Raw genomic sequence first — 144,179 nt, 5'->3', positions numbered from 1 at the left:
GTATATTTTGCCAAAGTATCGTTTACAGGATATATTTTGTGAAGGATCTTGAAATGAACTTCTTTTCTTTTATTTTATTTGAGATGCAGTGCTTGTGAGGTATACCAGACATCTTTCCAGTCTATTGACTCAATAACAGAAGCACAGTCAAATTTACCTCTAGGAACATTATATATATTTTGCTGTAGAATTTGTTGAATATGCTTATTATTACATTTTTTGTTAAAAATACTAATTCCATTTAATGACAAATCAGGTTCTTTGGTGTTACTCTTACTATAAGCTAAATGGCATTTATAAGTTGAATTAAACCAGAAGGAATGCTTTTAGGACAGCATTGTGTTCTTTAAACGCTCAGGGGACATTATGAGCTCACATACATTGCTCATAAGTCAAAAAGTTACCAGATATATCAAAAATGGAGAAAATCCCAATTATATCCTTGTCAAACCATGAAGATAGAAAAATAGATTTTTTCCTAATCATTATATCAGAGTTATTCCATAAGAATGTTTTCTGAGGTGAAGAATTGTGGGAATAACACAGTTTCCAAGAGAGGAGGACCTGCTGATGAGATGTGGACCGTGCAGCTGGTCACCTAAGCACTTACATTTTAATATAAAAGGAAGGCCACCAATTTAAAAAAAAATATGATTTGGAATAAAAAACCATATAGAATTGGGACTTATTAAACATTTTTTAATCCAATTTATTTTAAATGTATTCATTATGTCACCAAAGTCTAACACTTCAAGCCCACCTTCTCTCCGACTATTCACCAGGACTGTTTTTATGAGTTTATGAGGTTTATGTTTCCATATGAAGTCTAGAAACATGTTATTAATTCCTTTAGCGGTAGAGTCGTGAACGAATAAAGAAAGAGAAGGATACACAAAGCGAGATAATCCTTCTGCTTTGGACTAAAGAACCCTGCCATGAAGAGAAAGATCTCTTTGGAGCCAAAGATTAAACATACTTTGGGTTTTTTTCAACCTACCAGAAAAATTAAGTTGTTGTCTCGCTGCTAAATGTTTTGTTAAGTAAATACCCAGATACTTTACAGTCTCTTTGACTAGGATAGCATTAATTGAAGAATCGTCATGTTCATGGAGATCATTATCTCACACTTGGACATATTCAGTCTCGGTCCAGAAGCACCTGAAAACTGCTCAAGTACATGTAAAGCCTTAGATAGCTGACTCTTATCTCTCAAAAAAGAGCAGTATCGTCGGCCAACTGGGAGATTTTCATTTCTCTATCAAAGATAGATATACCTTCCAAGCTTTTTTCCAAAATGATTCTTAAAGATAACAATTCCGTGACTAAAATAAATAAGAAGGGCGAGATAGGACAACCCTGTCTAACACCACGGTTAATGATAAATCTTTTAGAAGTGTAGAAGCTAATTAGGACAGAGCTGTTAATATCTCTATAAAACATTTCAATAACATTAACACAAAAATCACCAAAACCAAATAGCTTGAGAGTCTGCAAAGGAAATTCGTTTTCAAGGGTGTCAAAGCCTTGTAAAGGTCCAGGAAAAGAATCATAGCTTTAGAATGAACAGAATCTGCATAATCTAAAGATCTCAAACAAGTCTTATATTGTGACTGATGCGCCTACCTTTTACTAAACCTGACTGTGTGTCAGCAACCAACAGTTTGATCTTCAGTCTATTAGCAAATATTAAGGATACAATTTTGTAATCAACAGTTAGGAGAGTAATAGGACGCCAATTATCAATTAAAAGAGTGTCTTTATCTGGTTTGGGAATAAGGCAGATAATACCTTGTTTCATTGATGTTGTCATGTCTTTCAGATCAATACATTCATTATACATATAAAGTAATGGGTCGTTTTTACATTAATATCTTCATGTATGTGAGATTCCGGATCTCCGGCGCATGCGCAGTCACAGCGGAGCATCATCTTATGGCGTGAGCGGAGGAGGAGCAGCCCGCGCATGCGCACCGCGGCAGGACTGATTCTGCTCCTCCATGACATCCAGCGGGACTGAGCGACAAATACATGATCCGCTTAATCCCGCAGCCCTGCTCGAGCTCCGGTACCGCTAGATAATAACGCGCTCGAGGCAGTGACGGTAACTGATCGGTGTTCGTCGAGGATGAGGCTGATCGAGACGCGTGCGGATGGAGAGGAGAAGCGCGAGCTGCCGCCTCCGTTCAGAAACCCGTTCGCGCACGAGCTGAGGTTCACGGCGGCGCAGAAGCTGCAGGTAGGTGTTTTCTGGAGCAGTGCTGTCCTCTCTGGCCTGCTGCTGCTGCTCTGGAAGCAGAGTTTCCTTCCTGTGCTACATGTTGCGCTCGGGATAAAGAGCCAATCAGGATCGAGGATCCGCCGTGACGAGCCTCACAGGCCTTTGTCTGAACCAGCAGCTTTCAAACATGGGCCACATCCATCTATCCGTCTATCTATCTGTCTATGTATCTATGCATATATATCCAGTGTGTTGTGTTTGTCTGGTGGAGCAGTGGATGTGTGGAAGGCTGGTTTTAGCTGTTCTCTGATCAGATTTTCTGGGTGAAGATAAGCACATGTGTTCACGGAGGCCTCTAGAAATAAACTTCTAGTTAGTTTTCTAAGCAAAGTCTGAAACCACTACTTCAAATACTCCTGTGGTGTTGTTTTTCTAATGTAATGGCATTCATATTCAGCAGAACGATCTGAGGAAGCTGAATGTGGGATGTTTCAGTATCTGGTGAGTCTCTCAGCAGCATGAGCTACATCTCCTGCAGGATCTGAGATGATCCAGTCTTCAGCTTCAATGGAAGAACTAAATCTGTTCTGTTAATAATGCAGAGAAGACTTCTTCAAATGCCATGTTTTCAGTGTTTTTAGCTGTAGTGATGCTCACGGTAGCCATTACTAAAGAGAAAGCCAGTTACTGCATAAGCGTCTCATGGTAATGTGAGTTCAGCCAGCACATGTAAAGGTGTGTGACCGCTTGCCATGAACTGAATCGACCTCTCCAGGACCTTTAGCATCACTATGTTGAAGGCTTTGCTCCTGAAATCCTTTAAGTCTTCAGCTCTAATTAACAGACCGATCGTGAAGCCTCATTGAAGTGTGTTGCTGTGAATGATCGTTCTTCAGTGTGATGGACTGGCTGGCAGCTGCATGTCAGTAAGTTTTAACACTAGATGTTTTAATGTGACGGTGATGTGGCAGGATCTCTGTTATTCTCGTCTAGCACAGGCTCCTGGCTTTATTCTGCTCGTACACGGAGCAGTCCACTTCCACTGGAATACACTTGCCATGTCTGGTTTCTTGCTCTCTTCCCCAAGGGCTGCTATAAAACTGCACTGGGTGTTGTGATTGGATTGTTATATGCGGTCCCATCGTTTCTCGAAGGCTGTTTGCATGAACGTCTTTGGGAGCCATTAGTAGCACAAACACAGCATCTTTGTCTAATGTTGTGCTTTCGTTCTGCTTACTCCGCTTTCTGGAGTGTTTGCATTAGATTATTATGTGAATGTAAATCGGCTCCTTGAGGAATCATTATGATATAATATTTAACTTGTTTACAAATGGCATAAGTGCATTAGATATTTACTGCAGAAGCAAATGCGTTGTGTGTCCTGGTGTTTATGACATCTGTCATGAGTGCTGATTTAAAGCCAGCGCATGCATTAGCAGTGTTCTCCTGAGAGGTTCAGTCATCTGCTGCTGTCTTGTGTTAAAGGGCCAGTTCATCCAAAACTAAACAGTCAAACTCCAAAATATATAAACGCTACCATAAAGTAGTTACAGGATAGCTTTGTGTGAGTAAAATGTAACTTATTTACAGACAATCATGAGTCGGTGGTAAAAGTGTCCAAGATGAAGAACATCTTTCCAAAATACCATTTAAAACACATTCTTTAAAAATGTACTTGTCATGTTGGCTTCATATTCAAAATGAATCAGGGCTCTAGACACATTTGAGAGTTCTGCAGATCTGGTAGCGCTGGGGCTGTTTATTAAAAATATAGATCATTTAATCTAATTATTGTTTTGCATTAATATGTACAGTTAGTAACAATGTTGCGTGTTTATTTCTTATTTCATGTGTGAACACATTTGACAGTAAAGCACTAAGCTTGAGTTGGGAAGCATACAAAACGTACTTTTAACAACAGTAACGTGCAAAATCTAATTCTTATATAGAAACGTTATATATTCCACTCTTATTAAATGTACCATTATTCTTCTATAGTATTATATGGAACTCACCAACTTCAGTGATTATGTGATTTAGGCGCAAATTGAAGAAAAGTTTGTTTTTCAAGGCACTTTGTGACTTCTCTTACTTCATACATATAAAAGTGGACAATCAGATTTTTTGATTTGATACTTTATAATAGTGATTTTCATCATTTCAAAATACTAAGTAAAATGTAGAAATGAATGACTAATAAGCCAATAAGTGCTCCTCTGCTGCCATCTACAAGTTATAATGGTGATTTTATGTATTTTTTTTATTTTATATGAGCATTTGTTTTCCACAAAACTATATTTTGGTCATCCCATTAAAAATATCTTTCAAATTGGATCATTTTATATTTAGCGTTAATACTTCTGGTTTTCTGACGTACGTCAGCAATGTTTATAACAGAGATTTCTGTGCAGAATTTGAATGATTCTCAGTAGATCAACTTTATTTATTATGAAAGTAAAGAGACGTGACATACGGCCAAGTATGGTGACCCATACTCTGAATTCATGCTCTGCATTTAACCCATCCAACGTGCACACACAGCAGTGAACACACACACACACACACACACCGTGAACACACACTCCCCCCACCTACAATCCCTCCTGGCACGAGACTCAAACTGGCAACCTTTGGATTACGAGTCCGACTCTACATTAGGCCACAACTTCCCCCGAAGAATTGTGCGGCGAGTTTAAACACTTCTCACTGGATCTCGCAGCGCTGTGCTGTAACCGTGTCGCAAAATCATTTTTGGCTCCTGAATAAAGCTGTACTGAGCTCAGACAAGTTTGTTTGCGTTGCGGTTTGAGCTGCACAGCATGGACCGGGTTTGTTTCGTTTGCCGTTTTGATGGCTCTTAAATGCAACAGAAGTGGCAGCACTTATGAGTTAAACAATGTGGTGTTCACGCCAGTACGACCGCTCACAAAATTTAGTCTGGAGCCCTGCCCATGTCTCCTGTTGATATAAGAAGCAAAACGATCAGTCTGTGCAAGAAACTGTACATTATTTACAGCATTATTACTGTAATCCAGAGCCACAGGCAAACGGTCCAATGTCCAGTTCATGAACGAATCACTCTTTTGAACTAGGGCTGTGCGATTAATCGAAATCGAATCGCAATCACGATCTGAGACGTTGTGATTTGCTAATCACAAAGCCTGTGATGTGGACGCTATATTACTCTACGTTCCAGAGCACATGCACGACTGCCAGCCTTGAGTGACGGTCTTATTAACCAATAGAGTGAGCGCACCTCTGTTCTCCTCGATCAGCACTGCTCTAGACCACTGCGTAAACACCCACCATTTAAAATACAAAATACAGTTCTTTATTTATAAAAAATAAACACATCTTTCCTGTGAAATTCAGTAATTGTGTAAAAGTAGTAATACCATTATAATCTTCCCTGCAAAACGAACAAAACCAGTAGACCCCCTCCCCTCCCAAAACACAACAGAAACTGTAATGGATTTAAGGGTTATGATGGGCATTGTAATGTAAACTATAATGGTGTCTGCTGGTATTTGATGCATTCTATTGGTGGGATGTAATCTAGCAGATGGCAACCAATAGAACAACAGTATTTCTGTGATGTTTTCTATTGTTTTTTTGTTTTTTTTCAGCAGGGTAACGATACTCATACTGTCCTGCACATTATTGACAATATTGAGCTGAAGCTTGACTTTGCAAATTTAAAATCGTAAAGTTATAATGGTGAAGCGTCTGAAACGGTTTGCAGCTCGCGGCTGGCAGTCACTCAGACTCGAAATGAACCGACTGCTTATGACGTCTCTCATTTGTAACTTTGTAAAATGAATTTGCTGAAGGAATAAATGTAAGTCAGTCTTACTGCTTTAGAATGGCTTGAGTAAATGATGGCAGATTTCCTTTAACAGTGCACTTTCTTCACGCTCACACAACACAGGTTTAGGCTGTGCTTTCCACAAGTAATCATTCAACAAAGCATTCTCCGCTCATACGTTGTTCTCAATACTGATGTACAGTAATATCATCAACCAGTGTGGGTTGCTCTGGATAGAGCTGGCTGGACTCTTGCACGTCGCATGGGTTTGAGTCTGGCGGTTGTGTTTTGCAGCTGTTTGAAAATGAAGCTTTTGTCACGTAGTTCCTCGCTGTTTCCTGTGCTTTGTGGCTGTATTCTAATAGTGATTTTTATTTTTATTACATGCCTAACGCTCAGTCCTTCAGTCAGTGAGATGATTCAGATTTTTCTTGTCGACAGGCTGTTTGTTTTGCCTGTTGATTTTCATTAACTTGGACATTTCTAGATGCGTCTCTTAAATGCAGCAGCTCAGACTGAAACTCTTCATGTTTTCTGCTTGTGAACCGAAGCTGAGGTCACTGAGGCTCCAGATGAACTCCAGACCGGCTCTGCTTCTGGCCGTCCCGTCGGTTTCCAGCAGATCACTTTCCCCTCTTCAACACAGGATTGAGCAGTGAATGGAAACGCTCAGTAATCGGAAACTGTGAGATCTCCTTGATCCAAAGGACAGGAAGACTGCAGCTCAGAATAACCAGGACACTTCAATCTACTTTGCATGTCTTGAAGTTTTTACAAGGATCAGGCATTTCTTCAAATGTGTGGAATAGGTTTGAGACCTGCTGGGTCTTGTGCTGAAACTCTGATAATAGAAGTCAGTTCCCAAGAGAAAAGCTGTTTACCTTGTTTGAGAAGTGCTTTGTTCATTGAGCACATTACTTCCTATCTGGAGGCTTTCACACGGTCTCTGACTCGTGTGTTTGGATGATCTGAAGGCTGTTTTCTGAATCTGGGTGGCGCCTGTCGTGTACCTCTCAGGAAATGATAAAAACCCTTTACATATGGTCAGACGCTTGCATGTGTCATTATTAATGTTTTACTGAAATCAAGTTTGATCAAATTCGGATGGAGTTATGAGGGTCAGTGGATGTCAGTGAAATGTGTTTTGTCCATCATTAGCACAGCTGTATCTGAGGAAGTGCATTGCGATATGTTTTCATTAGCATGCAGCTCAGAGTTTGTGGCTATGTGAGCGTTCAGTTTTTCCTGTTGTCAAATACATTTGGCCAAAATATGATGTTATAATAGATGAAGTGCTGTTTAAGACAGTATTGGCTATGACTGGATGGCAAATAAGGCATTGTTCTCTGCTCCTCAAATACATGAAACACTAGTCTTCATAGAGAGAGTAAACAAAACGCTGGACTTGCTCAAAGAACCAGTTCTTTATTTACCCTTTACTTCTCCAAACTGTGCAGTTCTTCATTCTGGGTGGAGCTGTGAGCTTTTGCTGACGCTGGAGTCACAAGCTCTTTTTAATAGTTTTCATTGGTTAAGTATTTGTAAAACCCACAGACTGGGGTGAAACAATCAGACGACGCTATCGACCGTTGACCATAACAAACAAAGTCACAATATGGAGGAGATACAAGGTTTGTCTCTGACAATGCCTGATTATTACTTGTATAATTAATAGGGATGTCCCGAGCTGATAGGGCCCTATGAAATCAGCTTTATTCTTTTCCCCCAAATTCCGATTTTTATTTTTTTCTCTGGACTCCTTATAAATGGATAAATTAAATTGTATTAATAATTTAATAAGCTTTCTTTAATAAGAAAGCATGTCTAATTAAAATAATGAAACTTGACTTTAATTAGACACAATACAGTTTCACATCAATTTGTTAGAGGTTAAAAGTAACCATTATTACATGTTAAGGGCCCTCTGAATTATTTGTTTTGTTACCAAATTATGTTTTAGCATGTCTAATATTTTGAATGCATAAAAACAACTTAATTTATTCAGATTCATTCTTGAATTCATTCTGGTTCATTCATGTAATGAAGTTATAAAACATGAATTTCATTTCTTTTAATTATAAAAAAAAAAAAAAAAAAAGTCCCTCAAAGGAGATTTACTGTTAAAATTAAAACATGGAAATGTTGTGTGATTTATTCCTTTAAAAATAAAGTTGTTATAATTTTAGTAGTAATATGTACGTTCTACTGAACAATAGTTATATATTTCTGGCACAATGTCTTCAACTGAACTTTTATTTTGACGGGTTGCTTTGAATAGCTTTAGTTTCGTATCATAAACACACAGAAATGTAGTTTTACTCAATTGGAACAGTCACATGCTCATAAAGTGACTGTCAGACCAGTTTTGGAGATGTTGTTCATGTATTTCAGTGCTCCTTTAGTGAGACGGCAGATATCACGGTGACGGTCACACGCTTCAGTATGTGTGTAGTAAACCAAACCGCACGTCTGCGCCATTAACACATACACATGCTCAACATGAATGATTCATATTTAAATAGTCTTTTTGTGGCGTAATATTTACAGATATTAATATCCATTTTGCTGCCGTACCATGAGTGCAGCAGGCGCAGTGATATTACGCAGCGCCTGAAAGTAGTCCCCAGCTAGGTAACTAGTTATGATATATCTGGGGACTACTTTCAGGCGCTGCGTAATATCACTGCGCCTGCTGCACTCATGGTACGGCAGCAAAGTTCCTGGATTATTACGTCGGAAAATGTAGTTCCTAGCTATTTCGGCCTAGAAAATCACAACTTTTCATTTTCCGTCGGTCTTAGTGCACGATGTAACTACAGAAGAGTCCAGCTTTAAATAGAAAAATTATCCAAACTCTTTGGTCATTTTTGAGCGAGAAAAAAAAAAAAAGTGAAGTGTTTCTTTAAGGGTTCCGTAGTGTACTTAATTTCCTTTCCGAACATGGAATTGGGATGTGGCAGATTTCTGAAGAGGGGATGGGGGGGGGGAAATCACGATGCCGGCTCAACATCATGATGTCTGTCAGCCATCGCCAATGGCATCATCTATCAGCCCAACACTAATACACGTTATCTGCAAAACGCTGTATACCTTTACATTTAGTCATTTATCCAAAGCAACTTACAACTGAGGACAATAGAAGCAATAAAAACCAACAAAAGAGCAACATCATGCGAGTGCTGTGATGAGTCTTGGTCTGTGAAAGTGATTTTGTGTGTCTTTGGGATGAACAATAATGCGTCGTTCACTTGCAGAACACAAGCTTCTAGAAGCACAAGTCTGAAGAACTGAGGTTAGGTAAAGGGGTCAGAGCCAGAGGGGGTTCTGTAGGCAAACATCAATGCCTTGAGATGGATGAACAGAGGCGTGACGTGCGTTCTTTTCAGCTCGTTAAAAATGTATCTTAGCATTTTGGATTAATTGTAGAGGTTTGATTGAATTTGCTTGAAGACCTGCCAAGAGATTGATTTGAATAACTTTAATATACTTGAATTGTGCATCAAACACACGATCAGATCAGAACTAGGTATCATCAGATGCTCAATATTCGATGACTCTGATTGGATCGGGGCACAAAACATGGATCAGGACATTCCTGATAATTAAAAATGTAGTTAGTGAATTAAATGCAGTTGACAGGAGTGACAGTAATTATGGCCTCGTAACCACTGTTTCACAGCTGCTGGAGTGTAACCCTGTGGAGAACAGGCTGTCTGAGAAAAGCAGGATCTGCCAGCTCTGATATCAGGGATCACATCTGTGATTGTTTCCTAACTGCTCCGTCTCACACACTCTTATTGATTATTGAATTACTTTGGGGCCCATAACTGACCAGAACAGCTCCTGTTTCACGGTAAATGAATTCCTCCGTCTCGATGTGGATAAACCTGAACTGACCGGAGGTGTAACTATGGTCTGCAGTTCCACTGGACTCTCTTTCAGCAGGAGAAAGGCGTTTATCTGGCGGAGGCTGAAGTGATGCCATCAGTTTCTGTGAGGTTATGGAAGACTTAAACAGAAGCATCCTCGGTCTCCACCTGTCAGAATAGGTTTGATGTTGATGCAGAGCGTGCTTTTGAACGTCTGTGATTATGATGACCGGGTGACGGGTGAATGATTTGCTGATTTAGGGACCTGCTCAACCACACCAGAACAGAAGCGCAGTCAGTATGACCTTGAAATGCGCTGTGTTTTAAGACCTTTTGTTGCCAAGTTTAAGATGTACAAAACATTCATCTTGGAAACGGATGCTCGGCAGAAGGACTCTCCTGTCAATGTTTCTCCATCTGTTTTCTATACAGAAACTAATTGGAAAATACAACCTAGTCTCATGGCATTTTCGTACCTGGGTGCACTTTTTAGCGAGACACGAAATACGTACCAATAACTACGTGTTACTGCAGTCTCAGTTTCCTAAAGAAACAAACACTACAGGCAGTGAAACTCCAACACCTTTTACTACTTTTCACACAAATTTACAGAGTTTTGATTTAATAAAGTGTATTTCACATCATGTCACTACTTCAACAAATACGTTTTTATGTCAGTTTTGCATTTGTTAACACTATCAGGTAGGTTTAGGGTTGGGTTTAGTGTAGGGCATATTTACAACACAGTAGAGCATTCACTTTTAGGGACAGACCCTGCATATTTCAATTCTGAACCGCCGCAGTACGGACCGGTAGCAACATAATAGAAAGTGCCAGGGTTCACGTATTTAACCTTTTGTGTGTTAAACACAATCTACTAAATATAGACAACGTCATTTTAATGAAAAATATATAAACTAGGTTAGTGGATAATTTAGCAGCAAAAGTTAATCTAGAAAAATCACGAATGCACAATTTTATAAAATATAAACATTTAGTGAAATAACATCATTTAGTGGGGAACAATTAAAAGTGGATAAGTGTAGGACTAAATCTGGTAAAATATTACACATTACTCTTTGTATTGTTGTAAAATACATTAATGAAAACAAGTAAATGTATTTATATATAAATGATCAAATTAAAAGACATTTAATGAAGGCATACGTAGACAGGAGACCGGACAGAACAAGAAACGCTATTAATAATCCTTAATTGAGCAAAAGTATTATGATGCCAAAAGGTCCAATACAGAGCGGCACAAAGCGAGAAGAGTTTACGACTTAAATATTCATCTGTACCTCACAGTAAACTATGGAACGGCTTCAGATCACTTGGACTTTGCCTTCATGGTGCTTTGTAATGTTTTTGTGCTTTTGTTAACAATAACACACAATATTGGATTTGGATCTCGTCTGACCGATACCTGATCCTGCAGAAAATGCCAGTATCTGAGCCGATACCGATACTATCGGATCAGCGCATCCCTAATCCAGACCTGTATGACTTCCTTCTTTGGGACACAAGTTGTCAAAAAAAATAAAAATAGTCTGCCATATGCATAAATGTGAGTGGACCTGATCAGGGAAATACTAAAGTCTCACTGGAAAACTGCTCCCCAAACTCACATTTCAATACCATATATTTCAAATAAGCAATACAATCTGGCATGGGCTGTCCCATAAATGTTTCTTAAGGCATTAACATGCTTAAAGTGAAATAATAGGACGAACTGGTGTGACGTCATTCCCAACAAAATCATATGAAGATAATTTTTTTTTCCTGAATATTGTTTTTCTTTTTCATTTCAATTTTTTCTAGACTCTTGTTTTAATGACTAAATTAAATTATTAATCAAAAAGCATGTCAAACATAGGGCCGTAAAATCAGGCCAAAATGAAGTAAATTTCTGGATTTTAAACGGCTTGCCATAACAAACTTTACAGAAAAGTTCACTCCGGCTGGTGAAACACCTTCAAACCCCCATTGGTCCATGGTGATGATGTAATAGGAAGGTGTGGCTCTATGACTCCGCCTCTTTGGCATGGAATCTTCTGCTCTTCATTTTATTTGGTCTGTTGCGGTCAGACACATACAATTGTGAACACACCATAGAGCTGCTTTACTGTAGAAACTGAAGCTGTATCTTTAAGTAACACTGACGTGGCAGCACTGCTTTTACCCCTAAGCGAAGAATGAACATTTGCAATCACATTGTTCCAAACAAAAGGAGATTTCGTTCCATTCCAGATTATTGAGCATCTTAAGTTCCAATGTTGCATGTATAGAGAAGTGATATTGAGTCGTATTGCAATGTTGCATGTATGAGCGGTGCTGTTCCCTTCATGGAGGACTGTTGCTCTACGGAGTCGATCTGAGTGAATGGCATCATGAAGGAGCTGACGGCTGGTCAGCAGCTTGGTCTCAGTGATATTTCCAGCGTGAAGCTGGTGGAATCAGCAGATCGCTGTATTTTTAGCGAGCTCGCCTCAGCTAGCTGATATGGGATTTGGCAGCCTGTTGGATCAACTCAATTAAAGCGGCTCAGTGGAAAGCATGAAGGCATCCTGAACGTCCTCCAGCGCTGTTAATTGGTCACTTTGAAAGCTATTAATGTGCAAATGCAGTCGAGTGCTGATAAGAGCAAGGCAAATATTGACTGCTGATATCCCGTATCGCCGCTGCGCTGATAAGAGCCGCTTGTGTTTGATCATCAGGGTTCAGGGCCCCATGAAGCTTGTGTTTGTTTGTGTTGTAATGTGTCCCGTGTCACACCTCATCCTCGAGGATCTTGAGGCGTCTCAATCTCTCTGTGTTGTGGCATCTAACCTGCTTCCAGACAGCCTGGATTAGACCAACAGCCAGGCCGCTTCGACACGTAATGATTCAGTCTGAAAACTGCCTTGTCAATAAGTGACTTTTGCAAATCTGTTGATTCAGGGTTAATCTAGTGTATATATTATCTTTTAACATTTGAAAGTCATAAAATGCAAACAGAAATAATTTAAGAACATTGACATTTAATCCAATTATTTTATTCAAATAACAAATTAAATCAGCATTAAATGACTGACTGACAGATGAAGCTGTCATACAACAAACTTGTATGATTTTCTTCATACAAAATCCCAAGAACATTTAATAGATGGACATTTAATAAATGACTAAATATTTTGGGAGCAACATTTTGGTGACATTCTTATGCATTGTTTGTTATTTTTTGATCAGCTGAGTTACATTATTTGTTTGGATATGCATGATTTCAACATTTATTATTTGAAAAAGTAATTAAAAGCAGTCACCATGTTCTTGAACATTTAATAAATTATTAAATATTCTTGGGAGCAACAGGGTTTTTTGGGGGTGCTTTATGCATGATTTGAATTTCTTGGATATGCATGTTTTGTTTAACATTTGCAGAAATCATCTAAAGTGTCTTTTAAGAGCTCACATCACGTATTCTTAATTAATTTAACAGCTTTGTGTGTGTGTGTGTGTGTGTGTGTTCTCTCTGCAGATCGGTTTGATGACGGTGACGCTCTTCCCCATCCGGCTCTTCATAGCGGCGTTCATGATGCTGCTGGCCTGGCCGTTTGCCTTCATCGCTTCGGTGGGCCGCTCCGAGACGACGGTGGAGCCGCAGTGCTTATGGAGAAAGTAAAGAGCTGCTCTGTTTCATTTCAGCTGAGAATAACAGCCATTATTACTTGTTCAGATTCACAATGCTTCTTTGCATATTTCCGTCACTCCTCTTGCTGTAGTGTTTCTAGTTTGTCTGTGCTGAGATGAATTTGACTTCAGATCCTCTATTTGGTAAATCAGGAAGTTGCTTAGTGAGCTGAAGTGTGCAGAGCAGCGCAATCACAGCCAAACAGCTTCTGTTTCTGTCACACAGTGCAAACTGAAGAAGAGCGCTTCAAATGAGTCCCGCTTGAAACACCATCAGTGGAAGTGACGTGTGGCCAAGTATGGTGACCCATACTCAGAATTCGTGCTCTGCATTTAACCCATCCAACGTGCACACACACAGCAGTGAACACACACACACACACACACACAGCAGTGAACACACACACACAGCAGTGAACACACACACACAGCAGTGAACACACACACACAGCAGTGAACACACACACACAGCAGTGAACACACACACACAGCAGTGAACACACACACACAGCAGTGAACACACACACACAGCAGTGAACACACACACATACACACACAGCAGTGAACACACACACACAGCAGTGAACACACACACACAGCAGTGAACACACACACACACACAGCAGTGAACACACACACACACACAGCAGTGAACACACACACAGCAGTGAACACACACACACACACACATCAGTGAACACACACACACACACATCAGTGAACACACACACACACATCAGTGAACACACACACACACACATCAGTGAACACACACACAGCAGTGAACACACACACACACACACAGCAGTGAACACACACACACACACACAGCAGTGAACACACACACACACACACAGCAGTGTAATGTGTAAACACAATGTTCTCGCATCAGTGTTTTAACACATCTAAGTGACACAGCTCTGATTAAATATTAGTGTGGGGTCAGTGAGTCTCCAAAGCTGCATTTATTTGATCAAAAATACAGTAAAAATAATACAAATTTGAAATATTATTGCTGTTTAAACTAGCTGTTTTCTATATGAATATGTGTTAAACTGTAATTTATTTCTGTGATCTGCAGCTGTATTTTCAGCATCATTACTCCAGTCTTCAGTGTCACATGATCTTCAGAAATCATGCTGTTTTGCTGATTTGCTGCTAGTGTTGGGAATCTAAAATCAATTCCAATTCCAGAATCAGATACTTGTTGTAAAATTAAAATTTCGATTCTTCCTATCGATTCCTATTTTTTTTCCGTCTGCGAGGACCTGATCTGGCGATCCTTGCTCACTAATCGAAGCGCTCCAAAGTTTGGCTACACTTGCGATTAGAAGCCAAATAGCTGTGATAAGCTAAATATGTTGCAAGAGAGGTGTTACCACCAACATGACAGAGCACTTTAATTTAACAGATCGTTAAACATCACGACTCAAACACCAACGTGAACAACACAATCATTATTTATGATTAACATGCGTTCAAATAATCATAGAAGTGCATAGAAGTGATATAAACTCTGTACAGTAGCGATCAAAATAAGAGTAAATCTCCTTTTGAAAGTATTTGAGTTCAAATAAAGATTCATCATCACATTGTTACGCCAGCAGGAGACGAAAAGGGGCTGTTAGTGTATTTGTCTAATTATTCAAGAGAATGATTCATCCAGTAATTAAAGAAGTACATCTTGAGTGACCCACAAACAGCTCTTAATCGAGTCCAGTTTTATGTAGCCTGCTGATTTTTGTTCATGGTATTCAGCTGCAACTTAATGTTTTGTAAAAAGAGACAGAATAAGGTTTGTCGTGATGTTTTTTTAATGCAGGTGTGCAGTGCAATGTAAAGTCTGCTGTCCATTTAAACTTAGCCATGTTGACTGATCTGGGCCACGTTTCCCAAAAGCACCGTAAGCCTAAGAACATCGTAGACCCATTGCCACCGATGGAGCTAGGATCAATTTAGGCTTACGGTGCTTTTGGGAAACGCAGCCCTGATCAGTCAAAGCACATTCAGATGTTGTCAGGGATGTGTGTGTGTGTGAGAGAGAGGGAGAATCGCATCTTGTGTGCAAACACACATGAGCTTCATCACTGTGTCTGTCACACAGCTCTGTTCCCCTCTCGGGCTTGAACTGATGGTAAAACTAAGGACATTATTTACTGTCTTTCTTTACTATAATTTTGAAAGCTGAAGCTGGCCATTATGGAAAGGGCCGTTACATTTCTGACTCGTGCTTGTGGTGTTCGGCCAATCACAATGCACTGGGCCAGTTAGCCAATCAGAGCAGACTGCACTTGTTGGAAGGAGGGACTTTGTAGAAAAGTCTTTAGAAAAGCATCATATGATCCCTTTAACAATACAGTTTGTGTCAAAGCAGCTTTATAGTATTACATGGGGAAAATAGTGCGCTGCAGAAAAAAATGCTTTTCTTATATTTTTTGTCTTGTTTCCAGCCAAAATATATATAAAAAACGATTTTCTAGACAAGTAAACGATATTGTCTTGTTTTCAGGACAAAAAAAGTCAAAATTAAGTGAATTTTTGCTTGTTTTTTCTGAAAACAAGACTATTTTTTACTTGTCTAGAAAATCCTTCTTAATATAAGACTTTTTAGATATTTTGGCTGGAAACAAGACACAAAATATAAGAAAAGCATTGTTTGCCGTGCGTTTAATAATGTAAAAGGACAATAGTAAACACAAAATCACTGAAATCATTCTAGGATGAATTCTTTCCAGACAGAGCTGTTCAGGTGTTCTGGTGAAGAGCTGTGTTGTGCGGCTGATTGATGTGTTCAGACCGCTGATCTGTGTGCTGTCTTCTGTAGGCTGGTGGACGTGGTGCTCAGGACCATCATGCGGGTCATGTGGTTTGCTGGCGGTTTCCATTGGATCAGCATTAAGGGCAGACAGGCTCTGCCCACCGAAGCGCCCATCCTCACCCTCGGCCCGCACTCGTCCTACTTCGACGCCATTCCTGTCACCATGACCATGGCTTCGATTGTGATGAAAGCGGAGAGCAAAGACATCCCGGTGTGGGGCAGTAAGTCTTCTGCTCTCTTCTGCTGCTTCTTAACAGCTGATGTTCTCATTCATTCCTCCTTCTTTTGCCAATGTTGCTGAACTTCTATGAACTAAATTAAATCATCATTTGTTGTGAGCATGCTTTGTGTTTAAAGCAGCTTTTGTCCTCTGAGTTTCTCAGGAGCTTTGCAGGAGGTTTCTTGAAGCGTCTTGGAGACTCAGTTCTTCTGGATTTAGTCTCAGTTTGTTCTGTTTCTTCATATCATTCCAGACAGACTGATGATGATCAGATCACATCTCAAATCTCACTGGATTATTACAATTAATGGTTAAACGAATGTTTGGAAATGTAAACTGATATTTCCTACTGACACACTCCAGCAGAAGATAGAAATAACTGACTTCAAACCATCTGTTTAGCTTCTGAAGATACTACTGCTCTAATCATTTTGGCCACCGCTGTATATGTGCACTTTTCACCAGTTTCCACAAGTAGAAAAAATAACATTTTTGACATAAAACTTGTTTTAGGTCTAAACTTTAGACCTGTAGTGTATAAAATGGTTACACTTTATTTTGATAGTCCACTTTAGACATTCTACTAACTATAAGTAACCTTGCAATCAATAGATTTGATTGATTGTGTCAGAATGCAGCGTAATGACAGATACACTGGTGTCTTTCTCTCTTCAAGTGCATCCAGTTACTTTCAGGAAGACAGTACTAGCTTTGTTAGTTTTGCTCAAACAGCTGTTCTGAGTACAGTTTTAGGTTTTATTAGTCTGATTGACAAGCAGAAGCTGCTCACATGACAGCGTTCACATGAACTCCAGTCATTTAGATGAAAAATGCCACAAACCATCAAGTTTAGCAAGGTTAGTCCCATTCAACCGTGCCTCAGACCTGTGCTTCATGATGCAGCGTTGAGACGGAGCGTGCACGGTTTGCAGATCACGGCTGAGTGCTGGTTTTGTGGCGATTAGATGAAGCTGGTTAGTGCTAATTTTGGTGTGGGTGCTAAGTCCCTGATCAGCCGGCCGCTCTGAGCCTCTAATCCCCAGATAGTGCAGATCTCCATCATCTCTCGCAGTCATCTCAGTCCTCCACACTCCTCCAGAGCTGAGACTGATGTCAGTCTGAGGACAGGTTTCAGCCGCTGTAGGGACGTGAAAGAGGTAGATCTCAACAAAACCCACAGCTAATCATAGTCAACAGAGAGAAAAGCAAACAAAAGCTTACTTTAATAGAGCAAATCAGGCCATATTTACACTACAGAGCAGTGAGACCGAAGCTGTGTTTATCAGATCAAAAATACTGTAAAACAGTTAAATATTGTTACATTTTAAATCAGCTGTTTTCTCTGTGAATATGTGTTAAACTGTAATATATTTCTGTGATCTGCAGCTGTATTTTCAGCATCATTACTCCAGTCTTCAGTGTCACATGATCTTCAGAAATCATAATAATATACTGATTTACTGCTCAACAAACATTTCTGATTATTATCAATGTTGAAAACAGTTGTGCCGCACAATATTTTTGAGGAAACTGTGATTAATTTTATTTTTCACGATTCACAAAAGAACAGCTTTTATTTGAAATATAAATATTTTTTAACATTTTAAATGTCTTTACTGTCACTTGATCAATTGACTGTAAAGCATGTGTAATTCCACACAGCTCCTCAAATTATTAGAAGCTTGATGTGAAGAAAAAAATATTAGTCTTATTACATTACTTGGAGAATTCAATTGTCTTTGTGACACATGAAGTTGATCTTAACACCTCTAAAAATATTCTTCATGCAAAATAATGCTAGTTTTCTGTGCGATTCACCCTATAATGGGAAACTCTTCTCTCTGCTCAAGCGTGACAGGTTTGAGAGATTCGCTCAATATCTTTGTGTCACTCTGTCCTCTATGTGTCATCGAGTCCTGCAATCAGGCGGAGAGTAAAAATAGCTCCTCACCTTTAGAAAACCTTTGTGCACCGCTGCAGCAGGACAGACGAGGTCCTACCTCTGAAACGTGTCTCTGTCTCTCAGCTCTCATCAAATACATCCGGCCCGTGTTCGTGTCGCGGTCGGATCAGGACTCCAGGCGGAAGACGGTGGAGGAGATCAAGAGAAGAGCTCATTCAGGAGGAGAGTGGCCACAGGTACCATTACAGCTCACAGAGACTGTGTACTATCATTTAAAGATGTTTTTACATAGATGTGCTCACTTCACACTTTAACATTATTAATAATATCTGAACCGTAACTTAAGTTCATTTTCATATTGTCAGCCATCATTTGAAATGTTGGTCTTTGCAAACTGATTTGTTGTTTGATCAAATGGTGAATTATTAGAGAGATAAAAACTTTAAAAACTCCACAAAACATCCCAGATTTCATCAGATTCAGTAATAATACTTACTGATGCTTGTGCTGTTGATTTGCCTCTAAAATGATGTCACTTCTTGCAGAATAATGGAACATTAAGGAAGTGACTTTTGTTACATAAACAGGATGGAAAGTGATATTGAAGACACAGAGGGGAAAAATAAATAAAAATAGGTCATCAATTAAAACGCACTTCCCAAGAAAAATTTACGTTTGGAACATTTTGATTAAATAAATAATATTAGTAATATAATGTTAGTGTCTCATTGTAACATGAACATCCAGTCAAATCAGAGCAGTGAAATAATTTCAGATTCACTCCATGTTCAACTTTACTGATGCGTTGATGATTTGCAGGTGTAAACATTGTAGGGTTAATGTTTTGGTCATGTTCACAAATCTGTCTAAATCTGTGTTAGTGAGCACTTCTCCTTTGCCGAGATAATCCATCCACCTCACAGGTGTGGCATATCAAGATGCTGATTAGACAGCATGAATATTGCACAGGTGTGCCTTAGGCTGGCCACAATAAAAGGCCGCTCTAAAATGTGCAGTTTTACTGTATTGGGGGGTCCGAAAACCAATCAGTATCTGGTGTGACCACCATTTTCCTCACGCAGTGCTTCACATAGAGTTAATCAGGTTGCCCACTCCTCTTCAATGGCTGTGTGAAGTTGCTGGATATTGGCAGGAACTGGAACACGCTGTCGTATATGCCGATCTAGAGCATCTCAAACATGCTCAATGGGTGACATGTCTGGTGAGTATGCTGGCCATGCAAGAACAATGGGCCTCAGGATATAGTCACGGTATCTCTGTGCATTCAAAATGCCATCAATAAAATGCATCTGTATTCGTTGTCCATAACATACGCCTGCCCATACCATAACCCCACCGCCACCATGGGCCACTCGATCCACAACGTTGATATCATCAAACCGCTCACCCACACAACGCCATACACGCTGTCTGCCATCTGCCCTGTACAGTGAAAACCGGGATTCATCCGTGAAGAGAACACCTCTCCAAAGTGCCAGACACCATCGAATGTGAGTATTTGCCCACTCAAGTCGGTTACGATGACGAACTGCAGTCAGGTCGAGACCCCGATGAGGATGACGAGCGTGCAGATGAGCTTCCCTGAGACGGTTTCTGACAGTTTGTGCAGAAATTCTTTGGTTATGCAAACCGATTGTTGCAGCAGCTGTCCGGGTGGCTGGTCACAGACGATCTTGGAGGTGAAGATGCTGGATGTGGAGGTCCTGGGCTGGTGTGGTTACACGTGGTCCGCGGTTATGAGGCCCGTTGGATGTACTGCCAAATTCTCTGAAATGTCTTTGCAGACGGCTTATGGTAGATAAATAAACATTTAATTCATGGGCAACAGCTCTGGAGGACATTCCTGCAGTCAGCATGCCAATTGCATGCTCCCTCAAAACTTGCGGCATCTGTGGCATTGTGCTGTGTGATAAAACTGCACATTTTAGAGTGGCCTTTTATTGTGGCCAGCCTAAGGCACACCTGTGCAATAATCATGCTGTCTAATCAGCATCTTGATATGCCACACCTGTGAGGTGGATAGATTATCTCGGCAAAGGAGAAGTGCTCACTAACACAGATTTAGACAGATTTGTGAACAATATTTGAGAGAAATAGGCCTTTTGTGTACATAGAAAAAGTCTTAGATCTTTCCTGAGCTCAGCTGGGGGAAAAATGGGGGAAAAAACAAAAGTGTTGCATTTATAATTTTATTCAGTGTATATATACACACAGACACACACACACGCACATATATATATATATATATATATATATATATATATATATATATAAAACATACATATGCAATACTTATGGAGGGCACTGTATGTATAAGTACAAAATTGCTCTGTTGGCTGTGGAGTCGAGACATTTGCAAATATGTTTAAAAGATGAATATGAGACAAAACTACAGAATGTCACATTTTATTACTAGCTGTTTCAACACATACATGTTTTACCAAATAAAAAGAACAGCACTTTTAGAGTTCATCCCACTCATTGATGAGAGTATAAGTATTGGGACAGTTGAACATAAGGCAGATATAAAAGATTAAAAGCTATTATTTAGTTGCAGATCCCTTGCACACAATCACAGCAGTGAGTCTGTGACCCATAGACATCACCAGACTCTTGCTCTCATCCTTTGAAATACTTTTCCCAGCCTTTAATGCAGCCAATCCCAATTGTTGCTTGTTTTGGGGAGTTTCTGCCTTTACTCTCCTCTCCAGCTGCTGAAATTCATGTTCAATCAGATTTAAATCTGGAGATTGACTTGGGCAATCTAAGGCTTTCCATTTCTTTGCTCTTATAAATTCCTTGACTGAACTGGCAGGGTGTTTTGGGTCATTGTCCTGATGCAATATGAAGCACTTCCCAATGAATCTGGTGGCATTTTCTTGAATATTGGTAGGCAAGAGGGTTTTGTACCCTTCCAAATTCATTCTGCTACTGTCATCAAACATTAAGTCATCAGTAAAGTTGAGAGGGCCTGTTCCAGAGACAGCCATGCATGCCCATGCCATGACACCACCTCCACCATGCTTTACAGATGAGGCTGTATGCTTGGGATCATTGCAGTTCCCTTGTTTTCTCCACATTAGTGCTTTCCCATCACTTAGATAAAGGTTCATCTTTGTCTCATCGGTCCATAAACACAGTTCGAAAACTCTTCTGGCTCACCTTTGTGCTTTTTTTGCAAACTCTACTCTTGTCTTTCTATGTTTGGTGCTGGTCAGAGGTTTGCATCTTGCTGTGTAGCATCTGTAATTCTGTGTCAAAGTCTCCTGAGGACAGTAGATTGTCAGAGCATCACCCCAGCTTTCTGGAAGTTGTTGCTGATTTTACAGACACGTCTTTTAGGGTTCATTTTCACAGCTTTTATGATTTGTCTGTCATCAACTACTGTTGTTTTCTCAGCCGATCAGGTCGTTGTTGGTTGCTGGTGTCGCTGGTGGTTTCCAAACTCTTGATTTCTCCATGCCCTTTGTTTTTGCTAGAGCTCTAATTGACTTCCTCTTTTCTTTTAGCATCCAAATTGCTTGCTTTTCTCTCAAAGTCAGCTCTCGTCTTCATCCTGGTTTGTGTGTGTCATCATCGAATGCAAGATTCAGAATACAGAAGTAATGGATATAACTGATACGACACATTCCCTGCTTTTAATATCTGAAGAATTAATGCAACAGGACACAGCTGATCACTTAGAAAGACCTGTGAGGCAACTGCTCCAATACTTCTGCTCTCATCAGATAGAGGGATGAACTCTAAAAGTGCTGAACTTCTTACAACATCTATGTGTTGAATCACCCAATAATAAAATGTGACATTCTGTAGTCTGTAAAATGTGGACTCTGTCAGTTTGTAGTTCTCTCTAAATCAGTTCCTCATATGTGAGGCGTTACAGTGAGTCATGTGTCATCATGCCACTGCGGTTTATTTCCAGATTGGACTGTCTGGTGGTTTGGTGAATTGATTCATGATTGTGAACTGATCAGAAACTCTGTGTTTTCCAGATAATGATCTTTCCAGAAGGGACGTGCACGAATAGAACCTGCCTGATCACGTTCAAACCAGGTGTGTGTGTGTGTGTGTGTGTGAGCTAGTTTTGGGCGATATGCTCAAATATAATATTGTCCTATCTTCAGCCTGTGAGACCCCTGATACACAATATTATCGTGATTAGTTTAATTATTTACTTACTTGGTTTCATTGCCAGAAAGTGAACCAACACCAGTGTAAGGCTAAAACAAGCCTAATGTTTTAAATATGATTTTTGATGGATAATAATGATGATAATAATAATAGTCTTGCTTTCGTCAAAGGCATCAGCAACATGATACTATCATCTGTCAGCACAGCCAGTGTGTAAGAGTGTGAGTTTGTGTGTGTGTGTGTGTGTGTGTGTGTGCTCTTGCTGCCTAATGGGCAACCCTATATTTCAGAAGCAGCTGACAGCCGTTCATCCTAATGTGTTGATGTTTGTGTGTGTGATTCAGGAGCATTCATTCCTGCGGTTCCTGTTCAGCCTGTCGTGATCCGCTACCCAAACAAACTGGTGAGACATCTGATTTTACACAGTATTACACACCAAACTGAAAGATTGTTCTTGATCTAATAAAATCAGATTGGGCTTATGAACCTTGCAGGACAAAGTAATGTATGTTTCTTTAAAAGGATGTGCACATCCATAACTAATGATCTTCAAGTAATAATTAGTCGAGTAATGAAAGCTGTACTGATGTTCAGTAGACTGATATCTGACTGTGTTGTGTTTGATGCTGTGGAGCGTGCTGTCAGCAGGTGTGTTGTTCTGAGCTGTGTTTGTGTGCTGAATGCTGATGGATTGATGATGTGCTTCTCGTTACAGGACACTATCACATGGACGTGGCAGGGGCCCGGAGCGTAAGTGCCTAATTTCTCCACAGCTTTTCATAGCTGTAGTGCTAGATGGACATAAGGAGTGCAGGTGGAGCTTCACTGCCAAAGCAGAATATATTAAAGGAAGGAACCTTCATTTGGAAAACAGCACACGTCAGTGTAACTCTGCTCTTTTGCAGGTTTAAGATCCTGTGGTTGACTCTGTGTCAGCTTCACAATGAGTTCGAGATCGAGGTGAGTCTCTCTTCTCTGACATGTTTTGTGTTGTCATCTGAACCGTAGAAGATCTTCTGAAGAGCGTATGAGAGAGTGTCTGTGCAGAGCTCGTCTGTGAGGTGTTTGCAGTGGCTTTTAGCTAGAGTTGGGTATCGTTTGAATTTTATCAATTTCCCAGTTTGGATTCCAATGTGGTTAAAAAAAATGAAGTCAAACATTTGGATCTCAAACATGTTTATTCTGTCTCTTTTTGCTAAACATTTAGTTACTGCTGAATACCATGAACAAAAATCAGCCAGCTACATAAAAACTGGACTCGATTAAGAGCTATTTGTGTGCAAAATAGAGCTGCACAAGTCTGGATTTTGGAGGTTGTAGTTCTCTCACAATTTGGAAGAAAAAAAATCTTAGACAACTAAACAAAATCTCATGGAATATTAATAGAATGATTCAATGACCCACTCGTGGTTTACTTGTTTCATTACTGGATGAATCAGTGTTTTTGAATGAATCTCTTGAATGAACGATTCATAGACAAATACATTTTTAACAGCCCCTTTTTTCCACCTAAAAGTAAAAGATGCACACACAGGAATTGATAGGTAGAGTTGAAATTTAAATTTTACAACAAGTATCCGATTCCTGACCTTCAGTATCTGATTCTGGAATTGATTTTTGATTCCCAACACTATTTTTAGCACGTAACTATGGACAGAGACCTATGATTTCTGAATCAGAATTCAGGCATGAAAATGGAGTGTACTGTGTAAAGTGAAGTGTCACAGAATTTGCCTAATTTTAGATGAATGATTCAAAGGTCAGGCGGTGATCTGGATGAATGTGTGTGAATATTAAAGCACCGCTGTGTGAACGTGGAGCTGTGTTTGCTCTACTACACACACTGAAACATGACGCTTGTCTGCGTCTCACTATATTAACACATGACCTTCATCTGAGAGTCACTTCAGCAGCATTTCAGCATGTACTTTGAGAAAAACTATCAGCAGATACACACAGAAACTCAACGATCTGCACTAAAACACGCCGAAATAAAAGATCAGACAGAAACGCCAGAAATATATTGCTATTGCACATTAGAATGTACGTCTCAGTGTAATAATTAACAATAATAATAATGTTGTATTTTAAGGAATATCACAATATTCTGGCATGTTTCAATTTTAACAGTAAAGCTCTGTTGAGCAGCACTTTGTTTGTCAAAACACATAAGGGATCGTTAAATTTGAATTTGATTACATTTTAAGAAATTCATGAAATAGTTTATGCCTTCATTTTGTTCAGTAGTTTTTTTTTTTTATAACTAATCTATTTTTATTACTTGGTAAGTCCAGGAAATTTCAGATACAAAACACTGAATTTCAGAAAAAAAAAAACATTTCATAGGGCCCTATTATTTCAAATATAGAGAAAGTTTTATCAAATCAATTGATTAGACTTGCTTTTTAATGATTATGATTTAATTAAAATGATTATAATTATTAAAACATAATTTTTGTTGTTGTTGAGGAAGGAAGGGTTATTTAGGTGTCATGGTCTGTCAGCTCTCCTCAAGACACATGAGGTCGTTCACACAAGCTGAAGTTTATCAGGGTTAGTAATGTGAACAGAGCTCTAACTCTACACATGAGCAGAATATTAGTGATGCTCGACCTGGCAGAAGAACACAGGTTTTGATTAGATTGCTGATATTAGTGTGTCTGTGTCTGTGTTCTGGAGTGATTCCTGCAGATTCTCCAGACTCGTTCTTGTCATTAGAAGTCATGAAGCGGTGGTGGTAAAGTGGGACGAGGTGCTGCATGTCAATAGCATTGATTTGACCTGCTTTAGCGTGAGCTGCAGTCCAGCATGGACAGACTTTGCTGAATGCTGTGGTTTGTGTGGCTGCACATCACTTGAGCTGATTCACACCGACGAGTCTTCAATGTGCTTTTCTCTTTCTCAGTATCTGCCCATTTACTCGCCCTCAGAGGAGGAGAAGAAGAACCCAGCGCTCTTCGCTCACAACGTGCGCCGCTTGATGGCAAAGTAAGATCTCGGCGCTACTCATGGCCTCAATCTCTAACTGTATTTACAAAAAAATATGTACATAACTTTGTAAAGATGTTTAAATATTTGTGTTTGATTACCTGTTGTTGCCTGTTTAATTACTGTCCGTATCAGGGGTGTTTCCTCCGAGGAGGCAAGGGAGGCGGTGTCTCCTCAAAAAAACTGGTTGAGAAAATATATTACAAAAATAAAACAACACAAATATGACTAAATATTTATGTATAAAAGTCACTTGTTTTTATAAAGTAACACTCTCCAACAGCGACACCTGCAGCTAAAGTTACTGCTGAGGCTTGCCTCCCTTCAGTCCATTGACTTACAACAGAGACCCCTAGCGTGCCGTGGGTTTACTGGGGGGTCATTGAGAATCAATGGGTAAAATTCACACGAGAGGAGGCAATGCCTCCATCGCACTATAATTGGATGCGATTGGTTCGTGCGATTAAATCCCGCCTCTTGTTTTTGTGCGAGCTCTCAGCTTAATGAACTTGAAGATAATGATGGCATTATTGACTAATTATAAAGTAAGTAAACAACTCACCCTCTTAAATATCACTGCTTTGTCAGGTCAAAATAAAACTTGAAATGGCCAGAAAACATGATGACTGTCAGTTTTTAGTGAGCATTCAGCTTGATGAAATGAAATATGTATCTTTGTGCCTTTATGACGATGACCCAGAAATAAGTTGACTATTAAAAAGAACAGCTGAACATCAGTTCACAAATAAACCAGTGTTTATACACTAAGTGCCAATATCCCGCCTTGTTAGCATATCACTAAGAAAATATAGCTATTTTCACTTGGCATCTAACTAAGATTAATAAATGCTGTAGAAGTTTTGTTCATTCTTAGTCAAGTCTGCTTTATTGTCAATTCTTCCACATGTACAGCACACACATACAGAGAACTGAAAGTGTGTTACTCTCAGACGTAGTTCACGTCAAATACAGTAGTTTAATAATATTAACTAATGAAATCTCATTGTAAAGTGCTTTAAAAATATTGTTTAAATTATTACTGCCTTTTAGTTATTATTTTGGAATAAATGTAAAAATGCATAAAAACACTATGTAATGTATAATTAGTATTTAAAATATAAAATAAAAATAACGTTAATCAAATACAAAATAGAATTATATTTGTTTTCTCTTTTTGATGTAATGTTTATCTAACCAAGAAAATGTGACTTTTAATGTGAATTTTACACACACACACATTATATATATATAATATACAGACAGGGAAGGGGCCATTCTAATCTCTAAAGGCAGTGTATTCCAAAGTCATGGCCCTGTCACCGCAAACACACGCTCCCCTCTACGCTTAAATCTTACGTGTGGAACTACCAACAAAGCCTGGTCGCAAGATCTTCGGCTTCTAGATGGAGTGTATAAATGAAGGAGTTCAGAGAGGTAGACAGGAGCTAGGCTATGTAAAGATTTATACACAAAGAGTATAATTTTGAAGTGTATTCTCTGATGAACCGGCAGCCAGTGAAGAGATCTGAGAACAGGAGTGATGTGTTCATGTTTGCGTCGCTTCAGAAGAAGTCTGGCCGCAGCGTTTTGGACTAGCTGAAGATGTGCAATTTGCGATTTAGATATTCCGCAATATAAAGAATTGCAGTAATCTAGCCGAGATGTGACAAACAGCCATTTCTAGAGTTTTTGGAGTGAGAAAGTCTCTGATTTTAGACAGTAGACGAAGTTGATCGAAACTAGAACTGATAACGGAAGAGATATGTTTATCGAATTTGAAATGCTGGTCGACAAGAACACCTAGGTTATGCACCTGTGGTGATCTAAAAACAGATAAACAGTCCAAATCAGGGCTTATATACTGAGAACTCTCATTAGAACCAAAAACAATTCCTTCATTTAGGAAGAGGAAATTTTGGGCGAGCCATTATTTAACCTCCTCTAAACGTTGCAGAAGAGAGGTAATCACTGCGGAATTGTCGCTTTTGATTGGTAGATAGATTTGAGTATCGTCTGCGTAGAAATGAAATGACATACCATGTTTACGTAGAATAGAGCCCAGAGGTAGCATGTAGAGAGAAAATAGAGAAGGAGATAAGAGAGAACCTTGCAGAAGGCCACAGGATAGAGGTGCAGGGGAAGAGGAAACTTTCTGTCCGACAGGTATGCCTGAAACCAGTTTAGAACCCACCCAGGACTCTAGTCTGGATAATAGTGTGAGTGGTCTACGGTATCAAAAGCAGCTGATAAATCTAAAGGAATGAGACCCACAGAGTCTCCAGAGTCAGTGGTGATATAAATATCGGTTAGCACTCTCAACAGGGCAGACTCAGTGCTGTGGACAGACTTAAAACCAGATTGAAAAATCTCATAAATACAATTACTTGTCAGAAAATATTGAAGTTGATCCAGCACAATTTTCTCCCAAACCTTAGAAATGAAGGGTAAAACAGTTTAAAATGTATCCTCCGCGGTTGCCTCGCTTGCTCCTTCGCTTTCTCCGCGTGATGTTGAAGGGACATCGGCGGATGCAATCCGGGATGACCGTTCGGAACGACTCGTGTGTTTTCAAAGAGGCAGTCCGCATCCAGAGAGTAAGAGTTCGTGAAAGTGTCCACAACAGAGTTGTGAATATCCAAGAGTGTTTGACGTTCGTAATTAGGAGCATGCAGCAGTTCAGGGACAGAACAAACAACCAAACAATTACACACGACAGCAACATACGGCACGCCGAGCACACAGGCGCCATCTGAAATAAAGGAATGGAGTGGATCAGAGAGGCAAAACTACTGACCTGTTCATTACTTTAAGTGCAGGTCAGTTTCATCTGTAAATAGGCTGTAGTTTTGTGTTTGTTTACTTAGTTAAGAGTTAAACAGCTAGCAACTCTTAGCAGTAGCAGCCAGATGATGAATAATGGCCTACTGTAAACTAAACAGAATTACTATCATCACTCAAAATACTGCGTGATAAAGGACATCGTTGTAATCAACTAAAGTTACAGTAGTAATTTAGCAGACAACTGTTATAAAACATCATTATATAATACGTTTAGAGGGAGCTCGGCCAGATAACACAACCCTTACAAAAATTCAAACCAAAAACCATGGTTACTAGTTAAACCATGGTAACCACAAATTAACCATGGTTTTACTACACTAACTATAGTCTAACCATGAAATGTGTTGTGATATACTTTTATATTGCAACCATTTCACATTCAATCTTACATATACAACATAAAGACAGTATATTTGTAATATTTATTTAATGGCATCTTTTTTATGATTGAAGGCCAGCATCACTGATATCAATACTACTGATGTCTCTATAAAATAGTTTTTTCCCCTGAATATTTAACCCTTGACTGTACTGTAGCCATTATACAGTCACTGCTTTACAGTATAATTTAGAGCTATCACTTTTAACATTTATTAGACTTAACTTCTAATTTAAGTGAACTTAAAACAATCACATGAACCCATTATAATAAATTACATATTTACCTGTGCCCTTCAGCAGAAATATACAGAAAATTAATACTTACCAAACACTAAATTCTAAATTAAATATAGGTGAACCCCTTAAAGCTATAAAAGTTATTGATTTCCTCTTTTTTTTGTTCTTGGATTAATAGACATCACAGCAGCTGATTATTATCTTTTGGCCTGCTATTGCTTTAAAAGACACACACTCACCCTCAAGGCACCCTAGATGTATATGACTTTCTTCTTTCAGACGAATCCAATCGGAGTTATATTAAAATGGTCCTGGCTCTTCTAAGCTCTATCATTGCAGTCAGTGGGTGTTTCTGTTCAACAGTCCAAAACACGTCAAATAGTAAAAATTAAGAAAAAAACATGCTTCACACGGCTCCGGGGGTGAATTAAGGCCTCCTGTTGGGAATCCATGCGTTTTTGTAAGAAAAATATCCATATTTCAAATGTAATAATCAAATCTCTCTCACTTCATCTAACTGTCATAAACAGAAGCCCTTCCGGCAGATGATATAGGAGGTCGGCGTTGCGTGATTAGTGACAAACGTGGAGAGAGAACAAAACAAATCACCGGTCACAAATTAAAAGTTCAGAGGATTTTGATATAAGGTATATACTGGGTGAAATGCACAGACTCTCAGTGGTTACTGAACACAATCTAAAATGGGTACAGACTGCAATTGTCAGAAAACCTCTGGGGTTCTCAGGAATAAGATAAGATTCCTGAGAAACATTTTGAGGGAAGGGATAAATTCTCTCCTCCTCAAAGAAGCAATTAAGAAGGTGCCAGCATAAGAATCGAACAAGGGATTCTTCAGCCAGTGCTTTCTGATCCCAAAGAAAGGTCTATTCTGGACCTCGAAGAGACCTCAAATACCTGAGGAAATACGAATTCAGAATGCTGAGACACAAGCCCCTGCTCCATTCTATACAAGAAGGTGCTTGGTTCACCTCAATAGATCTGAAACTTCCATATCCAGATCCATCCCCAGCACAGACAATTACTAAGGTTTGCAGCGTTCAGCATTCGGCCTGTCTCTAGCACCCCACATTTCACAACGCCTCTGAGGCAGCAGGGCATAAGGATATTAACGTATCTCGATGACTGGTTCATTTTTACCAGATCAAAGGAGATAGCAGAGCTGCATACAAGGGCATTGTTAATGCATTTCAATGCTCTGGGGTTTGCAGTAAACCAGAAAAGAGCTCATTAAAGGGGTCATCTGATGCAAAATTCACTTTACATGTTGTTTTGAACATAAATGTGTGTTGGAAGTGTGTGTACACATCCATACTATAATGACAGAAATCCACCCAGTGTTTTTTTTTTTTTTTTTTTTTATCCCTATTTTAAAATAACCTTTCTCAAATCAGGCTGTTCTGAGATTCCAGTCAGAATGACGTAGTTCTGCACAGACCGCTCCCACGAGAGTTGATTGACCTGCCCTGAGCGAGCTGAGAGCTGTCCGCCATTGTGTCGACTCAGTGAAGCAATTGAGGTGTTTAGTTGTTGGATGTAATAATGAACATAGCGGTCGTCATTTGCTCCTGACATCTGAGCCACTGAAGACGCAGAGGATTAATATTACTTTCATTTTTGAAAGGAATGCACGGATCCCCAATGTGCCTAAATGTGTTTATGTTCGCGCAAATCATCCGTGATCCAGCTTTATCTACAGAAGGAGGGTTTTTTATGAATCTTTGCAAATCACCTTTCCTAATATGTGCTAGTTAGCAAGTTTCGCAGCTGAAGTTTACAGTACTGCTCGTCACCCCACGGATGAGAGGGGCGGGGTCAGCAGAGCTCATTAGCATTTAAAGCAGCATGGACTAGAACAGCGTGCTGAAAACAGAGCTGATTTTGACAGGATAAAATGGGTGTTTTTTTACACTACCATTAAGAAATTTTAACAAAAGTATGTTATAGGCTTTTCATTAAGACCCTAAAGAATCAAATCAACTTGTGGAAAATGGGCATCCGATGACCCCTTTATCTCCAACACAATCAGTGACATTACTGGGTTTAAACCTAAATTCAGTGTCTTACCGGGCAACCCTGCCTGAACAGAGGGGAGAGAGTTTAGGGAACAGTGTGAATCAGCTTCATCTGGGGAAAACCGTCTCTTTTCGGCTGTGTCTGGAGTTGCTGGGCCTCATGGCTTCAGTCATAGCAGTAGTGTCTTTGGGGAACACTTCCTCCCGCAGATAAAAGAATGACATGTGTTAGTCAGATCAGACAGCAAAGAGAGTGTTGTTATGCAGCAAGAAACACTTGCTGTCCCTCAGAGCGACACATGTTCCAGGCCGAATCAATATTGGGGCAGATAAGATGTTGACCGGTTTAATGTCAGTGTCATTATTCTATCGTTATTTTCATAACTTATGAAATAAAAAGTCTCTCACCTCAGAAAAATAGAACGTTTGGTTATAGTTATAGCCTTGGTTCTCTGAGGGAGATGCGCGAGACGTCTCAGCAGAGGGCCTGTTATTCTTACGCTCAGAAGAGCTATAAAGTATGCCATTCTGGGCCAGCGCTGCAGTTCATACAGGAAGGGGCGGGGCTTCCCGAGAGCGTGGGTCTGAAGGGCTTGATTGTATAGGGCTTCATGGATGACCACACAGGAGACGTTTCCCATAGTCTCACTCATCTCCCTCAGAGAACCAAGGCTATAATCATAACCACATTGTTTCTGCTGTAAGTTAGGACACTGATGAATGCGCATGTCTGATTGTCATGTGTTGTGTCTGAAGGGCGCTGCAGGTCCCCGTCACAGACTACTCGTTTGAAGACTGCCAGCTGGCCATGGCGGAGGGTCAGATCCGGCTGCCCGTCGACACGTGTCTGCTGGAGTTCGCTAAACTTGTGCGCAGTCTGGGGTGAGTCTCGTTATCATTACAGATGCTGATGAGGAGACTCAGCCTGCAGACACTTAACATGCACAAGATGACACTATGAAACACTACTTTTGTTTCCCAAAATCCTTATTTTTCAGTTAAAATTTTTCTATTGGAATTTTTATTTTTTTTATTTTTTTCAATTTAATGTATTTTTCCATTGAAAAAAAATAATTTCCATTTGAATTCCTTTTTTTTTTTTTTTTTTTTTTCAGTTTAGTTATAAAAAAACCCCCAAAAAATGTATGATTAGAATTTGAAATATTAAAAACGTACAATTTAGCATCAATTTATTAAAGGAAAATAAAAATGGCATTTTTAGAGCACTACAAAATCAGTTCTATTTTGTTTTTATGAATTAGTTTATTTTTTTAATTACTATTTATTTAAAAAAAAATTGTTACCATTTCTTTGGATTCCAATGATTTTACATTTTAGGTCAAATTTTAGTAATTAAAAAGCATGCGTAATTAATTGAAATGCTAACCCCCCCCCCCCCCCCCCCCCCCCCCCCAAATTTGGTTTATTTGTTACATTGTTTAATCCTTTTAATTGTTCTTGATTTTGCTGCAATGGTTTAATATTTTAGTAATCAGAAATGATGTGTAGTCACTTGCATTAATACAACTTTAATAATTTATTCAAAATATTTTACAGTAGGGTGAGATGGAATGTTTATTTTGATTTGTTTGTTTTTTTTCCAGAAATTCCATTGTCTGTTTTAATTTTTCCGGTTTTATGATTTAATGCAAATTTATTATCAAAAAGAGTGAGAGTTAAATGAAGGCATTAACACTTTAATATTTTAAAATGTAATAAAATAAACTTTCACAGGTTTACTGTTAAAATCAAAACATGAAAGAAAAATCACAATATTTCTTAGTTTTAATAAGTTGATTTTTTTATGACTGATAAGTACATTCTTCTGCTTGATCCTGACAGACACTAGTGCATCTCATGATCTGATTGAGTGTGCAGCCCTGCTTTTGATGCATTCGTAGAACATTTGCATGACATTCTGGCTTATACAGTAGATTGCATGTTCTGACTGGCTTGTGTGATTTCTGCATGGCTGCACTGATGTGAGTGAATGCGTGCTGATGCTGGATGAGGTTTGTACTGAATTGCTGGTGTTGAATCTCAGGCTGAAGCGTGTGAGCTCAGAGAAGCTCCTGCAGGATTATGGGAAGCGAGCTTGTAAACTGCAGGGTCAGAGACTGAGTCTGGAGGATTTCGCCCAGTTCCTCGAGCTGCCCGTGTCAGACGAGCTCAGACACATGTTTGCTCTCTTTGACGAGGTAAATTAACATCCATCCACACAGGTTCTGAGCAGATAAGCTGCTGTTTGTGCCCAATGCCATGAGATATTTCCGTCTCGTCTCTCTCTGAGCAGAATGAAGACCACTCGATGGACGTCCGGGAGTTTGTGATCGCCTTCTCTGTGGTGTGTCGGCCTGCAAAAACACTGGACACCATCAGGCTGGCCTTCCAGGTCAGATGAGTAGATTTTTCCAGGTTTTCTGGAGTGATTGAATGTGATGGTGCTCAGCTGTGAGAGTCTGCTGGTTTCTGTGATGTCTCCAGATGTTTGAGGCAGAGGAGGACGGTGCGATCATCGAGAGAGAGCTGATGTGCATCTTGAGGACGGCGCTGGGCGTCGGAGAGCTCAAAGTCAGCCGTCTGTTCAGAGCCATTGATGAAGAGGACTCGGGCAAAATCACCTTCGGTAAGAGATATGTGTTCATACTCACAGCTGACCTGCTGTCTTTGTTCTTCTCCTGGATTTCTTGAGAATGAGTCATTGTTTCTGTTTCAGCTGACGTGGCCTTGGATTGTGTAGATGATAAAACGTTCATATTTAACACAATGACCTAGGGCTGCACAATTAATTGAAACACAACTGACATGACTATATGGCTTAGTGTGATTATATGAATTAGATAAATACATGCACTGAATGTTTCAGAGTGAAGGGGTCCTTTACATATGTGAGTAACACAGGATTCAGTGTTCTTAGTGAGACGCTTTAACATACTCAGGAAACTATTGTGCCAACCATCTTATCATCAACAGAAAAGAAGCTTTAAGGGCTCCCTGCAGTTTAAACGTTTGATGGTTTATTGTTTGGAAATGAGGAAACTAAGATTAATGTTAGGTGAATATTAGCCATAAATGTTAGGATTGCAATTTTACAGTAATAATGTAATATAAAATTATTATTATGTAACTTTTCCTCAATACCCTGTTTGTGTTTTACAGTGGAATATTGCAATAGTAATATTTTGTATGTTTATTTAATCTTTTTATATTAATATAATTTTATTGTAATGTTTCATGTTTCTTATATATATATATATTCGTATTATTATTTTATGGCAATTTTGAGATATAATCACTTCAGCCAAAATTGTGCAACCCTACAAACAAGCACAGCAATCTGGATTTTTTTTCAATTGCATTTTAAAATTGCAATCATAAATTTGATAGGAAATTTTTTTTTTTTTTGAGTTCATGAGGATTTCATGCATCATTCTGCTATTATTTGATGGAAAATGCAAGCATATGTGAACATGCAGCCTCTTGTGTCTTTGACATAGTTCCCACCAGAGGTGTAAAGAGTACCGGAAAACCATACTTGAGTAAAACTACAGATACCTTACAGTGAAAATTACTCCACTACAAGTTACAAGTATCCAATTCCAAAACAACTTGAGTAAGAGTCTGAGTATCTGATTTTCACAGTACTTAAGTATTTTACTTGTATAAGCTCAAACATGCACTAGTGAATATATATATATATATATATAGATACAAACTGACTCCAAACACCACGGGCACAGAGAACGTAACACACACAAGAAAGAGCTTATTTGTGAGGAGAGCAATCATGTTTATTTTCTAAAACAAATATGAAACTGAACACCTTAATATTGCAATAAATATATATATTTTTTAAAAAGTCAGTCTTTTTGCACTGGATGTGCTGTTTCAGCCTCATTGGCAGCTGCAGTCATGTCCTTCTATATGAAACACCAGTGATTCTCAACTACTTGCTGAGGAGCTGGCATTCATGTAAAGTAGCCGTGTTGACAAGTTTGGGTGAGTAAAGGCAAAACACACAAGATCTAGTGCTATCAGTGCTCTGCAGCAGGCAGTATCACATCTTTTGTAGCAGAAACTGCTGCAGAAAAGCTAGGTGCCATGCAAAATGTAATGTGTAACTGCAACACTCATTATAAATGTAGTGGAGTAAAGAGTACAGATACTCACTCAAAGATGTAGTGAAGTAGAGAGTAAAAATTGTAGTTGTACTGGGTATCAAAGACATTAGCAGAGTATCCCAAAATATACTCGAGTTACTCCAGTACTTTCCACCTCTGGCTCCCACAAGTCGCTCTGATTCATGTGTGAGTTATTTAGCCGCTGTCTGTCAGATGTTGTTGTCCTGCTCTGACTCTTGTTCCTCTGCCGTCTCCCGCTGGCAGAGAGCTTTAGGGAGTTTGCTGATCAGCATCCAGACTTCGCCGAGCAGTACCTCTACTCAGACAACGCAGGCTTCCGCAGCAGCTCCCCGTCCCACGCCGCCAACGGCTTCTGCGCCGACTTCAGCCCCAGAGAGCAGAAGAAGCTGGACTGAGCACCGCTGCAATGTTTACTTCCTGCTGTCCGTGACATTTGATTGGTTCCTTTACGCTTGCTGGTTTTCTCTTCCCCTCAGCATCACTATTTCAAAAGCAGATTGAAGGGAATTTGTGTTTTGTTTTTGTTTTTTGGTCAGAGAAATACTTGAAAGCCAAGCACTTATTTAATTTCTCATTGGGGGATTTATTTGTGTGACTGATGCTGACCAACTGCATGTTTTTTGTAATACGGGATGAAAAGTTCCATCGGTAATGGATGCTAGCGGTTTCTTGCGCTCTCATTCAGTCACTCGTCTTTTGTTCTCTGTCTATCATGACTGTAGATGCCTTTATGAATTCATAAGTGAGTATTTGCATGGGCTCGATGCTTGATAACAGTATACCTCAGTATCTGATCTGATCGTTGAGCACCAGTGACCGATATCTGAACTCTGTCTCCTCCTGCTGGACGGACGTGAGCATCAGGTTTGAGGTGCAACATACGACTGGATTGAGTGCTGCTCTGAATCAGAATGAGCCAGTTTTATTATATTCTATCTCCTGATTTCTTAATATTTCGTCCCTTCGCTCAGGGGAAAGCGGCTAATGGTGTTTGTTTTGGGAGTGTGTGTGCTGGATTTCTTTTCTCATCCTTTTGTACAGTCAGTTACACATTTATCAATTTTGGATGTCCAATAATCATTTCATGATCACATGGCAATCAGCTGGGGTTTTTTGTTGTTGGTTTTTTTTTGGGGGGGGGTACTGCTTTAAGGAACTGAAATGAACTTAAATCTTGCATTTAATATGGACCAAATACAGAATAATGACACTGGTGTAGTTAGAGAGTTAGGAATCTGATCAATGTTATTCATTAGATATAGTCAATAATGGAGCGTTTACTTTTTGATAAGCATATTCCTGTATTTTTCTATTTTTCACGCACAGATGCAAGTGAAAAATTGACTCCAATAATCCGGCTAATACTTGTGGCTTATTCTGATATTATAGTAAATTTTGATCTGTATTTTACGTCAAGTAAAGTCTTCCTTTCTTCACCTGAGCTTCGGTTTCTTCACACAGACAGTCAGAGTCTGACTGATGTCACACCTGTGATTGGGCTGTTTTGGGGCTGTTTTGGGGTAAATGGACGATTTGTTTTCATGCATTCTGCTTTAACACACACCTGAGTGAATAAACTGCCTGATGTGATTGAAAACATTTATTGAATCACTTTTTTATTTTTATTTTTTTCATTTGAAGCACACAATGAGGCCGAAGTTAAGCGATATGCAGTTATTTTCTTAAAGTTTGGTCTTAAATTTGATTTTACCACAAAGATTTCAAAAGTTGTCAGGGTTTATTTTGCTAAAAGATACTATTATTATTCATACATTTTGTAAGATTATTTTATGGTAGATGAGCTAATGTGAAGATGCAGGTTTGATCAGTTTAATGCGCTTCTGCGGAGATGTTGGGTTCCCTCTTGACCTTTCTAGTGAAATCTGTCAGACCCTTGAAAGGACTTCACTGTCAGTTCTCAGTTCAACTCACATGTTTGGCAAAGCAATATTGTATTGATGTCACCACCTTTTTAAAAGTGATTTCTGATATGTATTTTGAATATTCCGAGTGCTGGGCATTGTGTGAATTTTGATATACATAAAAGAATTTCCTCTCACTGCCATGACAGATTTGTGATCTAAAGTGTTATTTTCAGATTGATCTGGTTTAGTATGATTAGCTTCTGTCTTTCTACACATCTGTGATGTTGTCCTCGCTGATGGCGCTATGTATGTAATTATTATGGTTACAATTTTCTTTTTCTTTTTTTCAAAACGATACAGATTTCACAAAGATTATTGTTGGCCTAGAATTTCAATGTAATTTTAATGAGGAAAAGAGAATGTATTGACAATCCATTACAATCAGCAGTCAGAAGCGCATCACGTTTCAGTGGCGATAGTGTCAAACAGGAAGTGGTGAGCGGTGGATCTGGAGCCTGATGTACAGAGTCTCTGTGCTCATGACGGCTCCGGTCTCCAGCTCATCTCAGTCCATGCTTTTTCTAAATTTGATGCGTATTTACTCGTGCTGGCACTTTAGATTTTGAAGCTTTCTTTTCATGAATCCTCTGACAAATGTGATGGTATTCTGGTGTTCATGTGATCGTTTACTATGTTACAGTGACCGGTTTCTGTGTTACAGTTAACTGTTACGGTTACAGTGATCAGTTTCTGTTTTACAGTAATCGGTTACTATTTTCATGTTACAGTGATCAGTTACTGTTACAGTGATTGTAACAATGTTACATGTTACAGTGACCGGTTTCTGTGTTCCAGTGATCCGTTTCTGTTTTACTGTAATTGGTTACTGTTTACATGTTACAGTGATCAGTTACTGTTACAGTGACCGGTTTCTGTGTTACAGTGATCAGTTACTATGTCACAGTGATTGGTTACTATGTTACAGTGATCCGTTTCTGTTTTACAGTAATTGGTTACTATTTTCATGTTACAGTGATCAGTTACTGTTACAGTGATTGTAACTGTTACGTGTTACAGTGACTGGTTTCTGTGTTACAGTGATCAGTTTCTGTTTTACAGTAATCGGTTACTGTTTTCATGTAACAGTGATCAGTTACCGTGTTACAGTGATTGTAACTGTTACGTGTTACAGTGACTGGTTTCTGTGTTACAGTGATCAGTTTCTGTTTTACAGTAATCGGTTACTGTTTTCATGTAACAGTGATCAGTTACCGTGTTACAGTGATTGTAACTGTTACATGTTACAGTGACTGGTTTCTGTGTTACAGTGATCAGTTTCTGTTTTACAGTAATCGGTTACTGTTTTCATGTAACAGTGATCAGTTACCGTGTTACAGTGATTGTAACTGTTACGTGTTACAGTGACTGGTTTCTGTGTTACAGTGATCAGTTTCTGTTTTACAGTAATCGGTTACTGTTTTCATGTAACAGTGATCAGTTACCGTGTTACAGTGATTGTAACTGTTACATGTTACAGTGACTGGTTTCTGTGTTACAGTGATCAGTTTCTGTTTTACAGTAATCGGTTACTGTTTTCATGTAACAGTGATCAGTTACCGTGTTACAGTGATTGTAACTGTTACGTGTTACAGTGACTGGTTTCTGTGTTACAGTGGCTTTGTTTTGATATGTACTCATTCAGATGATACTGTATTGTGCAGAAAGGGATGTGGGTTTGCTCTGGATCTGATGGGGTTGCAGTTCTTGGACATTAAACTAATTCATTCTTATCTGATGGGAATCATTGTCTTTGTGATGTAAAGTGAATCTCATGAAACCTGTCAAGAACATGTTTGTCTTTACCCTAAAACTAACTTTTTTGGGGGGGTATTTTATTATTGTAACACAAACATTCACCCCAAATTCATATTATCATAATGAAGTAAAGTGTTATTTCTGTGAAGACAATAAAAAGTAATGCTATTTTCAATTAAACAATAATTTTATTGGTGTTTTAAATGAGACTATTAGTATCTCAAAGTATCTCAATTGTTTACTTTGCTTCATTTCATTCGGAATATTATTGAACAAAATCATATGTAATAATCAGAAATGTGTGATCTGAGCAAACCTTAGTCTCCTTTCTCACAATCAGAAGCGGTGATTTAAGATGGAAAGAGTTTTGTTTTTCATTGTTTTCATCAGTTTTGTGATCTAATGATCGTGTAACTTGATTTTTTTCAGCATAGTTTATTTAAAATACCTCACAGAAGACCTGCTCTGCTCTGTATCTGTAAATGTTTCTTTCTTTATTTCTCTGGTGTCTGTGACGCATGTCTAACTCTGAGCTGAAGAAGAAAGGCTGAACTCCTCCAGGTCATGTGTCTTTCTGATGGCTCTTCTGACACTCGTCCGGCTGAAGTAGATCTTAGCTCAGTTTTCTATTTTGCCCTGACTTTTATTTTGTAATGTATCAAAAAAGTCATTTTTACAAGATTCCTGGGCTTGTCTGTTTTGACTGCAATGAAATGACTTCTCATTCTGGCTCTTCAATAAAAAGGGACACTTGACTCTCTGTCTCTGCTTGTTTTCTGTCGTCCTCTAGAGGAGCGGATGGGCTTTTTCTCTGAAACACCAGCCCTGCTGAGATCACATGAGCTTCAGCTTCAGATCGTCATCATATAAAAACTATAATGATAAAAGTTCAAGTAGTGTTTCTTAACTATCATATTGTCTTTTCAGGGTTTCTGCAGATCATAAAAAGTCTTAATTTGCCCTTCCGCAAATTAAGTCTTAAAAAGGTCTTGAAGTCTTAAATTTACCCTCATAAAACCAGAAGAAACCCTGCTTTTACCCAGATTTTAACCTCCTTTATACGTATAGTCAAACTCAAATTTATTCAGACCCCTTCAACATTTCTCACATCATAACATTTCTCACATCATCAGTTTATTCGCTATAGTTTAGACAATGGTAATAAAATATGTCAAGAACTCTGTGTCAGAACAAATTCATCTTGATAATGTCAGATAACTTTGAGGTTTTATGTAATAAATTTGGTTGAATAGCTGTCAGCTGTTACATTTAAGTCCACAATTAGATAATACTAATACCAGTTTAGCTCAACCAATCACCAAGCAATGCTTCATTTTGTTCAGTCTGTGGTGGAAAAAGGTCGCGTTAGCAATTAAAGAAAAAAACACACAGGGTTAGTTCACCCAAAAAATTATAATTCTGTCATTAATGACTCACCCTCACGTCGTTCCAAACCCGTCAGACCTCCGTTCATCTTCAGAACACAAATGAAGATGTTTTTGGTGCATTCTGAGAGCTGGAAGGACCCTTGGTGTCTGGAGGGTCAGAGAGAGATCCATAGATCGATGAAACGGGTGAGAGTCAGTGTTCAATGTTCAGGTATGGTTATTTCAAGAAAAAGCATTCTGGTCTATTTGTCTCGTGTTCTGTGAGAGTTCATCTCTGTGTTTTTCTGAATATATTTGCCCACACTGTTTGGAGCTGTATAACGGTGTGTTGGGATCGGGGCCACCCCAAGCATGGGGCCCTGCTTGCAATGTATTCATTGTCAAATTCCAAATTAGTTTCATTTTAATTCTTAAAAATGAAATAAAATAATAGTTTAAGCTATCAGGCCCTGTTACAATGTGCCAGATGTTATGATATGCCCCATCTATGGGGAATGTTGTCACATTTCACTTCCATTATTCTGGGGTAAATAAAGAAAATTAAAAAAAAGTATGCACTGTAATTATGAAACAAAACAACACACATTTGTACTAGACGTGTGAAATTAATGTGGAAAAATATGAAACTGAGAAAGTTAAAAAAGTATAGCTGGATGTCATGATTCTTTAATGGACTGATGTGATTGAATCGGTCATGGATCAGCGTCTCCTGAAGCTCATCACTGTGTTTTTCCTGCTTCTCTCATAAATGCATGAGTGGATCTGATGAATAGTGAAAGATCACTGATTGACAACAGCGTTTCTCCCACAGCGTCCTTGTTCTCACAGAAGTGTCTTCATCAAATGAACTGCTCTTTTAATTGGCTCCAGTCAGGTGTGCAGTGGAGAGCGGCTCTATGGAGGATTGTTTAAAAGCAGTGAGTCTTACCATGACAGTGGCTCTGAGGAATCTCTCATCGTCTGAGAGAGAGAGAGAGAGATGTCTGGACCATGACCGCTCTGTCATTCATATACATTCACTGCTTTCTTCTGCCATTGTCAACTTTTTTTTTCTTTGCATGACTGTTTTTCTTCATCATTGAGACCCGAGCAGCAAGAGATCTCGGTTTGGCATTAAATGTGAAATCTGCAGATCCCCATCAAACCTTCAATCAGTTTGATCATGTTAGCAGGTGGTGTGTGCTGAAAACGAATCTCTGAAAGGTGTTGATTATTGAATTAGCCCTGTCAGCCACTAATGATAATAATATTTGTTCAAAGGCCATGCTGGGATATGAATTAACACTCCTATGCCATTTGATAAACACCACATTATTTTCCTGGTATCACGCTGTTTTGTAAAGGTACTGAAGAGTGCTATTTTAGTATTATTTATACTGTATACTTTATAGATTTTTTAAATTAATTTTAAGTTAACTTATTTTTTTATCAGTTTTTACTTTCATTTTTAGTAATTTTGTTATAAAATGTTGTTGTTTTTATTTTATTATTATTATTATTAAATCTTTCTTGTTAATGAAAATGTTTTAATAGTTTTAGTAACACCAATAACCCTGCTACTTAAAAAATACAGTATATTGAGGAGACCAGGGCTAGTTATCATTAATTTTACGATGTTTTGAACAGATATAACCCTTAAAGTATTAAATACAAAAAGAGCTGTTTAATATTTCAACTACACAAAAAACGTTTGTTCAATTAAAAAAATAAAAAACTGTAGCATGTTTTCACGATGAGCTTTTCAGCTAAATATAATATATCAAACAATTATGATGCTCATCAAACAACAATAACTATAAAATATACTGTAAAAAAATAAACCTTTTAGTAAAACATTTTTTCCAACATGCCACTGAAGAAAAATCCTCTCATCTTGAGAACACGGTTCAGTCTTTCAGTTCCCATCCAGCCTGGTTTAGCATGCTGCTTCACGGTTCTTGTGAAATTACCACATAATTATGGGGGTAAAATTGTAGCATAATTGCAAAGAAATAGATTATGATCCACAAATAAATGTAAATAGATTAACTAAAAAAATAAACATATTGACAAATAAATAAAATGAGATCCACAAATTAATCTTAGAGTTTCACAAACAACAATTAAATTCACAAAAAAAAAACATAAAATGGCATTTTCAAATAAAAAACATATTCACAAATATGTTCTTATGTCACAAACACAATTGTGCCTGGGATTCATTTGTGAATTGCGTCCTGTGTATTTGTAGAGCACTGCGTGCATTTGTGGATTTATTTTTAAACATTTAGTGTCAAGACGGTGACAATCCACAAATGCGTGGACTGCACCCACCATCTACTCAAGCCAATCAGATAACAGCATCACTTCGCTGACCAATCATAGCACGAGGCTGGATCTGGGCCAAAACTATGATGCTGTCTGGGATGCGTGTGTTCTTTTTTTAAATGTGGTGCAGGTGTGTTGAATATAAGTGCATATAAATGTAAGACGAGATTTATTGGTTAAAACACTTGATCACACAAACAATAATTAATATAAATCAGACTTACTTGTTTTGATTGTAAAAGTTACTTAACGGCATCCAAAGTAAATGCACGGCTTTTATCGTCCACTCACAAATCCCCAGTACACACTGCAATGAAGCTGAGGCTGCTACCCAGATGGTCATTTGGGTCCATATTATATGTGTTATTATGCTCTATATTTGTCACCACGATTGTGCTTTAAAAGGCCATGTTTCATGCCATGTCTACTCTGTTCGCTGTAACAGCTGCAACTGGACGGACGCATCAAAGCAAAGTTTGTCCTTCATCGTGTCGCGCCTCGTCCAGTGTGGACAGTATCGCTGATTATAAAGATTTATATTTACCTTGGATGCATCGCGGGGGTATTACTGATGATTCTCAGGATCAATGATCATAAATTGTATATAATCCTAAATGTATCCTCATTCACTGATCCTGATGGAAATAGAAAGAAGCCTTGCACTCCAAAAATCTTTTGGAGACAGGATTTTTTAACCACACAAACAACACTTCAGCTCAATTTGAACTAAGTGTCCATAGAATGAAGTTCCTTACAGGGGTGCAAAATGAATCTGCTCCTGCCCTGATTGTAAAGGGAAACGTGATTGGTTAAAGTGAGAGCGTGCGATGATTGGTCAGCGAAGTGAGGCTGTTATCTGATTGGCTTGAGAACACGGTGGGTGTAGTCCACGCATTTGTGGATTGTCAGCCTCTTGACGCTAGAAATGTTTCAAAATTCACAAATGCACAGCGAGCGATCCACAAATGCATACAGCGATCTGATTTAATTCATGTTTTTGAAACTCTAAGATTTATTTGTGGATATTCTATTTATTTGTCAATATGTTTTATTTTTGTCAATGTCTTTACATTTATTTGTGGACCATAATCTATTTATTTAGGATTATGCAACAATTCTACCCCCATACATAATCAATGTTGACCATATGATGCTGTCAGTTTTCCTAAATTTTGTCAATTAATAATGTCAAGTCAAGTCACTATTATTTGTATAGCGCTTTTAACAATGCAACTTGGGTCAAAGCAGCTTTACATCAGCTTTAAAGCCAGGTGGCTTTATATCAGCTTTACAGTATTTAGATGGGGAAATAGTGTGTTGAAATAATGTCTTTCTCCTCTTGTCAGACAAAATAGTTGTTTAAATCTAGGCTAAAGCAGAGTCAGATTGTGTAAAGGACTCATCTGGTTCCTGTGGTCTTGTCCCAATGGCCGTCTAGGAGACAGGGTCTTCACTGGGGATCAGTCTCTGGGGCTCATCTAGTTGTTCTGGTCTACGCTGACGTTCAGGGCTGTAGAGGTCATCTCTAGGTGTTGATCCACCATCTGATCTGGATACGGACTGGATCTGGGGGGCTACGGTGACCTCGGAATAATTAAGAAACAGACTAATATTAGCGTAGATGCCATTCTTCTAACAATGTAACAAGTACATCAGGTGTTTTGGGAAGTGTTCCCGGTTCCGGTTGACCTAATTAATGCAGCCTAACAATCCTTTAACGGATCTGAATTATAGAAATGTGATAGTGTGTTATGTGTAAGTCAGGTTAAAGAGATGGGTCTTTAATCTAGATTTAAACTGACAGAGTGTGTCTGCTTCCCGAACAGTGTTAGGTAGATTGTTCCAGAGTTTGGGCGCTAAATAGGAAAACGATCTCCCGCCTGCAGCTGATTTTGATATTCTAGGTATTATCAAATGGACGGAGTTTTGAGATCGCAGCAGACGTGAAGGACTATAATGTGATAAGAGCTCGCTCAAATACTGAGGTGCCAAACCATTCAGGGCTTTATAGGTAATTAGCAAGATCTTAAAATGTATACAATGTTTAATTGGGAGCCAGTGCAGTTTTGACAGAACCGGGCTAATATGGTCATACTTCCTGGTTCTAGTAAGAACTCTAGCTGCTGCATTTTGAACCAGCTGGAGTTTGTTTATTAAACGTGCAGAGCAACCACCCAATAAAGCATTACAATAATCTAACCTTGAGGTCATGAACGCATGAATTAGTATTTCTGCATTTGACATTGAGAGCATAGGTCGTAATTTAGATATATTTTTAAGATGGAAAAATGCAGTTTCACAAATGCTAGAAACATGTTTTTCAAAGTAAAGGTTGCTATCAAAAAGTACGCCTAGGTTCCTAACCATCAAGTATTAGTTAGTGATTTAGGTTATTACATGCAAAAGTTTTTGGTCCAATAATTAACACCTCTGTTTTTTTCAGAATTTAGCAGTAAGAAATTGCTAGTCATCCAGTTATATGATCCAGTTTTTGATATTACTTGCCATAGAAGAGCCCTGGCAGCAGAAAGATGTTCCTCTTCTGCACTTCTCCCCTGCAGCCATCCAACAATCACAAAAAGCAATTTCCTAGAGCAAATTTCCTAGGAGCAAATTTCAGCTGCGTGATTGCAAATGTCGCGCCATGAGTGTGGCTCGTTCAGGGTACCCCTGCATGCTTCAGATGGGCACAGTGAATGTGTTGCCCACACTGAGGCTGTGCTTGCTGAGACAGACTGCTCTCACTGCGAAAGCATGTGTCTCGCACTGCTTTGCTCTTGGATCCTCCCCTCCCAGGAGCCTCGGAGGAAGAAACAGCGGAGTCACAGAGCTGAGTTGTCAGGCTTGAGTGAACTTACGCCGGCACAGGTCCCACATGCTTCACTCTCCCCACAAGACTATGATTTACCGGTGCACTTCTCACGTGAGGATCAGTGCCCCTCATCTGCAGTGAGCAGTTTGGTCTCCTTTGGTGGATCTAAGGTGGAAGCTGATGCTGATGACTCCATGTCACTGACAGCTTCAGATGCAGAGGATTGGATGTTGGATGTGCTCTAGATAGGATCCCGGCACCCTTCCTCCTAAAGAGTCAACACGGGTCGGCGTGGAAAGCGAACTGATTTGCATCATCACCAGGGCTGTAGAGGAACTCGGCTTAGAACGGTCGGCTCCAGAAGAGTCTGCCTGCCGCCGCCTATACGAATGGCACCTGTCAGGACATCATAAGTGAATCTCCCACCAAAGACGTCACAGTTCTTCCTGGAAGTTCAAGCACAGAGCGCTTCACTGCAGCAAAGAAATCATTGCAGGCCATGCGCCACTTCCTGCCTAAGCCTTTAAGTGAAGTTCTGTTCATGCTGTGCCTGTCCTTCCCACTTAGCATGTGCCCGAGCAAATTACTGCTGTGATAGCAGACCCGCCTACTCAAAAGAGCACTACTCCTCTTCACAACAGCCCAAATGTCAGTTCTCTACCCCCGTACAGTGAACTGACACTCAAAAAGTTCAGACCCCTTGCGCCCGGCTCCAGGTTTAGGAAGCCATCCCCAGCGTGTCGACCTTGGTTCTGCAGACTATAGAATGAGGTTACTTGCTCCTATTTGCTCGCAGACCCCCTCGTTTCAGAGGTATTATTTAAACTTCGGTTCAGAACAACAATGAACATGTTCTCTGGTCCGAAGTGCAAAGTCTGCTTGCAAAAGGCACTGTGAAAACATTTCCATCAGCGAACAGCGAGTCAGGCTTTTGCAGCTGTTACTTCCTAGTCCCCAAGAAAGATGGTGGGCTGAGGCCTATCAATGACCTCAGATACCTGAACCGTGTCCTAATGCAATCCCATTCATAATATTAATAATGAAGCAGATCCTCACACAAATATGCCCCAAGCACTTTTTTTTATTGGTGGATATGAAAGATGCTTACTTTCACATCCAAGGGGTAAACTCAGTCCTGGAGGGCCGGTGTCCCTGCAGAGTTTAGCTCCAACCCTGATAAAACTCCCCTGCCTGTAGCCATCTAGTAATCCTGAAGATACTGATTAGTGTGTTTAGGTGTGGTTGATCAGGGTTAGAGCTAAACTCTGCAGGGACACCGGCCCTCCAGGACTGAGTTTGCCAATGCCTGAAATAGCCCCTCATCACAGACCGTTCTAGAGATTTGCGTTTGAGGGGGTGGCTTATCAATATACAGTCTTGCCTTTCAGACTGTCTCTGGCTCCATTCACTTTTACAAAGTGCGTGGCTGTGGCTCTTTCCCCTCTGAGACAGATTGGAATCCACATTATGAATGACCTTGACAATTGGCTTGTGTAAACCAGATCGGATTAGGAAATTCCTGCTCACAGATCACTGCTGCTCAGTCACCTAGTGTGCCTTAGGCTCGAAATTAATTTAGGCAAGTGCATTCTGTCTCCCAGCCAGGATGAGACAGTTATCAGTTCAGCCAAGATGCAGACCTGGCTCATGATGGGATGCTTACTAACAATTCAGAGGCTAGCAGCATTGTTCACATTGGGGGCTTCTCATCCCCTCAAAGTTTTCCAGAGGATGCTCAGCCTTATGTCGGCTGCCTCCTCTGTGATTCCTCTGGGTCTGCTTCACATGCGGCCCCTCCAATTCTGGCTCAATCCCCATGTACCATCCTGCACTTGGTGCCTGGGATTCCTTCACTTCAAGGTGACCCACCGCTGCATCAGAGCTGTAGCTCCTTGGAAGGCCCCTTGCCTGTCTACGGGAGGGCAGAGGTGGGCCTCTTTGCCTAAGAAGACAACTTTCACTGCCCAACTTATTTCTCAAAAGTGCGAGATGCTGTGGCCCACTATTTGTCAAGTGCTTGTCTACATGCCTTCCCTCCGATTGCGCTGCTCCCTCAGATCTCCTCTTCCAAGCAAGAGGCATGATTTGGCAGCCCCAGCCCGAGCTGTGGAGCCTTCATGTTTGGTCCCTCAATGGGAGTCTTGACAGCTCCCCATGAGGGTAACTAACACCATTTTGGAGGCTAGAGCCCTGTCTACGAGACACCTCTATGCCCTTACGTGGTCTGTGTTTTCTGACTGGTGTGCAGTCCAAAATGAGGACCCGTTCTCATGTGATGTGTCATCCATTCTAACCTTTTGGCGAGAGCTGCTGGATAAGGGGCACAGCTCTTCCATGCTCAAAGTATATATGGCTGCTATTGCAGCGAATCACACTCTTGTGGCTAGCTGGCCAGTCAGTCTGCAATAATGACCTTGTTGTTAAGTTAACGAGGGGAGCTCAGAGATTGAATCTGCCTCATCCTCATACTGTGCCGACCCGGGACTTATCCACAGTCCTCAGGGCCCTTCGAGGTCCTCCCTTTGAGCCGCTCCAGTCGGTCGAGTTATAGCCTCTGTCGCTTAAGACCGCCCTCTTATTGGCTTTAGCATTAGTCAAGCGAGTGGGCAATCTGCAACCACTTTCACTCAGCGCGTCTTGCCTTGAGTGGGCTTAATGACTGTAAAGTTGTCCTCAAACCAAGACACAGCTATATGCCCAAGGTGACCACAGATTATCACCCTTCTAGCTCTTCCTAACTCAGAGGACAAGAAGGGTCCTACTGCACACTGCCTGGTTAGGGCTCTTAAAGTTGACATAGAGTGCCCTAGCCACTTTAGGCAATCAGAGCAGCACTCCAGAGGAGTCCCGATCAGAGATATCTGTTTGGCAGCCGGCTGGTCTTTACTGTCTACCTTCCCTACGTTTTATAACTGGGATTTCCTTGGCCTTCAGGCATGGATCTTGTCTATCTGATCACCCTGATCCCCTATATGATTGGAAAAGGTCTTTGTTATGTAGACCCTGGGAGTTCTGGGGCTGGGCTTGCAGAGTGCATTTTTTTCTTTTGTTCATTACTTATTTATTGCACAGCGCTTTTGGACTCATTCCCCGTAAGCGTGTTTACTCAAAGTGAGAGACCATTTTCAAAAGGGAACTCTCCAGTTACTAATGTAACCTCGGTTACCTGAGATAACAGGAACAAGTGTTGCGCAAGTGTTGAAATTGCATTCAGTGCTGACTTTTATATAAGCATTTAGCTCCACCTGTTTTGGCAGGCTGAAATGCCATATGTTTTTGCAGCTACACAAATGTGAGAAAATAAGGCTTCAGCATTCAGAGTTACAGGAGTTTCCCCATAAACGTGTTTATGCAATGCTCATTCCTATTATCTCATGGAACCGAGGTTACATTAGTAACCGGATGGTTTACCCTCTCATGGAAACTGCTGTATGTTCTGTAAACAGTGGTGAATTCTGATCTTCTTTACTGTCTGTTGAAGTGTTTTGGTTTGGCAGAGTCAGATGAAGGTTTGTGTTCTCATCATCAACACAGGTCTTGTTGTTTGGCTGTGGATCTGTGATATGTGTGAAAGGGTAAGATGATAACTTCCGTTTGATCTGGTATTTGCTGTGCTGGAGCCAAACTGCTGTCTTACTTCAACAGATGCCGTCTTCAGATGATTAATGCTCAGCCTCAGGCCAAGATTAACACACTGAAATATCATCATATCCCCACAATCACGCCACACGTTTCCCTAAAACCGCACACGTTCACTTCCTTCATTGAGCAGTGCTGTGGGCCATTGAGATCTCCTCAGTGTCTCAGTGGTTTCTCCCTGAGTGTTAATGGAAAGCAGACGTTTCTCCTCTGTATTCTCACATGGTCTGCAATCAGACGATCTCAGTACAAACATTTTCTTGCTACTTTCCAAATTTATTTCATACAGTGAAAAAAACTACTGGTGTAGAATTTACTTGAAATGACTTTCACTCAGAAATTGCTAGTAAACTTCACAAACAATTATAGAGAAACAGCAGGTAGCACACTGAAATATGAGATTTGGAAGCAGAAAGACTGAGATAGTATTATCTTGTAAAATATACTCTAACGATCTAGTTTTTATTTATTTTATTTCATTTATTTTATTTTTTTTGCTCTAGATCCAAAACGAGAACTTTATCAGGTGTCCTTAGCAAAGACCAACCACTGAGAAATTAAAATGAGATATGTTTGGTTTTGTTTTCTTGTTTAAGCATAAATCTAACTGTTTTATTTCACTGTTAAACTGTTTATGTTTTGAGTTTATGCGTAAAACAAGAAAAAAATTGACTGTTTTAAAAAGGGGAATAAATGCAATGCAGGATAATCTCTGAAAGCAGCCTCATTGTCTCCTGGTGTTGCTTCTGCTCTGGATTTGAGGAGATTTATTGAAATGAAGGAGCAGATGAGGAGGTGTCAGAGAGTGGGAGGAGGAGGAGGAGACATGGGAAGGTGCTCATCCTTCATATTCCATCTGCTGTGGTCAGTGGAAGAGTGTCTGCTTCTACCTGTGTGGGAGAAAGACTGTCCACTCTCATCATTCACGTCTGCATTCGCAAAGAATGGCCGTAATTATTGCACACGCTGACGAGGATCATCAGCGCATGGAGAAGTAAGAGGCTGTTTGGATAAGTGCTGTACCCCACACTAAAGGTAGAATTTAACTATGCTTTTACAATGTTTGTGTGGCATGATTGCTATTTGGAGAGATAGTTCAGATCTCAGAAACTCAACAGGTGCTGCTTTTCTGTGAGGCAAACAGCTCAGGTTTTGTGCTCTTGTTTGGGCTGCAGTTGAGTTTGTCAGAAATTAGATTCAAACTATATGATTCTTGTGCTTTTCTTTTTCATTTCAATATTTGCAGCTTAATTGTGGTCAGATGTATTTACCATTTTGTTGAATTCATTATATACACTGAAAAACAAAATGTGGTGAACAAATTTTCACCTAGAAACTGCAAGTAAATTTCACAGATAATTACAAGGAAACAACAAGTGAAACATTGAATTAAATGTGAAATTTGTGAAGTAGAAAGACTCAAATAGTATTTTCCCTGTACTACAATAATATCAGTTATATATATATCAGTTAATTCAACCACATTTTGGTCTTTATTTAGCAATAAAACATCAATACAAATAAAACACTGTTAAAGAAAGAGAGATAATTGGATTATGTTTTACAAGAAAATACGATTTCACTCTTTTTACTTCCAAAATTCATATTTAATTCATGCCATTTGTGAAATTTACTAGCAGTTTTTTTAATTAAAAGCAGTTTCTTCACTATTTTGTGTCAGTGCATGAACATTATTTGTAAACAGAAAAACTGTAAGGAGACGCATTTTAAAATGACTCTCATTGTAGAAGAGACTCTACATGGCTCTACATGTGCTGTATTTGCTGGCTGTGGAATAGCTCGGTCTAGTTCAGAGTTTTAGCGAGCTCCGTCAGGTCTGGATGTCTGATCAACATGGCTGATTTGCTCCTCCCTCCGTCTCTTTCCTCCTCACGTCCATCTCGGCTCGCCTCATCCCGTCAGAGAGGCTTCTGCATCTGAGCCGCTCTCTCGTCCTCCACGGCCTGCCGGCGACCCATGCTAAGAGGCAGACTCCCGGTCACACACATGTCCTCAGCCATTGCCCCCGTCAAACCCTCCGGCACCGCCGGCCCCAAAGAGGTGGAACTGATCCTGGTGAAGGAACAGAATGGGGTGCAGTTCACCTCCTCGGCCCTGGTCAGTCCCAGCGGTCAGACGCACCCCTCCGGAGAGGAGCGCGAGACCTGGGGCAAGAAGATCGACTTCCTCCTGTCCGTCATCGGCTTCGCCGTGGATCTCGCCAACGTCTGGAGGTTTCCTTACCTGTGCTATAAAAACGGTGGAGGTGAGAGACGGACAAGTCTGAGATGTGCTTGAGATTGATTAAACTTTTAGAAGAATATAGATTTTCTGTGGAAATCTGCCATTTACAGCTTTATTAGACGGTCTGAGAAATCAAGAGAGATGTTGATTTAAAATGTAAAAGCTTAACGATATAGAGCCTGTAAAACCTTGACGAACCAATAATGTGAACTCAATGCACATCACCAGTTTGGACCAGGGTTATTATATTTAACTATAATAATAACAATAATAATACATTTAAAAAGCTTTAAAAAAATCACAATTTTTTTCTTCTTAAGTTTAGTTAGTTTAGTTCTCATTTTCATTTAGTTTAACTTGATATACTAAATTAACTAAGATTAAAATTAAAATGTATACAAACTATATAGACAAAATAAATAAATTTAAATTTCACAATTCAAAATATTAATAAAAACTATAATAGTATCTTAATGATACTAAAATAACACTAAACTATTTGCCATACTTTAAATCCTGATTATTGTTCATCTAAAAAGTTTTCGCTTTTGCTTAAATGTTAAAAATTAGTTTTGAAGACATCTAATTTCTTTACAAAACTAACATTTTAGTTATATTTATTATTATATATTTTTGTTTTACAAAACTAAAGCTTTAGTTATATTATATTGCAAAACTAACCTTTTAGTTGTTAATTAGATTATTTTTGCTGAGTTATAGCAGTCAGAGAAGAGAGCAGTGCTCCTCTCAAATGCTGCTCTGTTTAGAGTGAATCTAGAGAAGAAGCGAGGGTTCATTTCTCATCATGGCATGATTCCCAGACCTCCACTGGTGTTATATCAGCTTTTATCATCGTACTCTCACTCTAACATGTATATCTGAGTATGTTTGTGCGGCTGTGTCAGGTGCGTTCCTGGTGCCGTACCTCTTCTTCATGGTGATCGCTGGGATGCCGCTCTTCTATATGGAGTTAGCTCTGGGTCAGTACAACCGTGAAGGAGCAGCAGGAGTCTGGAAGATCTGCCCCATCTTCAAAGGTACGTGACCTTCAGAAAGTTTCCTTTAGTGTGTGATGTACTATGATCCTCTGGCCTGTGTAAGTCTTAAGATGACAGCGCTGTTATGATCAGATGTTCACTGGCTCTTGAGGCAGAAGGGGTTTGTGTTCCCGAAACAAACTCATCATGGCAAACGGTGGACAGGTGCTGTTTATCTCCAGCTCAAGTCATCTGCAGTCAAATGGAAGACAGAAAAATTGGCTTTTAGTATGAAATTTGCCTGCCAGGCCTCAGTTGTTGGTGGATGGCAAATTTTGTGTCACTTCACTGGTATTGCATCATGACACCAGCATACGGAAGATACCGAGGCACCGTGACCTTTAGTTCTTCACTGCTCCTCAATAAACTAGCCTTTATAATGGGATATGAGACGCTTTCTGTAAAGAACAGGGCTGCGTTTCCTGAAACCTTCTTAACGCTACGTCGTTCTTAGTTAAGTATACCTGCTGTAAGTCATGCTTTCGTAAGGTTGGTTTGGACCACTCTTAGCTATACCTCAGTGCTGTTCACAGTTCACTCCGCTAGTGGCCACCACTGTGCAGAAAGCTTCTTCACATTTCAGATTAATTAATTTCATTAATCGTGTAGTGTACATTACCAGCTTGGACCAGGGTGATTATAGTCCACTATAAAACCATTTAAAACTGTTATGTAAAGGGATAGTTCATCCAAAAATGGAAATTCTGTCATCATTTATTCACCCTTAAGTCATTCCAAAGCTGTATGAGTTTCTGTCTTCTGTCGAACACAAAAGAAGAACATTTAAAGAATGCTGGTAAACGAACAGCTGCTGGTAGCTTTGAGGTCCATAGTATGTTTCCCCTATACTGTGAAAGTCAATGGCTAACAGCAACTGTTTGGTTACAACATTCTTCAAACTCTATGTGTTCAACTTTAGAAAGAAACTCATACAGGAACAACTTGACAATAAGTACATTTCATTTTTGGAAGAACTATCCCTTTAAAATTCAATAAACTTTAAGTCAAATAAATAAATAATAATAATAATAATAAAAAAAAATATATATATATGTATTATTATTTATTTCACTATTATTTATATATGTATATAAATGCAGCTAAGCAGAACTTCTGTGTTCCATTTAGTCTAACTTGCTGTACTAAAATAAATAAAACTAAAATAAAATATAAATATAAAAATATAAATAAAACAGTATATCTTTTTATGTGGTATAGCAGATTAAATATAAACAATAAAAAAGGCTTTCTGATATGGTAGAAGAACCAATGATAATTGGGACTTTATTGTTCTCCAAATAATCAGACCTGCTCGTCTATAGATTTGTGGATCTATCAGCTGTTCTGGTGCTGGTTTGGTAGTGTTGTTGATGCATGTTAAGAGGGAAAATGGGAAAATCTTCTGAAGGTGATATCAGTCCATCTCTGTGAATGCTCCTCAGCGGATACTGCATATCTAAACCTGGTGTAGAGCTAGATTGTGAACACGCTTCAGGGCTGAAAAAGCATCATCTGTTTCCTAAAGAAGCCTGTTTTGCATGTCCGTAACGGCTGTCAAGCATCTCACGGAGAGAGAGAGACGGAGACAGACATTTTAATCACAAGCTTGGCTCTCTGTGAGCCTGGCACTCGAGGAGAGATTACTGTAATTAGCGCTGATCAACATGTTTCCTTCCTCAGGATCGATGGCCTGAGAGGGCCGGGAATCACACATGTGCTGCTGATGTATGACGGGAGAATCCTGCTGTTTGCTTTCAGACAAAGAGCTCCGTTAGACGAGCCACGGGGTGTTTATGAGAACTAACTCTGGAAACTCAGACTAGCTCTCAGTGTGGTTCACTGGCTGTGACTCTTTCTGTCGTCTTGACTGACTGATGTGCTGCAGGAACGTCTTCAGGAGTAAAGCTGTAGTGAAAATAACTTAAAAATACTTTTTAAGAAGAGGAAATGCTGATCATCAGTTTCACTAGGTCAAGATTAATATTAAAAGAGCTAATGAGTAAAATGCTAATTAAAATTAAAATTTTATTTTTAATCCTGTTAACTGACTTCAGGACATGGTTTGTGCTTCAGAATTAAACACATAAAAAAAACAAGAGGCCAGGGTTGGAAATTTAAATGATGCTTTGATTCAGCAGGTAGTAGCTAATTTGGGATTATTTCAGTTATTATGTATTTATCATTATAAGTTATTGATATGGTTATTAATAATAGTTGTGAATGCAATCATGACAATGCTTGTAAAAAATTATTGTAAAAGTGTATTTTATCTTTCCGTACAAAGAATGAACGTGATGCCACTTCCATGCTCTAACAGGGTTCTTCACGAACATTTTTTGCTAAATAAAACTTAATGAAACAATCATTTAAAAATAAGGTTCACTTTAATTTAAATGAAATTAATAATGATATTAAAATAAATTTGATAAGATAAATGCTAATTTCATTTGTGTCCTTTTAAATGTAGGCAATACATAAATAAATACATAAATAAATAAATACATAAATGCATGAATTCATACATGAATGATTATTGGAGTAAAATACTATTTCAGTTTTTCTACTTCAAAATGTCATGTTTCAGTGTGCTACTTTTTTGTATTATTTGTGAAATTTACTAGCAATTTCTGAGAGAAAATTGTTTCAAAGTAAATCCTACACCATTTTTTCCTCAGTGCAGTTTATGGATTCCCTCATCTGAATAGTATATTCTTTTTTATATTATATTTTATGTAATGAATTGAAATATAAATCCCTGTTGAAAAGATGGTCTGAGACCTGGTTAGTGCTGGTTTGGTGCTGGTGGTCTACCATAGGCTGACTGACCAGCACGGTCTGTATGGTGAGACTGACCAAGAAAGAGGTGTTTGTTAAACTAGTCAGTTAACCAGCACAGCATCATCCAGAACATAAGCCGGTGAGCAGCTGATGGTGTTTCCAGCAGCAGTATCTTCATGTTTCTGCTGGTTTTGCTCAGGCGTGGGCTTCACGGTGATCCTGATCTCGCTGTACGTGGGCTTCTACTATAACGTGATCATCGCCTGGGCTCTCTTCTACCTGTTCTCCTCCTTCTCCGCGGAGCTGCCCTGGATCAACTGCAACAACACCTGGAACAGTCCCAACTGCTCCGACCTCAACGCCACGCTGCTCAACGACACACACAAGTCCACGCCGGCGCTCGAGTACTTCGAGTACGTACTCATGTCCTTCACAAACACTGACCTGGGGCCGGCTGCAGAAACTGTTTAGGCTAGTCTTAAAAAGTCATCTAATTTATTTATTTTTTCTTCAAGACCAGTCATACTTTTTTAAATTCAACTATGAAAAGGTAGATTGGTCATATTTGTCTTGTAAAAGTAAGACTGATTACCACTTGGCAATTTTTTTTTTCAAAACTTTACACACAGAATCTTTACGTGTCACACAGTTTCTGAAAGCTGTCACTCAAACAGCAGAAGCACACACCAAATCTGCTAAACCAGACACTAATTCTCGGACTTTGACTCAGTTTTAAATTTCACAAAACACTTTTTGCAAAACACAGCACAGTTCTCTATGTAGCACACACAAATCTAACAGGAATTAACATTATGGCAAAGGTGTTTGCAAAATGTTTGCCTTTGAGATGTGTTTGTGATGCAGTGCTTCATTTTGCAAGAGATGTGAGGCATTTGGCATTTTGTGTGCAATTCTTGGATTTGTGTGTAAAGTAAAAATAAAAAAAGAGGCAAAGTTTTGAAAATGTGTGCAGTTGAAAAAAAAAACTGTAGTTGGTCAAACTAGTTCTTAAGACACAGTCTTAACAAGTTCATGCAACTGGCCCCTGAAGCCGTGGCTGTGGAGTACGATCATGTGTTGATGTTGATCTGCAGGCGAGGCATGCTGCATCTCCACGAGAGCACCGGCATCGATGACCTGGGTCTGCCGCGCTGGCAGCTCACCGCCTGCCTGGCCGTGGTCATCGTGGTGCTCTACTTCAGTCTGTGGAAGGGAGTCAAGACCTCAGGGAAGGTTCGAGATCTTACATGAACTTCCGGTGGTTTGCTGGTCTTCTGCTCTATCCAGACTGGTGTTTAGTGTGTAAGCACACAAAGCCCCTCTAAACCAAACCAGACTGGCCAGACCAGGAGACCAGCAAACATCAACCAGTCAATGTTTCTGATAGATTAGATGTGCTTGCAAACGTTTCACAACACCGTTCATATGCTCTTCACAAATCTACTTACAGCTGTCATGCAGCTGTTCCGTTCTTGGATTATAAGTGAATATTTAGTTGTTTGGTAGTTTAAGCATCATATAAATGAGATGCATTTATGTTGTACAGTGACATTCATGCCATGTGTGTGTGTGTGTGTGTGCGTGCGCGTGCGTGTGTGTGTGTGTGTGTGTGTGTGTGTGTGTGTGTGTGTGTGTAGGTGGTGTGGATCACAGCCACGATGCCCTATGTTGTCCTCACCGTCCTGCTGCTGCGCGGCGTCACACTGCCTGGAGCCATCGATGGCATTAAAGCCTACCTGAGCGTGGACTTCCTGCGCCTGTGTGACGCTCAGGTACACACACACACACACACACAGAGAGAGAGAGAGAGAGAGAGAGATACAAACACTTAAACACATACATGCATGCACACTAAACACAAATACAACTTTACACACACGTTTGCATTACTGCTCAAAAATAAGACGGTTGGTATATTGTTGTTGTTTTGTTTTTTGAAAGAGTTTAATACTTTACTTTTATTCAGCAAGGATGCATTAAATCTATCAAAAGTGACAGTAAAGACATTTATAACGTCACAAAAGATTTCTATTTCAAATAAATGCTGTTGTTTTTAACTTTCTATTCATCTGTGAATCCTGAAAATAAAATGTATCACAGTTTCCACAAAAATATTGAGCAGCACAACTGTGTTCAACATCAATAATAATCAGAATATTAATAATAATCAGCTCTGCAGCTGATAAAAAGGCTTTGCAGAGAGTTATCAAGACTGCACAGAACATCACAAATCAACAGCTGCCTGCTCTGGACGACATCTTTGCCTCCCGCTGTCTGCAGAAAAGGCTCTATATTTTGAAGGACTCGTATCACCCCGCACATCACTTATTTGATCTGTTGCCGTCTGGGAAACGGTACAGGTCTATCAAAACACATACCACAACATTCATGAATAGTTTTTATCCTAAAGCTATAACCATACTGAACACTGAACTGAAAATACATTCTTGACATGTAAGAAGAATCCATCATGTGCCGTTATATTGAGCATTGAGCACTTCATTTCACTCACCACGGTGAAAATTATTATTAATATTATTTTTCCTTACGTGAAAATTTTATTTTAATTTTTTAAATAATTTGTAGCTGGATACGTTGGTATATTTATAATTTTGTTGTATGTAAAGTACAATGACATTAAACAACAATCTGAGAAATGTTTGATGAGCAGTAAATCAGTATATTATTATGATTTCTGAAGATCATGTGACACTGAAGACTGCAGTAATGATGCTGAAAATACAGCTGCAGATCACAGAAATAAATTACAGTTTAACACATATTCACACAGAAAACAGCTGTTTTACATTAGAATAATATTTCACAGTTTTTACAGTATTTTTTGTCAAATAAATGTAGCCTTCTTTCAAAAACATAAAAAAAATCTTCCCAATTCCAAAATTATAAACAGCACTGTATCTCACTTTATATAGAAAAATAATAATAGTAATTGTAACAAAAGCCTAACCATACTACTAAAATAAGACAACGTTTTGGAATAAAACAATATTCAATAGCCAAAACATTATATTTGAATCATTTTAGCTTTGAAGTGTGCCAAAGCTTTTGTATGTTCCCAAAGGAAGGTTTTGTCAGATGTAACACACTTCTGTCATCTCTCTCTCTCTCACACACACACACACACACACACACCTGCTGAGATGTGTAACGCTCTCCTTTAAACGCACATTCAGTATAATTGCATTAAAGAGCAGCAGAAGGTTTATCGCTCTTTGAGAGCCTGTGACATTTATATTAGAGTTTTGATCGGTCAGTCGCACAGATTCAGACTCGCATGTGTGTGTGTGTGTGTGTGTGTTTATGAATCAATCTCATAAGAGTCACTCTTGTCCTCATGCCGCAGCGGCAGGTGAAGTTACTATCAGTCATAAGTAAGTTTTTCCACGATCTGCGATTCTCTCTCAGAGCACCACTTGGCAAAGGGACCTCAAAGCGGCAATTTCAGAATTAGATTAGACACATGTGTGCAGCAGCAATTTGCTAAATTACCCTGTATTCACAAGTGTCTTTCATCTTTCTGCTGAATGAGTTTCCTGCAATTATCTCTAATGATAGCTGTTGTGCGGCCCCTTTGTGCGGCCGGCCGGGGCCGTTTGTGTCGCAGGTCTGGATCGAGGCCGCCACGCAGATCTGCTTTTCTCTGGGAGTGGGGTTTGGTGTGCTAATCGCCTTCTCCAGCTACAACAAATTCAGCAACAACTGCTACAGGTGAGCAGAGGAGTCGTACAGAGCGGCGAGAACCCAAACACACACACACACACATATAAACACATACTCACACACACACACACACACTCAAGCACGCATACACACACACACACACACACACAATGGCTTCCATTTTTAGTTGGGACTCTCCATAGACGTAATGGTTTTTATTCTGTATTTTCAAAAAACTTCATTGTGTATGATTTATAAGCTTGTTTTCTCCTGCAGACCTCAAACACGTCAAAATTGACTGGTATTACTATCCTTGTGGGGACATTTGGTCTCCATCTTGTGATACATACCAGGAACACACACACACACACACACAGACACACACACACACTCAAGCACGCATACACACACACACACACAGACACACACACACACACACACACACACACACACACACTCAAGCACGCATACACACACACACACACACTCAAGCATGCATACACACACACGCATACACACACACACACACACACACACACACTCACACTCAAGCACGCACACACACACACACACACACACACACACACACTCAAGCACGCACACACACACACACACATACTCACACACACACACAGACCGTTTGTCACACTTCACTGCTGAATTAAAAGCCCTTTGATGCATCTGCGTGTTTGAACTGAGTGATGTTGTGTTACAGAGACGCCATCATCACCAGCTCCATCAACTCTCTGACCAGCTTCTTCTCTGGGTTCGTCATATTCTCCTTCTTGGGTTACATGTCACAGAAACACAACGTCGCTCTAGATAAAGTCGCCACAGACGGTGAGTGAGTTTCTATTGTTTGCCTGTCATTCGCCTGAAAACGTGCAGCTCATAATAACATATAATATAGCATTTATTAATATTCATATTATGTACTAACACATTTTAACTTTCAATTAACATTAGCTTATATATTACAAACAATCATGAATTAACAATTAACAGCAGTATAGTTATAGTTCATGATAACTAACATTAGCTACTGTTTTGTTATTAATATTGCTTGTTGTTTTCACAATAATTAAGTAATAAAACAACAACAACAACAACAACTGATTAGTGTAATGCTAAATTATTAAAGACTAATTTATGTTTTCTTATGATCTTTAAAACCGTTTGATCTGCTGAGTTCTGCCTGAATGCTTGGAATTAATTTATAGACAAAAATAAGTCTCTTCAATTGATTAAAAATACAGTTGGTCTAAAAACTGCAATATTAAGAAATATTATTACAATATAAACTAGCTGTTTTCTCTGTGAATATGTGTTAAACTGTAATGTATTTCTGTGATCTGCAGCTGTATTTTCAGCATCATTACTCCAGTCTTCAGTGTCACATGATCTTCAGAAATCATAATAATATACTGATTTACTGCTCAACAAACATCTCTGATTATTATCAATGTTGAACACAGTTGTGCTGAACAATATTTTTGTGGAAACTGTGATGCATTTTATTTTCAGGATTAACAGAAATCACATTATAAATGTCTTTACTCACTTTTGTCACGTTTGATCAATTTAATCCATCCTTGATGAATAAAAATAAACATTTCTTAACAAAAACAAAACACACACAAAAACTTTCTACCCCTAATGGTTTGAAAAATAGCATAAATTATTTCTTTATAAATATTTTTTTTATTATTATTTAAATACATAAGATAATTCAGATAATGAAGGGAAACAGTGTTTATTTCTCCACCTGATGGAGTTTGTAATTGTTTTATTACATCACTTTACTATTAAACCAACACGTGGAAAATAGTACAAATGAAGTAATAATAGATGTATAAATTATGTGTGTGTTGTGTAAATGAAAAGGGTATTATGCATGTTTTTTGGTGATTGCATATAAAAATATACAGTGTTGGTTTATAACTGGAATTGATATGATTGTGATATTCTAATCAGTTCTAGATTAATACAGCATCTTCAGAGTTATTATCGGTGTATGTGGAGGTGTTGAATCTTTGTTGTTTGCGTCTCTCCAGGTCCTGGTCTGGTGTTCATTATTTACCCAGAAGCCATTGCTACACTGCCGGGTTCCTCAGTGTGGGCTGTGATCTTCTTCATCATGCTGCTGACTCTGGGAATCGACAGCGCTGTGAGTCTCAGGATCGTGTCTGATCTGATCTCGAACACAAGACTTTGTCAGTACAGTATTAACCCTCCAAATACATTCAAAAAGACTAGACTATTTTCACATTCTGGATCCGTCTGGACCTGAAGAATTGATACAAAAAACATATATATATATGATATTTGAATTGTATAAGATCATACCATTTTACCAGTATTAACCCTTTTGGAATAAATAGAATTTAATTAAATTATTTGACTTTATCACTCATGATTGGTCAAAAACCATCCAAATATATGAAACATACACTGTAAAAGAAATCCCGTAACATTTACAGTAAAACAGCTGTGGTTGCCAGAATGTTACAAAAACAAAAACAAAAAGGTAGCAACATTTTCTTTTTAACTTCCAAAAATGGTATACTACTGTAAAATTACATGTAATGTCCATTACAGTTTTTCACCATATATAGTAGGGAAAATTAGCATTAACCAATTAACAGGTTTTTAATGTAGCATTTTTACAGTCTTTTACCGTTAAAATCATGGTAATTGTTTACAGTGTACATATTTTTTTCTAACAAAACAACATCAAAACAACATCAATATTAATCTGAAAAGTTTTCAAAGTAAATAAATTAATTTTACTTGCTTTTTAATTTGTTTTTACTTCCAAAAACGTGATCAGTTTTTCATGCTGGAGTGGTTCGTCAATAGGTGACAAATTCATGTTTATCAAAAACATTTTGCCCAGAAGTGTGTGAGACGTGGGGAATATATTTATATACTTAATACTTACTTAATATACTTAATACTTACTTGTATAGCTAAGTATTTGTTGGTGCCTAATGGTACTCCATGCATACTGAGTCCAAAATGAGCTGAACATAAAACATTGTTTGTTCATTCATTCATTCAAATGGTTATATCTCTTAACAGTTCTTTCATTCAAAGGTTTGTTCCCTTACTAAAAACTAATAATTTTTCATTTTATTTTATTATTTTATTTTTTTTTAATGTATGGATCTCTTCCGGGTCAAAATGGACCCGTGTGTGTTTACGAGGGTCAATGCTGTAAATGGTGGCTGTAAGCTCAGTCCTGATGAACGCCAGCGCTGTAGCTGCATCTGAACGCTGTTTTTCAGATGGGAGGGATGGAGTCTGTGATCACGGGACTCATCGACGAATTCAAGTTCCTGCACAAACATCGAGAGCTCTTCACACTCTTCATCGTGGTCTCCACGTTCCTCATCTCTCTCATCTGTGTCACAAACGTACGTGAGACACAAACGCTCCTCTAATGAGCTTCTCGTCTGATTATGAAGAGTCTCTCGTGTGGAATCTCGATCTGGTCTCGTCTCTCTGTCTCTCTGCAGGGTGGCATCTACGTCTTCACGCTGTTGGACCACTTTGCCGCCGGGACATCGATTCTGTTTGGAGTGCTGATTGAGGCCATCGGCATCGCCTGGTTCTACGGTGAGGCTGATCGCTGCTCCTGCATGTGCGCTGAAGCTGATGTGGCATTAGGGGCTGATGGTCTATCAGACGGCTGTGCTCCGGGGCCGCTGGTGCTCATTAGGCTCCCAGAGCTCGGATATCAGCCGAGGAACGCTCTTCACACAAACACCTATCAATCTAACATTCGATTCTAACTCCAGATTGTCAGTTTTGACCCTGTCAAATGTTTCTTATTTTCAATTAGTTTAATTTGATGTGATAAAATAACTCAAACTAAAGTGTATTATTTTCAAACTAAAGTGTATTATTTTTAACTCAAACTGTATTATTATTAATAATAATAATAATACAAACAACAAAAAACAACAATAACAAAATTACTAAAACTAACTAAAATTAAAGTGACAATGAAAAATAATAATAATAATAATTATTATTATTACATTTTATTTTTATGGTCTCCTTTAGACATTGCTGATTATAGGTAACTTGTCAACTCCATGTGAACTAGCAGTCATTAGAGTATTAGTAGACCGTCTGCTGAATATCTGTTAACACTTTATTTTGATGGACAATACACTGACTATAAGTAACTTTGCAAGCATGTCATCTGATTCTACTAACTCTGATCTAACAGTCTACTAATACTCTAATGACTGCTAGTTGACATGGAGTTGCAAAGTTACTTACTGTTAGTAGAATGTCTAAAGTGGACTATCAGAATAAAGTGATACCTCTGCTTACACCCCCAGTGATGGTTCGTTTAGGAGTGGACCTTCATCTTTACTTTTTTTTAAATCATACATGTTCACAAGAAGTCTCTACCTGATAAAATCATTTTTTTCAGTTTTTCAGTGGGTTAGTCTGAGCGCGTATGTTTACTTTTGGCACTAAAACACTCTTTTGCATCTGTCTGAAGTGGAAACGAGTAGCAGTGCGCTGCTCAATTTCATTTCAGTATTTAGCCATTATTTATCACTTTATTAAATATTCACATTTCACTGGTATACAGTACAACAACTTGTTCTGTCTTGTTTAAAAAGTCTTTTAGATAGGTGAGGTTTGGCTAACACTGCTATTGTGGCTACATGAGATGAGTCTTGAACATTACGGTTAGAAATTCTCCTCAAATGTTTCTGTGTAATTCACGCGTTGACTTTCTCCTGGAAAAGCCATGTTTTTGCCTTGAGCGATCTGGCATGCGGTCGCAGGGATGTGAACTTTGCAAACAGACCCGAGGCAGCGAGCGATTCCTGAAGACCTGATCTTCAGCGTGACTCGGTGAGCTCAGGACCGTCAGATCGTTTGACCTGCTCTGCTGTCGGTCAGAGCGAGACACACGGGCCCCGGGCTCCGCTGGCCTTTCTGGAGGCTGCATTACCTGCTGAACACCTGCGCCTTTGGCCCTGAGCTCTGCTCTCGCTGTCTGCTGCGATCAGACGTCAAGCCTCGATCAAACCCTGCGGTCACACAGATCTGCTCTAAAGGGAAGACTCCAGGGCGTTTGCTTCCAAGGATTCTGTCATTTTCATCAAAACTCAAAGTGATATTGTTTCATGTGGAGCACGGCGTAATGCAGTCCCTTTGTCAGCATTACCATATTCATATGTTAAAATATGTGGTTTGGTCAAGTGCGTTTAAGAAGAAGGGACTGTTTTCCTTCATAACTCTGTGGCTACTACAAATCTACATGCCAGTTTTTATATAACGTGATAAATATTTATACCGGCCACTACAGTTAAAAAAAAATAATAATTATAATAATATATATATACTTTTTTTTTTTTTATTATTATGATTAAATAAATGCAGCTTTGATGAGCAGAAGAGACTTCTTTCAAAAACATTAAGACAATCTCTCAGACCCTGACCTAGACTTCTGAGACAGGACAGGTCAGAGGTCGCATCATTCCAAACTGTTACAGTTGTAGTAACAGTGGTTGGACAATTGAAATATTAGTTACATGAATCAATTATAATGCCTGTTGCTTTTTAAATATTTGAAATTAGTTAAATCGGCTGATATGTAGAAGATGTCTTCAATTAAAGATTTTGATGAAAAACAAATGTAATTTTAAAGAGTCCGTTTCCAATTTAGTTAAGCAATTTATGATTCATATCTGCTGTTACGGTACATCCTGATAGCCGCAATAACATCTTTGATTTTTGCGGTAGGAGCTGCAGTATGAATTCACCAACAACATCAATAGATATCATTCAGAGTTTGGATTCAAAGGCATGAACACTTTGAAAAGCAGAAGACAAATACATGTCTCTGCATTTTCTCGATCCTGACCAGCATGTGTGTGTTCAGGTGTGGATCGCTTCAGCGATGATATCCAGGAGATGATCGGACAGAGACCTGGCCTCTACTGGAGACTGTGCTGGAAGTTTGTCAGTCCGTGTTTCCTCCTGGTGCGTTCACTCTGTCCAACACAACACACATATCACCAAACTCCGTTAGATACCATTAACCCGTGCCTGTTTTCTCTCCCCTTCACTCAGTTCATGGTTGTTGTGAGTTTTGCGACGTTCAATCCTCCCAAGTACGGCTCTTATTATTTCCCCACATGGGCCACGATGGTGGGCTGGTGTTTGTCCATCTCCTCCATGATCATGGTGCCGCTCTACGCCATCTACAAGTTCTGCTCTCTGCCCGGAAGCTTTTGTGACGTGAGTATTTCATATTCGTCAATATGCAAAACACTATCAAGATGAATTAAGTCAAGCCACATTTACTTCTATAGCGCTTTATACAAAAGCTGTTTTGAAGCAGCTTCAGAGTAATGAAGTGGAATATAGAATAATTAATTAATTATGATACAAATTCAGTTCATCTTTAAGCATACAGAAAACAATAGTATCATTATTCAGATCAATTCAGTTCAAATTTAATTATCATCCAATAGTGTCGGTGTCGTTGAATCAATAATATTACTGAACAATAATATTGCATTGCATTGGACTAATATTTACAGACTTTGTTCACACATGGTATAACGTTTTGGGGATTTTGATACACTTGTCGTTTTCCTGGTCAAAATTGACCAGCCAAAAAAAACAAATAGTCTATACATTTCTTCTCATGCTATATTGTCACCAAATCTTGAATTCAATCTTTTTGTCAACTTGTTTTCTTGCAATAAGCACAGGTTTTGTCTTTCGTTTTGGAGCTGATTTATCATGTATCTGTTTTTGAGTGAAAAAAGCATTATTTGTGGATCATTTTGCCAAAGTTCACTCAAAAGCTGAAGTGCATAAGCTCAGACCAATGATAATATCACATAATGAGAGATTTGCTAACTATTTTGGTCACACTTCATTTTAAGGTCCAGTTCTCACTATTGACTATGACTTTTGCCTCAACAAACTCCTAAACTGCTGCTTATTAAACGTCAGTAAGGTAGTTAAATTAGGTTTAGGTATGGGGTTTAAGGATTAAGGGATCTCAATTATGGTCATGCAGAATAAGCCATTAATATATGCTTTATAATTAGGCTGTGTTTCCACATCATTTTTGTCCAGGAAGACTATATTTCAGTACAGCACAAGAGTTAAACATTCATCGCTGCACAGAAATCATACTGCATGCATGTGATGTCCCTGCGTTTGTCTGGTTGTTTCTGTGATTCTGTGTGAATATGGTGCTGGATTATCTCGGCAGAAACTGGCGTACGCCATCACTCCTGAGACTGAGCATCACCTGGTGGAGCGTGGAGAGGTGCGGCAGTTCACGGTGAGCATCACGGGTGGCTTCATGTGTACGGCCGAACAAGGAAGATTACATAAATTTAATGGGTGAACTTTCAGTTATGCTAAACGTGACATTTTACTGCACCGTTATCACAGTCGATCCTCAGCACAGATATGGTGTGATTGTTCTGGCTTCACTAATGTTGAAGTCTTTAGTGATTTCTGATTTGATTTCTGCTGTTTGCATATTTTCAGCTTGTGTTTGTGAAGAGCGTTGTATGAATATGACTTGTTTCTCACAGCTTCATCACTGGCTGGTGGTTTGAGGTGATGATGAAGACGATGAAGATGATGATGGCACTCACTCCATGGACTCGATCCATGAGGGAAACGCTGACAGAAGCGTATTACTAGTTGTTTCTTTCTTGCATAATCAGACATGTGGCTGTTTTGTGACTTCGATCACAGTGTGGTTGACATTCTGTCAGTATCAGTTTTACTCTCAGTATATGATGACTGTTATGATGGCTGATGTTGTCCCCACTGACTGTTTGTTTGTTTATTTATTATATATATTTTGTTTGTGGTCAGAGGTCAACTGAGCCTTATTGATAAATGTGATTGACGTGTCAAAAACTGTACAAAAGACATCTTTAGCAACACTTACATTTAGAGACGTCTATATAGTGCTATTGCAAAAACAAATAAATGAATAAATCTATCCTCTCTGTGTTTGAGAAGTGCAAATGCATTTACGACTTAACAAGTTCAATTGATCACAACAAAACTCTTTCATTTCCATGCTTGCTTCCAGTATCGAACAGAAGAGATCTCCTCATCCAAGAAGGTTCAACTGTTAGTCACTACATGTTTGCAGAACTGCAGAAAATCAATCTGTAGGAAACAGCATGCAGTGATTGTTTTGTTTGTATTTAATCCATGCAGTGGTTTACCTTCCAAACCAACAAAACACAGCAGCATTTATAGGATTTCTGTCGCACTGAATGTTGTCATCCACAGCTGTATTAATGGACTATCAGAGTTTTATTTACATGAAAATTTATTACAAATATTTGCGGTCTTTAAATTTAATGATTTCAGTGCCTGCTGAAATTGGTCAACTACTGAAATGTCAATAAAAAGTGTTTATGAAAAAAAAAATGATTTTATTTATATATTTTTAAATAACACTAATGCACTTTGCATGTTGTTGAGGTCAATATTTGTGGAAGAGATGAGCTGATTTTAATGGTGTGGTCATATTACAGTATCTCAAAACAAGATAAAACCAGTGTCCAGTTTCTACTCTACTTATTCAGCTTAGGATATTTTATTCCACTGCATAAACAGTCCATAAACAGTCTACACAGGACTATTGCTTCAAATCGTGTGGGTCAGAAAGTATAAGCATATCTTAAATATTTTCAAGAATATCAGAGTAGATGAACGGTGCATGAATGTATCACTGCTCAGGCTGTTCTTCATTCATTAACCTGCTATGTATGCCAATTAGTTTATCATGAAATGCTATCTGTAAAAAAATAAAATAAATAAAACACCTCAAACACATTGGTCTCCTAATCTATATGCCATATGTTGTGAAACAAAATAACAAATTCAGAACCTGTTATGCCAACAGTGTCTGTGTGAATGACCACAGAAAATCATTTCAATCAGTCTGTAAACATGCAAACAGACACTGAAGTAATTTCATGCAAACGTTACCGGGTTTACCAGCTTTTCATGGTCATGACAGGAGTTGAAAGGAAAACTCTGTGTCTTGTCCTATAGACTTAAAAGATCATTACTTTCAACATGATTTTTGCTTGTTTCTGTTCATGATAATCAACAGCATGTCACAGATGCTGTCAATAATGTATTGAACCTAGAATATATTCAATACTGCTCCCAAAGTTCAAACTAAAATGTTTTGTTCTCTCTCCATATTAAAGGAATAGTTCCCCCAAATAGGAAAATGTGCTGTGAATGCACTCTCGGGTCATCCGAGATCAGGATGAGTGTGTTTCTTCATCAGGTTTGTAGAAATGTGTCTCTGCATCAGTGTCTCAGCAATGGATGCTCTGCAGTGAATGGGTGCCGTCAGAATGAGAGTCCAAACAGCTGATAAAAACATCACAATAATCCACACCACTCCAGTCCATCAGTTAACATCTGGAGAAGACAAAAGCTGAAACTAATCCAGCATTAAGGTATTTTTAACTGTTTCCGGCTAAAATACAAGTCCATAATCCATAATAACGCTTCCTCCAGTGAAAACGTCTATCTCCTGTTGTCTCTCACATCAAAATCCAGCCACATATTTGTTTAGAGCTGTTTTGGACTGTTTTGGCTTGCAACAGTTTGAAGTTAAAACATATTGATGTGTTTGTTTCCTACAAACATGCAGCTTTTACCTTCACCGGACATTAACTCTTCTTCTTTAGACTCATTTGTAGTGTGCATTATTGAACTCCACAGATCTTCTTACTCTTGAATGGTGACTCCTTCTGGACAATTATTTTTTTTTTTCACCCATCTTGCATTTTCTTCATATAATTTAGGTCTATTGTTATAGAAACTGGGCCTGGGATGACCCCCATAATTTCAATGAGGAGTACATTCATTCCTGTAATTCTGTCTTTTTTTCTTGTAGTTTTCTCTCTAAGTCAAGTCAAGTAATCATTATTTATATAGCACTTTTTACAATGCAGATTGTGTCAAAGCAGCTTTATAGTATTTAACAGGGAAATAGTGTGCCGTTCTCCTCTGGCCAGACGAAACCAGCAGATTAATTCTAGGCTGCAACAAAGTCAGATTGTGCAGAGGACTCATCTGGTTCCTGTGGTCTTGTCCCGATGGCCGTCTAGGAGACAAGGTCTTCACTGGGGATCTGTCTCTGGGGCTCATCAGCTGTGTCCTATACATCATGAGCACATGCACACTTTGGTCAGAGCGGCCATACTGCGATTAAGGTGTTTACATGCCTGTATATTTAGATTAAAATCAGCGTACGCCACCTATGACTGGTCTTGTGACAGAAGCTGGTGAACCTGTGACATTCATACATTTAAATAAGTTTATACATCAAGTTTTCACTCAACTTATTATGCTGATATAATCAACACTAAACCTCACAATAAAATAGAAAAATTGAATTTTTCTGAGACGTTTTGGCAGTCAATAAACCATCAGACGGAAAGGCCGGATTATTACATAACAAATCATCCAGCACTTAATAAAGGAAAAGCAGAGGCCTCGGTGACCTTATAGGTAAATAATTGTTTCGGCCTTTCTCGAGATGACTTGTGTGTTCCTGAATCCTGCTTGCTGATTATGTGCGAGAGCCTCAATCTGAGGAAGATTTCCCGGCGCAGACGCACACCTGAGGACAGATGGGCAAATCTGATCGCTTCAGAGCTGTCAAACAGGCAAAACTTCATATTAGGTAAATAAATGAGCTGATTTAGATGTGCAAATGACACACTAACCGTCATTGATTGAAGCTGATCAGCAGCTGCTGACGCTTAGCAGACAAATTGGCACAAATGTGTCCATCTGGAGCACATCAACACCAGAGCTGGAATACAGCATCACACGTACAGCACCCGCTGACCTCAGTACTGTACGGCTGAAGCAAGTCTTATTATAAATACTTACAGCATTTCAACTTTAGTCATTTAAATAATAAAACAAACATTTATTAGAATTTCAAATTATCACTTGAAAATAAGCAGGATGTCGATAAAGAGCTGAAGTCAGTGAGGGACTGACAGTTTGTTTACCTGAAGATACTTTTCATATTTTCAACATCATCTGAAATGATAATCTTATCAGTCTGATTTGTGTCATTTGATCAAACAGCATAACTGTTTTAGAGAAAAACAAACCAACTAACATCACAAAACATCCCTGAATTCATCAGATCCGTACATAATACTGATGCACCACTGATTTAAATCAAGAAATTCATTCAAAAATTAAAAATGACTGAAAGTCCATTGCACTAAATGGAAAACGTTATATGAACTCAGTAATATTTTAGTTTATGTTTGCAAAATCTTCTTATGCTGTTAAATTCATTTAAACAACTTTGTATGATGCAAATGACATATCTGTTCCCAACGATATTTACAACCTGCTGGGTTATTTATGAATTGATAACGATCTTGATGAATTAAGGGTTTTATAGTGAATGAAGACACACAAACACACACTCCTAAAACTTAGAGTTATCACTTTATAAGACACTTCAGTTTATCTGTGATAATATTCAAGTGAGAATCACACAGTTTCAGTTCTGAATTTATGATGTCATTGAATATTAATGTTCTTTATGAAGTTGCAGAGCGAGGAGAAGCCGCAGGTTTATATAGCTGACGTCACTCAAATGCAGTGCATCTGCTCTGGCAACATGTTCTTCACAAGCATATGCTGGAAAAGATGGACAACACGGTAGAAAACTTGTCTGCTCTCTTGTACTCATGACGTCATTTGGAGACTGAATCTGTGTAATAGTGATTGTGAGGTGGAGTGCATCACAAACTCACCCCACGCTGCTACAGTGTTGATGTCTGCTGACTGTACTACGACTAAAGGTAAACTCAGCAGTTAATACTCTGGGGAACATATACTCTTATGCTTTCCTGATCTGTGCAAGATCTGTGTAACTGTTTTTGTTTCATTTGAATTAATTGTATTCTTCGCTGGTAAATCCAGTGACCGAGTCATCATTATATACAAAAAAGTATATTTTCAGAAGGTTTGTGTTGGAGGAATCATAAGCCGGTCGTGAAGAGTAGAGATGATTGTGAGTTGTATAGTATGGAGAGCAGTTGTGTGCTGACAGTGCCGCTTGGATAGCGTCGTCTCAGCCCTCGTGTTGTCAAAGAGCTCCAATTATGAAGCACTTTGGGCTACACAAGGACACAGTGTAAACGCAGCCATTACTACAGCCAATAAACAACAGCAATTACCCGTAATTCCATGTCATGTTGCAGCGGTTGAATCTAAAAGCATATTTGCAAAGGACAAAAACAAGAGCAAAGCCCCTACATCTGTTCCTCTCACTCATAAACACACACAGCTTCACATTAGCACTCATTACTCTTAAATGGCAAACTGACCACATTGCTTGTTGCTGTTTCCTCTTTACTCTCGTTTGAAGCTTATTAAGTCCTTTTGAATCCTGACATTAAAAACCAGCAGCACAAGCAAGTTTGTTTTCATAAGCATTTGAGCCTGATCTGAACCGTTTGAGCAGTGCATTCTGACCAGACTGATTTATGAATCTGTCCTAATATAATGCAGCTTCACAAAAAGGCTGTTATTGAAGAATAGGGCCATTCAAAACTAGACTGGACTGAAGATCAAATTCAGATGCAAAGATGTTCTTTACATATACAGGTTTCTTTATAGAGATAGGGTGGACATTTGTCAAATCACAAAAGAAGGTATTTTGAAGACCAAATTGTTTTGGTGACCACTGGCTTCCAATGTATGGACAAACAACACTGATACATTTCTCAAAGTATCTTCATTTGAGTTCCACAGAAGAAGTTTAGTCTTTGGAACGACACGAGTGTGAGTAAATGATGACAGAATGATAGTTTCCGGGTGATTAATAATGCAGGTGTAATGAGCTTTAATATTCATCAGTCTGTATAATGAGTGTTTTATCGGTTGCTGCTCTTCCCATCCTCTCTAATATTCATCTGCACAAAGCATCTAAAAACAAATATGAGTCAACTATTAATCAGTTTAACATGTATTCAGTTCAAATCGTGTTCAATTGCCTTATTTATCAGACAGTTCCCATCCCTGTAGTTTGACAGAGTGCATCATCTTGTGGTCAATGATGATACTGCAGTGCTTTGTTCACTTGCTAAATTTTAATTTACAGTGTTCTAAAAAAAGCATTAAGACATTATGTAGACAATGATTATAAAAAACTGAAAGATGTTACGAAATATGTCTTTATAAATGCAGAACATAAGCCATTGTATGAAGATGTTCGTTTAGCAAGTACAGTAGCAGCCTCAAGGGAAGACAGTAGAGCTTAGTGAGCACTAGAGAGGTGGATATGTTCCCCTACAGACCTGTTAGCAAGAACACTCATCATTAGGTCAATGGGTCACATTTATCTGTAAACACATTTTAAATGACTTAAGCATCATTTATCTTTGTGCAGCACTGATTGGAGTCCCAGCTGATGCACTAACTAAATAAATAAAATGAGTTACATTCCATGTGTTCATGGATCAGAGGAAAACTGTGGTCAAAAACAAAAGCACCAAAATGAGAAATGACATTTCAAGGAGAGTACAAATGTTGTATTTAACAGGTAAATGGCTAGTGTGTTTTAAAGACGAGAAAAATAAAGGAGGAACTCAAAAAATGCATCAATGACTTGCTGGCGTGTACAAAACCCAGCCATGTATTGAACATGTCTTGGTTGGTCATCATGAGGTCTCATGCCATCTTCATTCTCTTCCTCCACCTCTTCGTCTTCCTCCCTGATGTCCAAGGGCACTCTTGCCTGCACTGCAATGTTGTGCAACATAGCTGTTACTGTTATTGCAGCACAGCACTTTTGTGACACAAAGAGAAAACCACCACTGGACTTGTGAATAGCCCGAAAGCGTAGCTTCCACCTCCGTAACGTGCGCTCCACAATACTTCAGGCAACACAGTGAGTCTCATTGAAATCCGCTTTCCTGTTATTGACAGGATTAGCGACAGGCGTGAACAGATATGGCCTCAGTGGATATCCACAGATGAGTTGCTAAAGATAAAGGAGTCATGCATGCTTCCAGGCCACCGTGCAACAATCTCTGTGATCAAACACTTATGATCACAGATCACCTGGCGGTTGATTGCTCGATAACCTTTGAGGCATGCGTATATATGGCCACCCACAGATGGTGTACTGATGGGGATTAAAGTACCATCAATCACTCCAATGGCTTGTGGTATATGGTAATGAGTTAAAAAATACTCCTGTATCTGATATGGCCTGTCTTGATGCTGGAAATTTGATGTGGAAGTGGAAGCAATGCATAGTTAACTGCTTGTACAGCTCTTAACACAGATGCTTTACTTAGTCCAAGTCTATCACCAATTACCTGAAGGAAACTGCCTGTTGCATCATATTTCAGAGCAGCTAAGAGTTGCACATCAAGGGGCAAGGCACAATTCCTCCTTGTAGCACATATCAGCTGAGGCCCAATGACACTGAGCAGTTGAACTATTTCTCTGGACTATTTTTGGACTATTTTATCTGTCAATAACAGCCATATCATCAAGCATATCCAGAGGATTTTGATGCTGCCAGATGAAGGCATTTATGGTAAACAGTGTACTCCGTGGTTGTCTCTGTCTTTCCTTTCTCTTTGCTTCACTCTCAACTGAAAAACCTGCTGTAGTGCAGCCATGATTTCCTCTGCAAGACTACTGAAGTGTGAACTTTATATACTATCCTAAAATTGCTCACAGGAACCATATGATTAAAGATTTTCAGGCTGTGATAATATTCACACATCACACACTGATTTTAGAAATTGCATTGAATCCTCTTCCCTGAATTTATTCTCTTGTAAGGTTCGTAATGGTCAAAAGTTGTGCTTTCATAAATGTATACATATATACAGTACATTTATATATACAACAGTGCTGATAAAGCATGTGCACAATACATTTTTGTTCTGTAGAAATGGATAGGCTACATAATAGACAGGCCCTAATAATATATAAAGTTAAATGTAAATAGCCAAATACACCCTCAAGACTCAAGCCGTAATAAAACATAGGGTTTGCATGCTTATATTTGAAATGTACTACAAGTAGCCAATTAAATTTGAAACACTTATAATAAGAATGCTTCTGTTGTAGTATTTCATAGAGCCTTATAGGTTTTGAGTGTTTTTAACAAACATCAAAATATTGAATTTAAACAGTTTTTATTGACTCAAGTTTGTGCACTTAGGTTAAATGCAGAGCACAGATTCCAATTGTGGGTTACCTTACTTGGCAAATGTTACGTCTTTCCTCGGATAGTTTTTTGCACTCTTCTCCTTGATTTGTTGTAACTTTTGGCAGTCTATCGTACTCCAAATGTTTTCTCGGTATGACCGATTAGTACAACCCAAAACACAACAATAATTGACTATTTTCAGCAGCAATAATCAGCAAAATTCCATTCGGTTCAGTGGCATTATTTACGTTCAGTGCCGCCAATATGGCCAACTTCCGGATTGATGATACTCCGGATTTCACTAACACTTGTGAAAACACTCTATTGATGTATGTTTCTCCTGCAATGGATTGACTAATGGAGTTATTAATTTTGGCCTCTTTGAAATTAAATGTAAGTGGTGAATCATGAATCAGACGAATCGCTGCTCAGACTATATAATGTTAATAGTATTAACTGTGATAGTCAAAGGCCATTTTATGTTCCATTTTAATTCCAGATTCCAGATTCATTCTAAACAAAAAATAAGATTATTATTTTTGTATTTATATTATATGGACTTCAGTTCAGGCTTCAACACCATCATACCAACACTCCGACCGAACTAACCCAGCTCTCTGTCCCTGGATCTATCTGTCTGTGGATCACCAGCTTTCTGACAAATAGGCAGTAGCTAGTGAGACTGGAGAAATCCCTGTCAAACAGCCACTCCACCAATACTGGTGCCCCTCAAGGTTGTATCCTCTCCCCACTGTTCTTCTCCCTGTACACCAATGACATCTAAAGACCCCTCTCAAGCTCCTGAAGTTTGCAGATGACACCACACTTTTCGGCCTCATTCAGGACGGTGACGAATCTGCCTACAGACAGGAGGTTAAGGAGCTGGCTGTATGGTGCAGTCTTAACAACCTGGAGCTCAACACGCTCAAAACTGTGGAGATGATCATGGACTTCAGGAGAAACCCCCCTGCTCTCCCCCCACTCACCATCATGAACAGCACTGTGACTGTAGTGGAGTCATTCAGATTCCTGGGAACCACTATCTCTCAGGACCTGAATTGGGACACTCACATCGACTCCATTGTAAAAAAGGCCCAACAAAGGCTGTACTTCCTTTGCCAGCTGAGGACATTCAGCATGCCACAGGATATAACACAAAATAAACAAACAATTCCTACTTTGCGCATGCGCTGATTTGTGACTACGTGTTTTGAGTTTGAGCTCTGTCAAGTTGATTCTTTATCGTCTATTTTTTTTTATCTTAAAACTATTTTATACACTATCTTTTTCGTTTTTATAACGTGTGAATATATCCACAATAGCATTCTAAAACAAAAACAATCGGAGCGCCTTGTTATCACTAGTTTTATTTTGATTTCTCGTGTTTGCTATTAGCTTATAGCCCGTTAGCATAGGCAGCGTGCCTGCCGCTAATCTAGCTTACACTGCTAATACTCTATTCACACACATTGCCTTTGTCTCACTCTTATTTGCTTAAATGGCGGATTTGTGTCTACCTTTGAGTGCAGGTGAGGACACGTTCGAGCTGCATTCGGTGCAGCTGGAGCTGGAGGCCGTGGAGAAGCAGATCCGCGACCTGGTGGAGAAGCAGGCCCAGCTGAGAGAGAGGAGAGCCGCGCTGGAAACATCCCGGGCTGAAGCTCACAAGTCCGGGGTAAGTATACAGCACGCTGCTAACACTCCCACCACCTCTACTCCGTGCGTTTCTCTATACAGACACTGTGCACCCAGGACGCGGTCTTCACAGATGTCCTTCACTCCGGCGCCGGGACGCCACGGACCCTGGGTGCAACAACAGCAGCGGAAGACGCGAGCCAGGCCCTGGGGGACAACCTCGCCGCCTCCGGTCTTCGAGATCTCCACCCGGAACCGCTTCGCTCCCCTCCGCGAGACAGAACGCGACGCTGTGATCGTCGGAAGCTCCATCGTCCGGCACGTCCGTGCTACGCTAGCTGAAGGTAAAGTGCACACACACTGTTTCCCCGGTGCTCGTGTTCTCGATGTTTCTGCGCCGATACCCGCGATCCTGAAGGGCGATGAGAGCATCGGGGCTGTCGTGCTGCACGTGGGGACTAACGACATCAAGCTGCGGCAGACGGAGACACTGTAGAGGGACTACAGGAGCCTGATCGAGACGGTACGCAGCACATCGCCCGCGGCAAAGATCATCGTGTCAGGTCCACTTCCGACGTATCGACGAGGACACGAAAGGTTCAGTAGACTGTTTGCTTTAAACGAATGGTTATTGTCATGGTGTAAAGAACAGAAACTGCTCTTTGTAAATAATTGGAATCTTTTCTGGGAGCGTCCTAGGCTTTTCCGTGCTGATGGCCTGCACCCCAGCAGAGTCGGAGCGGAACTCCTGTCGGACAACATCTCCAGAACGCTACGCTCCATCTGACTAGTAAGTCAATTCTCAAATGACTTTTGTTCTACCCACTTAAATGATAGAAGTACCCGCGTTGTCCAATCTATACAGACTGTGTCTGTCCCCCGAATAGCGAGGTCAAAATATAAATTTAATGCAGGATCTAGAAAAAATCTGATCGTGATTAAACCAGAAAAACACAAAATAAATGAACAAAAACAATCAAGCTTGGGCTCCTAAATATTAGATCACTCGCACCCAAAGCAGTTATTGTAAATGAAATGATCACAGATAATAATTTTGATGTACTCTGCCTGACTGAAACCTGGCTGAAACCAAATGAATATTTTGGTCTAAATGAGTCTACTCCACCGAGCTACTGTTATAAACATGAGCCCCATCAGACTGGTCGTGGCGGCGGTGTGGCAACAATATATAGTGATATTCTCAATGTTACTCAGAAAACAGGATACAGGAGGTTTAAGTCATTCGAAATAATTCTGCTTAATGTTACACTGTTAGATATGCAAAATAAATCTCTCTTATCTCTTGCTCTGGCTACTGTGTATAGACCGCCTGGGCCATATACAGATTTCCTAAAAGAATTTGCAGATTTCCTCTCAGATCTATTGGTTAATGTTGATAAACTGCTAATTGTCGGAGATTTTAACATTCACGTTGATAATACAAATGATGTGCTAGGACTTGCGTTTACTGACCTAATAAACTCTTTTGGAGTCAAGCAAAACGTCACCGGGCCCACTCATCGTTTCAATCATACGCTAGATTTAATTATATCGCATGGACTTGATCTTACCGATATAGATATCATACCTCAAAGTGATGATGTTACTGATCATTTCCTTGTATCGTGCATGCTGCGTATTACTGATATTAATTATATGGCTCCGCGTTATCGTCTGGGCAGAACTATTGTTCCAGCCACCAAAGACAGATTCACAAATAACCTGCCTGATTTATCTCAACTGCTCTGTGTACCCATAAATACACATGAACTAGACGAAATGACTAGCAACATGGGCACTATCTTCTCTAATACATTAGAAGCTGTTGCCCCCCTCAAATTGAAAAAGGTTAGAGAAAAATGTACTGCGCCATGGTACAACAGTTATACCCATTCTCTCAAGAAAGAAACTCGTATTCTTGAGCGCAAATGGAGAAAAACTAACTTGGAAGTTTTTAGAATTGTGTGGAAAAACAGTATGTCCAGCTATAGACAGGCTCTAAAAGCTGCCAGGGTAGAGCATATCCGCAAACTCATAGATAATAACCAAAACAATCCAAGGTTCTTATTTAGCACAGTGGCTAGACTAACAAATAAACAGACACCGCCCGATCTAAATATTCCCTCACAATTTAATAGTAATGATTTTATGAATTTCTTTACTGATAAAATAGATAACATCAGAAATACAATAACAAATGTAGATTCTACTGCGTCTAGTATTTCAGCTTCATTCATCGCACCCAAAGAAAAACTGCAGTGCTTTACAACTATAGGACAGGAAGAGCTAAATAAACTTATCAGTGCATCTAAACCAACAACGTGTTTATTAGATCCTATACCCACTAAACTACTGAAAGAGTTGTTGCCCGTAGCAGAAGAACCGCTTCTCAATATTATTAACTCATCGTTAGCCTTAGGTCATGTCCCAAAACCATTCAAGCTGGCGGTTATTAAGCCTCTTATTAAGAAACCACAACTAGATTCTAATGAACTGGCAAATTACAGACCCATTTCAAATCTTCCGTTTATGTCAAAAATTTTAGAAAAAGTTGTGTCTGCTCAATTGTGCTCCTTCTTGCAAAAAAATGATCTCTATGAAGAATTTCAGTCAGGTTTCAGGCCTCACCATAGCACAGAAACTGCACTTGTTAAAATTACAAATGACTTGCTTCTTGCTTCAGACCAAGGCTGCATCTCATTGCTAGTATTACTTGATCTTAGTGCTGCGTTTGACACTATAGACCATGATATACTCATAGATCGACTACAAAACCATATTGGTATTCAAGGGCAGGCTTTAAGGTGGTTTAAATCATACCTGTCCGATCGCTACCACTTTGTTCATTTAAATGGAGAGTCATCACAATTATCACCAGTAAAGTATGGAGTACCACAAGGATCAGTCCTAGGTCCTCTTCTATTTTCAATATACATGTTGCCTCTTGGTAATATTATTAGAAAATTGGGGATTAGTTTTCATTGCTATGCTGATGATACTCAACTATATATCTCAACAAAACCAGGTGAAACTTCTAAACTAAGGTAATAGATTGTGTAAAAAATTTAAAAGATTGGATGACCAATAATTTCCTCCTATTAAATTCAGATAAGACAGAGATATTACTTATTGGACCAAAAAACAATACACAGAATCTCTTGGATAACAATTTACAACTAGACGGATGCACTGTCACATCCTCTAAAGTCAAAAATCTGGGTGTTATATTAGACAGCAACTTGTCCTTTGAAAATCATATTTCCCATGTTACAAAAACAGCATTCTTCCATCTTAGAAACATTGCCAAGCTTCGAAACATGCTACCTGTTTCTGATGCAGAAAAGCTAGTCCATGCATTCATGACCTCTAGACTGGACTATTGTAATGCACTGCTAGCTGGTTGTCCTGCATCTTCAATAAACAAGCTACAGATAGTCCAAAATGCAGTGGCTAGAGTTCTTACCAGATCAAGAAAATATGATCATATTACCCCAATTTTACAGTCTCTGCACTGGCTACCTATTCAGTTCCGTATCATTTACAAAATATTATTACTTGCCTATAAGGCCCTAAATGGTTTAGCTCCTGCGTACCTAACTTGTCTTCTACCACGCTACAATCCAACCCGCTCCTTAAGGTCGCAAAACTCTGGACTTTTGGTAGTGCCTAGGATAGCAAAGTCCACTAAAGGAGGTAGAGCTTTTTCACATTTGGCTCCCAAACTCTGGAATAGCCTTCCTGATAACGTTCGGGGTTCAGACACACTCTCTCTGTTTAAATCTAGATTAAAGACACATCTCTTTAGCCAAGCATTCACATAATGCATTTTATAATCTTGTACTGTAGTATATCTGATCAAATGTACATTATTATTATTCTTTAGCTTGGGATGAACAAATCATTTTTTTTTTTTTTTTTTTTTTTTTTGCTTAGATGGAACAGCAGCTACGCTAATTATGTTTCTATTTGTCTCTGTTTCTGCCACGGGATTAACATCCCGTGGTAATTAGGAATGACAGAAGCTTCAGTCTGGATCCAACCCCTAAATGATCTGAGATGACCGAACACCTGAGAAAAGATAATGTCAACCCCTCAGAGGACCTAAGAGGATGCCAACGCTCAGACAACATACAGAATTACCAAATGACCACTGGAACTAGTTGAGACCTTACAATCTGACTTTGCTGCAGTTAAATTGAACTGCTGGTTTGTTGGCCAGAGGATTTTGATTTTGATATTGTGCAGTTGCTTTGACACAATTTACATTGTTAAAAGCGCTATATAAATAAAGGTGACTTGACTTGACTTGACAGGAGCTGCTAAAACAGTTCTACTCAGCCATCATTGACTCTGTCCTGTGCACTTCAATAACTGTCTGGTTTTGTTCAGCTACAAAATCTGACATCAGAAAACTACAGAGAACGGTTCAGACTGCTGAAAGGATTATTGGTGCTCCCCTGCCCACCCTCCAAGAACTGTATACATCCAGAGTGAAAGGGCTCAGAAAATCACTCTGGATACCTCACATCCAAGTCATCCCCTTTTTGATCTTTTGCCATCTGGCTGGTGCTTCAGAGGCGCAAATACCAGGACAGCCAGGCACAAGAACAGTTTCTTCCCCCAGGCAATCTACCTTATGAACAGTTTAATGTTCCCCCCATTGTGCAATAACCATCTATTTATTTGTCACCACCTACATCCTAGTACATCCCTGGATCTCACTCTATTCTATTCCATTCTATCATCTAGAGCACAACTGTACATACAATTTATTTTATTATTTACATTTATTTATTTATTTTTTATTTTTGCCTATTTATATTTACATATGTGTGGATTTTTATTCTCAACCTATTTTTTTATTGTCAGTGTGGTGTTGTCTCCGTGTACTGGAAGCTTGTGACACTAAAACTAACTCCTTGTATGCGCAAACATACTTGGCAATAAAGCACTTTCTGATTCTGATTCTCGTCATCTTCATTTTGTTTTTGTTTTTTTTCCAACCAGTATTTTTGAGTCATTCATGATTAAACCAATACCATTAAAATGCAACCAATGAGTCATGAGTTTGATTCATGATGGATTCAACCAAATCAATAAACTGGTGATTTTTTTTTTTTTTTTTTTTTTTTTTTATTATTCTGCCATCCTTTACTCGTCCTCATGTTGTTTCAAACTTGTGTAGGCTTTATTCCTTTACTATCAAATTCCCTGTGCAAACATACTTGGTAATAAAGCTCTTTCTGACTTCTGACTTCTTAATAATTGGAGGTGGAACACCAAAATGAGTCAAACATGTTGTGTACGTCACTCAGGATGAGGCCATCTGCTTAATGGCATATGAAAATGTGAAAATGCTGTGTGCAGAGATGCGCTAATTAACCAAACTGTCAGGGCTGCTTTCCCTTGCCACTAATCTTGCAAATGGTCAAGGCATTTAATAGACAGTTGTTATGCGACACACCAAACAAACATGTTTTTTGCTCCACTATATAACTATAGAGCAACAGAGGGGCTGTACTTTCACATGAAGTCCTTGGTGTCCAATTAGATTGAATGAAGACTCAGGTTTACTCTACTGGGTGATGTATACATCCTCTTTCAACAGGGGCCATACATGAATGTCTGGCTGGAAAGCACTAAAAAGGTCATTTCTGTAAAAATAACATATAGTGGAAAATACTCAGCATGGCAAGTCTAGTAATATCTAAGCTTGAGTACTAATACCAGTAAATCATCCAAAAGTGAGTAGTATATTTGACCAGTAATTACACTGTAAGTATACATGTATTTATTCTTCTAACAAAGTACATAACCAAATGAGCATTTAACAGGCTAGTTTGATAATCTTAGGTGGTCCTCCAGTCTGGCTGAGTTAGGCTGTTAGCTGGTTTTAGAGTTTGGGTCTGACCACTTTTCATCTGGTCAGACTGGGACATTAAAACCGGCTTGCTTTTCTTTTTTTTCTTTTTTTTATATACAGTAGTATCAATCAGTGTTGTAGACCTCAAGTCCAGACAAAACCAGACTGACACTCAACTCTGTCTCAAGTTCTCTTGAATGATAAATAAATAAACAAACAATCAAATAAACAAATAACATGGTCTTGAACAAAGTGGGCTTGAGTGTGAGTGCAGACTTATCTGGACTCAAGTACCACAACACTGGTGCTTTACTACTAGTTACTAGTAAAACTGAACGTTAAAACACCTATGCTGATCTGAGAAGTAAAATGCATTTGTATGTAGTGACTAGCAGCAATTAGAATACACACTAGTGTCTCATTACTAGTATCTAAATAAGTACTAGTAAAGACATCAAAACTCATATATTCCATGAGCATTTCCGTAAGCTTAGCCCATTTCTGCCACAGAATAAATATAAAAATACAATAAAAATATAAATAAATAAATAGATGTAATTGAGACTTCTTATCTAAAATACTTTTTTCATCGCAATTCTCAGTTCTCACAGTTCAGAAATGTAAGTATATAAACAACTATGAGATATAAAATCAGAATAGCGAGATATTAACTCGGAATTGGGAGTTTTTAACTAGATATAAACTTTCAATTATAAGAAGAAAAATCTGAATTCTGAGATTAAAAATTACTTTTTTAATTATGTGGCAAAAAAAAAAAAAAAAAAAAAAACTTTGAATCTTTGAAGTGCGAAAAATATTCTGAGTTTATATCTCACTATTATTATTATTTATGTATTTTTATTTTTATTTTTTTCTTCTAATTCCGTTGCAGACATGGACTTTCACAGGAATAAATACTACTGTCAAATAAAGTTATCAAGCTTGGAAAAATCCTAACTTCTGAAATACTAGGAACACAAATATGAAGATTGTCTATAGGCTAAACATTAAAGCGGCTTGCCATACACACGGAGTCTCTGGAGTTAGTGCAGTGTGGTATCAGAGGGCTTTAAGATGGTGATGTCTCTATAGAAACCGCTTGAGGAACACAAGACTTCCCATGATCATCGCTTTCAGTGCGCTGCATCTTTCTCTTTATCATTATATGAACGTCCCGCTGCAACGTTTTATTTGCGCAAAATCCACCGTTTCCACTTTTGTTTGGTTTAAAATCATGTTGATTTGTTAATCGAACCTGTATCTGTGTCGTTTGGAGCATGAGGATCACATGCGCTGCTCTGCTCTGGAGATATAGCCGCGCTGCGCTCTGACTCTCCATCTCTAACTTCACCTCTCCCGGCCATGAGTGCGGAGAAGCCAAACTTTCTGTCTCAACCTGAAGTGAAAAATATCTACTTCTATCGCAATGGGGATCCGTATTACGAGCCCAGGCGTTTGGTGATTAACTCCAAGCGGGTTTCGACATTCGACACGCTTCTGCGGGAGGTGACTGGCGGCGTGAGGGCTCCGTTCGGCGCGGTGCGCAACATCTACACGCCCAAAGCCGGACACCGGGTCCCGTCTCTGGAGCACCTGCGGAGCGGAGAGCAGTATGTGGCTGCTGGACGAGAGAGGTTCAAGAAGATAGAGTAAGACACCTCCATCCATCCATCCATCCATCCATCCATCCATCTATCTATCCATCTATCCATCTATCTATCTATCTATCTATCTATCTATCTATCTATCTATCTATCTATCTATCTATCTATCTATCTATCTATCTATATAAAATAGTAGATAGTAAATAGTTCACCCAAAAATGAAAATTTGATTAAAAAAATGTCCTCATCTACAGGCCATCCAAGATGTAGATGAGTTTGTTTCTTCATCAGGTTTGTTGAAATGTGTCTCTGCATCAGTGTCTCAGCAATGGATGCTCTGCAGTGAATGGGTGCCGTCAGAATGAGAGTCCAAACAGCTGATAAAAACATCACAATAATCCACACCACTCCAGTCCATCAGTTAACATCTGGAGAAGATAAAAGCTGAAACAAATCCAAACTTCAAACTGTTGCTTCTGTCTAAAATACCATAAATCCATAAATCCATAATAACGCTTCCTTCAGAGAAAAAGTGGTCAGGTCTGATTCAGGAGAGAAATCTGCACAGATTAAGCAGCGTTTACAAGCCAAAACAGCTCTAAACAAATATGTGGCTGGATTTTGATGTGAGAGACAACAGGAGATGGACTTTTTCACTGGAGGAAGCGTTATTATGGATTAATTTAGTTAAAAGCGTCTTGATGCTGGATTAGTTTCAGCTTTTGTCTTCTCCAGATGTTAACTGATGGACTGGAGTGGTGTGGATTATTGTGATGTGTTTATCAGCTGTTTGGACTCTCATTCTGACGGCACCCATTCACTGCAGAGGATCTCATCCTAATCTTGGATGGCCTGAAAATGAGGACTTTTTCCAAGACATTTAAATTTTTTGTTGAACTCTTGCTTTAAGCGTGAACTTTTAGATCAAACACAAATTTTAACTAAATTTAGTGAAACGTTTGACTAGGACTGTCACTGTTTTATGGCCACTTCACATAGATCTTCACAAATTCTGCATTGTAAAAAGAAAAAAAAAAGTAATTCAGCTTACTTTCTAGTTATTTACAGATAGGAACCAGGAAGAAAAAAATGCTTCAGGCCAATGGAGTGGTAAGAACAAATATTTATTAATGTCTAAAATCTGTCTATGTGTGTATACAGTATAACTAATGCAAGCTCAACTCTTATATAAAACACTGTTAATCACATTAACTAAGAACATCACATACACTGAGTGAAGCAGTCAATCACTGCACTAGTTTGGAGGTTAATGGAGTCGGTCGGGTGCATGTGTTCATCCACACGTCCCTCAGGGCTCTGAACCAGTGCACTGAAGGCTGACACTCGACCACAGGAGGTTTAGACACTGGCAAGCAAAGCCAGTGTTTTAAGAGCATGTTTTTCAGTACACAAGTTATATATTTAAAGGAATCCTGGAGCATTAGTGTGCTAGTTCAGCATATCACACCTGCTTGAAAGTTCAAGAAAGACTACCTGAGCGAGGTGTCATGTTTAGACACACCGTCTGCGTTGTCGTCTGGAAAGAATCACTTTGTTGTTGGCTCCTTTGGCAATTAATTATTAACCTGTGAATTATTATCCACCTCCTTGGATGCATATTTAAGTCAATGGCTCTGACCCAGAGTGCAAACAAAGCCTCCGGAGACCATCTGAATAACACTTCATATACTCCCGCAGAACTCAAGACTAGTTAAAGCAGAGAGGAATGAAAAGAAAGAAAACCAGCACATGGACTTATTTACGACAGTCTTAAAATTTTATGAACTCTCTTAGGCAAAGAAAGTGAGTATCGTCACACCTGGTCAGATCCCACTTTATTATTGCGCTGAGCTAAAGGGCTGTTGCTGTGGTAATTGGTGAAACAATCTCTTAATCATCATTAGGCAAGATTGAACAGGTAATTATATTTACGACGAGGGCCACACTTTGTTCCTACTGGCTCCTGATTGTCTCAATTAGAGCGGCTGCTTTGGTTTGGCAGCATCCCAAAGACGCACTGTCCCTCCGCTCTTCACACAGGCGTCCCGCGGGGTTACCAGGGGATACGGCAGGGGCCCGAGAGACACCGAAACACTAGATGAGAGCAGCTGTGTGTCTGTGTTTGGGCTGAACTGAGCAGTGCACTCGCTTAAACACACTGGTTAATCGAACTCACGTCTGACCCTGAGAGCGACAGAGCGGAGCTCACGTTTCACATCTCGAGGCATGTTTTCTGCTGGCTGGAATGCTGTTTCATATTTATTGATTTGTTGAAAAGACATTTATTAATTGTAGTAAAAAAAAATTCTAATAAAAAAACTGTTCTGGACTGAATGTAATGATTTTGTAAATGTCATTTGGAATTAAATGAACATGTATTATAGATTACATTTATATTAATTGCTATTTGCTGAACTTTAGACTGTTTTTTATCCAGTTAGATAGGACTTCAGTACATCTATATATGTAATTTCATAATTGCTTCTATTGTCTTTGAAATATGGTTAAATATACAAAGTATTGTACCATCTGTGCTAGCTGTGTCAAGACATCTTCCTCCAACTTGCTTGAGTTTAGGGCCCTTCCTTGATGTTTTAGCCATTTATGCCCCCGAATCCTAGTTTCACCCCCTCTTTCCACATCCAAATTCAAGTATGTTGGTTCTGCTACTGCTCATTCCATTTTATCAATACCCACCAGGATGCTAGCTCTGTCTGTTTGGTTTTGTTTGCCACCAGCCGCTTCCTAGCCTGGTCATCGATCCCAAGAAGTCCAAGGGTCCTCCAAAGCAGCTGCCCTGCAAAACCCTTGCAGCCATCCTACACCAGCAGATTACAAGCCTTGCATCCTTCCTGTAGGCACTCGAGAATCAACTCCTGATATTTCTTAAGCTTACACTCATGTGCTTATCCTATCCTCTCTTCCCAGGGTACTGTCAACCCAATAAGTAGCACCTGCTCAGTAACCTTCGACCAGAGGACAATATCAGGTCTGAGACTCGTCTGGGTTATTTCCTCTTCCTAAGGTCTGCCAGCATCTCCCAGTCGTTTGCCGTAGACAATACTCCTTTACTCTTTATTTCTGTTGTTGTGCTTTCCCCAGACTCAAGGAACTGAATGGTTGATTGTTATTTCACTTTTTAATGTTCGTTAGTGTGTAATGTTGCTGTTTGAGCAAAAACAATACCTGCAAAGTTACGATGCTGAAAGTTCAATGTAAACGAAGAAATCGTCATTTAAAATTATGGCAGCTAATGCCTACAAAAACGGCTTGTATAGGGACTACAATGAGTTACTTCCTGGCTTTGTGACGTCACAAACCCAGATAAACCCCACCCAGCATGACCATGCAGCATAGGGGTGGGGCCATGTTGCACTGCTGTAGAGAAGAGGAAGAGTTACTGCCATGCCGTCAAAAATAGTGGTGCACAAAAAAATCTATTCATATATGAATTCTGTCTTCTAACGATTCTAATGGATTCACAACTTTCAAAATCAATGTTCTAAAACAGCGGTTCTTAATCCTGTTCCTCACATCCCCTGCTCTGCACACGCTTTGCTCTGCATCTCTCTCTCTCACCAGCTCATCAGCTCCATCAATGAACTGTGTTAAAAATATACACTTTTTGTTTATAGACTGTTTCATCGGGTGCGCGCGCATGGCCTGAAGAACTTCCGGTCTGTGTTTGTTTATCGGTCTGGTTAGTGGCGCCGGCTACAAACACAGTTAAAGCAGTAATGAGTAATGAAGTTTGGCTCAGGTTGTTGTGCTGTGGGATGTGTTTCCCATACATTTATTTATTTGTGGCACAGTTCCCCACATCCCCAGCAAGGATGATACAGGATCATGAGACGAGCATGTAAACTCAAAATACAGTCTTTAATGACTCCAAACAAGGCAGGGCAGGACAAGGCAAGGTAAACACAGACAGGAACAACGAGTAACGAGTAGACCAGACGACACGAAACTGAACAGGCAGGAACTTAAATACACAGGTTAATGACTAAACCACAGCTGGAACAGAATTAACTAATAATCACATTAAACAAAGAAACAGGAAACAAACCAAATAAGGAAACATGAGGCAGGAATACATGACACACATGAAAAAAGGACTGACATAGCTCCCCTCTCCAGCAAGGCGCGTCCCGCGGGTGGTGGGCGCTCTCAGGACACACACCCCAAAAAACATTTCCATGGGGCAGCTAGGGGGTATCAGGAGCCCTCCTGGGCTAAACAAACAGGAACAAGACAGCCCACAGGATAGAAGGGGCATCACATGCTGGCCTGGAGGAGAGAAGAGATATTTTGTCTAGACAAGAAGTTAAAGCGGAGCACAAAGTGTCAGTGGCTGCGTTCACATCCAGAGATGAGAAATGGGTAAGTAAGGGAAGAGAGGAGGACACTACAGAGGAAAGATGTGAGGGTGAAAGGGAACGAAGGTCAAGGCAGCCATGAATACACAGCACAGCTAATTGAGGTGGGAAAGTGTATGAGAGAGGTTTCTGACCTGACAGGACATCTGGAGCATGGGTGACTACCTGATTAAGTTTTTGTTGTGTTCCATATATGATGTTCTACCTACTCCATCAAACATCCATACATGATGGTAGGTAGAGACCACCAGATGCGCACTCTGTGGAAAGCCAGCTAACCGTCAGTGTGTCCTCTCCTCATGCAGGTCAAGTTTGGTGGATGGGAAATTTTGGTGGTGACATGATCAAATTTGAACTCAGATGGCTGCCGGGGTGAAGCAGGCATGAAAGAAGCTAATACAACTTTGTAAGGGACCTAGTTTAATTCAGTTCCTTAAGTCTGGGGAAAGCACAGCAACAGAAATAAAGAGTAAAGGAGTACTGTCTACGGCAAACGACTGGGAGATGTGGGCAGACCTTAGGAAGCAGCTCAGATTCCCAGAGGAAATAACCCAGATGAGTCTCAGACCTGATATTGTGGTCTGGTCGAAGGTTACCAAGCAGGTGGTACTTATTGAGTTGACAGTACCCTGATAAGAAAGGATAGAAGAAGCACATTGAGTGTAAGCTTATGAAATATTAGGAGTTGATTCTCGAGTGCCTACAGGAAGGATGGAAGACTTGTAATCTGCTGGTGTAGGATGGCTGCAGGGGTTTCGCAGGGCAGCTGCTTTGGAGGACCCTTGGATTTCTTGGGATTAATGGCCAGGCTAGGAAGCAGCTAGTAGTAAACATTCATGAACTGACAGAGCTAGCAATGGTTCAGAATGCTGCAGCTAGTCTGTTAACCGGTAATCAAACATTTGATCACATTACACCCATTTTTAACTTCTTTGGGCTAGCTGCCGGTTAAATTGAGAATTGAATTAAAAATTTTAGTTTTTAAATCATCAAATGGCCTAACAGCAGGTTATCTTTCTGTCATTCTACATTCTCAAAATCCATATAGGTCACTTAGGTCTGGGGATCTAGGATTACTTTCTGTCCACAGGTCTAAGATAAAACATAGAGGGGACTGAACTTTTGCGATAGCAGGCCCTAAACAATGGAAAAGCCTACCAGTATCGATCCAAACTATGTCATCTCTCTCTATTTTCAAATCAAAGCTTAAAAATCACTTATTTATTGTGTTTTCAGAATTAATAAATTATTTAGCATACTTGCATTTGGAATTGGAGAGCGGTTGTGGAGCTAGGATGCATTGAAACATCTCTATCATGTATTTAAATGTATTTGTAATTACACATTTACAAAACAAAGTTGCAGTTTAGTGCATTTAAAATATATTAACCATAAACATAATACTGAAAACACACTGCAGTTACAATTAAAATCATCAAGTACTTTACATGTGCTTTAGTATGTTAGTCAACATATCAAAATATGTGTACTTCTTTAAGAAAAGTTGTTTAAGATTATATAAGAAAAAACAAAATAAACAATGATTTAAAATGTACTAGAAAAACTTTTAGTTTGACATTAATACAAAGAGCAATCTTTTATAATGTACTTAAGTGTGTTAAAAAAAAAAAAAACACTTGAAAGTGCACAGTATATATCATAAATATATTATAATATATCATAATATAAAGTGGGGGGTAAAAATATTTGCTCCACTGCTGATTTTGTACGTTTGCCCACTGACAAAGAAATGATCAGACTTATTACTTGGTGGCAAAACCCTTGTAGGCAATCACAGAGGTCAGACGTTTCGTGACGTTGGTCACCAGGTCTGCACACATCTCAGGAGGGATTTTGTCCCACTCTTCTTTGCAGATCCTCTCCAAGTCATTAAGGTTTCGAGGCTGACGTTTGGCAACTCGAACCTTCAGCTCCCTCCACAGATCTTCTATGGGATTAAGGTCTGGAGACTGGCTAGGCCACTCCAGGTCCTTAATGTGCTTCTTCTTGAGCCACTCCTTTGTTGCCTTGGCCGTGTGTTTTGGGTAATTGTCATGCTGGAATACCCATCCACGACCCATTTTCAATGCCCTGGCTGGCTTCAATGCCCTGGCCCTGATGGTACACGGCCCCATCCATCGTCCCTTTGATGCGGTGAAGTTGTCCTGTCCTCTTAGCAGAAAAACATCCCCAATGCATAATCTTTCCACCTCCATGTTTGACGGTGGAGACGGTGTTCTTGGGGTCATAGGCAGCATTCCTCCTCCTCCAAACACGGCGAGTTGAGTTGATGCCAAAGAGCTGGAGTTGATGGTCTTTGTAGCCTATTCCAGCCTTGTGTGGCTCTACAATCTTGTCCCTGACATCCTTGGACATCTCTTTGGTCTTGGTCATGGTGGAGAGTTTGGAATCTGATTGATTGATTGGTTCTGTGGACAGATGTCTTTTATTCAGGTAACAAACTGAGACTCCCTTTAAGAGAGAGCTCCTAATCTCTGCTCCTTACCTGTATAAAACACACCTGGGAGCCAGAAAGCTTGCTGATTTATAGGGGATCAAATACTTATTTGAATCATTAAAATGCAAATCAATTTATAACTTTTTTGAAATGCGTTTTTCTGTATTTTTTTGTTGTTGTTTGTCTGTCTCTCACTGTTCAAATAAACCTACCATTAAAATCATAGACTGATCATTTCTTTGTCAGTGGGCAAACGTACAAAATCAGCAGGGATCAAATAATATTTACCCCCCCATTGTATAATTATAAAGGTGGATTCAGATTATCATGAGCAGATTAAAACTGTTAATGTATTGTGTGCTACACATTTATGTTAATGTTTTTATGTTTATGTTTTTGCTAGATTTTATCCTCTGCCGATCCTCACCCCTTATTTTTCCTGTGTGCAGCTGAAACCTGTTCCTCAGAGTCGTGTGATTGTATCTGCCAGATTCCTGAAGCCCATCAAAGAACCCTGTGCAATATTGTGAGTACTGTTTATTGCTTTATTTTATAATCCTGACCTTCTTCTTCACAATGAGACTTAATCAAATATCTCTGTGGGATACTAAGAAGCTTGTTAGTTCATTCAAAACATGAAAATTCTGCCGCTGTTTATGCTTCCTCCTGTAGTTTCAAATCCATTATGCTTTTTTCTGTAAATTTTTTGAGGAATCTTGTTGCTTTTTTGCACAGCGATCGCTCACAGTGACCACAGCGGTCAGGCTTCAAAAGAGAGAAAACAAAAAACTAAAATTAACAAAACAATACAAAAAACAAAAACTGGAAAGTTTGTGACTTATAAATGCCACATCAAAAAGTGTCAAAACCACATTTATTGTTTGTATTTTGAGAGAAAATAGATTTGGAATGCTCAGATTTTGTTTTATACCCAAAGTGACAAAGCTTGTGATTGTTGCATGGTAGGCACCCTACAAATACATATTTGTTCATACAATAACTGAAAACAACCCAGACTAAAAGACCTCAGTTAATGCAAATGAAGACCAATTAAAACTAAGAAACTATATATCATTATCCAACACTAGCATCCTACACGTTTTCTTCTTGTGGTTTATACTCGTTGTGTGCTCGAAATAGACTTTGACAAATCATTTGGATGCTTGGGAGTAATTATTGATGGTATTTCAATTTTGACTTGAGGTATACTTTAAGAAGTTAATGCACCATGCAGCACTGTTTCTGTATTTATGCACAGATGTACCGTATTCATTCATTCGTTTTGTTTCTTTGTATAATTCAAGTTTATAAGGAATGTTCTCACAATTTTGGTTAACATTCTGACAAGGTTCTTTCACAATCATGAACAATTTTTATTTTTTTGCACTGTTAATAGAATGTTTGTTTAAAGTTTTCTGGTCTTTAATTATGCTTTTAAAATGTTAGCACAAAAACATCACCTATGTTTCAGCAGGACGCTCATCTAACATTAAGTGTAAACAGCTATAGAGTCTATTTACGCTATGTTAAAATAGCAGAATTTTATAGTACTACAATACTACAATATATAGTATTGTAGTACATTTTAAAACAGTACTCAATAATACCATATTGAGTGTAAATTATAATGTTAATTCAAATTATTAAGTGCATGCCACCTGTATTGGTACAATAAAGCCCTCCATACACCTACCCTAACCCTACCCGATACTTATTTTCAACTTTTTGATTATTTCCTTTATTTTTATGGAAAATAAATGTCTTTCCAATGTGATATAAGATTTGAAGATTTGATTTGCCAACAAGGTGTGTGTGTGTGGGTGTGTGTGTGTGTGTGTGTGTGTGTGTGTGTCAGTTTTGTGGCAAATGGAGACGTCCTGAACCCAGCGGTGAGGTTGCTGATTCCCAGCCGTGTGATTGGCCAGTTTGAGCGGATTCTGGAGATGGTCACAGAGAAAATGGGCCTGCGAATCGTCGGGGGTGTCCGGAGGTAAGCAAGCACAAGAAATTAATTAAGTTATTTGCATAATGACAATTACATTGAAGTGAAATGAGTTCATATTTGTGCTCAAAGCATTTTTTAAAATCCAGAAAAAAAAAGTCTTTGTATGCCGGTAGTTGCTCATTAAACTCAGAGTGTAACTCTTAATGTCTGCAGGTGATGTGTGCACCTATAACAGTATAGTTTTTTAGAGAGACTGCCTCGAGAACAGTCATTTTTTACAAATATATCATTTTGATTTACTTTCATTATTGTGGTTCTCCAGGACACACTGTAAAAGTCTGAAATGCTCATGAAAAGTCATTTGGATGCTAAGTGGCCTTTTCTCATTAGGGAAAAGGAAGCATTTCTGAGCTGTACTTACCTAATTAATGCCTTTGACATCTTCTCTTACAGCCTGTACACCTTTGAAGGGACTCTCATTATGGATGGAAAGGAGTTGGAAAACGGACAGTTTTATGTCGCTGTTGGCAGAGACAAATTCAAAAAGCTTCCATACAGTGACCTGCTGTTCAATAAGCCCCTCGGCATGAAGAGAGTGAACGGGTAAGAGAAAGACAGCATTTACACTAAAGATGGAGGATGTTTCCAAACAGAATGTGACCGAATGTGGTTTCAGGTCTAAAGCTGCATCGCTACCGCCGATATACAAATACACAAGACAGAATGGAGATGTGAGTACAAACACATTATAATAACAAATGTTTGCATTGGGTTTTCAAGTGTTTAATCATTGAATATTGGCGTTGTGAGGTGGGGAACCATCACCTGAGCAAGTCTGAGTGTGGACAGGAGAAGAGCGGTCCTCCGGCGCAGAGCTCTAAAGAGCAGCTGTCCTCTATAGTCAGAGAGATCTCACAGGCCAAACTCATGAACATACGCAAGAAGAGGAGCGAACTCACGGCTTCACAGGAGACTCCGGACAACGGTAAGACATCAGCACAACATCTGAGACAAGACATTTATATGAAACATTGGCCTGGCAGAAACAGCAGCACAGTATGTAGAACTAGAGCATAAACGGTTCAAAGGTTTGAGGTCAATCAGATTGTTTTAACGTTTCTGAAAGCCATATCTTCTGCTCACCATGGCTGCATTTATTTGATCAAACACAGTAAAAATTGTGAAATATTATTACAGCTGTTTTCTATGTGAATATGTGTTAAACTGTAATTTATTTCTGTGATCAAATCTGTATTTTCAGCATCATTACTCCAGTCTTCAGTGTCACATGATCTTCAGAAATCATAATAATATACTGATTTACTGCTCAACAAACATTTCTGATTATTATCAATGTTGAACACAGTTGTGCTGCACAATATTTTTGTGGAAACTGTGATACATTTTATTTTTCAGGATTCACAGATGAATAGAAAGTTCAAAAGAACAGCATTTATTTGAAAGATCAGAAACAAATTTATCAGAAATATTTTATAACATTATAAATGTATTTACTTTTGATCCATTTAATGCATCACTGATGAATAAATTTATTAATTTCTTTGGTGCTAACATAACAAAAATGGCAACATTTTATTCTGTAAACATTAACATAAAAATAGCAATATTTTTACAGCATTTATTAACCTGTGTTAAATGTAAGTTTACAGTGCATTAACTAATATTAACATACATGTGTCAGTTTTTGTTTAGTAATGTTGCATGCCGGCCTCTAGAGGTCCCTGTGGTACTCTCATGTCAAACCTGTGGCTCTTGTAATCAGTGCCATTGTTTTCACATGGGCCTCGTCCTGGGCTGTGTATTTAAGGGGATCTCTTCCTGTGTTTCTTTGGTTATTGTTGCTCCTAGCCAGTTACTTCAGTAAGTTTGCGCTAACTCTAAGTGCTAAACTTTGGAAGTCTTTTTGGATTGTTTTCCTGTGTTTATTATTGCGTTTTTTTGTGTGTCTTTTTCCTGAGTTTTTGTTTTGGAGATTATTTTTCTCCTTTTGGATCTTTTGTCGGACTGAATATTTGTCTGTCTTGTGGCTTTCGTTAAGGAAAAGGATTTTTGCATCCCTGTTGCTGTTTTTGTTTATATACTCTTCTGAGTTATTAAGAAAGCGTCTGACTTCTGAGTTCAACTCCCTTCTGTGGCTCGGTGATGGAAACTAAGACTCTTGCACCAGAGACCCGAGATCAAATCCCGCTTCTAGCAACACGTTTTAATTAGAATGTGTTAGTCAATGTTGGGATTAACGTTAAGATTAATAAGTGTCTTTTTTATCGCTAGTTCATTTTAGGCAAGGCAAATTTCATTTATAGACCACAAGTTTAACACAACCTTAGTTGATCCAAAGTGCTAACAACCAAAGAAATATTGCTGACCTCAACCTTATAAACATAAGACTTTTAGAAAGAATGCACAAAAAACTGTATCTTTAGTCACAGTCTCGTCACCAATGCGAATTGAAATAAATAGGTTCAATAATACAACACTGTAAAAATCTAAAGCTGCATCATCTGTGAGCGTTTTTGCCAACGTTGGTGATGAGTCTGTGTCTGTATCCACACATCAGATTCTCAGCAGCCACTATTGTCTGATATAACGGTGATGTAATCCTCTGAACCTTATGTAAGGCACTTCTCTGTGTGACCATGAGATGGCCCTGCTGCTCTGTGCATGTGCTGCTCACACACTTGCTGTGGCGTGAGAGGGATTACATCATGCTCCTCACCACCATCATCATCATCATCATCATCATCATGTTTCCTCAGATTGCTGCCGGAGGTGTGCGATCAGCGCCACGCTCCACTGCACGTGTCTCTTTCCACAACATCTCACCAAGTGATGACATTTCAGTGCAAAGAGAGCCTCGCAAACGCTATTAGTCACGCTCCAGATTCTGAAAGAAATTTGATTCGTACTTAAATTGATGTGGTGAAAAATAAAGATCAGGAATAAGAGGTTTGGCAGTGAAGGGTGTCGCATAATGAGCAGCGTTTGATCTGGAGCAGGAGCGTCCGTGAGAGCTGTGTGTGTGTGTGTGTGTGTGTGTGTGCAGAAGCGTCTCTCCCTCATTAGCACTCGAGGTCCTGCTGGTACCCAGGTGGCCCAATACGAGCCTATTAAATCTCCATGGTGATTAAGTCAACAAAAGTACATCTCTTCTCTTCTTCATGCTTCCATTTCTTAAGCCGAGCAGAACGTGTTTCTATGTGAGACCATTCTTATGTAATCTGTTGTAATATCATATCTTATATGCAGTGTTGGGGAAAGTTAATTTTAAAAGTGATGCATTACAATATGGGGTTATTCCACAAAAAAGTTACCAATTGTGTTACTTTTTATAGAAAGTAATGCATTGCATTTTGTGTTACTTTTTGTCACATGTGCTGGGCAAGGCTTATTTGTTTTTTAATAACAAAAAAAACCCAAAGTTATCATTTTTGACTGTAAAGGCCCTTTCACACCAAAAGTGAAATGAATAAGCCTCAGACTGAAGGAAGTGTCCCTGCATTCACTCCTGATTTCTCTCAACCTGCAGACAGGAGAGCTGTCAGTCAGTAAATGGGAAAACAAAGTGACTTGCATTACTTATTTGAAAAATTAACTCAGATATTTCATTGTGAATTTAAAAGTAATGCATTACTTTAATAGTTACTTGAAAAAAGTAATCTGATTATGTTACTCCCAAGCCACTTCTAAAACCTGAAGACTTTTAGAGTATAAATGTGCAGCTCCTGAGTCACATAATAAATGAAGTCAGATTTTTTTTTAATGGTAAAATATTCTAGTCCAGTGCTTCCCAAACCTGTCCTGGAGGACCCCCTGCCCTGCACCTTTTGTATGTCTCCCTTATATTGGGTGTGTCTGATTAGGGGGTCATACAAAATGTGCAGGGCAGGGGGTCCTCCAGGACAGGTTTGGGAAGCACTGATCCAGTCCTGTCCTACCGTAATATTCAGCAGAGGTGGACAGTAACAAAGTACATTTACTTGAGCACTGTACTTGAGTACACTCTTTGACTATCTGTACTTGAGTACACTCTTTGACTATCTGTACTTGAATACACTCTTTGACTATCTGTACTTGAGTACACTCTTTGACTATCTGTACTTGAGTATTATTTTTTCTGGAATCTTATGACTTTAACTTCACTACATTTGAAAGACAAATATCGTAGTTTTCACTCCACTACTTTTCTATCAAGATCATCAAAGTAGAAAGATGTTACTATGTAGCAGCTTTGAAAGTCAGTGGGTATTTTTTTCTTCTCTAAAATCACCGGAAGTAGTAGTCTTCACTGAGCGGAACATGTTTTATATGTGAAAGCCTACTAACATCTGTTGAGTTTTAGCATAAGAATGATTTTACACAGACACTTGTTGTTTTTATCTGATGAATGAAGCCTGTAATGCCTCTGATTTCCAGGAACATATTCACCAAGGTTATTTCAGGTGGTGATCTGAGTATGAGCGAATCAAACCAATTACCAAATGGTAATAGTGAGTCAGTTTAACCATATCAAATTGTAAATTAATGAAGTTTCCAATGTCACACAAGGCTGTGTTTGATTCCTTCATGCAGCATATAGGGTTACAGAAGCATGGAGTTTAGTTGCCTGTTTAGTGCTCTGTGACGTAATGTTCAACATGACTAGTCCTGTATTATAGCACTGCTTGTGTTCAGGTGTGTAGAGCAGTGTTTTTCTCATTTCGGCTGCTAATAATTGAGTTTCAGGGTTCAGGATTTGTAGTAGTCTGTTATTAGACATTAGACAGTGAACATACAGATCTGTGCTGAAATACTGGGTCTAGTTTAAAGTAAGTGTTGAAATGACCAGCAAAAATCCATCGGTGTCAGAATTGTGTGGGATCACACGGGTTATTATTATTAGAAAAGTTAAATAATTTTAAACATAATGTCAGTGTAGTTAAAAAATCTCTGTATATTTGATTAGAAACAGAAGACGATTTAAATTAAAAGGCAAGAGATCAGACGCATCACAAGCTGCTTTTGTTACGGTGGACATAAAATGGAAAATTAAAATCAAATTAAAATGCACCCTATTTAAAGGTGTACTCAGTTATTTTGTGTATGTTGCACTTGTCAATATGGCAGTCTTGTGTTTATACTAAGCATGGCACGAGCAACGTCATGGTTCAATTCACAGAGAAAGCATGAACTGAATTACTGAGTGAACCTTATTTAGTTGAAAACAATAATTATTAATAAAATGATTTTTACACATGCATTTAAAATGTCAATGAATCATAAAGACGTTTTAGTAAAGCTTAGCGCCACTCTCGATGCAGGCAAAACATTTAGTCGCTCTTGCGCTGATGAATATCCCTTTTTGATAAATACACCGTCCATTAGAAGGCAGGAAACGGCGTGCTGGAATATAACACTATGTGCATACATTTGAATATCAATGATTTGCCGAGAATCTGACACCATTAACGAGGGAGTCTAACAGATGGCACAAGTGTTAAGTGAATGTAGGGCAAATTCTCCAATCACATGGCATAATGAAGTCAGAGAGGCTGGTGGAGGAGACTGAGGACGTGTGGATGTGTTTGAGAGAGGGAAGGAGGAATCAAGGGGAAATTGCTGTGGCTCCGTCCCACTCCAGTAATGACATGGAGGATCAGAGGAGTGTGGAGACATACGAGAGACGCTGATGGCTTTCACACTTCAGTATCTCTGGGCTCCTGGTGACAATCCATCCGCAATACTGTAATAATGCTGAAATAGGCCATTAAGGTGCCTCTCTCTGTGCCTCACTTCACTGATCAGACCATATGTGAGTGTGTGTGTGTGTGTGTGTGTGTGTGTGTGTGTGTGTGTGTGTGTGTGTCTGAGGTCTTTCAGAACCTCCGAACAGACTGAGATGCGAGAAGTGCTAAAGTCTTGCTCGCTTCTAATTAGATCATGGCCTGCAGTGATGGCAGTAATGTAATATCTGAACCAGAGGCAAGAGACGAGAATAAAAGAGGATTTGGAAGAGGGAGCCAGATCCTTCTTTAAATGTTGAAATGTCATTTTCTTGTGACGCTGTCTTTTCCTCATTCTGTGCATTATTTTGTTTTCTGTGTCCTATACCAATGTGATAGTCACTGGAAAATAAACTGTTTTTTATGTGAATAAAATAGCATTTCTCAGTAATACTATATAGGCCATTTCTAAACGTAAAAAAACATAAAGGCTTTTACAGTATGAATGTGCAGCTGCTGAGATGTACAATTAATTATTATTATTATTATTATTTTTTAAATGTTAAAATATTTTAGTCCTATCCTACCTTGATATTCAGAGCCATCAATAACTAAACCATTGAAACTATCTGAGCAGGACTATCTGACCAGCTGAAACTAGGTAGAGTGTTTGCCAAAACCTGTTAGCTTTCAATACTTCAGCCATAAAATGAATTATATTTTTGTCATACAAATACATGTAGATGCAATTTATCAGTCCCATCTGGATTTTAAGAAAAACTGTCTAAATAATTGAAGCACTTATATCATTCCTAAATGCATCTGAATTTTTGAATGAATTGGTTGAGTGAATAATTCAATGGCTCATGCATGAGGACAGGCACTTGTTTCATTCCTGTATGAATCAGTGGTTGTGTCTGAAACCACATATTCTCTGAGTAGGTATTTAAAAGAAAAAAGTAATTACATTGCAACCTTTAATAAAATTGTTTAGTTTAGTAAAATAGGTGGCGCAGAGCGCGATCATCCCTTTGTCTTTAAGTTTTAACATGAAGTAAACATGAATGAACATCTCATGTAATCGCTCAGTGTTTCACTTGCAGAAAGATGTGATTAAAACGGCTTGTAAACAAAATGTCACGTAGAATTTCATTTACCAGGCAAGTCCTAATTGTCCACAGCTCGTTCACCAGAGAAATGAAGTCTAGAGAAAAGCATATATATAGCTACTCATTATATTTTACTTTTCCTGTTAGCGATGCCTTAATTATTTAATGTAGGCTATATTTAAAGAAATCTTTTATGGAAAAAGTTATGACAGCTACTGTGTAGGTGTCACGGTGCACACACAAGGAGGAACTAGGAACACACAGACGAGGAGTAAACTCAAGTAACAGCCTTTAATAAATCCAAACAAGGCAGGGCAAGACAAGGCAAGGCTGACACAGACAGAAACACCGGGGAGTAACGAGTAGACCAGACGAAATCAAACTGAACAGGCAGGACTATAAATACACAGGATAATCATAGATAATGAGACAAACACAGCTGGACAGAATTAACTAATAATCACATTAAACAAGACAGGAAACAAACCAAATATAGACACAAGAGGCGGGAACACATGACATACACGACAGAGGACTGATAGTAGGCTAAATTATTATATTTGAGTACAATTTACACCTTTGCATTCATTTTTCTTTTTTTTTGGAGTGTTGATTATATTATAGTTCAAAATAAATAGTAATTCAATTTAAGTTTGGGGTATGTTGTTAATTGTAACCTTATAGTAGATCTAATGTAAAAGGGCTCCCTATAGTTTAGAGCAGAGGTAGATTTTTATAGATTTTTTCATTTTTTATTTTAATTAAATTTTTTTAGATAGATTTAAAGAAAATGTTAATTCTAATTGAATTTATTTAAAGAACGAGCAATTTGTTCAGTAAAACATTGTTTAATTAGAAATATATATATATGTGTGTGTGTGTGTGTGTGTGTGTGTGTGCGTGTGTGTGCGTGTGCGTGTGCGTGTGTGTGTTTAGTAGTCTTTCCACCTGCTGTACCGAAACCATACAGAACCGTGACGTCAAAACTGAGGTATGTCCCGAACCATCAATGTATCCACCTGAGCCCTTAACCATAACACCACAGCAGCAGGTGACAGATTCCTATCTGACCGACACACACACACACACACACACACATCTGGTCCTCATGCCGGACAGGACCCAGCTGAGAAAGATAAAAATCACAACATACCTGTCTTTAAATAGTGTGTGAAATATTCATGTGTACAGTTAAGCCTAGGGCTGAGTTAGCATTTGCTTTAGGATTGACCCATGGATATATGATACTTCGGAGGAACTTTTTCAGAACTGTCTGTTGAAATTCTTCTGAAAGAGGCTGGTGTACATGATTGGCCGAGATAGAGGCCTGTGTAACAGTTGCTGGGCGGAGCTCGGACGATTGCCTCCGTGGGTTTGCTGCCCGCTGGTAACAGCGCTCTTATAGGAGTCTCCTTTCTGCCTCTGACAAATCAACAGGAACACAAGAAAACACTCCAGCGAATGAAAGCCAGCATCGATTAACCCGCCCCCGCTTTCTGTACACACTTAGACAAGGAGGGGGTGATAATCAGCGCAATTTTATGCAGTCCTCCCACCAAAAGCATGGGGGTTTATTTTTGTCAGAACTGGCAAATTGCTTTCCACCAAAAGGCGCCGTGTGCCTTAAAATATTCCCAATTAAGCCCATTGCGGAGCGATTCATACTGATTATACAGTGTGAAGGCCATTAAAGACTAAAAATCCCAGCAATGACTTCCATTGTGAGCCAGAATAGCTTGATGTTACTATTATAGGTGAAGGAATTGCTTCTTGAGAGCTGTGCTGTCAGTCAGATGCATTAGCACTCTATGTTAAGACTATCACATGTATATACTGTTTTAAATGCTGTGTGTTTGTTCTCTATATTGAGCCCAGAATATCATAGAGATATGGGATCTTTTACATTGGGACTAAACAACAATCGCTCACATTTTCTTCTGAATAATGCACATGCACGCAGTGTAACACATCTGGAAATGCTGCCACAGAAGCCAGAAATCATCGATCATCTGTTTCTTTGCCCTTGTGCTTAATAGAAAAATAACAAAACACCTCATGATGAATATGTTTCTTTCATCGTTTGCATTCTTAATCTGTAATCAGAGACTGAAGGTTATGTGCTTTATTTGAATGGCACTGTAGAAGTATATTGTGTAGTGGATATAATGGAATATAATTGTGCTGCCACACGGTCAGGTTTTTGTACAATGTTTAATTTTGTATTTTTTTTAATGATTAGACATGGTCATTGTTGCATTTTAAGGCTTTCGTCTATTTAGAGATCTTGTCTTTGTTGGTTTTCTCTGGCTCCGTGCGATCATTTCTCCTGTTATTTATTTTTATTTTTTGTCATAATAATAATAATAATAATTTTTATTTATATAGCGCCTTTCCAACACCCAAGGTCACTTTACAAGTCATGCTTAAGGAACAGAAACAAATAAACATCAATACCAGAAGACAGAACATACATGAGCTAAGAGTAATGTACAGAGATCACTGACAAGATTAGATTAGAGATACATAGACACTGTAGATAAAGTCATAGTGTAACCTTGTGGTTTTGCTGGAAATGAAAAGCTGGTAAATGCCATGTCCGTGAGGCCAGTCGTGGTGAAGTTTGGTTGAACTCTGGTCTTCATGTGTTGTAGGTGACAGCGTTACAGTCGTGTGTTTATGAGTGCTCATTATTATGTCTATCAGCGTGTTAAAAGCTGCTTTTATAAGCAAACAGCAGGATTTAATACCCCCCCCCCCCCCCCCCCCCCGGCTCTGTTAGGAAAGGGTGACGCTGCCAAAGCGAATGAACCAATCAGCACATCTCTGTAATGCTTCCCAGAAGCCTTCTCTTATGAAAGACAAACAGATGCTGGAGGTGTAGAGACAGTCTTCCTCATGAACCGCAGAGCAGACGCTCATCACGCCACATGCATTCAATAGCATGTATTCTGTTTTTGTTACTGCTACTGTAATATGAACTGCATTAATGCCATCAGAACAAAAGCAGATCAAACTAGACGTTACATATAAGAGAATATGACTTTTCCTTCCAGTCTCTGTGATCCTCTGGTCTGTAGATACAGCTCTGGTCTCTCACACACTTTGCATAATAAGTAGAATTCATTCAAATCAAAAGTCTAAGCATTTTCCTGTAATGTCACCAATGTATTGTTAATGCTACGTATTTCGATAAGCAGCGCAGCTCAGTATATTAACCCTTAATTGCATAGTTGAGGTGAGGTCATGTGTTTACACACACCTTGATGAATATGTATGTTAATAATTTGATTTAATTCGAATTGAATCTTTTTTTTCCCCATAGAACAGATGTTCAAATATATTCCACAAGACAAAATAATAACCAGATTTACACACACACACACACACAGACACACACACACACACACACAAAGAGTTCTCAGTGTGAAAAGATGGATCTCAAAATCATAAAGTCAATGTTGAGAAGATAAGTATTGGTAAGACACACCAAGTGTCTTCAATATTGAACATTTTCACAATATTCTAATTTTCTGAGATACTGAATTTGGGACTTTCATTAGTTGTCAGTTATAATCATCAAAATTAAAGGAAATAAACATTTGAAATATATCAGTCTGTGTGTAATGAATGAATCTAATATACAAGTTTCACTTTTTGAATGGTATTACTGAAATAAATCAACTTTTTCATGATATTCTAATTTTATGACCAGCACCTGTATATGTATAAAACAAATTAAAAAGCAAGTGCAGTCAACCCCAGAGTGTAAAAGTGAAAATGTGTGATCGATCTGTGTCTGTCATACATATTTCATACGCTCTCTGTGTTGATGAGGTTATGAATGTGATTGGTTGCCTCTGGAGCTGCACGTTTTAATCCTCATTTGCATAAGAGCAAAATCATCTCACACTCGTGATGCTAGGTGCGTGCGTACCAATCGCATTTGCACATTTTATTAGCGTATTCTGATGTTTGGCTCAGGTCTGGTCAGGTCTGCTGTAATTGATTTGCACCGGATCTGTTGTGTCACGTGATGTAAGAATGGAAGTGGAGCTGCTCACGCACAGTGATGTGAAAATGAATTCATAACGGCTCTCTTGCTCTCACCTCGTTTGCTCGGTAACATTATTTAGATGAGAGAAGGCTATTTCAGGCCTTAGGAGGTCTTTATTACAATAATCCATGAATAGCTGATCTAGTAGCATGTAGAGAGCAGGACGTGTTGGTCTCCGGCCCGCGGGAGTTCGAGAGCTCGTCCGAGCCGCATGTCTTGACACCAGTGTGAGATCTTGACTTGTGGCTGGAGCTCAGAACAAACTGAGACAGACTAAATCCAGAAGAACTGTTTCTCCAAGACGCTTCAAGAAAGCTACCTGTAACAGTACTTTTAAAAGTGTTAGGCTCTTGTGTAAAAATGCTGTAAAATGAGGATGCTGTCATAAATAGATTTTCTTTATCAATTAACTTCTATGAACTAAATTAAATCAACATTTGTTGTGAGCATGCTTTGTGTTTAAAGCAGCTTTTGTCCTCTGAGTTTCTCAGGAGCTTTGCAGGAGGTTTCTTGAAGCGTCTTGGAGACACAGTTCTTCTGGATTTAGTCTCAGTTTGTTCTGTTTCTTCATGTCATTCCAGACAGACTGATGATGATCAGATCAGATCTCAAATCTCACTGGATTATTACAATTAATGGCTAAATGAATGTTTGGAAATGTAAACTGATATTTCCTACTGACACACTACAGCAGAAGATAGAAATAACTGACTTCAAACCATCTGTTTAGCTGCTGAAGATACTGCTCTAATCATTTTGGCCACCACAGTATATATATGTATAAACTTCAAAAAACTAAAAGTATCTTGATGCTAAAATAACACGTGGAATGTTTAATGTTCAGATTTTTGTTCTAAAAAGTTACAGCAAATTTGCATGTTTAAATAAATAATGTATAATTTGCATATCTAAGCATAACATTTTAGAAAACATGTGGGTCCAACTTTAGTTTGGGGATAGATTCTCACTTATTAACTAACTATTAACTCTGACTTTTGCCCTGAATAAACTCCTATAGCTGCTTGATAATAGTTAAGTTGGGGTAGGACTGATAGATCTAAACTATGATCATGAAGAATAAGGCATTAATGTGTGCTTTATAAGTAGTAATAAACAGCCAATATGCATGTTAATAAGAAACTAGTTAATAGAGAGAATTGGACCCTAAACTAAAATGTTACCAACACTTAATATAATAAATCAGCTAGGGAAGTGTAATATTCATCTTTTTTTCTTTTTTTTAAATCTTGGGGTTTTTGAACCTCTCCTGATGCAAAGATATATTTAATATTATTATATGTGAACTGTATTTAGTCTTTGTGGTTATTGTTTCGGCAGAGAGGAGAAGCAGTGTTTAATTAGCAGAGGAATAACTAGCAGCGGTTGTGTTGAACTGGAGTCTCCCTCCCATCCGCCGCTTTAATGAAGGCAGGCTTTAAAATGCTGTATTTAATTTGATTTAGCATTTTTATGAGACGAGCCCTTCTCTCAATCACATTTAACTGTTTATTGTTACATTAGCGCTCCTGCTTACAGTCGGGCTTTTGGACTACAGTTAATAAATGTGAACGATTTCCATAAAATATTCAAAGAAGCCCATTATTGCTTCGCCGGCTCATCTCCGCTGCTAAACTTCAATCAGTTTTGCATTTGAAACGCATTAAATGCCTGGGTAAAGCGCTATCATCTGCACAGCAATATTTTTATAGACGCTATTGGGGAAAGCGAAACTATATGAGGTGCATTAATTCTGCTGTTTAATTATTCAGAGTGTATTGATTTCACATGCAATCTTTGGATTTATTACTCATTAAGTATTTAAAACACTCGTGTAATTTTCTTGTTTACTAGCGAGTACAATGGTATGACTGTAAATCTCGCTCAAATAATTACACAGAAGCGTCGAAAGCTAATGGTCATTTTAACAGCGACTCTGTAATTAATTCATGAGAGGTTTTAATAAGAGTGTGACGTATGCTTGTTTGAGGTCCGAGACTACATTTACTAGATCAGAAATTAGAATTTGAGTCTATGTGTTGATCATATCAATCATTGTTGATTTCATCAGTAAAACCATTGATTGTTCATCCATTTAGATGATATATCTTCATATTATTAAATATACATTTCTTGATTTATTGTTTGGCCTTTTGCTGTCTTTAATAGAACTGGAAACAGTATGTTGTATCTGTAAGTGAATGTGAATCCTGACCCCTGGGTGGCGCTGGCGTCTCATGTTTGCTGTGGTGTGTGTTTGTGCAGATGATGGAGAGGACAGAAGAGTAGAAGAAGATGACAAATCTTCACCGGTCCAGCAGGTGAGGAGCTCCAACCTCATCAGGATCTCTAATACTCTTACTAGACCGTCAGAAACCCAATCGACACACATGCGATTCAGTTCATAACTGAGTTCCTCAGAAATCAGCCACCTGTGTTCAGGATGTTTCTAAAACAATGCAGTCAGATGTTTGGATGCTGCTACACTAAAAAAGTGTATATGCTTTTACACACTCACACACTCACACACACACACACACACACACACACACACACACACACACACGTTTTGGGGACATGGGTCAATGCCCTGAAAAGTCACCTTCACCTTGTTATACCTGTGTCATTATACACATTTATGTCCTCATTTGTCACAAAAGCACACACACACACAAACAATCACACACACACACACACACACACACAATCACACACACACAAACAATCACACACACACACAAACAATCACACACACACACACACACACACAATCACACACACAGGCGGTCAACATTTGGATTAATTTGAATAATTTATTTAATTTATTTTAATTGAAAATGCTGTATAAACCGTGACATATTATTACAATATAATATAGCTGTTTTCTATGTGAATATGTGTTAAACTGTAATGTATTTCTGTGATGTGCAGCTGTATTTTCAGCATCATTACTCCAGTCTTCAGTGTCACATGATCTTCAGAAATCATTATAATATACTGATTTACTGCTCAACAAACATTTCTGATTATTATCAATGTTGAACACAGTTGTGCTGCACAATATTTTTGAGGAAACAGTGATGCATTTTATTTTTCAGGATTCACAGATGAATAGAAAGCATTTATTTGAAATAGAAATATTTTGTGACATTATTAATGTCTTTACTGTCACTTTTGCTCAATTTAATGCGTCTGAATAAAAGCTTTTTGGTCCCGTTTTATATTAGGTGGCCTTAACTATGTACTTACATTTAAATGAATCATTTGATACAATGCACTTATGCACCCTTAAACCCACCCATACCACCAAACCTGTCCCTAACCTTCCCTGTATCCCACCTCAATAGCAGCAGAAGTGTTTTGCAATACAACATGAACACAATAAGTACATTGCACTTACTTTTTGATGTACATTTACATTTATTCATTTAGCTGACGCTTTTATCCAAAGCGACTTACAATTGCTATATATGTCAGAGGTCGCACGCCTCTGGAGCAACTAGGGGTTAAGTGTCTTGCTCAGGGACACATTGGTGTCTCACAGTGGATTCGAACCCGGGTCTCTCACACCAAAGGCATGTGTCTTATCCACTGCGCCATCACCACCAGCATGTACGTACATAGCAGTTAAGGCCACCTAATATAAAGTGGGACCAGCTTCTTTTATTTATTTTTTTGAATGGCAGTGTATCACGGTATCCACAAAAATATGCAGCAGGGTGTCACACACTGATATGTGATGTTGTTTTATTAAGGAGGCGGAGGAGGCCAGTCCTGATATAGACGACTCAACCAAACCAGAAAGTGAAGCGGCCCAAAACACAGAAGAATCACCGTGTGACGAAGAACAAGAGAAGAAACCAGAAGAATCACCGTGTGACGAAGAACAAGAGAAGAAACCAGAAGAATCACCGTGTGACGAAGAACAAGAGAAGAAACCAGAGGATGAAAAGAATGAAGAGGATGGAGAGATAAAGGATGAGGGACAAACATCAGAACCAGAGGCACATGATGACAGCGAAGAGAAGAAGGATGAAGAAGCTGAAGGAGGAGATGAAGAAGAGAAGGATGAAGAAACTGAAGGAGGAGATGAAGAAGAGAAGGATGAAGAAGCTGAAGGAGGAGATGAAGAAGAGAAACCAGAGGAGGGAGCAGAAGAGGAAAACCAGGAGAACACAGAGAACGAGGGAGAGCCGGCGGAGGAGAATCCAGATCCCAGTGAGGACGCGTCTGCAAATACTGAAGGAGAAAACCTGAAGGAGTAGCTCCACGAGAAACGATCACCGTGTGATTCTCTGTCTCCTGCAGACCACAGAAGGAGAATTTTATTGTCAAAATATTCTGGCTGTTGTTTTCTGTATAACATGGAAAACAGACCAGAACATTCTTCAAAATATGTTGTTTTGTGAGAAGACAGAAGAGTCATACAGGTTTGAGTGATCACTTCTGGGTGAAATATCCCTTCAGAAGATGATTTATTACTTTGATTGCTAATAATTTATTCATATTAATATTGCGATTCTAATATTGTGAATATATTTAATAACACAGCTCATTTAAGTTAGGATTTGAGAAATCTATTTTCCATGTAGTAACATAATTATGGTAGTACAAGTGCTAATATCTGCTAAGCTGATAGGTGTAATATTTGCAAAAAATATATTTTAGATACATTTTTGTATTTCATTTAAATATATAGATTTCTATTTCATCTTTTAGTGTCTTCTCTGTTGTGTATGTCATTATTGTGATATTATCATTTTAACTGACATGAATAACATCAGTCCTGAAGGATAAGATACTTGCTAAATACAGTCAACAGCTTTCACAGATCTGTGTGGATACGTCATTCATTAGTGTGTGTGTGTGTGTGTGTGAGTGAGTGAGTGAGTGAGTGAGTGTGTGTGTGTGTGTGTGTGTGTGTGTGTGTGTGTGTGTGTGTGTGTGTGTGTGTGTGTGTGTGTGTGTGACTCTAGTGGAGGTGATCTGTGTAAAGCAGGTCACTGGGACAAACACTGCACTTAATAGCACCTCCAGACCAAATCTGGCTTCATTCCTCTCCTCATATATATATATATTTGTGACGTTTCTCTTTTCTTTTTTTTTTTTGAACAATTCTGTGAAATGACAAAATATGATTTCATAATTGCAAGATATAAACTTGCAATTTTAAGAAAAAAAGTCAGAATTGTGAGAAAAGTTTGCATTTACCATTTTTTATTTTTTATTCTGTGGTGGGAGAAAAGGAGAAAAGGAACTGAATAGCAAGATGCAGCGTCAGAATTCAGAGAAGAAGAACGTTGTGAGAAAAAAGTCCAAATTATGAGAGAAATGTTTTTGTTTGTTTGTTTTTGAAGCAGAAAAGGGTTTTCATGAACATTCTCTATTGTATAGTTTCACTATACAAATAAAGTTTGTTTCCCCCTGTTTGAGTGAACTATTCTTCTAATTTTAACAAACTAAAGTACATCCCTTATAAATATACTTTTTTTTTTTTTATTGGATCACCATTTTTCAGCAGCCTGAAAAATGGCAAATCACCTTATTAAAAACATTTCCATCAGCGTTTAACTGATTTGGCAGTGTTTTTTTTTTTTTTTTATGTATGTCAAGGTGTGATTCACACACACACACACACACACACATACACACACACACACACACACACACACGGGATGCCTTCTTATGCTTTTAAAGATTCATCCAAGGAGTTAACAAATTTAAACTTAAAGTAAGTGTACAGTGTATTTAATGCTATACTATGGGAAACTGTGATCATCTGATCATCAAGTTATCATGTCTCTTCCCTTTCTCCCTCAAACACACAGGCACATACACAGGATGTCATATAGGCCTATAGTTTTAGGATTCATCTGTGTGGATTATAGTTTTATTTTATTAATAAATTACACTTTTTAGAAGTTTTTAATGTGTCAACTCTCACTCTTTCCTACCTATTATTATATGGCTTTAGTGCTTTTATGGAATAGGAGCTGGTATACATATTCAAGAGCGTGCAAAGATGGGGGTAGTATTTTGATCGTATGTAGTGGGCCGGTCTGGGCCAAAATGCCAGGGCCGATTTTTGTCCCAGTAAAGCCCTGCCCCCACCTACTCGAACTCGCAACCTTTGGGTTACGAGTCCTACTCTCTACTGCGTGTGCGTGTGCGTGCAGTGGTGTATAAAGTACCCGAAAGCCATACTCAAGTAAAAGTACAGGTATCTTAACAAAAAATGACTTTGGTAGAAGTTGAAGTCTTCGTTTAGAATATTACTTGAGTAAAAGTCTTAAAGTATATGATATTTATTGTACTTAAGTATGAAAAGTATTTTTAAAAATCTTAAACGTACTTAAGTATTGAAAGTAAAAGTACAAGTAAATGATGTATAGGCCCGGCCCAAAAAGTACGTCGGCCCAGCGGGAAAATGCCCGGTCTGCCAGATGACCAGTCTGCCCATGGTTGGGGGGAGTGAATGTCCAGCGCTCTCTCCACCCTCAATACCACGACTGAGGTGCCCTTGAGCAAGACACCGAACCCCCAACTGCTCCCCGGGCGCCGCAGCATAAATGCTGCCCACTGCTCCGGGTGTGTGTGTGTGTTCATTTTGGATGGGTTAAATGCAGAGCACAGAACTTTTTTCACTTTTTAAGCAGCACTGCTGCAGGCGAACACTGAGAGGAACTCATCTCTCCATCAGCAGATCCTCAGCATGACTCACTCAGATCAACATCTATTCCCAGCCACTGACAGACTGCAAACACATCACACTGACAGCTGCAAAACAGAACCTGTCTGCTCTACCTAAAACACTCCTAGTCATCTTCTTTCTTTGAAATATTACAGAGGTCTACAACATCCAAATATATCTGTTTCATTAAAAATATTAAGAGAGAAGAATCAGAGAGAAGAATTCTTTTTAGGGCTACTTTTATTAGTATTACTGTATTTTTTTTTCAGCTGCTTACACACACAGTCTTTCCTTGTCACACAGTTTCTGAAAGCTGTCACTCAAACAGCAGAAGCACACACCAAATCTGCAAAACCAGACACTAATTATCGGACTTTGACTCAGTTTTCAATTTCATAAAACACTTTTTGCAAAATACAACACACAATTCTCTCTGTAGCACACACAAATCTAACATGAATTAATATTATCACAATGGTGTTTGCAAAAGTCTGCTTTTGAGATGTATTTGTGATATTTTGAATGCAGTGCTTCATTTTGCAAGAGATGTGAGGTGTTTCACATTTTGTGTGCAATTCTTAGATTTGTGTGTAAAGTTTTGAAAAAAAGAGGCAATGTTTTGAAAAAGAGGCAATGTTTTGAAAATGTGTGTAAGCAGCTGAAAAAACTGTTAAAATCGAGTGAGAATATTATCATATTCTCACTATTATAATATTTATGTATACTATTCACAAACGTTTTTTTAAGTGTGGTCATTTCGAAATACACTTGAAGTACATCATATTTACTGTTGTTTAGCCAATTTTGTAGGCAAAATCCAGTCATTTCAACAGAATTCTGCACAATCTTCTGTTTGAGGACAGAAAGGTTCTTCATGCCAATTTCACATCAGAGTCAAAATTGCTCAGGTAAATTTGCTAATATAAATCTGCTTGGGTTAAGAGTGACTTCTGTGTGCGCTGTGATTCATGTCGCAACATCCTTGACAATGGACAATGGACCTAAAATTTTGCCAAAATGTATAATAATGTGACTTCATATAGGAATTCATACAATTTTCTGTAAGAGAGAAATATTTCCACATGCAGATTTTGCATCAGGTTAAAGCTGGTCACATACATTCAAAGAATTTGGCTTTCACTAATGTGACCGAACCTTTGTCCTCTTGTTAGTTCATCACCTAATGAACACTGTTTCCAGGTTTGAGCCTCTGCTTAATTTCAAGGGAGCTTTTAAAAACTCAGGATGTTCACTGCAGTCTCTGGGCTCACGGTGTTCAGGATGACAATATTTTAATGATCCAAACGTGTGGCTAACTGAGATTTGGCTATAGAGACAAAGGTTAGGAAAATTGTGTTTTGGTTGTATTACAGTACACCGTGAGTGTGTATTACTGTTTTTGTTTGCTTTTGGGATCTAATAGCACAACTGGACCCGGAAACTGTGACTTGTGACACTAGACATGGGCCAGATGGACATTTGTATAGATCGAGGATCTTCAGAGCATCAGTGTTGACCATTACTCACTACTGAATACATACAAAACATATTTTAATGTGCTTTGATCATTTGATCATTTCAATATGCAAATTTAGAGCTAACAAATGGAAGAAACAGCTACCGACAGACAATGACAGTAACAAACAGTTCTTTTTATTCTGTTTGCTGAAAAATAGACATGTTCCAAGAGTAAGAACAGCTCCAATACCTTCTGTCTCCTGCCCAAGAGCAGATGGACAAACCAAACCAGAGGATTTGACAGTTTGAGACGATTACCAGCATTGTGATCAACACACCTCCAAAAACACATCCATATATGTCAGTTTAAACAAGAAGAATCTATTCTTGAAGCAGCTGATATATATATTATATATTATAAATGTTATATTTTTAAACTTCATCTAGGCCTGTCCGAGAGATTTGATTGTTAAATATCCAGTGATTGGTGCGAGAGATTCATTAGCAAGCCTCGTCCTTTTCAAACATCTGAATGCATATGCAATATGTTCAATGATAATTCATAATCAATAAATAACGCAAAAGATTACACTCAGAAGCAACAGCAAGGGTTTTTCATTCTTATGAGCCTTCTTGAAAGTAGTTTACAATGTTTCACTGAATGGTGTGATCATACAACAGTTGCACTAATCAAAGTAAAAAATATAAGAATAATAAGATGCAAATACCAGCAGAAAATAATTGTTTTTAGGAATAACTGGCACAAATACTGTCCTTACAGAGAAACTCTGGAGACAAAAGCACAGCAATGACTCTACCAGGGAGATAAACACAAACCAAGAGAAGCAGACAGAAAGAACAGGTGGCACTAGCGTATGGAAAGTCTTAATGGGCTCGGCTGTGATGAGTGTAATTACCTACAGACAGTGACTGTGCTTAACGGCCTCTTGAGGAAAGCGAGGCTGGAGCAAGAATGATGTGCAACACAATGAGAGGATATTACATAATCCCACAGGCGCATCTAAACTGTAATCTATTTTCACTCCTAGACATCGGAGGCAGTGATGTATTTCAACAGAACTGATGCGCAGTATTGAGATGTGTGAAATTGTGGCTCGGAATGCATTGCGTTCTGTCAGCGAACTATTGATTGACAGTAGCAATAGAGCGCAAAGCGTTCGCTAGGAGAGATTGGGAGAAAAATTGCACATTAGGTGATGGCAATGAACCAACGTGACGTTTTCTGAATGAGCAATGACAAATCATTGTAGTTTCTGTTGACAATGTTAGTGAGGCAGCCATGATGAATTAGCCGCTAACGCGCAGGTCTCCGTTCTGCTTGTTTATGAGTTTTGCCGAGTGACTTTTCTCATATAACACAATGGAAATTGTGAGAGGCTGTGTTTGGTTTCACTATAATAGAGAAACTATTCTTGCTTATTCAGTATTAAAACGCACATGCCTTGACGCCTCTGAAGAATAAGTTGCTCTTCGAACAGCTGCCTAAAGCTGTTCTGATTCCTAGCCGTAGCAAGCGAGTATATTTGTGCTGTGTGTCTGTATTCAGGAGCACCAGTGATGATCGACAGGGTACACTTACGCTAATCACCATATATATTCTCGGTCAACATAGAAGAATGATATACGCCAGAGAAGGTGCAGTGTTATCTATCTCTACTGTTCCAGGGACTGTTGTTTTGTTTTGCACGGAAGCGTTGGACGCCTAAGAGGTCAGGTTTCCGCTCCGGGCTGGACACTCTGCACTTTGGAGAGTGTGACGGGCACCTTGGCCTCTCCCGGGGTGGGAGCGCGGGTGACGGGATGAACGGAGGCCTGGATCTCGACGAGCCGCTCTTTGAAGCGCTGCTGCAGACCGATCTCGTCCTTGGAGCTGCCCTGAGAGCAGGCGGCCAGCAGCAGCCCCACCGCCATCCCGCTGCCGCCCACGCAGAACAGCACGGCTCCGGCCAGCTTACAGGCATCCAGGGCCCGGTTGAAGTGCACTGCACGGCCATCAACGAACAGCAGCTCGTCTTCTCCGAACGCTTCGAGTCGAGGCGGCGTGGCATAGCCCACCAGTAGCACGGACAACCCCGCCACCAGAATCAGAGCACCCAGCGCGAGACAGACCTGGTGGAGAGACAAAGAGGACCCGTATTAATCCAATGTCCTGGTATGCAACTCTCTATGGCGCAGTCCGATAGGTCAAACTCAATCTGACATTATGACGTCATGATCACATGGCGCAGCTGATTGGTTCTTTTTGTATCAGCAGCCAATGAGCTCGCTGTTCAACATTCAAATATAGGACTAATGCTTGCTGTAGCAGTTTGCAGCGTGCTGCAGAAACCCTCCACCTCCCCCAGCTCCACCTGTATAGATCTGCCACAGGGTGATTCAAGTATGCTATGTATGGAGGTTATTCATATATGTTATATGTGCAGCAGCAGTATTTTTTACATGCTCACAGCAGCATATTTTGGATGTATTGGCAGTAGCAAGTCTCGGTATAGCAGCAGCATAGCAGACCAAACACATTAAAGGATTATTTCACTTCCAGAATACAAATTTCTTGATAATTTACTCATGTCATCCAAGATGTTCATGTCTTTCTTTCTTCAGTCGCAAAGCAATTAAGTTTTTGAGGAAAACATTCCAGGGTTTTTCTCCATATAGTGGACTTCAATGTTGGCCAATGATTTCAAGGTCCAAAATGCAGTTTCAATGCAACTTCAAAGGGCTCTACACGATCCCAGCCGAGGAATAAGGGTCTCATCTACTGAAACGATCTGTCATTTTCTTTATACACTTTTTAACCACTCATGCTCAGCTTGCTCTAGCTCTGCAATGCGCATGCGCTTCTTCACACATTACGTAATCCTGTTGGAAAGGTCAATGCACGGTAAGTTCTACGTCTTTGTACTTCAGTTAAAAACCCCATCTCATTTTCTCCTCCAACTTTAAAATCATCTGGCATCGTAGATTTTTTTTTACTATTTTTGCATGTTCGCTTTGTAAAAACTGAGTCGGTACTTCCAGCTACATCATAAGTGACAACCATTGCAGAGCTAATGCTAGCCCAGAATTTGTGGTTAAAAAGTGTATAAAGAAACTGACCAATCATTTAATTACATAACACCCTTATTCCTTGGCTAGGATCGTGTAGAGCCCTTTGAAGTTGCACTGAAACTGCATTTTGGACGTTCAAATTGTTAGCCAGCATTGAAGTCCACTATATGGAGAAAATTCCTGGAATGTTTTTCTCAAAAAAAAAAAGAAAAAAAAAATTCAGCGACTGAAGAAATAAAGACATGAACATCTTGGATGACATGGGGTGAGTCAATTATTAACAATTTTTTTTTTATTCTGGAAGTGAACTTATCCTTTAACATTGTCATGTACATTACCATGCCAATTCTTTAAATATTAGGATAGAAGTATACGTTGTTTATTTAGAAGCTTTGTTTTGAAACAACACCAATATCCATGGAACTGTAAATGACTGTTAAAAACTAAGATGTAATGAACTTTACAGTTCAAATAATAAAGTTTTGACCAAAGTTTTATAAAATGATAAACCTCACAAGTCTCTGGACTCTCGGTTTGCCAGTAGGGGTCTTGGCTTTGCTTTGTAGGCCACTTATACCCCCTTTCCACCAGCAGGAACCAGGTGCTAGTTCAGAGCCAGTGCTATTGCCGGTTCTTAGTTGGTTCGACTGGCGAGCCATTTAAGAACCGGTTGCTTTTCCACAGGCCAGTCTGCCATGTAGAAGTTCTACATGGCAGACATGTAGAACTTCGATTCTAGACCAAAATTGTTGGAGGAAATAGCAGAGCAAGTGAGCTAGCAGTTCAGTTCATAGCGTCTGAGTAAATTGTGAGATTTGTGAGAGAAAATTGCCAAATGGTTAATAAAAAGTTGTACTGTGAGGATGTGTTGCAAATGTTATTCGCCGATTCTGACTCTGAAGGGGAATATTTGCCTTTTGGAAATGACCATCGGCCGTCTAATGATCGCGCTTCTCCCGGTACATATTTTCCGCGCAATGGTGCTGCCGCGCAAGGCGCGATCGTTCACAAAGCACAAACAAGTGAACATTTCAACACTTTGCCCAACGGGGATGGGGGTGGCAGGGGTGGACGTGGTCTTAGTGTCCATAGGAGAGCTGTTGCTCTCTGATAATCGGCCAGATTGTGCCGTTTGTTCTGATCGCGTGTGCTCTAAGTGCTGCCGGCAGACAGTACAGGTGCAGTTAGTTTGGGGCAGGTCTGTGTGCTGTGCCATGCAATGAGAGGTACCATACTCTCAAGAACTATAAACTGTCACATAGATACCTGATTGGGCAGATAGCTGGTCGAATGATCAAAAAATAGGCACATGTATTTTACTATTGCACAGTAATATAGCAATAATTTACTGCTTTCTCCTGTTTTACTGTTGATTTGCTCTTTTCCTGATCATTTGGAATGAGGATAAAAAGACAAAAAAAAAAAAAAAAACATGCAATTCAAACATCCATTCAATATCTATTATTTCCTCAATATTACTGATGAACTGATCAAAAGTAGGCTACTGTTCACATGCGTTTTACTACTATATAGTATAGTTATAGTAATAATTTAGTACTTTATCCTGTTTTATTGTTGGTTTCCTCTTTTCTGATAATTTGGAATGAGGAGAAAAAGACAAAAAAAAAATAAAAAATCAAACATCAATTCAATATCTACTATTTCCTGAATATTATGAAATTCAATAGGGCCCACCCCCTGATGACGTCATAATATGCAAATTAGATGAGTATATTTACACCCCACATAAATTTTCGGTCATGCCCAACATTTTTCTAATTTACAGTAGATCTCTTATCTTTAAGCCCTTTCAAGCCACAAGCTTTTGAAATCTTGATGTCAAAATCCAGCATTTTTTCCAAAAAAAAACCCGGCGCCTAAAGGGTTAACTCTGGGGGAGTTGTAAAATGAGCCTATTTCCAAAAAAGTGGAGTGTTCCTTTAAAAAGAAAATGTAATTGAAACGTTTCTGAAGACAGTCTGTTCCCTTCAGATACACATTCATATACAAAAAAAAAAGTTGGATTTGCATGTCAATAGCATTTCAATGTCAGAGTTTGCAGGTAAAATAATCAGGATTATTTTGGTCAATATTGAGATTGTGATTACTACTAATTGACCTCAAACCATCATGCATTTATTGAACTCAAATGAAAAACAAATAAAAAATGAATGTAAATAAATTGATATATATATATATATATATATATATATTAGTGCTGTCAAAATTAGCACGTTAATGCAGGCGATTCATTTTTTCAGTTTAACGCATTAAAATTATTTAATGCCATTAACTGTGCTTGCATGTATATGTTATATATGAGAACATGTCTCTGAAATGGTTTTCAAAACTGTCCTCATTAGAGCAGACTGAAATGGGTCCGACCTGAATATGAAAATATGATGCGTGTCAGATCCGCGTCATGTTCGGTAGTGGCAGCTCTTAAAGAAATAGAAGCCAAAACATCCTAATAACCAGCAGCCGTGATGTCTGTTCATCAAGAACAAAATAAAAAAGAGGAAATCAATAACTTTTATAGTTTTAAGGATTCATCTTTAGTTAGTTTAGAATTTAGTGTTTGATATTTATCCTGAGGGGCACAGGTAGATAAATAAGACATGTATTATAATGGGTTTATGTGAAGATTGAAGATTGAGAGTTCACTTAAATTAGAAGTTAATTTGCAAAGTCTAATAAATGTTAAAATTGATAGCTCTTTAATTATAATGCAATGTTGAATGGCTATAGTCAATGGTTAAATATTAGGGGGAAACATTATTATAGGGAAATCAGTATGTATCGGTATCAGTGATACTGGCATTCAGTCATAAGAATAAAGATGCCTTTAAACAAATATTAAAAATATATATATAATGTCTTTGTTGTTTGTACATTAATTTGAAGGTTGAATGTGAAATTATCGCAATATAATTATTGCAGAATATTTAAAAACTTTATTGTTAGGTGGGATTAATTGCGATTCATTTCAGAATAATGTGAGATTAATTAGTTTTTTTTTTTAAATCGATTGACAGCACTAATATATATATACATACTAATAAATAAAAATAAATAAACTCAGTTGGAGCTGAGCTAAATAGGGCACTGTCTGGCAGAGAGGCTTTTTTTATTAAGGGGTGGAGGCACACCATTATAAAGGAACACAAGACAAAATAAAAGCATCATTGCAAAACAACAATCTTTCTATCTAGATTCTTGTTTTCATAATCTTTGGAAGACAAAATGGCAATTGAAAAAAAAATAATACAGTGTTTTTGAAGAGGAACCAGCTTTGTGATTGGCTGCACATATTACTAATAAAATTAAATATAAACTAAAATTAAGTAAAAAACTAAAACTGAAAAAAAAAAATTGTAATTGAAAAAATAAACAAAAAATGACAAAAAAACACATAAATAACATGCAATCATGCAAACATAAAAACAGGTTTGTTGGCACATTTTTGCAGAGAAACAGCAGAATCATAACGTCCATTGCAGCAGCTCACCTTCCAGAGCACAGAGCTCCAGCGGGTCGGCGATCTCTGTGTCTGGAAATCTTCATCGCGCTCCCAGATGGAAGCGGTGCACTCCTCATAGAACTGGTGCAGGTAGGAACGCACCCCGTAACCCTGGTAACCGCTGCTGAGGGCACCATGGCTCTGCTCAGCGTAATCCGAGCCACAGATCTCTGAGCAGGACGCCATGCTTCACATCTGCACACAAACACAGCATCACCATTTAGTCTCAATTTCATTTCAATTCAGTTTACTGGCCATGAAACTATGTGCATTATTTCATCAAAGCACAGGTTGAACAAATTGAGGACACACTAATTATTATTATTATTATTCAGTCAAATTATAAAAATAAAACAAGCCAATAAATAAATATTATTTGTCACGGTTTATGGGTTCATTGAATCATTCTCGCTCTGTTTGTGTGTGTGTGTGTGTGTGTCGGGCATTGTGGCTGACGGGCTGCTATTTAAGACCTGTGCATTTTGTCCTTGTTGTCAGATCGTTTTGGTGTTCCTGGTTGTGTTCGAGGTCCCTGTTCCTGTTCTTCGTGCCGTCACACTTGGAGAAGAGCCCATGAGACTCTCCGGGTGGGAGTGCGAACTAAGGCTCTACAACGCTACTATTTAAGACCTGTGCATTATGTCCTTTGTTGTCCGATTGTTTTGGTGTTCCCATTATTATACTACTATTAAACTTTAAAGTATTTCATATTAATACTGTAAAATTCAGTTTCATTTGGCACCGTGTTTTGGCGATTGTTCATTTTAGGCCCATTTTACATTACAGAGGCAACATATCCTGGGGGACACAAACATTTGAGAAGCTGTGGGGAGAAGCAGTGAATGTGTAGGTCTTGTTTGTTGTGAATATTTTTAGATGAGGTGTCTTTGCTCATACATTATTTGTTTAGCTCACAGGAAGCATTTAAATCTGCATGGCCGCCTGTAGTAGAGTAATCTACTCACCCTCCAATAAAAGTTGATCTAGTTCACATATTTACGCATGTTGGAGGGGACTTACCTGTTTAAAAAGCTGTTGTTCAACTTTAGCTTATTAGGTTTACATTGAAATTTTATGAATTAAATGCTTACATTTTTTGTAATCTGTCTCTAAATGTTTCTCAGGGGATACGTTGCCCTTTTATGGGTATAAATCAATATATACAAATGTATATATAGACTCTAAGATTTGGTGGCTTGTGTTTTATAAAATCAAATCTTTTTGTAATCTTGACAAAACACAAATCATTGGAACGGTCCGAGAGTCAAGGATCCATATTCGGTGACTGTTTTGTAATCGAAGTGATATTGTGACAGAAAATTAAGAATTTGTAACAGAAAACTGCATCAGAACATTTTTTAAATTGTTTGGGTGTAACCCAGTGTCCACCAGAGGTCACCAGCTCACCGCATGGACTCTTGTACTACACCACTGTTGCACTTCACCATTGGACTACAATTCCCATCATCCATTGCACTGACGACACACAGCTGTCACCAATCTCACATTGCTCTGATTACACAGCTGATCACACAATCACACATGCTTTATAAGCCTTGGACTTCCTCTCTGTTATTGCCAAGTATTGTATAGCGTATATCACTCTCCTAGCGATAGCTACATAGTCTTGTTCACGTCTCGTTCACGTCTCGCTCGTCCCGTTACACGCGGTGTGTAATTTTTTTTAATTTTTTTTTTTTTTGGTATAGTGGCCAAACAAAATCTCACAGGAACCACAATTTTTTATGACATCAATTTCAAATTTGGAACTTAACTTGCTTAGACATATGGCTTTGATTTTATAGCAATTTTAGAGTGCAACATATTTTATAAAATATGTATTTTATATATAATAAAAATAGTATACTACATTATCTTTACTGTAAACTTAAACTTTTATAACTTTTTATACCTTCTTTTTTTAAAAGGCTTTCACTTCAGCAATAATCAGCTTGTCTTCCAAAGTGTTCAGGAATGACAACCATGTAGTAACAAGCATTGATTAACAAGTGTTCTGTTTGCAGTGAATTTATACCCCAAAGGGGCAACGTTTCTTGGGGATACAAACATTAAAATCAAAAATAAGAGTCAGGAAATTGTGAAATTGTGTTATTAGAGTGCCTATAAGATGGAAAATAGCAATAAATTAATTTTCTGATGTCTCTTTATAAAAGTTTTGCCCTTTTTAGGGTTATGCAATTATCAGACAGAAATCTGCTCAAATGAACAGTCAGGCAACAAACAAACAAACAAAAAGCATTCTAATGACAATGTTTTGACCATGTAGTTTTAATAAACTAATTCCTCATTAACTGATTGTTCTTTTGTTAAAGCTGAATTTTCTGCCACTTTGGTTCTGCAAAACCAAACAGAAGGTTTTTAAAGATGTTTCCCAAATGCTCCCCTGTTTTCCATTGGTCAGACACACAGATAGCCCCGCCCCAAACTGAGAATCAGCCTATGACAGTTTAAATTATCAAAGGTGACTCTGGATATTAATGTGGAGTAGGAGAAGAATATGTTTAACATTGAAACAATGACAGACTCCAGTTTTAAGCATCAGACTCATGCTACAGCTGGATGCGTTCAAGTGCGGCGTGGTTTCCAGCGTGAGCTTCAGATGAGAGCATCTGTAAAGAGGGTCTGGATGATGAGAGCAGGAGGGAAATGAGACTGTAATGAAATCACGAGGAAATGACTCTTCAGCATTTCAATGTGCCCCAGTCCTGCACACTACACCAGTGCGATTATTTGGGAGTTTAGGCTCATGTTGCAATTAAAGTGATGACATGCAGAGATACAGAAAATGAAGCCACATTCACGTCAGTAGAATTTATATGACATTACTTCACATCTAGGGTTATAGAGTGCATAAGACTTCATTCTGTAAGAATTTTTCACGTAGGAATTTTGAAAATATATATTGTTCAAGAGTTATATAATCGATGAACCAAATGCAGCAGCTACAAGGACAATCATGTTACAAACTCTGATTTGAAGCAAAAGAAAACGCATTAGAAAATCAGACAAAACACAAAGATACGAGACTGTGAACTTAACAGCTTTAGTGAGGGAAACGACTACAATCCCATTAAACACTGTGAACAACAATGGAGAAGAAATGTATTATTGATTTAAAAATCTTGATTATATCTATAAACAATATATTTTGCATTTATTGCAAAATTAGAAAATATATACAAATATTTCAGTAGTTTGAGAGTGTAGGGAAACTGGCTGCATGTGAAATACTTCCCTACTATATAGTATGCAGAAAACAGTATGTGAGGCGAGTAGTATGTCCGAATTTGTGGTATACGAAAAATAGTAGACAAAAAGTCCCTGGATGACTACAGACTACATCCAATGAGATTCTGAAGTGTGCATCCGATGGAAACTTTACCATCCCATGAGGCCACGACACAACTGACACTGGAGATCACATGACCATAACATGGTGGATGTAGGACATCCACATTTCATATATTCATACTATATAGCTACAGCATACTTTTTTAACAGTCACAACTTGCAAAGTAAGTTGAAATTAGAATGTAGTACCTTCTCAGACAGTATGTGATTTTTACATGCAGTGCTACATGGGAGTGGGCGGAGCTAAAGAGTTCTTTTGACATGATTTCCTGATTTTGTAGCGATTCTCTGATTGGTGGAGATTACAGAATCATGGGTAATGCAGTTTCTCATAAGGATCTGCTGTTAAATAATTATTAAATTGTTTGTAAACTATGTTAAAATAATGCAAACAGATGGCTCTAACGAAGCAGACATCATCGATTAACAACCTCGTAGCTCACAGTAGGTCTGTCTTTAACAGTTTAGAAGTTATTGTAAAAAAAAAAAAAAAAATCCTCTATAGAAAATGAATGGGATTTTTACGCTGGGATCAGAAAAAGACAACTGTAACCACACACACACATACACTTTCAATTATATTTCCAACTGATATGAATTTTTGAGCATCTGTATTAAGCTGAAGGTTTGCTCTGAGATTTATTTTATTTATTTATTTTTTGAGCGGCGTGACGTATGTGACTCAGATGACGCCATCCTGAGATCTTCATGTCATCTAAGACACTCTGTCCTGTCCTCTCCTCTCCTGTCCTCTCCTCTCCTCTCCTCTCCTCTCCTCTCCTCTCCTCTCATCAGAGATGTGCAATGATAGAAGTCTATTTATAGCTGCGTGTATGTCCAATGCGTCAACTAACGTTTAAAACTATAGTGTTGTCCTTATGTGTAAAAGCTGCTTTGTGTCGTTTTGTTGAATTTGATGATCGATATAAAAGCAGATTGATCCAGCAGTCACAGTCTTACCCATCAAATGCATCCTCAGTGACAGAGAGAACGACAGCGTTTAGACAACAACGACGCATTCGATATAAGCCATCGAGAGGCTTCGGCAGATCAGTGTTTGGAGTATAAATGAATAAAAGTGAATACCTGTCATAACCGGGCTGGAGCTGCTCTTCTTCACTCCGCACAGCCGCCGATGCGCTCGACTCACAGCGACGCACTGCGCATGCGCCGGAGAGAGGTGGGAGCTGTCCTGATCCTGATCCTGATCAGATGCTTCTCCGAGTCACCTGGCCGCCTGGAGAGATGAGTGTGATGCGCTGTTCTTCCTCACATGTTCACCTGTGCTCGTATGAATTCTATAGCACACCGCCAATGTTGCATTCATTCCATGGGGAAGGAAGACTGCTCGAATTGACTGCAAGTCCTATTAAACATCCAAAAGAGCTAGAATTGTTTTGTTTTGTGATTAGTTATAATGCAATCAACAGCTGTGTGGTTTGTAATTGCCAGACCATTTGTAAAGGTTGTTTACGTAATAAAACACTTGCATGTAAATGATTATGCTTTTTTTCTGACAATATCATTTAAGAAGTGAATTAGTGAGTGCATGAAGCATGAGAGAATGCATTTGGTGTATGAGAAAAATCACATTAAGAAAATGTTAACCAGTGCAATTAATGATAAAAAATCACTTTGCAGAAAGTCAGAATTGGTAAATCCTTCCAAATTAATTTAAAATAATACCTGTATTGAGCAAAACTCAACTGCTCATGCAAAAGTACATGCTTCACCAAGCTTTAGTGTTTAGTACTCATCTGTCAAAATAAATATATAACAAAAAAAAACTCCTTGTGTGTGTCATTCATGTTGAAAATCTCATACTCATTAATCAACATTAATCACAGCCTCCTGTAAAAAAAAAAAAAACAGAGTCAGACTGGATAAATGACTCTTTGTAGGCATTCTAGAACTGTGCAATCTACACTGATAATGGCACTGGCTGTTAATCAATATTCTGTAATTAACAATGTAAATGAGAGCTGGCTGATTCATTTTCTTTTAGGCTACTTAACTGCGGTCTTCCCACAGACTGGTTTCTATTCCAACTGTAACACTAGTGAATTATTTACATCCCGAGCGCTGGTTGTTTATGGTGAGCTTTAGGCCAAAAGCCTTCGTAATAATGACTAATCAATAGACTTCGTTTTAATCAAATGCCAGGTTTCACAACACTCTCGGCCTCAGATTGAGCTGGGCTGTAATCATTGTGTCAAGAAGTTTCTCTTCTCTTCAGCACTGTTTTCTTATACAGTGTAATGCATCATGGGCCCTTTTATATAGCAGTCAACTTCCCCAGTCCTCATCTCTCGAATGCTAGTTAAACAGTTTCTTTTTCCATCATCCCAGCACTATCTATTGTCATTTTATGAGCAGCTACAGTCACTGAACGAGCAGCACCTTGTCTCTTCACAGCGAGGCCAGCAGTGGTTTTCCAGACCCTTCACCCTCTCTGTTCCTCTCTGGTGGAATGAGCTGCAAACCTCCACCTGAACTACAGAAATCATCAAAACAGCTGAAGACGCCTTTCTGTCAGCACTTAACCACTCCACAACCTTAAACCGACGCAATTCTTTCTCTCCTCTGATTTCTCCTCTTTTCTATATCTTGTTTCCTAATCCAGTCTAATAAACGTGGCATTGTATACTTGCAAATATTGTTGACGAATTGTGTCCTCTTTTGCAAATCACTTTGGTTAAAAGCTTCTGCTGAATGCATAAATATAAATGTTTTATATATGTGGAAAACATATTGAGAACCTGCTGAGAATTGCATTGTTTCCTACTGTACAGCAGAGCTGCATGAGTGCTCAGTGAGAGCTGCTGATACCAGCTGATCTGAGAACAGCACAACACCTTGAGGATTCATCTGTTATGTAAGCTGCGCTCAATTTGACATTTACATTTATTCATTTAGCACATGCATTTATTAAAAGTGATTTACAGACAAGCAAATTGTCATCAAACATATACAGTGACATTTTGCATGAATATTTTTTGGCATCCAGTTAATTTTGCAGGCTGAAATGGGGTTATGCACCAAATATTTCCAATTTCATGGCATGTGTACTGTCATAGCATGATTCCCGGCCCCCGCGGCTCCTCCTGCACGAGCCATTGACTCGCTACAGAGAGACCTGGAAACTGCCTGTAATGTTTTTATCATGGGAGCCTCTATAGCAACCACTTAACGATCTGTTGCTCCAGTGAAGCTGCTGCGTCGTAAACGACACAAAGGATTCCTGGAATAAGAGTCCAGCGTTTTACAGCTGTTCTGACTTTTGTATATGTTGGGCAGCATTAAATCCAGACTTTTAATTTATTAGAGACATGCTGAGTTCTGCTCATAATAAGGTGAATGATTTGTTTCGCATGGTGATTTTTGGGGTTCTTATTATATTGCAGTGTTTAACTGTGAACGAGCACCTGGTTAAGGGTATGCACACCCTTCCCATCATGCAGCTGAAGATTAGTCACTGTGTATCTTTCCTGCATCTGTAAATAAGGAACTATTTAACCGTGCATGCGTATAATACATCTCTGAATCCATTTCCTCGATTTATATTCACTGGTGTTTCTCTCTCGCTCTCTCTCCTGCTCTCTCTGTGTGTGGACGAGCTGTGCCTCTCTCATTCCGTTTCTATGGTTACAATCAGCGAAAGGTCACCTTCTGGAAGTCGCTGGAGAGCATGCGCCACACGATGACAGTCCCATAATCACACTTACAGCAATAAAAGCTGATAAAAGCAGACTTCATTAAGCCTGTGTGTGTGTGTGTGTGTGTCACTCGGACGTGTTACAGAGCCACTGCACTCCATTGTACAAACACTTTTACTCACACACTCAGTTCTATATCAGCAATACAACATTTCTAAATAGACCGTAATCTGCTGGTCGTGTTATAAGCGTGTCTATGCAATACAGCTCGAGTTAAAGAGAAGAGCTCAAGCTCAAGATGTCATTTCCTCCATGTTTCCCTGCAGGTTAAACGCAGTCATCAGTGTTAAATCTTGTGCATGCGTTTAACCTATTATTGGAAAGGGAAATATGTTGCAATATTGTTGTTGATATAGTTCATCAATACAAAGCACACATTTATCTTACAGTCACTGAAGCAACAGAGTGATGCCGTCTGCCTCCTAGTGGCTGATATTTGCATGACAGCAGATTTCATCACTCCATGAGCGATGGAGCAGCACCAACAACAGCTATAAATCAGCATATGTTTATTTACATGCATTAATAAACATGTATAAAGTGATTCTTCACAACTCCTGACCGTTCCATCAGTCACAAAGCGAAGGCTGTTGTATGTAAATGTGACCATAAGCAGATCTCTTTGTCTCAGGCTTGCAGCCGAAGGCTTTATTTCTGCCCTCCTTCATACAACAAATGATAAGCTCCTTCACCTGAGTTGCTGTAATGCTTGGTTAATCATTTAATAACCAACCCCTGGATGCTCAGTAATCAGGTTACCGCCCCAGACAACCTCATCTTAATTTCCAAATCTCTAATGATGGTTTTGATCGGTCATCTGTCAGCTCTCCACGCTGATGTATGGACTTTGCTTTCATTAGCCTCTGGCTCCCAGCGAGAGCGGACCGCTCCATTCATCACAGCACACGTCTGTCACGAGAGCCAGTGTTTCTGACACCGGTCACTGCTTGTCATGTGTCTCACTGATCACACACTAAGTAATCTTTGTGTTGATGCTGATTTCACACATATGAAAAGCCTTTAAACTATCGTAAACAAAAGTATTTAATGACTTCCAATGAAGTACACTCCTGTTAGCTTACACAGTTAAATAATTAGTTTAAATTTATATTAAATACAATTAGCTGAACTTTAGAGTACTTTTTTACATTAGTACTGTATGTATGTTCTTCTGCAAAACGCTAAAAGAAAATATTTTGAAGAAATAAAGCCATCCAGGTTTGGGAAAACATGAGAGTTAATAAAAGGTGACTGAATTTCCATTTTTTGTGAAGTACACTTACTTGGGCTTTTTTTATTAATATTTTCTTATCTGCAATCAGTCTAAAATGTACTTTAAGAATCTGAAGTACACTATAAGTGCACATTCAGTACAGTTAAGCGCACTTCTTTTTCCACAAAGGTTTTACAAGATGAGTAACCTTCACATTAAAAAGGGATTCAGGATTTTTCTTCCACCATGAAAACAATTTTTAAGAAGTAATCTTAAAATGAATACATAATGTGCCAAAATACTAAGTGTTAAGCCTTTTAATGAGTCTTTCTCTGTCTTGCAATCTTTGGACATTTACACTACACATTCATTCACTCATTCATTCATTTGACTGTAGAAAAAAAAACTATTAAAACACTGCATTTGAGTATTTTTTAAATACCTAATAGTTCAAGACTAAACAAGCAAATTATGTTATTATTATTATAATTGAAGATTATGTGTTATGCCACTGGGCTCACAATATGAGTTGTTGATGGTCACATGGAGTCACAGTATGAATGCATGACTCCATCTGCTGTTTTCCTGTAGTTTAGTGTTTCCAGATGAAAGATACAGAAGAAAATGAATGCAAACCTGCTCTGATAACTGCTCTTATCTTGTTCGAATGCGTCTCTTCACTCCACTTTCACCAGGAATTAGATTTGACCCACATCATTATTCTGTCTATACTGAGTTCAGTCACTGCAATATTTCCATTAACACATAATATTGGCTTTCCAAAGAAAAAAATGGTCTCAGTCAGTCTGTGTCTGTATTCATTTCTTTCCATTCTAACCTTATTCGTGTGCCGTTGCAATAACCTGCTCAGTTTCAGACGCAACATTATTTCCCCGTGACTCTAGGTGCGATCATGCCATGTTCATTTCCCCTGGCGTTCTTAATATAAAAAACAAATCTATTGATGGTGGGAAATGCAGAGTGAGTGATGCAGATCCAGAGGCCATGCACCTGCTTCAGCATCTACAGCAGAACACACATCATTTATCATGCAAAACAGACCACGCTGCTCCGTGAAAAGACGCCTAATGCTGGATGGGCAGGTGCGGACAGGCTTTTCTCCCTCCGAGTCTCTTTATTTGTGTTTTGGATAAATCTGATTTTTGTGCTCTCCCTCTCTTTCTTTCTTTATTTCCCCCTTTTCATCGTAGCTCCCGTATCTTACCCTCTCCATCTCACTTTCCCCTCCGCCACCTTTATTCCTTCTATAATTGCTCATTTGTTTGAAAGGCCTCAGACTGGGGATTAAGGAAGCCAGACGGGACAAAAGCGCAGTGTGTTACCAAGACAGCGGCTGCGGGGCGAGACTGTAATGACGCCTGCGGCTGAAGCTGCACTGAGGTCCATGAATACAGGCAGCTCTGCTCTGTTCCTGCCTCTCTCTCTGTCACTTCTGACATTTCTTACAGTTCTGATCTCTGAAGCAGGACTTTCTCTGAGAGCTGACAAATGAAGAGGTTGTCATTAGAGTCCCTGCAACACATCCAGAAGCACCACTAGTGAATATTCTCAGAACTTCAGCTAATGTTCTGCCCTGGTTCTCTCAAGGCTATGAACAAACTAACATTAAAGGGCACCTATTATGCAAATTATGGTTTTAAAAAGCATGATTTCAGAGTGATAGACACGATAATCAAAACCAAACAGATGTTTTGTTGTTTTTTAGCAGAGTACCCGAGGTACGAGCTGTAAGGCAGAGATTGTCTTACTATAGGGAGATGAGAGGGTCTGTATTAACTACTGTTGGAGAAAGCATAATGGCTAACTTGGATCACGTGTGCCTTAATAACCAATCACATTACAGCCTTGACTTCATTGAATTTCATTCAGAGTGCGACACTCAATCACCGTTACTGTGCCGTTAGCTGAATCCCACCTGTCGCAAAAAAGTCAGTGTCTTCTCTAATAAAACAGCATTTTTTTTTGTGGTAAACTCCAAAAAATTGTTCAATCCAAAAGTATTGTTTAGTACTCATTTGTTTAGTATTCATTGTAAAACATGTTGAAGATTAGCAGATAGCTGTCGATTCATTAAATGATAAGCCGTTTCCTCTAAAAAGCTGTTTATCGTAGAGAAGGCTCTCCTCCGTTGACATCCATAAAATAAAATAAAAATGGCCTCTGGTCTCTTTCCCACGTTTTGCCAAAGTGGAAGCATTAACATTAACCGTTATGCTTTTTTTGCTAAAGGTTGCAGGCTTACCTTCTAGAGGCTTTGGTAAAGGCACAGCCCTGTTCTGGAAATGGGGGCGAGGACAGCAGCTCATTTGCATTTAAAGAGACATGCACGAAAACAGCATGTTTCTGCTTCCACTCAAAATAGGCATTTTAAAAAAAGATATAAATGATCTGTGGGGTATTTTGAGATTAAACTTCACAGACATTTTCTGGGGACACCTGAGACTTTTATAGCATCTTGTAAAAAGAGGCATAATAGGTGCCCTTTAACAGAAAATTTGTTTAAAGTTTTCAGGTCTTTACAAATTGGAATGTTCTCTTACCGTGTCCTAACTACATGCGCCGGGACATACGATAAAAGGTATCTTTTCCATGTTAATCACAGTTTTTGTCCTAACTAGCCACGGCGACACGCAACATTTCTATTTAAAAAACTGTTTCTATTTCTGTGACGTCGCGGCTGGAACAACAACATTCAAGATTCAATTCAAGATTTGATTTGTCACATACACAATTATACAGAGTATAACCAGCAGTGAAATGTAAGTCAGGTCTGCTCCAAGAACAGTGCTATTATATAGAATACAAAAACACTGAATGTACATAAATATTAAGAAAAAGAAAAGTAGAAAAAATAAAAGATAAATATACTATATATATAAATGTAAATGTGCAGGTCAGTATGTTGTTGACTTAAATAGTAATATAAGAGGAATGTGTAAAAAGTTGTACAGGGTATTCACATAGCAGCAATACGAGGTAGAAAAAAATGATGAATAGCTTATTGATATAGTGATATTAACATGGAGTCAAGTGATGTTATGGCACAGAGTTAGAGTTTAGGAGCCTGATGGCCTGGGGGAAGAAGCTCCTCCTAAGTCTCTCAGTTTTTGCCATCAGGCTACGGAAGCGCTTACCAGATGGAAGCAAAGTGAATAGACGGTTACCAGGGTGATTAGAGTCCTTGATGATTTTGACAGCTCTATTTTTGCAGCGTTTGAGGTAGATGTCCTGCAGAGAGGGGAGAGCAGACCCTGAGATGCGCTCAGCTAAGCGCACAACTCTCTGTAGTGCTTTGCAGTCCTGATTGGAGCTGTTTCCATACCACACTGAGATGCACTGAGTCAATACACTTTCTATGGTCCCTGAATAGAAAGTTTTCAGGATTGCTGGTGAGACCCTGAATTTCCTCAGCTGTCGCAGATGGTACAGTCTTTGCCTGGCTTTCTTAACCTGTGTTTGGATGTCTGTAGTCCAAGTCAGGTTCTCGGAGATGTTTACACCGAGGTACTTGAAGCTACTCACCCTCTCCACAGGGGTCCCACTGATCATAAGAGGAGTGTAGGGCTGCTGCTGTCTCTTCCTAAAGTCCATGATCAGCTCTTTAGTTTTGCTCACATTCAAAGAAAGTTTATACATTCAAACTATATGACAGTAGATCATCTCAGGTACTGATTATGTGCTTTATTCAAAGTTAACGTATCGCATGGCATGGGGTAGGACACGGTGTTAATATTTTTTTTAACTAATAACTTTCAAAAATTAAATTTTCATAGCTTAACGTTAGCAAAACATTCTTAAAACATATTTATGTTGGCTGGGTTCATTGTGTCACTGTCTGTTGTGTTGGAGCACGAGGCGCTCATGAATGACTTTATCAGTTGGTTTATGTATTGTTTAAATGATGATCTTTGATGGTACTCTTCACTGTATCTCCTCTTTCTCTCTCCTTCGACTGCTACGTCTCTTGCTGGCACAAATTACCCACAAACCCCTGCTTGCTCTCCACCAGCGCATGGACTGAGGTATAGGTGGGATTTAATAGAAGAGCATGGCTCTAATCTTTTGAAGATGTAGTTGAGCTGCAGGCTGGGAGTGTGGAGGAAAGCGCAGATGCGTGTTTCCCAGCTCAGAGCAGATGGAGCCGCTCAGCTTTAGGGAGTGTGTGGAGACTGCTAATAGATCTGTATTAATCCAGACCAGCAAAGCTTGAAATAGCCTTTAGAGCCCAATTTTGAAGCCTACTATGTGTAAAGAAAACTTTATCGCCGCTCCTGAACTTCAAAGGCTCGCGCTCAAAAGCAGATAAACTGAGATCAGTGATAACGAATGATCCCGTGTCAGAGTGATTTGGCTTGATCTGCAGACACTACGAGGCTCAGAAACAGCAGGCTGTTGCTAGTTTAACCACATGATTATTCATCTGATTAGATACGCTATGATATGTTACATGGGAGGACGGCTGATGTAGATTATCAAGGCGATCGGAGCATGAATTACCATCCTGGCTGAATTGAAGCTGGTGTAGTTTAGCTGTGCTTATTGATTATGTTACATGGTTATTTTATGCCAAAATAAACATAGAGCACTGTGATAAAAAAGGTAACTTTATTTTAAAGGAAAAAGGAGGTCCAAAATTAAATTAGCAGGAAATATCCTTATCCTCAGGCCAGCAGGTGAGTTTGTTTCTTCATCAGGTTTGTAGAAATGTGTCTCTGCATCAGTGTCTCAGCAATGGATGCTCTGCAGTGAATGGGTGCCGTCAGAATGAGAGTCCAAACAGATGATAAAAACATCACAATAATCCACACCACTCCAGTCCATCAGTTAACATCTGGAGAAGATAAAAGCTGAAACAAATCCAGCATTAAGACCTGTTTAACGTCAAACTGTTGCTTCTGGCTAAAACACGAGTCCACAATAACGCTTCCTCCGGTGAAAAGTTGGTCTGGTCTGAATCAGGAGAGAAATCTGCACAGATCAAGCAGCGTTTACAAGACAAAACAGCTCCAAACAAATACGTGTCTGGATTTTGATGTGAGAGACAACAGGAGAGGACTTTTGTACTGGAGGAAGAATCTCTGATGAAGAAACAAACTCATCTACTTCTTGGATGGCCTGAGGGTGAGCACATCTTCAGCAAATTTTCATTTTTGGGTGGACTATTTCTTTAGGTCGACATAGTTACATATAACATATACTTATAAAAGTAAAACAGTAAATCATGCATCAAGCAACTAACCCTAATCTTAAGGGGATAGTTCACCCAAAAATGAGAATTATGTTATTAATTACTCACCCTCATGTTGTTTGAATCTCCTATGACTTTCGGTCCACCATCGGAACACAATCGAAGATATTTTAAATTAAGTCTGAGAGCTTTCTCTCCCTCCTTCATGTTACTCCATATGTTCAACTTAAATTTTCTGAAGTGATGGGAGTGCTTTTTGTCTGCTAAAAAAAATAAATCATAAATTACTTAATTAAAAAAAATAACAACTACAATCTAAATTTTTCTCAGTCCTTTATGACAGAATTTTAATTGTTGGGTGAACTATCCCTTTAACCTTATGGTCAGTACATTAATTACAATGTAACAATGTCACCTTAAAATGCAGTGTAACCATATAAAAGCTCTTTTGTTTCTGTGCAGTAAATGGTGCTGTGAATGCCTGCAGTTCTTCAGCAGATTCTGAGCTCCTGAACCAATTCCTCCACATAATGATGAGATTAGAGCGCTGTCAATCTCTCCTGACAGAAGCAGTTAGACCCGCGAGCAACTGACGGACACAACAGAAGCATCGGGATGCTTTACAGCTCCGCATGTGAGACTTTTGTCAATTTAGTGAGTTTAAAATGCATTTCCAGGCCCGGGCTGAGTGTGTTCAGGGACCGAATGCAGGAATAATGTTATTCTTCTCTTTCTGAGTTATCTCGGTTTCTATGTGATATGGCACACGGTGCATACTGGGATATTAGGGACGTGATGAAAAAGCAAGAAAATATGGCACACACACACGCACACACACAGAGCCAGAAGTCAGACTGGTCTGCAGCACAGGTGCTCACTGATGAGTGGACTGTCGCGCTCATTGGGATCCCACTAGGTGGTCCGCATTAAATACAGCAATGAGAGCGATCCTGCGGCACGGCTCCGCTGACCCGCTCATTGAGCCCGGTGATAGATTCACACACACACACACTCTCAGATAATAAGGAGCCGGTGGGCCTGTGAGCTCCATCTCCTCTGAATTCATCATGCGCTAGTCACATTACAGGCCTTTACCAGCGGAAGGGTCTACTTTAATTGTGAAGCGACCCCCTCCTACATAACAAATCACCTTTTGGTGGAAGTGGCGTTTCTCAGATGCTCAGAGGAGGCCAGAGAGAGAGTAATAAGGCAGTTTTTCTGAAGGATTCTGCGACACAGTGGGAACACCTGTCAAGCCATCCAGCATGGTGTCAGCGGACACTCCAGGTAGACGAGGTGGCCTATCAGACAGAAATATTCCCCAGGTGGGACTGATGGAGGAGCAGCAGCAGTGGAGAGGTGAGCTGATATAGAGGAACAGTTGTGGCACGTGGCACTAGATGGCAGTATTAGTCCAGCGAGCGCTGCATCTGCACAAAGAGTGATGTAATCCACCAGAAGAGAATGTAAATTATAAGAAAAAAAAATCTTTGCTGCTTGCCCTTTTTTGCAGTAACTATCAGCTTCATCAGAAAAAAGACTTATATTGCTTGCTGCTGGCTATAGTGAGAGGTCAGGGCAAGAGCTGTAAACATCAATGACTGCTATATCAAATGCTAAATTGTAGGTTAATGTTGATGAAATGCATTCAATTGGTATTTTGTATCTATAAAATAAATCAAAAACCATTGCGGTCTCTAAAAACAAAGATTTATCAGCTGACTTTGTAAGCGATGAATGGATTTTTTCAGGGTTATTTATGAGACACATACTATAAATTACCCTGATTTCTATTGTCAGCTGTCACTGGCACAAACATATTCTTATGTTTAATATATTAAAAACAAATACACATTAAAAAGTTTGTGGTCAGTACGATTCTTTTAAATGTTTTTGAAAGAAGTCTCTTCTGCTCATCAAAAATGAAGCAAAATTGTGAAATATTATATTAACTGTTTTCTATGTGAATATGTGTTAAACTGTAATGTATTTCTGTGATCTGCAGCTGTATTTTCAGCATCATTACTCCAGTCTTCAGTGTCTCATGATCTTCAGAAATCATAATAATATACTGATTTACTGATCAACAAACATTTCTGATTATTATCAATGTTGAACACAGTTGTGCTGCACAATATTTTTATGGAAACTGCGATGCATTTTATTTTTCAGGATTCACAGATTAGTAGAAAGTTCAAAAGAACAGCATTTATTTGAAATAGAAATCTTTTGCAACATTAGAAATGTCTCTACTGTCACTTTTGATCAGTTGAATGCGTCTGTGATTTCTTTTGAATGGTAGTGCATACGATGCAATGTCTAAAAGAAACAACTTTTCCAAATGTTGTCAGAGCAGATTTCTGGAGGCCAAATGGTTTTCAGAAGCACATTTTTCCCACATCTGCAGGCGTCCCATCTACTTCCAGCATGTTGGATTGCGGGGGGCTACACAGCCAATTTACAGAGTAACATGAGCAGGGACAAGAAAATCATTACCACAAGATTCATATCGATAGCTGTTCCTTTAATGCTCAGAGACCAAAGTTTAGCCTTAAAGTCCTGCAGCGAAAGACTCAAGGATAGATCAATGTCAACAAACCAGGAATGGCAGTGCGACCCTCGCAACGAGCAGAGCTTCAGGCGTGGAAAGTCATATCGCGATGTCTGGCTGGTATGGTTTCATTTCATGAATTCTTTAATGTGCTAAGTCCAATGGTCCCAAACGTCCCCTATTGCTTGGCAGTCTAAAATAATTGAGGAGTTTTCCAGCAGGTTTCTCTCAGAATCACATCCTCTCTTTCTGGCTCTCATGGCTTTCAGGCCAAAGAGCCGGGGTCCGATGATGGAGCTGCGTACGGCTGTAATCTACAGATGTAGCGGAAAATGGCCCCCTGGAGAATGTCCCCTGCCTCCGACATCATTTATCCTGCTGTCCAATCACTGCACTCGTAGATCAATGTTACAACCGAACAGAATGAGAAAGTAGAAAAAGTCAAGGTATTAAATGTGTGCTAAAAGAAAGCTCAGGACAGCCTGTTGTGGAGGTCTGTTTTGATCTGAAGATCCAAATGCTGAAATAAAGCAAATAGTATGTTATTAGTAAATACATTGGCTCTGTTGCAAAACCAGCTTAGCTGTCTACTGTCAGACATGAAGCCGTCTAAATAACCATGCAACTGATTGGGAACGCTCTCCAGGAGTCCCCTCTGAAACAAGCACATTGTGCAAAAACACAAGGGTCTCAACTCACAGCTGATATCCAGCTAACGCTCTCATGTTATCAGAACGCTGGCAAACGTTCTCGCATGCTTCTCTTATGGAAAATAACTTCTAGTGGAGATAGATTAAAAGGTACCTGATCAGGTAAGGTACCTGACCATTTAACAACTTTAGCACACACACACACACACACACACTATTTAGCCTATATGTCGTTTAAAGAGCATTTCCTGAAACATTTTAGTTGGATGTTCATCTAATATGTAAGGGATAATCAATGGTTGCCTCTGCGAAGTACATGAAGGTCCTTTAATGCACGGCTAGCCGTTGATTATCCTGCTTATTCCATGGTCAATTGGTCATTTGGCAAGTTATAGACTTATAGTTTATAGTTAAAACTTGTATTACTCTTTGCAGCGCAATATTTGAGCGTAAGTGCGGTAAGACCACATTTATTTGAATTAAAAGCATGTATTTCAATTAATTGTTGATTGAGAGAGAGAGAGTTGTGTGTACCTGCTTGCCGTGTCTGCGTGTCTCTCTCTACAAACAATTATTTCAAAAACAGCGATTTTATCACATCGTTGCTGAGGAATGTAGCGATCTAGTATCCATCTTTTATTTTAGTAATAAAAATCGCGGGGAGGCGTTGGTAACAAGTTTATGTTTGTGTGCAGCACAATCTGTGATCTCTCTCTCTCCGTGTGTGTGTGTGTGTATATGTGTGTGTGTGTGTGTGTGCGAGCGAGTAATGCGTGTTTAGTGTGCATCAATTAAAGCAGTGCATTAATACTGAACGGTGATTAAATTGACCTGGAACTACCTGTGCAGTTAAACGAATTTAATCAACACCTGCCAGCCAATCAGAATCGAGTATTCAGACAGACCATAGAATATATTTTTTTAAATTATATAAGAACGTTCAGAGAATATTCATATGCAACATTACAATAATGTTTAATGCAAAATGAGAAAATAGAAAGGGTCCCTGTTTTATTGATGCATATAAATGGAAAATAATAATTACATAATTACAATAGTTATAGTGTAAAACATTGTAGAAAACATGCCTAGAGTATTTCAACTAGACTTGTATTGTGTTTTACTACTTGAACTGTAAAAGTTCAGAACAAATAAAAACAGGGAACATTCTCAGACATTTGACTAATGTTCTGGTGAGGTTTTCTCAAAGTTATGAACAAAATCGTTATTTTAGTAGCATTAATAGAATGTGGCCAATGTGGTCTTTAATAATGTTCTCAAAACGTTAGCACAAACTTTATTAAAAAAAAAAATGTATATATATACACACATACACTCACCGGCCACTTTATTAGGTACACCTGCTCAATTGCTTGGTAACACAAATTGCTAATCAGCCAATCACATGGCAGCAATTCAATGCATTTAGGCATCTAGACATGGTGAAGACGACTTGCTGAAGTTCAAACCGAGCATCAGAATGAGGAAGAAAGGGGACTTTGAACGTTTAATGGTTGTTGGTGCCAGACTGTCACGGTGCACACAGCAGGGAGGAACAAGGAACACGCATACGAGGATGTAAACTCAAATAATACTTTACTTAAAGACATCAAGGTCAGGGCAGGACAAGGCAAGGCAGACACAGACATCAAACACCGGGAAGTAACGAGTAGACCAGACAAACTGGCACTACACCGACAGGACTATAAATACACAAGTAAATTAACGAACAAGGCTGGACACGAATAAACTACTAATTACATGAAACGAGAACAGGAAACAAACCAAATATGGGCACAAGAGGCAGGAACACATGACACACACACAACAGTTCTCTTACACAGACGGGCTGGTCTGAATATTTCAAAAACTGCTGATCTACTGGGATTTTCTCACACAACCATCTCTAGGGTTTACAGAGAATGGTACGAAAAAGAGAAAATATTCAGTGAGCGGCAGTTGTGTGGACAAACATGCCTTGTTGATGTCAAGAGGTCAGATGAGAATGGGCAGACTGGTTAATAATCACAAATAACCACTCGTTACAACCAAGGTATGCAGAAGACCATCTCTGAACGCACAACACGTCGAACCCTGAAGCAGATGGTCTACAGCAGCAGAAGACCACACCGGGTGCCGCTCCTGTCAGCTAAGAACAGGAAACAGAGGCTACAATTGACACAGGCTCCCCAAAATTGGACAACAGAAGATTGGAAAAACGTTGCCTGGTCTGATGAGTCTTGATTTCTGCTGTGACACTCAGATGGTAGGGTCAGAATTTGGCGTAAAGAACATGAAAGCATGGATCCATCCTGCCTTGTCTCAACGGTTCAGGCTGCTGGTGGTGGTGTAATGGTGTGGGGGATATTTTCTTGGCACACTTTGGGCCCCTTAGTACCAATTGAGCATTGTTTAAACGCCACAACCTACCTGAGTATTGTTGCTGACCATGTCCATCCCTTTATGACTACAGTGTACCCATCTTCTGATGGCTAAGTCCAGCAGGATAATGCACCATGTCACAAAGCTCAAAGCATCTCAGACTGGTTTCTTGAACATGACAATGAGTTCACTTTACTCAAATGGCCTCCACAGTCCCCAGATCTCAACCCAATAGAGCACCTTTGGGATGTGGTGGAACATCCCGAGATTCGCATCATGGATGTGTAGCCGACAAATCTGCAGCAACTGCGTGATACTATCATGTCAATATGGACCAAAAGCTCTGAGGAATGTTTCCAACACCTTGTTGAATTTATGCCACAAAGAAGACAAAAGTGGGTCCAACATAGTACTATCAACGTGTACCTAATAAAGTGGCCAGTGAGTGCATGTATGTATGTATATATATATGTGTGTATATATATATATATATACATACACAGGTGCATCTCACAGAAATTAATGAACTTTTTCACGATAATCAATTTTTTTAACTTATTTCAAAAAGTGAAACTTTCACCGCAAGCAAACTGCGCCGCCCGCACCGACATCAGCGGGGGTTCCCGCATGCTGCGCATCAGCCCAGAACGCTCCGCCGCCCCCCGGATCGCCACATCGGGAGAACTGTGAATGGGCTCTGCAGCTAACTCCACCCTGAAGGCCGAGCCGCTCACCTGCAGAGCCAGGTCGATGTAGTCCTCCAGCGTCTCCTCGGGGTCCCAATATGGCGTCAGGGATTTGAAGGGCTCGGCCAGGCCTCCGTAGAAGAAAACCATGAGGCAGATCTTCTCCATAGCCACCCGCCGAGCCACTCCAATGAAGTCCCTAGCATACTCCTCCATGCTCCGGTCTCCCTGGCAGACGTTGAGCAACCTCCCTGCTGGACCCATGTTTGCTGGTTTCATTCTGTCATGCAACGTCGAAGGAAGCGCCGCGAAAAGACGAAGTCAGGGTCCAAGTGCAAGTAAGGTGCTTTTAATACAAACAAAAAGACCAACACGGCACAAAAAAACAAAATGGAAAAGGACTGGGATACAAAACGTCAACACAGTGCATGTATCCCAGACCAGAACAAACACTAGAAACTCACTGTTAACCACAACTACAAAAAACATCTAATGAAACCAGGCAGAGTAGTGGGAGAGGGGAGACTATATAGTCTGTGGCAATGGGGAACAGCTGTGGGTGTAATACTGAGTGTCAGGTGAATTATACGGCAGGTGTGTGTGGTTGTGACAGCTGTGTGTAATTAGGGGAGATGGAGTCCGCGAGGACGGGAGATGGCGACAGGAAGAACTGCAGCCCAGACTCATGCCACCTACAGTATAAATTACCGGTTTCTCTTGTTTTTTGAAACCACAATAATGGGGAAGACTGCTGACTTGGCAATGGTCCAGAAGATGATCATTGGCACCCTCCCAAAGAGGGTAAGTCAAAGAGGCTGTTCACAGAGTGCTGTATCAAAGCATATTAAATTAAAAGTTGACTGGAAGGAAGAAATTGGGTAGGAAAAATTGCACAAGCAACAGGGCTGACCGCAAGCTTGAGAATAATGTCGAGCAAAGCTGATTCTAACACTTGGGAGAGCTTCACAAGGAGTGGACTGAAGCTGGAGTCAGTGCATCAAGAGTCTCCACGCTCAGACGTCTTCAGGAAAATGGCTACCAAGCCACTTCTGAAACCGAAACGACGTCAGAAGCATCTTACCTGGGCTGTGGAGAAAAAGAACACGACTGTTGCTCAGTGCTACAAAGTCCTCTTTTCAGATAAAAGTAAATTGTGCATTTCATTTGGAAATCAAGGTCTGGAGTCTGGAGGAAGACTGGAGAGGCACAGAATCCAAGCTGCTTGAAGTCCAATTTGAAGTTTCCCGAAGTCAGAGATGATTTGGGGTGCCGTGATATCTGCTGGTGTTGGTACATTGTGTTTTATCAAATCCAGAGTCAATGCAGCCGTCTACCAGCAGATTTTGGAGCGCTTTATGCTTCCATCTGTTGACAAGCTTTATGGAGATGCTGATTTGCTTTTCCAGCAGGACTTTAGCACCTGCCCACACTGCCAAAGCCACTTCCAAGTGTTTTGCTGACCATGATATTACTGTGCTTGATTGGCCAGCCAACATGCCTGACCTGAACCCCATATGGAATATATGGGATATTTTCAAGAGAAAGATGAGAAACAGTCGATCCAACAATCCAGCCGAGCTGAAGGCTCAATAGTGCCTCAGCAGAGCCACAGGCTGATCGCTTCCATGCCATTCCTCACTGATGCTGAAGTTTGTGCTAAAGGAGCCCTGACCAATTATTGAGTGCATAAATGAACATACTTTAAAGAACTTGAAGTTTTCTGTTTTGCAAATCCTTTTTTTTTTTTTTTTTTTTGATCTTAGGAAATATTCTAATATTCTGAGATACTGGATTTTTGACTTTCATGAGCTGTAAGCTCTAATCATCAAAATCAAAACAAAACAACAAAAAAAAAACTTTTGAAATGTTTTACTTTACATGTAATGCATCTAGAATATATGAATGTTTCACTTTTTGAAATGTTACAAATGTTCACAATATTCTAATTTTTTGAGATGCACCTGTATATGAATATGCAACTTTTATCTAACATTTTTTAAATGTTACTACTTGTGTCACCTTCTGAGAACATTCAAAAGTAACGTTCCATAATGGTTGCAAAATGATAAAGTAGAATATTCCCCTGATGTTTGTATTAAAGGAAAAAAAACAACAACAACAAATATATATATATATATATATATATAAAACATTTTAAAAACTGGACCTTTTGAATGTTCAGAGAGCATTCAGAAAAACCTTTTCAGAATTTAATGTAAATATTAGCAAAATGTTCTTAGAATATATGTTTGTTTGTTTGTTATGAGTTTAGGGATAACATAGTGCCAAGATAATTAAGTTGGCTTAAAAAAGCCAATTTACTGAAATCCTATATAAACAACTTCTTTTGAGACCAAATTTTAAAATGTATCTCCTCATAGACCTTTAAAGCTACAACCACCAAACTCGGGTCAGACCTTCATACTGGTCTGATTCGGTATGCTATATCTTTTTTAACTGATTTTTAGTTTTTTTTACTGAATCAACTGGTTTTAAAGTGGTTTTGGCCACTCTTTAGCAGGTCAGGCTGGTCTTAGCTGTTTTTTTTTTTAATGAATCAACTGGTTTTAAAGTGGTTTTGGCCACTCTTATGCACATAGTATCCTGCCTGATCGATTGCTTCAGTCTGTCTCTGTCTGTTGTGCTGCTGAGAGGTTTGCGATTGTAGCTCCGCTTTTTTGTTGAATCTTTACCTAACTTTCACTCTCTGTTGTTTAAAGTGATAATATATATCTAAATTCCCACCATATTTCTGGTATTATCTATCAAACTAATCTAACTAATTTGATTGTTCGCTTTTAAAACCACGAGTGCAGCACGTTAGCATTCGTTAGCCAATTAGCTTGTTACTCGTGATTCCACTCGCCTTTCTATTCGCGCCTATTATTGTTTTCTTTTTTCTCGCTCCATTTTTATTTCTCTCTCATTCCGTTTTTCACGAGTTCATCAAACAACAGTGGTAAGTACTAAGTTAAGTTGGTATCATTCATCAGTCACGGTGAGTAATGGCTTCTTCTCCTGCTATTGTTGTTGGCACTTCATGTCACATGTATAGTTTCTCTCTCTCTGTCGGCGATGAGGGATTCACATGTGATAAATGCAGGGAAATAGTTAGGCTGACAGAGAAGATTTTAGAACTAGAGACACTCATCCAAACTTTAGTTGAGGACAGTAAGAATGTGAGGGCTGTAGATACTGCTTTGGATGCGACTAGCTCATGAGCCCGTGCAGCAGGGCAGCTGGGTGACTGTGAGGCGGCCTAGTCGCGGGTCAAAACACCGCTCTTCTGTTCAGATCAGAACATCAAACAGGTTCTCCCCACTCAGTGACGCACTCACTGAGAAACCTGATGAAAGTGTTCTGGTTATTGGCGATTCTATTGTATGGAACGTGAAAATAGAGACGCCAGCCACCATAGTCCAATGTTTACCGGGAGCCAGAGCGCCTGACATCTTGGCAAATTTAAAAGTGCTGGCTAATGCTAAACGTAAATTCAGTAAGATTGTTATCCACATCGGCGCTAATGATGTTCGACTTCGCCAGTCGGAGATCACTAAATATAATGTTAAAGAGGTGTATGAACTTGCAAGTATGATGTCAGACACTGTAATATGCTCTGGTCCGCTCCCTGCTTACCGGGGTGATGAGATACATAGCAGACTGGCGTCACTCAATGGCTGGATGTCTAAGTAGTGCCCGCAGAATAACATAGACTTTATAGACAATTGGACAAGTTTTTGGGGCAGACCTGACCTGTGGAAAAGAGATGGTGTTCATCCCTCCTGGGGTGGTGCCGCTCTTCTCTCTAGAAATATGGCACATAGTCTTAGAGTTCGTACTTGACTAACTGGGGCCCAGGTCAGGAAGCAGACAGACTGGCTAAACCGACCGTCTGCTAGCTGCCTCACGTCACAGAAGTCAGTTAATTATCAGCACATAGAGACTCTTTCACCCAGATATCACACTATAGAGACTGTGTCTGTTCCCCGAACTAGAAAATACAGAAAACGTCCAAACCAAATTAAGAGTAACAATTTAACTGATGTTCAACAAATAAAAAATGTTACAATACAGAGAAACAATTGATAAAGCTTGGCTTACTGAATATCAGGGCCCTTTCTACAAAAGCACTTTTTGTAAATGATTTGATCAATGATAATAATCTAGATTTGCTCTGTTTGACAGAAACATGGCTAAAACCAAATTAATACATTACTTTAAATGAGTCTACCCCCCCCCCCCCCCCCCCCCAAGATTACTGCTATACAAATGAGCCACGTCCACAGGGTAAAGGGGGAGGTGTTGCTACAATTTATAGTAATATTCTCAGTATTTCTCAGAGGGCAGGCTTTAAGTATAACTCGTTTGAAGTTATGGTGCTGCGTATAACATTACGAGAAACACGTGTTAGTGATAAATCCCCTGTGATGTTTGTGCTGGCTACTGTATACAGGCCACCAGGGCACCACACAGACTTTATTAAAGAATTTGCTGATTTTCTATCTGAGTTAGTATGGGCTGCAGATAAAGTCTTAATTGTTGGTGATTTTAATATCCACGTCGATAATGAAAAAGATGCATTAGGATCAGCATTCATAGACATTCTGAACTCTATTGGGGTTAGACAACACGTTTTCGGACCTACTCATTGTCGAAATCATACTCTAGATTTTATAATGTCACATGGAATTGATGTTAGTGGTGTTGAAATTCTGCAGCAAAGCGATGATATCTCATATCATTATCTAGTCTTGTGTAAACTCCATATAGCTAAAACTGTAAATTCTACACCTTGTTACAAGTATGGTAGAACCATCACCTCTACCACAAAAGACTGCTTTGTAAGTAATCTTCCTGATCTATCTCAATTCCTCAGCATATCCAACAGCGCAGAAAAACTTGATGATGTAACAGAAACTATGGACTCTCTCTTTTCTAGCACTTTAGATACAGTTGCTCCTTTACGCTTAAGGAAGATCAAAGAAAACAGTCCGACTCCGTGGTATAATGAGCACACTCGCACCTTAAAGAGAACAGCCCGGAAAATGGAGCGCAGATGGAGGAAAACAAAACTAGAGGTATTTCGTATAGCCTGGCGGGAAAATACCCTATCCTACAGATAATCATTAAAAATTGGCTAAAAAATCAGATCTTGCTAATCATGCTAGAATCATGATAGCATCATGCTAGTAACTTACTAATCATGCTAATGACATGCTAATCATGCTAGAATCATGCTAGCAACATGCTATTAAAATGCTAATCATTCTAGCAACATGCTAGTAACTTGCTAATCATGCTTGAAACATGCTAACATCATGCTACTAACTTGCTAATCATGCTAAAGACATGCTGGTAACTTTGCTAATCATGCTAAAAACATGCTAGTAACACCTGAGCAACCTACCAGGGTACCCTAGCAACACCCTAATATCACCTAGAAACCGCATAGCAACCACCCTGAGTAGCCTAACAACTGAATAGCAACACCTTAGCAACCACCCCAGATACCTTAGCAACCACCTAGCAAACACCTTAGCAACCACCCTAGTACCCTAGCAACCGCCTAGCAACACCTTATAGCAACCACCCTGAGTACCATAGCAACCACCTAGCAACACCCTAGCAACCACCCTGAGTACTTTAGCAACCGCATAGCAACACCCTAGCAACCACCCCAAGTACCCTAGCAACCACATGGCAACACCCTAGCAACCACCCCAAGGACCCCTAGCAACCGCATAGCAACACCCTAGCAACTACCCCAGATAACCTAGAAACACCCTAGCAACCACCCTAGAAGCTATCCCAGGTACCCCAGCAATCTGTTTTTCTGTGTCTGTTCTTCTGATAGACAGTATCAACCTTAAACATTTCAAACTTTATCAGACCTTTAAACATTCAAACTTTAATCTTTACAACTATTTTATGTATTTCAAACTACTTCAAACTGAAAACCTTCAAACTTCAAGCTTTTAAAACTTCTTCAAACTTTCTGGCTAGGCTTTTTCAAGCCAACTTAAAGTTTGTCTTCAAACTTTACTATCTAGTTCCATAATGTTCCAACAAGCAGAGAAACACAGCATACACCGACCTTGGGTAAAAAATTCTTAAATAGTTCCATTTATTGTATCAACTTTTTCTGTACTGAATTAATTACACCGGAGTTTTATAAATTATATACTTTTTTTTTTTTTTTTTTTTTTTTGGCTTTTTTGCTGCATTATGTGCCACAATTATTCGGAACGGCCTTCACATCAGAAGTGTCTACAGTGCTTTAAAATGTCGTCGATGTAGCCAGCTCATTATGTTCTGGAACAGAGCCCATAGTGAGAAACGTTCAAAAAGGCACCGCAAAACAATGAAGGATCTTACATTTGTGTGGAATTCAGAGCAGCTTGAATTTAAATCTTTTCTACAGTATCTTTTATTTTATGACGAAAGCTTTGACAGGCACAAGATTACAAATATGGCAGATTATTGGCTCCCTTTGACAAAAGAAACATGTAAAAGCACAAAGGTAATTTCAGATGCACCTCATTAACCAACACATCACATTCCACAACAACAAATCACTATAATGACAGTCAGAATGCGTTTTAAACAAATAAACGTATCCACATTCCTCATCACGGATGGAAACGAGAGAGCTGAACATAAATGCATGAGGGTTTGTGCATGTGAAGGCTGCTATGAAGTCATTGGTGGCCCGTGTGTTCTGGAGCACAGGATGAATGGCCCAGACAGACACCATGCCCACAAGGCCTGAGAGATGGTGTTATTTTCAAGACGAATGG

General features: G+C 39.1%; 4 protein-coding genes across 5 annotated transcripts; 3 read left to right on the top strand and 1 right to left on the bottom strand.

The window, feature by feature from the left end:
- Nucleotides 1-1,950: 1,950 nt before the first annotated feature.
- Nucleotides 1,951-39,712, top strand: LOC306887293 (lysophosphatidylcholine acyltransferase 1-like). 2 transcript variants are annotated; one of them, XR_013785672.1, is made up of 15 exons: nucleotides 1,956-2,236; nucleotides 13,410-13,549; nucleotides 16,386-16,600; nucleotides 18,626-18,738; nucleotides 22,516-22,576; nucleotides 22,999-23,057; nucleotides 23,370-23,404; nucleotides 23,560-23,614; nucleotides 25,560-25,642; nucleotides 31,891-32,016; nucleotides 33,179-33,332; nucleotides 33,428-33,526; nucleotides 33,619-33,760; nucleotides 35,520-37,819; nucleotides 37,903-39,709. XR_013785672.1 is itself a non-coding variant. In XM_079444920.1 (14 exons), the coding sequence occupies exons 1-14, from the start codon at nucleotides 2,126-2,128 to the stop codon at nucleotides 35,669-35,671; spliced, it is 1,545 nt and encodes a 514-aa protein (XP_079301046.1). In that variant the 5' UTR covers nucleotides 1,951-2,125; the 3' UTR covers nucleotides 35,672-39,712. The 2 variants fall into 2 exon arrangements, 1 of the variants encoding a protein (XP_079301046.1); XM_079444920.1 differs by having other exon boundaries at nucleotides 1,951-2,236; nucleotides 35,520-39,712.
- Nucleotides 39,713-51,079: 11,367 nt separating this feature from the next.
- LOC306887382 (sodium-dependent dopamine transporter-like) lies at nucleotides 51,080-66,461 on the top strand (the record flags this gene model as incomplete). The annotated part of the gene is made up of 14 exons (XM_079445064.1): nucleotides 51,080-51,368; nucleotides 52,252-52,383; nucleotides 55,361-55,574; nucleotides 56,256-56,394; nucleotides 56,799-56,933; nucleotides 58,787-58,890; nucleotides 59,558-59,682; nucleotides 60,897-61,009; nucleotides 62,130-62,258; nucleotides 62,361-62,460; nucleotides 64,757-64,857; nucleotides 64,948-65,115; nucleotides 66,107-66,178; nucleotides 66,438-66,461. The coding sequence occupies 14 exons, from the start codon at nucleotides 51,080-51,082 to the stop codon at nucleotides 66,459-66,461; spliced, it is 1,845 nt and encodes a 614-aa protein (XP_079301190.1).
- Nucleotides 66,462-82,964: 16,503 nt separating this feature from the next.
- LOC306887275 (doublecortin domain-containing protein 2-like) lies at nucleotides 82,965-107,130 on the top strand (the record flags this gene model as incomplete). Its single annotated transcript, XM_079444902.1, has 9 exons — nucleotides 82,965-83,251; nucleotides 84,265-84,316; nucleotides 90,490-90,566; nucleotides 91,896-92,030; nucleotides 92,439-92,588; nucleotides 92,662-92,716; nucleotides 92,805-92,970; nucleotides 105,131-105,186; nucleotides 106,621-107,130. 9 exons carry the CDS (start codon nucleotides 82,965-82,967, stop codon nucleotides 107,128-107,130), a joined length of 1,488 nt encoding a protein of 495 aa, XP_079301028.1.
- A 4,058-nt stretch (nucleotides 107,131-111,188) lies between these two features.
- Nucleotides 111,189-122,144, bottom strand: LOC306887143 (neurensin-1-like). Its single transcript, XM_079444685.1, has 3 exons — nucleotides 122,062-122,144; nucleotides 117,592-117,798; nucleotides 111,189-113,144 (listed from the first exon to the last, which is right to left on the bottom strand). The coding sequence occupies exons 2-3, from the start codon at nucleotides 117,787-117,789 to the stop codon at nucleotides 112,746-112,748; spliced, it is 597 nt and encodes a 198-aa protein (XP_079300811.1). The 5' UTR covers nucleotides 117,790-117,798; nucleotides 122,062-122,144; the 3' UTR covers nucleotides 111,189-112,745.
- Nucleotides 122,145-144,179: the final 22,035 nt, after the last annotated feature.

This window comes from Barbus barbus (genome assembly GCF_936440315.1).
Source record: "Barbus barbus genome assembly, chromosome: 21".
NCBI lineage: Eukaryota > Metazoa > Chordata > Actinopteri > Cypriniformes > Cyprinidae > Barbus > Barbus barbus.
The sequence above is the reverse complement of the archived record's forward strand: the minus strand, read 5'-3'. Positions and strand labels throughout refer to the sequence as shown.

Bases quoted from the DNA above. Each gene is read 5' to 3' on its own strand.
- LOC306887143 (XM_079444685.1), bottom strand. From the start codon at position 117,789: ATGGCGTCCTGCTCAGAGATCTGTGGCTCGGATTACGCTGAGCAGAGC. The intron at 113,145-117,591 runs GTGAGCTGCTGC...TCTCTCCACCAG, and splicing joins GGAGCTCTGTGCTCTGGAAG to GTCTGTCTCGCGCTGGGTGC.
- LOC306887293 (XM_079444920.1), top strand. From the start codon at position 2,126: ATGAGGCTGATCGAGACGCGTGCGGATGGAGAGGAGAAGCGCGAGCTG. The intron at 25,643-31,890 runs GTAAGATCTCGG...TTGTGTCTGAAG, and splicing joins GTGCGCCGCTTGATGGCAAA to GGCGCTGCAGGTCCCCGTCA. The intron at 33,527-33,618 runs GTCAGATGAGTA...TGATGTCTCCAG, and splicing joins CCATCAGGCTGGCCTTCCAG to ATGTTTGAGGCAGAGGAGGA.